Consider the following 138,093-nt stretch of genomic DNA (forward strand, 5'->3'; position numbering starts at 1 on the left):
TTTATGACCAGGTTGAAGCTTATTTTAAGGATAAAGATCTGCTGTATAAATTTCAATCAGGTTTCAGGAGTGGCTTCTCTACTGATACTTGTCTGATTCACCTTACAGACTTTATCAGGTATGAAAATGATAAAGGTAATTTTGTTGGTATGGTGCTGCTGGATTTGCAGAAAGCGTTTGACACAGTCGACCATTCCATTCTTTTAATGAAACTGCAGGCATCAGGTCTTAGTATTGACGTCCTAAATTGGTTCAAATCATATTTATCAGATAGACAGCAGCTTGTAGATGTCTCTGGTACTTATTCTCTCAATTCCAAAATAACATGTGGTGTTCCTCAGGGCTCAATCCTTGGACCCCTTCTCTTTTTAATTCATGTAAATGATATGTCAGCTGTGGTCAAAAATAATTTGCTTTTGTATGCTGATGATTCTGGTATCCTTGTATCTGGTAAAAGTTTATCTGTTGTTGAAAAGGCATTGACAGATGATATGGAATTGGTCAGCCAATGGTTAGTGGACAATAAGTTGTCATTGCATCTGGGTAAAACCGAGTCAATTTTATTTGGGTCCAGGCAAAAACTTAGGTCACAATCTAACCTGCATATAACCTGTTCTGGTACATCCATTGAATCAACTTCATCTATCAAGTATCTTGGGATTACTATAGACCAAAATCTGTCATTTTGCGCCATGGCCGAGTCTGTTCTTAAGAAGGCCAACTCTCGGTTAAAATTTCTTTACCGCAAGAAAGAGTTTCTTACTCAGCATACCAAGAAACTTCTGGTTATGTCTCTTATTCAGTGTCACTATGATTACGCATGCTCTGTTTGGTATAATAGCTTGACACAGTCTTTAAGAAATAAGTTACAAACTTGTCAAAACAAAATAATGAGATTTGTACTTGACTTGGACTCTAGAGCCCACATTGATCCATCCCACTTTAAGTCCCTCAACTGGTTACCGGTCCACAAAAGAGTTGAACAGATAATGTTGTGTCATGTTTTTAAGATAAAAAATGGCCTATCTCCGGATTACATGTCTGAACACTTTATTTCACAAGATTCCATTCATAATTATAGTACAAGACTTAGTCAAAAGAGTGGATATTGTCTACCTAAGGTCAAAGGCCAGGGTTCTAAATCATTTGCTTTCTCTGGTATTAAATTATGGAATGATTTACCTGTAAAGTTAACGGAGATCAACAGGTTACAAAGTTTTAAGGTTGCCATCAAAAGTCATCTTATGAACAGTATTTAAATTTTTTTTATTTTTTTTTTAAACATGTTTTTACATATTTCGGCTCAGGATTTTAAATTGTCTGCCATTTATCTTATTACAATTTTAGTAATGTGTTTTAAATCCTAGCTGTAAACAGGAGTATCATTAACTCAAGATTTGACTGTGATATACATTTTTATGATTTATTAGTATTTTTAAACATGATTATATTAAGGTTTGCCTCTCTATGTCATGCCGCCAATACAAAGGACCACAATGGAAATAAGAGCTTTTTTGCCCTTTTTTGTGTTATCCTTGGTTTTGGTGAGCATGTCATAGTTTTACTCGTATGTGATGTAGTATTTAATAATTTATTATTTTATCCTATGTTATATTGTCAACTATGTATATGCTTCCTTTGCCGAAATAAATCTATCTATCTATCTATAACTGATAGAGTCGGATTGTCCCGAAATTCTGATTTACAATTTGACTGTGTAAGGGTTTTGTTTGAGAAAGTGCATGTTCGATCACCGTGTTAATCAAACACAAATCAGCCCAGTAAATTAAAAATTATACTTACGTCTGAACAAAATCCTGCAAACTTGCATGTTTCCTACAATGATTAAAATAAAATAAAATGCAATTTAATTTTTACAAGTTATGAAAGTTGATATGCTTTAAAGTTTATATTTTTGAAAGGTCGCTAAGGACAGGGAATTCATTCAATCTTAAATAAAGTACTGAATGAAATAAAACATTACATGCGATGTAATACGTACAATGTTTAAAATAATTCAAATGTTCAAAAGGCAATTGTTTCTATTGTATTCAGCGTGGTGTTTATTTCCTTGTTTTAACATGTTGCCCTTTTCATTTGCACAAGATATAATCAAAAGAAAGATCTTTATGTCGATAAAACACACACCAAAGCTCAAATGTTTCAGGTAAACAAGTATCGCGATATTTAAGGTGTATCATTTTGTCAAAATTAAAGAGGCTTTGCTTTTAACATCTTTAAAATTCATTCTTTTATTATCAATAGATTTTATTAATGATTTTACGCCTTAAGCATACTAAAGTAGGTCTTAGAAAAGGTATCTTTTCAACCATAAATCTAAAGTCTTTCAAATGAAAGAATGGGCGAGGCCTTTAACCGTTCAGTGGTTACAGCAAATTTAAAGTACGCTGTTCATTTTCAAATTCAATAAAATATTATAAAATAGAATTAAGATTTCTATTGTGACATAATTATTGCGTAAACCTCTGAACTCTTGATAAACGTTTGGTATGATTGTGGTTTGTTTCAAAACATTTAAGACTCGCTTATTTTCCTATTTTATTTCTACCTTTTATCAGACAATTTGAAGACATTTCGAAATTAGTGTCGGTTAAGTATGACAAAAGTCTTAATTCAGGAAGTACTGAAAAGAGAGCGAATAACCCATAAAATTACCTTCAGCGTAAAAATAAATACATGCATCAATAAATACTACTAATACGACATCAACTACAACTACTGTTACTTATAATAATAATAATGATAATAATAATAATAATAATAATAATAATAATAATAATTATAATAATAATAAAATAAAAAATCACAATTTCAGTTTCAATTCATTATGATATAAGCCAATAATAACAATCTAAGCTGGATGAATACAAGCATAGATGAACGCTATTATATTGTTCAGGATTTTAGGATTTTTTTAAACAATGTGTTTAGTTTATTTTCTTCTCTTAAAACATCACTGGAGACGATTAAAAATTATTTATGTATATATATATTTATGCAATGACAATACTATGGCATACGCTTTTTGGGGGAAAAAATCTTAACAATTATACGTAAAAAGACAAATATTGATAAAAGCATTAATCATGAAGTTCAATTTTGTCTGTATTTTTGCGAAATGTGTTATATCATTTTATAACTAATAATTAATATAATTACCTTTTCCTTTATTACTGGAATTTTAGAATTAATGCCTCCCATTTTGCATAGCACACAAATATGTACGTAGGGACTAACCCAAACAATCTTTATACCCGGATGTTTCTTTTTTTAGTAACGACAAATCATGCTGGATTTTCTTTATATTTCCCCAAAAACAATGTATATACATGATGTATACTACTCAACGTTTGAGTGTGAATGTTTATTGGGATAATTTAATTATTTAATTAACGCCGTGCGATTGGTGTGAATGTTGATTAACTGTTTTGTCAACAATTAAGCTGAAGGACAAATTAAACCCTATAGATGAGTTTTACACTGAATTTGTGCTAGAGAAGAGGATGACCTCCTCTTTGAAGATTTCAGATTTTTTGTGTACAGTTTTAGACTTAAAACTTAGACTCTATGGGGACGAGCATTATCATCCATTAGAATGAACTTATCCGCAACTGCTCTAGCATATTGTATAAGATGTATATGTATAGCTGACCTGTCAATGTGCCTCTATTTACCACAACCAGGTTGGTTAGTCTATCCCAGCTGATTTTTCCCAACTCCATAACTGTCCCACCTCCGTACCGGTCATGATCAGCAATATGTGCAGCCTTAAACCGTTCACCTCGTCTTCTCCACACTCTAACACGCCTATCTGTGAAGTATAGGCTGAACCTGTACTCATCAGTGATCAGAATGTGTTTCCAGTGTTGAATGGTCCATCATATATGTTACATAGTCCATTCAAAACGGCCTGGCCATGTCGACGAATTAAAGGGATACGTATGCAAGGTCTTCTCGACCGCACATTACCTTCGTACAGCCTTCTACGTACCGTCTGCATGGAAACATGGACCCCCGCATTTACAAGCTCATTTAGTAAGTTGATGTTTTGCAAGTTGATGTCGAAAACCTTGTACGATGTGCCCTGAACGACTAAAAACCGATGCTGAGCTTGTGTTGTGACCCTTTGCCGACCTCTAGCATGCCTCCTGGCGGATGTATCATGTAGCTGGTATCTCTCCCAGGCTCTGGTGATGACGGTCTAGTGTAAACCAAGCACCACACCAACCTTGCGGAAGGTGGTCCTCTGCTGCATCATCCCTACAGTCCTCAATAACTCTGTTTTCTCAAATGCTGCCTTATGTTAGCATTAGCCATATCAAAGTGACAGATATATGTCGAAAGAAATCTGTTTTATACTTGTCATAATATAAAAATTAACTTATTGTGTTTAGCAAATGTTGAGTGGTATATATCAAACCTGCATTCACAAGCGAGGTTTAACCAAGGCAAAAAATGGCTGCAAAAGAATGGTGCATTACCACAGCATACCTTAAGAAAGCTACCTTGACGAATGTCTGTGTTGTGGTTATTGAAGTTAAAGCGGAGGCGTAACGACAAGGAATAACCCATTCGTCCGTACAAGTATCCAGTTTATTCTGTGACAGGACGCTTATGTCAATGCCGTTCTGGAAAGCTTACCACATATTGTGCAAGGAATCCGACACTAAGAGTCTTCTTTACATAAAGGTAGTGCTGACACACTCGTATTGGTTTAACATAATGCTTTGGACATTTATATAGTATATCCCGATTTTAACACTAATTAATTTTAATAAACATGTATGAATAAACATGAACAAAAAGCCCTAAATTTGAGCATTAACTTTAGCCTTTATGTATCAGACGTAAGCGCTCCGCAGTCATCTTTACAAAATGGTTAACAACGTCTACGCGAAGAGGTATTGTAACCTGATAAAAACAAATATGTTTAAACCAAAAAGATATACGCAGGATTATTAGGAATATATTAAGAAAATAAGTAAATCATCAAAATCATAATTTAGTCATATTATTATATATTATGGGCATTTTTCATAACTAGAATAATATTTTGGAAAATGAAGTAAGCGGATGATCTAAAATATTGCACACAAGTCATTGTTTTAGTCGTACATCAATTGAAGCATTTATCTAGAAAAAATATTTCCATTGTCCCGTCATGTCAAGTGCTTATTGATTGGCAATGGCCAATGTGACTTTGCATTGTTGGTGGAAAGCAATATCGGACCAGGAATAGTCTCTCTATGATTTTTTTTCTCAAGTATAACTATTTCGATATCCGACTATTAGATAAAGTCCATCAATGACAATGACAATGGCAATGTGTTTATTCGTAATATCAGGCCTTCAGTTCAAAATACCATCAGATTTTTAATTTAACAAAGAGTGAGATATAAATATATATAATAAACATAATTATGAGTATATTTACAAGTAATTAGTATAATGGTAATATTGAATATTTAAGTTAAAATAAGGTAATATTAATTAAATATATAATGTACAAATGCCAATATGATTAATATCAGTGTTGAAGAAGTAACTATTAATTTAGATATATTATTTAAACATAAAGGTATGGTTACATAGAGAAATCATGACTAACCAATGTCTTGACTTAATCGTTTTTATGGAATATGATAAACAAGATCAACAAGGAAAGGCGGCGTTCAATGAACGCAACCCCCATATGACCCAGCAACAAGAACTAATGGCAAGGAGCCCAGGCGGACCCCAAACATAAAAATGACAGGGCAACGACACGTTAATCATTAAATGATAAATAATTTGTAACTGATTAGGAATTCAAAGAAAATAATAATAGGCCCACAAAGGGGAAGGGGACCGGGGGAAGGGGGGGGGAAGGAGGGGGGGGGGTAATCAAAGAAATAAAAACTAGAGGCAATGGGGAAGATACTTACCGTAGACGAGAAAACAACAAGGGACACAAGCAAAAGTGTCACCAAAACAGTATGAAACAACATAGACATACATCTGAGGAACACAGTGGGGCGCCGCCTTGGAACGGTCAGCAGCATAATAATGACTGCTGGGGAGTTTAAACCGGTTAATGGTGCACCAAACCTCGCTCTTAGCCCCACCATGTTCCTATAAACGAGACAGTGTAAATAAAATGAATCCCCGCCAAGTGAAATTCTAACAGTTGTCATGGTTACAAAAGGTTAAATAAGTAAAACACTAAAATGATCATGTAGAAACATATAAAAGTAAACCCAATGACCATAACAAAAGTACTCAATGTCCTAAAGGAAGACAGAGCAACAAGAAAATCACCTACAAGGGCCCGACGAAGCAAGGCAGAAGACGAACATTAAGACAATTCAGTCCCAAAGGGCTTTACGAACTATCCATCATAGAGTCTCCCACTTGGTCCGTCAGATGCAATCAAAAGAGGAAAGCGTAGTGTCCAACTGTAAAAGGGTTGAACACTAAACATGCAGTATGTCTTAAAATAGTAGGGTCATAACCTCTTTTAATAACACGTTTAATGATTTTAGTAAAAACAGCAGAAAAATTACCATGACCCAAAATCTTACGAAGTTTGTAAACCACATTGCCATAAAAACCAGGCTGGCTAATCCCTTGTCGCAGAAGAGTTTTTAAATCACTATTGAATTTAGAAATTAAATCAAAGTTACGATTGTAAAATTTAGTAAAATATTTCCGTAATTTATGATAGCGGTAGCCCTGTTTTAGAAGCTTGCTGGTAATAAAAATATTCCGCTCGTTGAAATCCTTTACGTTGCTACAAGCTCTAGCGAATCTAATTAACTGAGAAACATAAACCCCGTAAGATGTTGCATGGGGTACGTCTCCATCCAAATGTGGATAATTAACTATACAAAAGTCAAAGTCATCTCTTTTATCATAAATTTTCGTGTGAATAGAATTGTTGTTGATAGTAATATGAAGATCCAAAAATGATGTACAAAAATTTCAAGAGTTCGTTTTATTAAGTTGTAGTTCATGCGGATAAATGTCAGACACCATTTATGGAATCACATTCAATGTGTTACTCCCGGAATTCATTAAGAAAAATAATCCATTAGAGATATAAAAATATCCCTACTTATTTGTAACAAGCAATTGTGAAGTTATTATGAGTTTTGGGGATTTTTTTTTATTTCTGTAGTTTAATGATTATTTCACACTAATCGCATGATGTGTTGGTTTGTCTTGATGTTTCTCAGCTATTATATGCTTATGCCAATTAACCCATTGGTGTTACATTAACAAAAAATTCGATATTTTAAGAAACAGACCTTCCTTTTTTAAAATTAAGCACAGATATTGACGGGCACTTGGTCGTGACCGTCAACAAAAAATGACTTATTTTGCTGTTTATTTTTAAGAGCGAAAAGTACAATTATACGAAACATTTAAATATCGTATAGCATCGCTTTTGCATGGTCGGTGAAAACTCATATATGCGAGGAAAAAATGAAGTGAATGTGTTGTAGCTTTGAGACGAAAGGTCGCCACATAAAACACACCAATTTGAATCTTATGTTATTTTGTTGTGATTAATGCTTCCGAGGGATCACTTTGTTTCCAGAATTTTGTACTTCACAACAGCAGGTGTCAAGTGCCGTGTGGCAGCCGTAAAAAGTTGCCCCGTACTTCACTTCAGTGTTGTTATATTTTCTGGTCCTTCGGGATCATTGATGCCAACACTATAAAGTGTTGAGAATTGAGTACCGCTCAAGCCGGTGCTAGGGGCGTGAGGGATGTTGCACTTATTCATTATCCCTCATGTACAGACTCAATCAAACCGAGTCTGCAATTCTTATGTTATTTTGTTGTGATTAATGCTTCCGAGGGATCACTTTGTTTCCAGAATTTTGTACTTCACAACAGCAGGTGTCAAGTGCCGTGTGGCAGCCGTAAAAAGTTGCCCCGTACTTCACTTCAGTGTTGTTATATTTTCTGGTCCTTCGGGATCATTGATGCCAACACTATAAAGTGTTGAGAATTGAGTACCGCTCAAGCCGGTGCTAGGGGGCGTGAGGGATGTTGCACTTATTCATTATCCCTCATGTACAGACTCAATCAAACCGAGTCTGCAATTCTTATGTTATTTTGTTGTGATTAATGCTTCCGAGGGATCACTTTGTTTCCAGAATTTGGTATGTTTTTGCATGTTCATCTTTTGCCACGTCATGCAAAGATACTAAACAAACCGTAGAAAACAAAGTGAAAAAATGAAATGCTTTTTGTTGACCTTTTTCCGTGTGGCGTCTTTTCGTTGTTTAATCGCCAAGTGAAGAAAGTAGCTTAAAAGTTTTGCCTTTTTTTCGCAAAAACACTAACATACAAAAATGTGCCAAATGTCAGCCATCATAATGTGGTCTGTAGTTTTAACTTCAGCCAAGTAAGAGTACGAAAGTTGGTGATTCTACTTACGGGCCAGCTTATGAATGTCTAAATACTAATAATGCTAGTAGCGGCATCTCGGGTCACCCTCCACCAGTATAGTTGGAAAGTCGGCATGTCGCCTCAACAGTGTCAGGGTGACGTTATATCTAATATAATCCATCCATGAATGACAAAAGTGATTACTCGACACGACCGTTAATGAACTTTCATAAAATATTTCCTTGCTTGGTGTGATTTAGACCTTTGAGCTTCAAACCTATGTTTTGTATGCGACACATGGCATCTATGTGCCACACATGAATGTAGTTTTTTAAAAACCACTCAAGTCATTACAAGGTGATAAACTAGACAAAAAATGACAGACAGAAAAATTTTCAGACAAAAACTTTTTGTCCAGATATATATCAGCAGTTTATGTAAAGTATAGAAATTCACAGTCATTCACAATTGAACAATTATTACCAAACAGTTCTAAACTTTAAACAAGAGAACATGAATTTGTCTCAAAATACAAAATGTACGTTGTCAGGGATTATGAAAACCAAATCTAGAATGTGAACAAAAAAATTAGTGATAACTTTATGAATTTAGATATTTTTTCTGTTCTGTTCAAAACGACTTTCTTAATATTAATACTTTTATTAAAAATAAGTCACACAACACACTTGCGCAAACATACTTGATTTTTTTCACACGTAAGATTCAATTGATCAACATTGCTGGAAAGATTCGGATGCGCTACTTTAACAATTCGGGAAAGATGAGATCGAATTTCTTGATATTAATGCGCCACATCTAGAGAGTGATAAAACATGTTGTCTTTTCTGGAACTTAAATAGTCTACAATCTCCCTGCACTTTTCCTTCGAAAAATAAAAAAAGACTAGCATGTTTCTGAATGGATTCATATAATCACGGGAAACTATTATTTTTGTATTTATATGTATCAAAAGGGAAGAACAACAAAGTGATATTTCTAAATTCTATTTCACAAGATTTATTTTACATAAAAGGAAAGGTTAAACTATCTTTTTTCGAATGTGCTAACAGCCAAGTCCCGCATTTATTAACCTGTAGAACAAAAAGGTGAATTGTATGTAAAGATTATGGATCAATTAATTGGTCACTATAATTTAATGTAATGCTTGTAAAAAGTGCTTCTGTCACTATAACAAAAGGTTGTAACCCTTCAAAGCAAAGTAAAATATTCATTATAACATTGCAGCTTTTTAAATATATAATAATAAAATGCTTATTTACTTGTCAATGCAAAGGCAAGTAGGAAAACTTCTAAAAAAACAATTCATATTCAACATCTCAGCGTTTGTATCTCTTTTATTTCAAGGGAACTTTTACAATGTTGGAGAAACTTGTGACTGTTGCTACAATTCATGTGCGCATCATCATAGAACTTCGAATAATGTTGATTTTTATCTTGGAAGACCAATACAACATGCATGAATAATATACAATATACTGTTATGATTCCCACTCTTCCACATAGTAGTATACCATTTTTAAAGGGGTTATCTCCTCCAATGTAAAATGAGTTTTGGAAACTCTGCATAATTTTATTTTGCTATCTCCTATAAAGTCTTCTTGCAATTTTGAACCGTACTGAGTCTAGTCGATGGCATTGTTGACTTGACACTTTCAGTAATTTTCTTCTGTAAGTTTTCTTTGTTTTACATGATACTGAAGTTATTGTTTAGTTTTAAAATAATGAAAACATGTTTCACACAAGGGGACATTGGCATAACAATTGTATCAATTATTATTAGTTTATAACGAGTTATTATATTTTTAATTAGTACTTGATCGTTCAAATATACGACAATACATTGAAAATAATTGCTACAGTTTTTTTAAATTGGCTCGGAAAAATAATTGCTACAATTTTCAGATTGACTCGGAAAGTAAGACCTGAGTAAAAGAAAGTATCTTACCTATGATCTGACTTGCTGACGTCGGTTGAACGCAATCTGGTTTTATAAATATATGAGTTGTAAGCAGTGAATTAAATGTCAGCTATCAATAAATCGTATTAAAATCTACATATTATCTTTATTTCACAAAGCCAGTAGACCAGACTGGTCCATGAGGCAACATATTTACAATATATACAATTACATAGGTCACATGACATCAATTGTTAACTATATATTGCATACAAAATTAACATACTCAAACACAAATAAGCCTTGAAACAGACTATACATTTTAAAAGATATACTTATTTGCAAAGGACTATACATTTTTAAAGAAAAGAGGATAAACACACAGGGACTTGAAAACTACTGCAAAATGTATGTCTGTATATATCGTAATTTATTTTATGCTTTTCAGTGGATTACTGATTTATCCGTGAAAATTATATTTGATAATTTCACAGTGAAAATTATCAAATATAATTTCACTTTTTTCAATGACGAAACTACTTTTTTAAGATTTCCCCCATGTGGTACCTCAGTTTTATTTTTACGGACAATTCTGACAATGTCAGGCTGTTAAAAGAAATGGCAAAGCTGAAATAGATAAATAACTTAATTGTCAAAAGTAACACAGAGAGAAAACTTACTTCTATTCCTTCAAATTCCAATCACCAAATTTCGTCTCTAATTTTTTTTTTGATTCGTTTTTACAGTCTGAAAATACATTCCTTCCCCATGCAAAACGGGCTCTTGATGACATTTGGGCATATTCAAGTATCCTACGAGCAATAACTGCCGTATGCTTTATGAAAAATTGAAAAGCATTGACAGCCATCACTCGTAAAATAAGTAAAACATCCCAGCGTTCCTTCAGCAAGCTTCCAAGTTTTCCATTTTCCTAGCTCCTTTTCTGAATGTTTTCACTTCTGTCAACACTTATTTTTTGTCTGTTACAATCCTCAAATAAGTTTTCTTTCTTTTAAAAAGGTGTATGACTAACAAATCCAAATTATATCCTTCTGAATCTTACACAATTATTTTCCTCCCATGAAATACACAACTTTAAAAAATGGCTGCTGTTTACATTTTAGAAAGCCAGGTCTAATATAAATTCGCAGTAAGTAACAGAAATATGGATGGATGGTTGGAACTTTCTCCTGCAAGAATTGTTTGTTTTTATTATTAAAACAAGCGATCATTCATATTTTTTTAATAAAATGAATAAATATCACCGTCATTTAACCTTGATTGGCGGACTTATTTTTCAGCTCAAGACTTCTTGTTTTAAATGAGAAATTCCGTCTAAATGGGGCTCTCAATGGGGGAAACAGATTTTCATATTAACGTTAAAATTATGGAAATTTCGTTTTAACTTGTTTTTAAGCATAAAATAAAAAGAAAATTTGTCTGTTTGTTGTGTAAGATGTAATTTTATTTCATCTCGTGAACTTTAAAAACAGTATTCTCACTCGTGGCTACGCCACTCGTGAGAATACTGTTTTTAAAGCTCACTCGATGAAATAAAATTTCATCTTACACACAAACAAACAAATATCCTCTATGTATTGGGAGAAGACATACGATTAATTTTGATACAAAGCTTCATTTCTGATTTTGAATGCTTTATAAATATATAGTCCTAAATTAAATATAACATGTTCATTTTGGCATTTCAACAATCCTATGAATTTGAACATACTGGGTTTAATTACATAATATTGTGGTATTAATCTTTTTCTCAGAACATTATATTTAGAGCAACATAATACAAAATGATATTCATCTTCAAGCACATAACAGTGTCTACACAATCTATTATTTATATCAACTCTATGTCTAGACCATCTACCAGTTTCTATTTCAAGTCTATGAGAAGACAAACGTAATCTAGTAAGTGCATGTCGCACATTTTTAGTTTTTATAAAATTAAGATAAGGGTGGAAACTAAAAGCTGAGATATTTTTATAATATAATGCTCTAGATGACTCTTCTAATCTTGAATTCAACTTCCACCATATTTTGCCTGCTTGTTCCCTCAGGCAGCACGTAGCATACACCTATATATAGATTACTGTCTAACTGTAATATTTTACCATTTATCTGTACCCAAATTATATCATCACATGATGTACAGACCAAAGTATACTCATCAACGAACTTATCTTTAAAGATTGCTACATCACCAGAGGAACGTTTTGTATTAGTTTTTATTTCAACTCTATTTACGAAAAAACATTCAAAACCATTAAATTTAAAGTCAAGTAGATTATTTCCCCAAGTTTCAGTCAAACACACTATATCAGATTTGTCAAAAACGCTTTTTAATTCTGTAGATTTAAGTTTGTTACAGTTTTTAGTGATCAATCCCTGTATATTTAATAGTGTAACATTTAAAAAAGTCTTCTACCCGTTATCCTAACTCGAAACACGGCCCTGTGGAGTTTGCGACGATTCGCTGGTAGAATGTGTGTCACTAGTTGAATCACGGTTTGCACGAAAGTCACGCTGATGGCGTGAAGTAGATCTATTTGTACTACGTAGTGTGTTATTTGTTTTACTACTTTGTCGTGACTCCCGTGCGTTGCCTGTAGCAACCGAAGATGTGTTAGTACGCCCAGGAGTGTTCACTGGTGCATTTGAAACATATATGGACTGTTGTGTAAATGGACGTACATGTGGATTAACATTCCTGGAGAGAGTATCTGGATTTGAAGTTGAGGCTATCACAGGTCCATTTCCTGAAACATTCTGTGTTGCAGACAAATTGACAGGCTTTACAGCTTTTGGTTGTACTGCAGTTTGCGAGGAGGGCAGAGGACCCAAAACATGAGCATTGGACTTTGTTACAGCATCAGCGTATGTATGTGCATGCGTTGTGTGTAAAGATTGTATTGTACTGGGATCGGATGTTGAAATATTTTCACCAGTACGTACACTTTGAGAAGAGTCACTATACGTATCATGTACTGGAAAATTATTTACAACAACGTTATTTCTTGGACGTATGTGTTCAAAAGACAGGTTCCGTTTCATGTGCACTATATCATTCCACTGTAGGAACTCATCAGCCACCACTTGACCATTCACAATCAGCTTTGCCGGATATACAATGGAAGCACGAGTTTGAGGGGTTTTCAAAGCGTCTTTTTAACTTTTCCATAATCGTTTACGGGATTCAACAATTTCTAATGGGAAGTCTCTGTGAATCGCGTGTGGTGAATTTTTACATTTGTAAACATTGTTCATAACATACTGATCATCAGCATAGCTTCCAAAACATACAATAATAGATCGACGAACATAACGACCCTGTGGTGTGCCTAACCAATGCGAACGTTCAATTGGGAGCATCGTAGATGTGTCTAATTCGAGTTGCTCTTCCAGGAATCTACAGACTATATCAGAACAACTATCACGACTTCCAGAGCAAAACCCGGTGAATATTAGATTGTTACGACGGGAACGAGCCTCTAGATCTATCTGTTTGTAAGTAAGGATTTTCAAAGAATCAATATACTGATCTGTAATTTAGCCATTCGTTCAATCTGGTTGTTGGTAGTTCGCAGAATAGTTTCAATTTTGGCTTTACTATTATCTTGATTTGTTTTCAATGATTTAATTTCACTAAACAATAAAGTCATCTTACTTTCCATATATTTCATAATTGTATTGTTTGTTTCATCAGGTAAATTAGCGTCACTAGGGCCCCTCTTCCTCTTTCCATATCTATCAACTGTACAAAAACCTTCGCAATCGTCCGTTTCAATAACATCTCCATCTTCTAGATCGTTTGCAAGTTGGCTAAACATATTTTGTGTGTCAACATTGGCCGCCATTATCACAATTCGACGAACAAAAGAACAAAGGGTTTCGCACGAAAACTAGTGATTTTACTATTTTCTCACCATATTACTCCAAATTTATTAATTACGAGGGTTGTCCCAATATTCTGTGACAAGATTAATTAAAAGCTAAATAAAACAGGTACGAATTTGATATTTTGATATGTTATAAACCCATATAAGTTAAACATTTTCACAAATTTTCATCGATAAATATCAACAAATATCAAAAATATGCCATAAACACCATGGCAACTAACTGGATCGCGGCGCACGTCCATCATCAAAGACGGCGTTAAATCTATATAAGGCGCCTTTCTCAAATACTCTCAATGGCTTTCAACGCAATAATGGTACCCATAAATCGTCAATTTCTGACTTAAATCATGTGGTTGTTAATGTCTGTTGAATGTTTGGATGGCATACATTAATTTTTGCTATACGCGAACTTCCGGTCTCGTTACTCCTGTTTTTAGCTGTAGGAAATAGGCAACGAAGATCGGTCTTCCTATCCGTGTTTTCCTTATTTTCGCATTTTGTAGCGCAAAACTCTGGTTCCGTTCATGCCTTTTGTACACAAATGCTCAGATATGTTGCTAAACTGTTATATCTGGTATGTTTGTTGAAAATCGTTCCATGTGTCATCTCGAAATAGTCATGAAACCTGAACGACCTGTTCACTGCGCCGCAAATTCTTCGAACGTCGCCATTTTAACTTTCCTATTTTATATTAGATATTTTCATTTATTCGTATCTTTTTCGTTTTTTAAGTTATTTAACTAAAATTTTCAGAGATGATTTAAACATAGCAGCAGAGGAAGTCAACGTGACAATGTGCAGACACATCATCAGATATTTTTAATATACGTAATTAATTTCAGCCTATTCATAACAAAATGTAAATTATTTGACGTGCGCCGGCAACTCAAACCAATGTCGTTATTACTGAAAATTTCTAAGTAACTAGGGTAAATATTTTGTAAATGATTTGTTGTAATGTTAAATAATAAACTTAACGGTTATATGTGTGAATTATTTTCTATTGGCATTAAAAACGAACCGGCTATAAAATTTGTCACGGACTTTTGGGACAACCCTCGTATATCCGCCTACAGCAGCACAAATCATAGTATCTCTTAATTACAAAACTGAATTGCTCAATTTGAATCGCAAAATTACTTTAAATATCAAAAATATTCTCAACATTTTTTTTTTTACAACTTTTCACCACCATGTAACGTGACCTTCTACATATCACATCAAGGAATGCTAAAAGAAAAGTCGCTGATGTTAACCTAATGGTATGTTTAACGTGTCACATTGAAAGTTCAATGGTAATCGCCATATGAACACATCAACATGGTTCAAGATTCAAAATTTAACCAGTTCATATTAAATTAGGACGGTGCTAGTGGGCGTGGACGGTAACTTGCACTTTCCAGTACCGTCCATGAACAGGCTCAATCAAACCGAGCCAGCAACATTTTCAATTTTGCCGTGTTGGGCTTTCTTAAGGGATTCTTATTTTCTCTATTTTGTTATACATGTACTATATCCACGTATGACTGAAGGTTGAGGCGTCAAAACTGTTTATCTCAGCGTGATCATAAGATCATTAGACGCGACTAAATGGGTTTGAAAAAAATGGATAAAAAATGTGATAGTCTAACCACTTGAAATGTATGTAAAAGTTCATTTTACGCCTTTATCTAAACAAGCTTTTATCTTATGAAAAAGAAATCATATCGAAATTTATGTCCGTGTGTCTAACTTTTCATGTTCAAAGTTTGATAATCATGTTTTGAATGAATGTGAAAAATAATCTATATTCTAACAAACATTGCCAGTTTTGATACTGGCCTGATTGTATCATAAAAGTAAAACAGTCGTTTTCATGTTTAAACTGAAATATTTGTTTTACAAAAAAATATTATTAGATAAATTTGGTTAAAGAAAGCCAAATATTGTAAAATTAATAGAAGAAATTATTGCTACAAGAAAAACAGATGATTATTTATACAATTACAAAATAGGCCAACTGTCATTGGCAATATGTCAATATGGCTTAGTCGAAACAGCAAAGCGATATCTCAATATTTGAAAAATAAATCTTCATTGTAAGAAACTAGTATTGACAAACCTATATCGAAGTTCATGCCTGCTGAATAGCTAGTTATGCTTCCTTGGTTGAAGACAAACAAACCAAATGGTTCATTGCTTATATGTGACACGACGTCATTTGATGATGTACTCGGTATCGTGAATAACGTGAAATTTCCCATCGGTGTACTGTGTGCAACCTATAATTGCAAAAGTAATGATAACTGATGTCAAATCATAATTTTCTACGGTATCATTTTATTATTATTAAGGTAATGATATTACACGTATGTAGTAATCAGTTAAATAATGCTTTATAACCAGTTAAATAGTTACATTCCAAACGAGTAGATTGTCAGCAAAATTATTTACCTGATAAGATAAGATATCTTAGGTAAAAGAAAAAATGAAATACGTCATAGTGACAAATTTAATTAGGTTCATGTATAAATTTTTATTATTTTGGTAGAGTAAAAAGTAAAACTACCACTTCTGGATTGTGTAGTAGTGGCGATCCGTCAACTAACAAGCCCAGGGCTTCTTCGTACCTCACTATGACAACGTAATGGGAATGAGTAGAGAATGTTAAGTATGACGTCATATACTGTGACACGGCCGGAATGTTGGTCATAAACATCGCTGCACCATAAGAGTTCTCTGCAATCTGTACGACCATAATTGGGCTATCGGAAAATATTTCTAGTGCACTCGAGCCTTTTGTACTATATTCATAGTATATGTTTTCATAGACATGCATATGTCTCACACTTTCTGACGAGGAGTGAATATCAACCAAAGCACCGGTGTGCGTAGAGTATATACGAACCTTGTAATTTTTGACCAACGAAGGCAAGGCCGGAACGATAAAATGAAAGCTTCCTTGAGTAATTGGTGGCACTTGCATTAAAAGATTACGTGATTTGTATGTGCTTGAATGATAATTGTATCCTGATGGCATGGATGAAAACACTGCAACAGGGCGGTTGCTTGTGATTGATGCACCACTTATATCGGACGATGATTGATAAATAAATGTTTCATTTGCGTGCAGGCTCTCGTATTTAGATATTCCATAATGTTTGATATGTATTGTCGTCGATTCATTAAGTGCAACAACAAGGAGTTGATTTTGGCTATTGCTTGAATAGGACGGTATCACATAGGAGGTTGAAAGGATGTTAACCGGCAATATGTGGTTATTTAAATCATAAGAGGGTGAGTTTTTATTGTAAGAATACACTACCGATACTGAGATCGGATAATCGGCATGTATTCTGATGGAACTTCTTGAATTAACGTCGCTGTACCTGTTTATGAATGTCGAGTTAAGACTATATACACCAGTATGGTACAGTCGGTATCTTGTAGTGAAATAGATTGGCGTCTTACTGGCAGTTGCAAGAGATGGTAGGGTCATGTCGAAATAAGTTGATCTTTTGCTTGTTTATATGTAAACTTATATCTGGATCCTCGGATGGGTATATTCTGTAGTATGGTAAATCAGCTATGCTGAATATAAAGTCAGTGCCATATGAAGCTGAAAGTGTTGGTAAATGATATTTATTGACTTCCTTTAAACATATGAGCCGCGTCACGAAAAAACAACATAGCTGCGTTTTGCGACCAGGCATGGAACCAGACCAGCCTGCGCATCCGCGCAGTCTGATCAGGATCCATGCTGTTCGCTATCAGTTTCTCTACTTGTTATAGGGTTTGTAAGCGAACAGCATAGATCCTGATCAGACTGCGGATGCGCAAGTTGGTCCTGAATCCTTTGCTGGTCGCAAATAAGTATGTTGGCTTTGTCCAATGACGTGGCTAAATGATCTCAAATCATTAAATCCATCATCAAATTTGTTTTCTTATTTTAAAGGAGATTTTTTCATAAAAATTTTCTCGGCATTTTTTTTATCAAAATAAAATACATTTTATGATAAAATGTAAAATATCGGATTAGATAAAACTAATTTTACATTAAATGGAAAAAAATCTTTTGAAAATATTCAGTGCTGTTTACCTAATATTTGTAGACCATTTTCTTTCAATAGAAACTAACCTTTTGATCAATCTCTCTCAATCTATGTATTTATGGCATAAATCTTGTCATTCTATATGCATTGGAAAAATTATTTTGTTCAGCCATTTTCGAGGTTTCGTTTTAATTTTTTATTCTTTAAATATCTATCTTAAATTCCTTACAGTTTTTGGTCAAATCTTGGCTGGATAGTTGGAACAGCAGATTGGCACGTTGTTAAAGCACATACAACTGTGCCATTTATTTAATTTTACATATCAGGATCTTGCAGTAGAAGTTTAGATCCTTATATAGTAAAAGCCACTGTCTATTTTCTGTTCAGGCCAACAAATAAGTTGTTAGCTTTTTGTCAAGTAAGCTGTGGTATAATTGTCCTTGAAGTATTGATAGACCATAAGTAAAAAAAAAAACAATGGGGTGGGTATTTGTCTTTTCCCATTTTTTTACCTTACCACCTGTTTCCCCTGTCTGTCAAATTTACATTAAATGGATCGACAAACTCATGAAAATGATTCTTGAAAAAGTTAAAATCCCGTTTCTAATATGGTAAAAAATAAGATATAATATATGCATTAAAGAATACGCAAATGTTTATATTTCAGTTTCCACGATATATAGAAAAACGGCCAGTTTTTACAGAGATCAAATTGTCTATTCTTCATGTTGATGGATAGTACCCTAAGTCACGTGACACTGTATAATATATTTGAGGCAAATACGGAAAGTAAAAACCGCATGGTTTATAGGGATCTTTGAATTGGAAGCAACTTATAACCTGGATCGACTATATAGTATATTTTTGCTTGACACAATAATCTAAAAATTTTCATTGGTTTTAGGAAACATTTTGATATTACCCCGGGGGAAAACCAACTAAAAAGCTGGGAAATTTTAAAATTTAATTGTAATGATCACAAAATTTTTGGACGGATTTTTCCCCTTTGAAACGGGCCCAAACCCGTTTGGTTGAAAGGTGCGGGGAAGATGGGATGGAAAAATGGGCCCTTATTAAATTTTTAAACCTTATTTAGGAATAAAACACTGCATTTTTTTTTTAAGCAAAATAAAATTTTAAAAAGCCCTTAGCATATTTTGTGACTGGGATATTTGATTTTAAAAATTTTGTGGGTTTAACTTCATTTTTGTAAAAAAACCCCCTTTTTTTAGGTGAAAACTAAAAATTTTAAGTTAGAAAAAGGGAAAACTTTTTTCTGAAAGTCTTGAAAAAATCAATGCGGAATCTGCCCTAAAATTTATTGCTTTACCTTTAACATTCCATACATGTTGGTTCTCCATTGACAATCCATATGAGAGTCAACTGAAATTAATTATTAATACAATTATAATTATATCATCAATGTATCATTGTTAGAATGACGATGCATTTTCATATGACGGAGATTTTTGCAATAAAGAAGTACCCTTGTTTGGTCCAGGATATGGTTTTTATAGTCTGAAATCGCCAGCAGAATACAAAACAAAGTAACTTCATAACTATTCAAAAAGATAAAAAACAAAACAGACTGTTTGCTTTTTGGTTTGAGACATTGTACTGTGCAGATTTGTATTTTGGATACAAAATGAGTTAAAGAAAATCATCTAGACCGATGTTTCTTTATTATCATCATAGCCAGATAGTTAAGACTGGTGTCAATCTAAAATTATACAGGGCCGGTGAATATCTTGATATATCATTTTAACCAATAGTGCAAATTTTGGGTTTTAAATTTTTAATTTTTTAAAAAATCCCGGGGGGGGGTATCTTGTGAATTTGAAGGCAACTAGGGCCCGTGTTTATATATTTATATCTAGTAGGTAAATACAAAAAAGAGGGTTTTTTACCGGCGACTCAAAAAGAAAACCCGGGGAAAATTTTAAGTAAACTAAACCGATTTCATTTGATAATTTAACAGATTCAGGGGGGTATCGCGGGCCCCTGGGCTTTTTTCTTTTTAAAAACATTTTCCCCTTTTGTGAGTCATTTTTCACCAAACATATAAATTTTTTAATGTAGATGAATACATGTAATATAAATCAAAAAATGCTTGCCCAAATGAAAAAAACTTACGGGAAAAGAGCTTTTCCATTTGCATCATTTTTAAATAAAATTTTAACATTTTACAAAAAAATTTTACTTTTAAAACACGTAGAAAAAATTCATACACTTATAAATATGCGCCTTATCTTATCTTAGGGTCAAATGTCGAGTTAAGAAATTTAATGTAATATAACTATCATATAACCTCGGGCATTTTCGTCAAGATAAGTTTTCTAATTTAGGCTCAGACAAGACAATCTCTGGTTAGTGTAAGGATTTGGGAGACCCCCCCCCCTCCTCCCTCCAAAAAAAAAAAAGAAAAAAAAAGGAAAAAAAAGGAAAGGTAAAGTTTTTAAATTAAAAGCCAATTCTACTGTCTCTGAGATGATTTTATTTATATTGCTTCAAATTGAATTTACACATGGCGTTTCAGTTGGTCAGTTTTTATCCAGTGATATGTAAAAATCTAGATGGACATATTTTAAAGTGTCATACCTCTTTTAAGAATTTGATAAAAAGTTAAATGAAAATGCACAATAAAGGTAAATCTAAAAATTCTTAGAGCATAGAACCCCCAATAATTTTAATAGTTTTTAAAACGGATCTTAACATTAACGATCAACATTACACCAGATGTACAAAAAAATTTTTTTTGGGCAAAGTAGAAAATGCCGGTTTTTTGGGGAAAAAACACCATGTTTTGTTCTCGAAATAATGAAAATTCCTCCCCGTATTGCTTTTTCCCGCAAAAAAAATTTGAAAACCCCTCGCTTTTACAAATTTTTAAACCACGCCGATAAATTTGGGGATTGAAAAGGGTTTCTAAAGTTGACCTTCCCATTGGTGACCCTAGTTCCCAAAACGAAGGGGGTTAAATTTGGGGGCACTTGGGGTTTTAATCGGTTTTAAAACCCAAAGCTCACCTGGTTTTATAAATATAGAAATTTCCCCTTTGGTGCGGAGTTGTTGTTTTTTTTCCTAAATTTCCCGCAAGGGACATCATCTCGTGATTTGTAAATTTGGGAAAAGTTCAAATTAAATGTTTGTTTTTACCCTTTTTTCCCAAATTTTTAAAATTAAATTTAAATTTTTGATTAAATGTTTGTTTGCGCTATCACTAAGCTCTCATTATGCTTTAAATTTCCTATTTAAATTTTGGGCCCTGGTATAAGTTTTTCCAAAAGCAACTCAAAATATTTTTTTATTCACATTTAGCTCTTTATATGAAAATTTTCACATTCAGGGTGCCAACTGTTTTCATGCCCAAGCCTCTAAAATCTTCTAATCAAATTTTTTATAAAAAAAAATAACCCTCATGCTCATTTTTTGCCCAAAGAGGCATAATGTGACTTTAAATTATCAAAACTGATATTGACATGAAACCGGCACAAATTTTTAGTTCAGGCAAGCCGAGACAACTCATGTCGATCTTGTAAATTAAGGTAATACATACTATTCCCTCCTTTTATAATGTCTCTCTGGGTATTATACTGATTCAGTAACTTCTTATTTGTTAAAAATGAAGTATTAAAAGGGTAATTCTAAAAATTAGTATACTCATTTTTGTAAGTTTGGATCATAAATTTTCCGGAATGATGGTCGCCCTTTTATTCTTTTCAAAAAGCATGGGGATTTTGTTATTTTCCAAAAAATTCGAACAAGGGAAAAATTCCCGATCTAATATTGTAATTAAAAAAATATTTAAACCCCGGTTTTAGAAAAAAAATTACAATTTCTTTGGCAAAAGGGTTCAGGTTTAAACATTTTTTATATTCAAAAAAGGCCCAAAACATTTTATAATTTTAACACTGAAACTTTTAAACCCCTGTTGGTTTAGGGTTTTTCCCGACCAAGATCTTCTTAGAACTTATTGTTTCGTTTAGAAACTTATCAAAATGTTTTTAATTAAATTTTAAAATATACAACCCATAAAGGATTTCTTTATCAAGCACTATCGTCCCCCGTTTTTTTTTTCGGTCCCTTTGGGGTCATTGATTCCAAAAACTGTTTTTGTGTTTGGAAATGAGTACCGCTCCAGTCATAGCTGTGTTGTGTGTGTGTTTGAGGGGGGGGGGGGGGGGGGTTGGTTGAGGCATGTTTCCTTTTTCATAATTCTCAGGTTTAAAATCAATCAACGAAATCTGTAATTTGAAATGTATTTTTTTGTGGTTAACGCTTCCCTTTATCCAGAATCTTAAATCATTTTTTTTTTTTCGGTTTGTGTTTCCGAATTGCCGTTTGTAAATTATAACGGGTCGTTATAATTCGAAATGTATAGTAATTTATTAACTCAGGCTTTTGATTTCCTTTTCACTTTTAGCTACAATTTATAGTTCAAATTTTTCTACTTCTTCTCCATTTTTTTTCAGCCCAACCACTACAACAGTTTACACCCTCCAACACAAACACTACTACTACCAACACCAACAAGCCAACAAATCAATGTCACGCACTTTAACCCCCAATAGTACAGGTATAGTTCGAATAAGGTTATTTTATAATGGAAATCAAAATACTACTTTGGATTACATTTTTGCTAATTTTTATGACAAATTATTCTCTTATTAATCATACTTTTCAGGTGAAACGCATCTTTTATTCTCAAAAGCCACTATTTAAAACATTATTAAATTCATGCTAGCCCTTTCTAGAGAAGAAAAAATGGTTTTCTCAGGCTAATGTGTCTTTAAGAATAAAACAAACATCTGGTTATCAAAAAACAGTATTCATCTGATATTGGTAAATTAGTTTAAAACTTGCTGAAACAGTAAACTTAAGACAATTTTATAATTTGACTGAGCATAACACATCAAAAACAATTTATCATATTTCATAGGCTTATTAGCCCAAGCACAGTTAGTTGTTTTAATAAAATTTTTAATAGGAAAGTGAAAAGGTGTGTTTGTTTTGCATTATACAGGGAGAATTTACCCCGTCCTGGTTTTTTGAGAGTTTTCCGAAATTTTTTACAGGGGTGATATAGAATTCTAGAATCCATGTGTGATAAAATTTTTAAAAAGGGTGGACTGTTTTTAGGTTTTTAACCCGCTCGTGCTAATATTAATATATTCCCGAATTTCCAAAAAATAATTTATGAAATGGGTGTCGCGGACATTAGTTTTAAATTTTTGAAAAATAAACAAGCAAGGGGTTGAATTGATTTTCCCCTTTTATAAAACAAATTTACTTTAAATTTAGGGGGGCAAACTTTGGGGGCTTCAGAATATTTAAAAATGAATTTTGGGGTTTTTACTTTTAATATGAAAGAAGTTTTATAATTTCTGCAGTTTTCAGGTAATGAAAATAAGGGGCTTTTGATAATAAAAAATGACCCAATCGGCATTAAATGGACCTTAGATATAAAACATGACATAAGAATATTTTTGCATCATGAAAAATGTCATTTGTCAATAATAGGGACCTTTTGATATAGAAATGACATTAACATATTATTATGAACATCATGTCATGTTATTTTTCGTCATTTATTTTAAGTACGTTAGCGAAGTATGCACTATTAGGATTGATGTATAGTAAAGCATGCACACTTCTGTTAGAATGATCAAATTCATTGAATTTAATTATACCAGGAATTAATATGATGTAAATATAATAGTCTGATCATTCGGAAATGCTAATTGCATGGGTTTTTTGACGTTTGGTTGGATTTTACGTCGCAACAACACAGTGTAATTCGATGGCATAGTGCTATAAGGGGATAAGTGTTACTTAACACCTTCTTGCATGATAACATATTTGAATACTACAGACTTGGGCGCATGTGCAGCTATCTAGTGTTCCCGTCATTGTACATACGTCACATAAACCACAATGAGGCTTTTGAAAAAAAGGTGATAAGTAAAAATAGAAAAATATTAAAAGGCAAAATGGTGATATCTTACCACATATCACCTTTTAATCAATTAGGGTATTCAGCATTGTGTTCTATGGCTAAAAGGGGATAAGTGGTAGATACGTCTTTGTATAATTGAAAATTTTGTTAAATCTCTATAAAAGCTAACCGTTTAAATATCATAACACCGCATTTCTAAATCATTTAAAGTATTTTATCATTTCATTTCTTGTTTCCAGAATAACATGGAAAGCTAATAATTTTATATTGTTTATGTTTTGGTAAAACTCTAGAAAAATAAACGTAGCTAAGATAAAATTATTTGGATTCTAGATTATTAAAGTTAATTTCAAGGCGCATTATTTTTGAAAAGAAGAAACAGTTTTTACATGGATGACTTTTTGGTTGCAGCATCGACTTTTTTTGCAGATAAACAAATTTATATAGCAGGGTATTTTGTCACATTATATTCGTAATTATAGTGGGAAGCTTTTGATGTGTGTATTTGTCTAAAAATTGATTTCATTGAAAAGTGTTATGAACTCGATAAATTTATTTATTGGGATAACACATTAGCAGGTAAAAGTAACATATTGGGGTTTCCTAAAAGCCGTGACATTTGTATGATCATTTTGTATTGGAGAATATTCTGTCACTTTAAAAGATTAAAACTTTCAATCTATTCCCCAGTTTTATTTGATATTAAAAGGAAAATGGATAACATTCTTTCAAAGTTGTGTCAATAATTGATATCTAACTTATTTCTCTTTTTTAGAAATGGACCTACCAGAAGCAAGATATGCAAGGTCACGTCTTTTACAACTAGAGCCAAAAGAGTTGCAGGTGAATGAAATGTATGAGAAGTCCCTCGACCCGCTTTAATCAATGTCATCAAAACAATGTCAGAAGAATCTTTACTTAAAAAAATGATCGCAAAACCATATTTTTTTCATCTTGAGAGTATACTCGCAGTTGTTTGTGAACAAAGAATAATGAACAGAAAGCTGATCTTTAAAAAGAATACCAGTAGTTCATGTTAAACAGAAAATGGAGATACATTTTGAAAATTCAGATTCAGACGATATGTTCCTATCAATGAACTTATTAGAAGAGAAGCGAGTAATGCAAAAATGAAAGCAATTTTTCTGATAAAACAATCGAACCGACTTACCACTTGAAGATATTAATTAGATGAATGCTTATACACAGGTTTTATGTTACAAATGATAATGAAGAAGATAGTGTTTTCAGATTTTTTCATTGCCGATGAAAATTGGTAATATTTTATGCAACAATTCCTCTCTTAAAGATGAACTAGACAATGATTTGTATGCACCAGTTGATTTGGGTACCTTCGGATCCTATTGATATAAGTTTAAATGATTCAAATAGGAAGTGAAGTGGAAATAAGTCTGGATAATAATATTTTTATCTAGTTATTGAATTACTTTAGAAACAGAAAGTCAAAGGTTCCGAAAAAATAAAATAAAATGATTCTGGATCTGAATATGTGCCAAGTAACAAGTACTTGATGATTCTGAATATGAAAAATTCACCCAAAGAAAATAATAATCAAATAAAAAAATTATGCACATACAAAACCTTGAGGAACCATGTGTACATTCATATGCCAAAACTCCTGAATATTGAAAAGAGCAACTCTAGGAAACGCACCAGAGAACCTGATAAAATGGCAAAACGTGAAATTACAAAAAAGAAGGCGGCAGCATGGACAATGTTATTATAATGAGAAAGAGGTTACAGTTCCGATGAAGGCATCAAAGGCAATCAGTTGTAAATGCAAATACAGATGCACAAGTAAAATAAAAAAAAAGAAAGGAGAGAGGAAATATTCAACCATTAAATGGAACTTGTCATATGAGACTCAACGAAACTTAATATCACATCATATAAAAGTTATAAGTAAAAAACGGGGCGAACAACAACTAATGATGAAATCTAGGAGGAAATTAACTTATGAATATTTTCTTCCCGCTCAATGATGATAGTGATGATTTGATTCAAATTTGTAAAAGTAGCTTCATGAATATTTTTAGATGTTGGACCAAAGGTGATCGAGTACACGATGAATAGAGACAAGATATATGACACTACAGATAGAGGGGTCGGCATAAAAAGATTTGAAGTTTCCAAAGCAGCCAGAGATGGAATACGGAAACACATAGACAAATTTCAGAGAGTAGAAATTCACATTACTGCCGAAGGGATACCGAGAGGCAATATCTCGAAAAGGGCTTGTAAGTAAATAAAATGTATAGAATGTATGTGGAAGAGTGTGAGAGAAAAGCAACACAATTCCTGAGAAGCTCTGGCTGTATAACTCTATATTCAATAAGGAATTCATCTTGGTTTTCATCACCCCAAAAAAGACTTATGCACCTTTTGTGAAGTGTATAAAAGTCTTGATGATGCAAAAAGAAAGAAAGAGAGAGTGAATACCTTGAACATCAACAAAGAAAAGATCAAATTCGACAACAGAAACAAAAATGACAAAGAAAAGGCCTTGGAAGATACAAATACACGTGTAATAAATTTTTGATCTTCAAAAAGTTTTTGATTTCACCCAAACAGAAATAGGTGAAGTTTACTACAGCCGGAAGTTAGCTACATATAATTTTACTGTATTTGACATAGTCTCAAAAGCATGCATCATGTTACATGTGGTATGAATCAGTTGCTAAGCGAGGAAGCAATGATATCTCTTCATGTATATACAAATTCAATGAAAGTCTTGGAGCAGTTGATCATTTGATATATACTACTCCGACAGCTGTTCTGGACAGAACAGAAATCTTCCTTTCTCCAGTATGTGTTTATATTGTGTACAGAATATGCCTATTAACACAATCACTCACAATTTTTTTGAACGTGGACATTCGCAAATGGAGGGAGACTCTGTACATGCCACTATCGAAAAAGCTACGAAAAAGCATGATATGTTTGGTCCTACGGATTGGATGTCAGCTGTGTCGAATAGCAAAGCCAGTGAGCCAAGATATAAAGTAATTGAAGTGGCTACATCTGATATATAAAGATTTTAAGGATTTGGCTGATCATATTGTGGCTAATAGAAGCAAGGCAGCAGATGGTTCAACACTTCAGTGGACAAAGGTACACGTATTTGAATACCGTAAATCTGAGCCAAACAGAATTTACTACAAGTATGAAGTTAATACTGAATTCAAATTCATTGAAATTGCACGGCCTAATTTGAGAAGAAAAATGAGAACAATTGAGGGCTATGCATTAAAGAATGCATATGATAGTCAGATATGTCTATCGAAAAAAAAATATGACGATTTGTTGAGTTTGTGCCAAAGGCAAATAAAACCGCCAAGATACCATTCATTTTATGGTAGTCTACCCCACAGAGAAGACCATGAATCAGATGAATGTTGAACTATAACTCAGTATAAAAAATTGATTTTTTTTTCAAAATGATTTAATTGTTAGGAAACGGTCCATTGGCATTGTAATAATGAACACAGCATGAACTACGAAATCATGCAAACATAATGAAATACTTTCATTTATCAGCATAAACACTTATATAAATACACTTCTAAGTTGTTTTTAATACATCATGAATAACATTATTATAAATATGAACTATAACATGAATTGTGTTTCAAACTTGAGATTGTGGACAATTAATTGATTACAATTTGTTATCCTGTTTCTTTTTAATTGTTCTTGTTCATGAAGGTAATGAATTACTTGTTTTAATGTCAATACATGATGCTAATATAAGCACATGTCACAAATTTATGTTAAAGGTTTTCATGGTTTTGAAATGAAATAAATTTAATTTTAAAACTTGGTGTCATTGTGCATTATTTTTCCTTCAGCTATGCCAAAATAGGATTTAAAAATACCTTTGAACTAGTTTGTTATCATTTTTCACTTTTTCAATAATTTTAAGTGGAGAAGTTGAAAGTTGCATGTCGGCATAAAATTATACATGTATGTTAGAAAACAACCGAAATATTGTTAAATACTGAGACTTATAAAAATTCTTTGATCATTTGATTTCAAAAGTAATAGAAAGTCAGGTGGTAAGTGGCAGTTGTCACTGTATGTTGACTTATGATATGGTTATGATATGGTTACATTGTTTATTCTAAAAGGAGTGAAGTGGCAGATAACGCCTTTTACCGAAATGCAACTTGTCATTTCAGCAAATGTTATAAGGTGTTAAGTAATTATTAAATCATTTTTGAACTAACAAACGACCACACAATAGGTAAAAATGATTGTAATGCTTCTAACATTACTCGTTTACAAGCATGCAAAGTCATTTTTAAAAATGATAACAAATAAAAGCAGCAGACAGTTTTTCTTGATTATCTCAAAACTGTCATTTTTCACTTATCCCCTTATAGCACTATGCCATCGAATTATTTCAGTCACAAACCTGTACCTGAGTAGAACCACAGACGTTCCGTTGACTATGTCATTGTATGATTAACATGTTTATATTAATTAAAGATCTAGCATAATTTTATTTTTTTAAACTATACACAGATCCTACAATCTAAAACATTAGACTTCCATATAGGATATAGTTATTGATATTTTTGAACAAGACTATATATCTTAACTATACTTAGACAAAATGTTGGATTATATTAAAAAGAGCAACTTTGCTGTATTCTCTGTATTCTTATATACAAAGATATGACTTTGGACAGAAATGTTTCTTTTAAAGTTGTCCGTACTTAAATAACAAAGGGACATAAAACAGACCGATCATTTCACCTTCCATCAATTCATATTTTATTTGAAAAACAAAACGAACAAAGTAGATCTAGTTCAACATTTGGCTTTGGATGAAAAATCTTTAAAAAATGACTTATTGAAGTTTCATGCACTTCAGTATTAAAACCACGCACACCAGTATTGAAATGGACTCTTTTCTCCTTAAAATGGCTATAATAATGTGACAAAGTGTTATAAATTAAAAATGCATTGCTATCTGATTTTGAGCATGTTTTTTTTCTGAGCGTAAATTCCTTATTATCAATTCATTCATGTTAACTTTCGTAATATTGATTAAATCAATTTAAAGGCCCATTATGTCTTTTAAAAGCTTTTATTTCTATTTCTTAAAAGTCTTTATTTTTGGTGTACTTTTATAGATTTCAAAAAATAACTCTTTGGCTTATAACTTGAACTATATTTTCCTTCTGTTTCTGTTGGAAAATAAAGCCGTTTAATAGTGATTTGGTATTTTGTATGGAAGTAAAAATACTACTTTGTTTACATTTTGCTACTTTCATGATGAATAATTTCACATTAATTACTACTTTCTTCCGGTAACAAACATCTAGCATGCTCTAGTACCAATATTTAAATATAATAACACTCATGTTTGCCCTTTCTAAAAAGGTAAACATTTATTGGTTTCTGAAGCATAATGTGCCATAATATTTTTTTTTTCTTTAAAAACTTCTCTTTTAAATAACAAACTGTCACAATTTGAAAATTGACTTCTGATAATATTTGGTGAGCTTCTTTTCCCTAGTTACGTAAAATTTCCTGCATTTTGTAAAAGAAAGTGGGACAAATCGATTATTAAAAATGGATCCGAACGTCAACCACATTTCAAATTAATCGTCAAAGAAATATAAGAAAAAACAGACTTAATTTCATAATAAAATACTACCGATGGAAAATTTTTGTCCACTTTTTTGCATAAAACTGAGACGTATTTACCTCCCCCTATCTTTTTTAAGTTCTCGACATTTATCAGATATGCCTGTCTCCGTCTAGAGGGAACGCTCATAATAACAGAAGTGACGTAAGCTCCGGAAGTGACGTAAGCGGGTTTAGCTTTTTACCCGATAAGAGCATATTGAATATCAAAAGTTGAATTCATTATTTATTTATATTTTCATAAGGAATTGTTTACAAATTTAAAAAAGAATCAGATTTCCTCCCGTTTAAAATGTTTAAGTATGTAATAGTTTTGCTTCTGTCCCTTTTAGCCTGAAAATAAACAAAAGGACATCATGTAATTACCATAGTTATAGGTGCATACATGTACACAGTTTTCTGTCAATTATCAGTCGGTTGTCATGTTATATACTTATCATTTTTTTTTATAAAATTAGTATCAATTAAATCAAGTCGTTAAGATTATAAATTATCCAAACAGTAAATCTCTATGAAAATATAAAACTGTAATAAATTCATAAATTAATTTGTTATTGACTGTAATGCGGTGTTAAAGCTTTCAAGACGCATGCCTCCAGATGAGTCAAAATATTTCAAGAAAATCACACTGAAAATATACAAATATTTTAAGAAAAGTAAAAAGGTTCAAGTTATAATTTTCAAGTTAAAACCGATTAATGACCGATTTTACAGTATTGATAACCATATTTCTACTGCGTGACTAACACAGCAAAGGTTATTTTTTGCACCTTTGGTCTCTTTTTGGTAATTTACGTGGATTGTCAGTGTAATTAATTTCTAGTGTTCAGACTATTTTACTTTAGAACACATTTTTAAAATTTTCATGAAGAATGGCATGAACCCGGAGGCATTGTTACGCTGCATATTTCAAATAATCAACATCTTATTAATGTGATTAACCGATTTTTTCTTGAAAAGAATTTCTAAGAGATTAAAAACCCGATTTTTGCGGATGAAAACTAGATGATACGTACCTACAATTTGACTTGTATGCACTGAGCCACAGTCTAAAAGCAAACAATATTAAAGATGATATTTGTGACGTTACATTTCGTGCTTTCCGAAATTATCCACGCACGCACTCACGCATATGTAAGTACATACAACTCAGCCTATTCTTTCATGTTTTTGAAAATCAGCCAATGAAGTCAAGCCAGACGTGCCGTGCCGTTGAAAATATGATTTAAAAGAAATAATTTGGGTTAAGTGCTTTTGTCAAACGTAAACTTGTTATTATGCTGTGTTCTCACCGCCGATCAGATCAACTCGATCAAGCACGATCAAGTGATCGGGTACCGGTCTAGTTCGGTCTGCATGCGTGATCGGGGGTGGTCGGAGCGGTCTACCTTGGTCGGCATGGCTCGGGCTTCCTACCCGAATTTTTTTGACATGTCAAAAAAATTCGAGTAGCGATCGAGTAGATAAGCGGTCGAGAATTGATCCTATAGTGATCGAGTAGAAGATCTAGTTGATCGAGAATAAATCGTGTAACGATCTAGTTTGGTCGGGTATACATCTCTTACCCGATCTGTACACGATCATCTCGACTTCTACTCGAGCATTATCCGATCTGGTCGGGTGGAAATCTGGCAACGATCGAGCAGAGGTCCAGTTAGTCTAGTTGAGATCGTGTATGACTCGCGTATAGGTCTGGGTGATCGAGAAGAAGTCGGGATGTTGGTCGGGTTGTCGTCGAGAAGAAGTCGTAAAACATCGTGTAGGGTCGACTTGAGGAGGTCGTGTAGGAGTCGTGAATGTGCATTTAATCCAGCTTGGTCGGGCTTCATCGGGGAATTTATGTGATCGGGACGATCGAGTTGATCTGATCGGCGGTGAGAACATAGCATAACTGAATATTGTTATTATAATTTGATTGTAGAGTAAAGGTAAAATCATTCATTTTGTTCATGGGATAAAAAGTAGGTCTAAGGTATATTTATTATGAAGAATTCATAATATGTACAGTTAAGAAAATGCAAATAACTTACTTAATTCCTCAAACTGTATTCCAGGAACGAAACCATGTGCCTCAACCGCGCCACGAGACGCTTGCCACTGCCGGAGAGCAATGAGGCCGAATTGTTCAACTCCTGCATGGTCCACAGTCAAAGTAGAACGGCTTGTTTTATGTATGATAATGGCATAGTGACCGAGCGGAGATTTTTTAAGCTGTAAAACAATAAAACAGAGTACGCGATACTTCAAAAAGACTTGCACTTGGTACTCTTTGGTTATAACAGGTCAAAAGATTTTGTACAAATATTCACATAAAAAAGAGATTTTATTACATATTTTACATTTAAGCAAACCGATTTCCTTCCCTTTTATAAATACGAAACTGAAGGATTATGTTTTTAAGCTTAGTTTTCGAGCGGTGAACTATCAATTTTTATAAACTTTTCAATTTTTTTTTTCGTATAAAAAAGATGAAATATCATTTAATGGATGTTTATTTCGTCAGTAATTTTCTGACAAATTAAAAAATGTTTAATAAGTGTCATATCATAAACAAGGGCCATCAGTGATGACATGTGTCGCCTCATAGTTGCAGCTACTGTGTAGCAGGAGACCAAAAATCATTAACAGGGCAAAACACATTTTTTTATTCAAGGCCCATAACTCGGCTGTAAAATTACCGGTCAATCCAGTAAAGCATCATTAAAATTACATTTGTAGTACAACGGGAATAGTTTGGACAAATTTTAAAAATCAAGCTCATTAATGGTTTTAACTCTGACAATAATCATTAAATCGAAAAATGTTGAGGAGATGCACAACTAGACACAATATTGATCATATTATCGGTCCGGACAAGTTATGTGACGGACGGACATACAGACAGACGACGGAGAAGTGATCCCTATATATCGTCACTACTCCGTAGAGTCGACACAAAGAGCCTAGCATAAAGAAAGCAAATATGTACCGAGCTAGTGTCATGAATGATTGGATCCCCGTTAATTAATACTCCTGATGCTTCCTTGTATGGGATTGTCACAACAACTGACCGCTGGGAACTATACGAGGATATGTAAGGAAAGTTCACCTTGTATGACGTCATAAATTGTGAAACTGCTGGTACTGACGTCATAAACAGTGGCATGCTGTATGTATTTAAGGCAATCTGAACAACAACTATCGGATTGTCAGACAATATCTCCAATATGTCGGAACTGAATATAGCCGTATATTCGTAGTAAATTTTATTGTACACATGCACGTACTGCGTACTTTGTGAAGTCGAGTGGATCTCCACTTGAGCATTCCGAGCGGACGCATATATACGTACATTGTACCGATGAATCGAATCACCAGTCAACGGCGGAATGACAAAATGGACGGCACTCTCATCCAATGGTGGTACTTGCATCGCTAAGGATCGCCCGACATAGTCTTTGTTCGGAGCGCCCGAATAATCCCCGGCAGTGATCCACGAAAAAATGGCTACCGGATGATTGCTCACAGCGGAAGTACTACTAATATCAACTCTCCGCTCATACATGAAAATATCGTTGTCATCCACATCATATACCATCGAGCCTGTCTCATATCCTTCAAATCTAATGCTCGTTGAATCGTGAAGACCGACTACCATAAACTGATTTTTCCCGTGGTAATCGGAAGACGCTGGATATGACGGTATGACGTAATCAGTTGACAAGACGCTCGTCGGTAAGACAGGATACGTTATCATATCTGTTTTATCGCCGTCAGTGAATTTATAAATGACCATTAGCGAAACTGGCTCATCTGAAGTAATGTTGATCACACCACCTGTTGAAATATCTTGGTACCTGTTGATAAAGGTGGAATTAAACTTCAATTCCTCACCTTGTCTGTATGCATAGTACTGCGTTCTTACGATAGTGGGCGTTTTGCTAGCGGAGTTTGTACTTTGAAGAGTGACGTAATAATACGTTGAATATTTCTCAGGGGTAACCATTACACTCATGTGTGGATTCAGTGCTGTCTGATTGTTCTGTACGTAAAACGGTAAATCCAAAAGGCCGAAAATAAATTCTGTTCCATAGGATGCTGAAAATGATGATGATAATAATAATAATAATAATAATAATAATAATAATAATAATAATAATAATAATAATGATAATAATAATAATAATAAAAAAAAAAAATAATAATAATAACAATGAAAATAATGATAAATAAAAATAATAATAATACTACTACTAATAATAATAATTATAATTAGATCTATATTTTTTATAATAATGATAGTAATAATAAAGATAATAATAAGAATAATAATAATAATAATAATAATAAAAATAATAATAATAATAATAATAAAATAAAAATAATAATTATAATATTAATAATAATAATAGTTATAATTAGAGGTATAATTTTTATAAAAATGACAGTAATAATAAAGATAATAATAAGAATAAGAATAATAATGTAAAAGGGTAACTTAAGATTTTTATGGGATAAGATATGAATGCGACATACTTTTGTTAACAGTAAAAAATAATCTTATTTTGAAGCTATAGAAAACATTATATACTTACATCCGTTACAATATGCAGAGTCCGTCACCGCCATATATGGCAACAGTAACTGAAAAGTAAAAAAAAAGTTACAGTCAGATACAGGGTCAAATGCGTTAGTGTTCACAGATATACGAACTAATAGGTGAAAGGCAATCTTGTCCAAAAAAAAAAAAAAAAAATACCACACCAATAGACCTGTGGAAATCAGTAGTTTTTTTAAGATTGCTTAAGGGTGGACCGACAGATGAACAAGAGGCAATCTTGTCAAAAAAAAAATCTAAATATACCACGACAATAGGAGGAAAGCAGTAGCTTATTCAACAATGCATCATTTCATCTATGCATGCAACACAACGTCTTCAGTTATAAAAGAATAAACATATGCATTTGAGCCGTGTCACGACATCCGCACAATCTTATCAGGATCCATGCTGTTCGCTTACAGACCCTAAAACAAGTAAAGAAACTGAAAGCGAACAGCATGGATCCTGATCAGACTGCGCGGATGCGCAGGCTGGTCTGGATCCGTACTGGTCGCAAACCCATTATGTTGGTTTTGTCGTGACACGGCTCATTTTATTTTATCCATATTTCTCAATATTTCAGCTATCAGTATATAATAGATAAGTCTCTTTCAAGAAAGCAAATTAAAATGTTTGAAGTGTTAATCAAAATAATAAGATACAAAATCATTTTTTATACAGACCATTAAAGAAATTCCAAACATGTTGAGTGATCACATATATATGTGTTATGTTCTAGATTTATGCCAGGCCTGTATATCTTATCGTTTGTTATCTTAGATTGCCTGGTGTAAATAGTTCGGCATATTAAATTTGTCCTTGGTTTTTCTGAGCTTCTTATACTCAGGCAAATTAATGACAAAAATATTAAAATAATCTAAATATGTATTCAAGTCACGCTAAAATGACATTTTTTAAAGCTCCAGCATGAATTTCAGTATCAATTCTATATATTTTGGGTTTAAAGCTTAAATATATCTATATAATGTTGAACAAAATTTAGACGACGACATAATCACCGAGTTGTTTTAAAACAAGTCATTTGACTTGAACAAACTCTGGAAGTTACAATAACAGATATTGTGGATATTGTATGATTGGAGCAAGTCTAAATTTGACATGTTCTTTAACGTTTCGAGAGTTCACTGTGACAACTGTTGCGCTCTTACCTGACCAACGCGGGTCAAGTTAGGAAATCGCCATTTTATTCTTTATAATAAGAAAAGTTTGGTTCCTTTTACTGCCTAGTGTATTCATTTCGATAACATTTACATAATAATATATGAAAAATTCAAAATGAAGAAATGAAGATTTTGCATGTGTCTCCATTTAATATAAAAACTTTGCATATCAGGTTTCCCTCCATAGCTTTCTCTTCAATTAAGCGTAGCACAGTAAGTTTGTTTTATTTTATCGAAGTGTTTAATAATATGTTATGCAATATATTAAAACTTTGATAAAACTTTGAGAGTTTTGGAAATCTTGAAATATTTGTTTGGCCTAATACTGTTAGTTTAAGATAACAACTTGAATACTCTTGTTTTATATGTGATAAGGTAGCTATGTAAATGTAATTGTCAAATCTTAGTACATATGTCTTGGCTAAAAACATGAAATAATATTACCTAGTTCTAGGGCCAACAAATACATCGGCTCTATACCAAATGCAACAAAAATATATGAGCCGCGTCACGACAAAACCAACATAGTGCGTTTGCGACCAGCATGTATCAAGACCAGCCTGCGCATCCGCGCAGTCTGATCAGGATCCATGCTGTTCGCTTACATACTCTATAACAAGTAGAGAATCTGATAGCGAACAGCATGGATCCTGATGCGCAGGCTGGTCTGGATTCATGCTGGTCGCAAACCCGTTATGTTGGTTTTGTCGTGACGCGGCTCATATATGATTATAATAGTTGAAATAGCGACAATTCTTATTGTAATAAAAGAAAAATGAGTTGAGGTTACTTATATTTAAAAATTCATCTTTACTTTTGCAAATTGTTTAAGGCAAGGCTATATTATAAATGTTCTACACACATTACTTTCTTTAAAGAACTTATTATTCTGAAAATGAGATCCAGTGTCAATGAGAAATGATGATGAAATAAAAATGTTAGGGTTTAAATGTTTATTTTATATAAATTTTCAAATATTTTCATAGCGGTACAAGGTAATTGGAAAGGTATTGTATGGTTTCCATCCACCACGAGATATGCAAGATTCATAAATAAGTTAACTTTGAGCTCGATTGTCATTTAAGCTTGTTCCATTTTCATTGGTTTTCGAAATTGTCAAAAAAGTCTGGTATCCATTTTTCACTTGAAACTTTGAATTACGTATTGCTTTATGGTGGCAGAAATCAGAAACTCGACAACGTCATACCCAGAGGTGTATTTCAATGACGAATCATATCACGTGACATTGACATGAACACTCCAAATCACGTATGGGTTCGTCAGTGTTATTACTGACACTAGGTGGCGTTAGTGTTTGTCGACAATTCAGTAACAACAGTCTTATATATAAATACCTGATTTGAGCGCTTCTGCTCTGTAGTCTTTGAAACTTACAGAAGACATCTTAAAAAGGGATAGATTTGTTTAAAAGATAGAAACATCATTAACAAATTGCTTTTAGAAGATTTGTTTATATTAGCTAGAAGACTAGTGTTGATCAGTTAGTCATTAAAAGGATAATACAATGTGGCCATACCACGTGACTTTTCGGGTACGGAACACGCCGATTTTTCACCCGATTCAGGTATGTTTTTTATTCACAACTTATTTATTACTCAACCGATTTTGATCAGATAAGGCGCAGAGTACCCGTAATTATATCAGCTATTTACGGTATATAAAATTCTGAAAACCCCTGAATGGTTTTTGAGAACATTCGAGTACAGTTTTCTTTTCATGGCCTGGGCCGAGGGGAACGGTACACACTCATTTGTCATAACAAGCAATTTCTAGCAAGTCATATGTTTTTTGACACTATTTCATAGAAAAATACATGTTAAATCTGATATATTTACTATTTCCAATGTATCGAGTGAATGCAGTGATGTTTTAGCATATTTTCATAAAGTTATGTTGAAATGGTACGGAACACACTGTTATTTCAAAAGATACGGTACACACACAATTTCTGTCTTTGTAATAATTCTAAAATAAAATATATTAAAATTTAATTTCAATTATAATGTGAGTGATTTTTTTCATAGTTATACATTTTATTACTTTAAACGAGAACCCAGGAACCTGTTTTGCAATGTATCATAATGCTTACTTTTAATGTTTATATGTATTTTTGCACTATATTTCAAGAGATCACGCTTAACATTTACAACCTCCATGTAATTGTCCTATTTAAAATCACCTAGGGTATGTTAAACACTTCGATCTTCACAGAATCAGGTAGTTGCGCTCTATAGAAAGAAAATGTTGTTATATAATGCTGTGTCCATTGTTGTTTATTGTTTTTTTTTTTATTTCTTTTAGTTTAAGTGAAGTAAGATATGTCTTTTTGCTTCATCCTGAAAACATAAAACAAGGTCATGACCTAAATCGCTGAAAAGTATAATTACTTGATAACAATTTATATATATTTATATTTTGTTAATAATAAGCAAGTCATTAGGTACAATTTTGCAATATCATGGTCATGTTTAATTAAATCAAATCACAGAAGGCAGTGATCCCCCCTTATTTTTTCAGCGTTAGAGTACATATAAAGGTAAGTTACCTCTTCCAGGGGTTCAGACTACTTTCTTATTTTGCAAATAAGCATATCAGAGCCTGAAATTTCGCTACCATTATTTGTTTGGTCTGACGACCCAAACAAATAAAAATGTAGTCGCCATTGCTTAAATTTTTAATGTTTACAGGTATGAAGCTTTAAAAATAACTTTTAATGCATGTAATTAGGTCATTTTTGGTTTGGTTTCACGGCTCATAAAACTGACATTATCATGTGGCGACTTTCGTGTTTTACAAGTGCCCCTTTGGGTATAAATAAAGGAACAAACGGGCACCTGAGTAAAACGACCGGCATTCTTTACGGTAGTATGAAAACTTTCTCACATAAAAAATCGAAACATCGAAGTCACTTGTGGTCTCGAACTACTTCATGTAGTATATAAAACAGAACGCAGTCTACAAAATCCATAGCATTTGATTGACAAAATGGGTATTATTAAAACATCATTTTATTTTTAACACAAACACGCAAGCACACATATCCATGAACTCAAGTGTTAAATGCATCTTGAAATGAAAGTCCAAGATAGGCATAATTTTACCGAATTTCCTAACATGTATATCCTTACATGTATATGTAACAAGGTTACCTTGTATAAACTACGTTACGATATATAACAGGCCTTGTTCCCATATGGGTTCTTCAAATTATCAAATTATTAATTTTGATTGCACGTAAAACTGCGAAATATATTTGTCCATATGTAGATAATTTGATAATTTAGATACATGCAGTTAGTTTGGGACCCTGGCAGATGATTCATACCAAATATCATGTGGCCGAAAAAAAACTTTAAACTTTCCGTGATTTAAAAAAATCCACTTACATCAAAACCAGCGTTTTTTCTCTAAATTCGATTATTTAAACAACATTTTGCAAGGAACATATATTTCCAACTTACTCCTAACTTCTTGTTTGTTTATATATTCATATTACGTTTAGACAGTCATTTGTATATTCGAACGAAACAATAATCGCACATAACAGATGTCCATGAATTTCACAATTCGTTTTATAATCCAAAAGAATATACCTAATTGTTTCAAATGAAAATCAAAAACAAAACAAAATTTTGAATGTCTTCCGTATCCCTACCTAAAATTTTAACATTTTATAGCCAAATATTAATTGCTCAACATATAAAATCGAATTTTGCGCAACGTACTCTCAAAATGTTCCTTTTTTTTAAAAATAATCCTGTTTACATCAAACTGTAGGCATACTGATACTTTGCAAAACAGGTCCCAGGGTTCTCGTTTAAATTAATAAAATGTATAACTGAAAAAAAATCACTCACATTATAATTTAAATTAATTTTTTATACATTTTATTTTAGACAGAAATTGTGTGTGTACCGTATCTTTTGAAATAACAGTGTGTTCCGTATCATTTCAACATCACTTGATGAAAATATGCTAAAACATCACTGCATTCACTCGATACATTGGAAATAGTAAATATATCAGATTTAACATGTATTTTTCTATGAAATAGTGTCAAAAAACATATGACTTGCTAGAAATCGCCTGTTATGCCAAATGAGTGTGTACCGTTCCCCTCGGCCCAGGCTATGAAAAGAAAATTGTACTCGAATGTTCTCAAAAACCATTCAGGGGTTTTCAGAATTTTGATATACCGTGGATAACTGATATAATTACGGGTACTCTGCGCCTTATCTGATCAAAATCGGTTGAGTAATAAATAAGTTATGAATAAAAAACATACCTGAAACGGGTGAAAAATCGGCGTGTTCCGTACTCGAAAAGTCACGTGGTATGGCCACATTGTAATATATACACTTTTATAAAAATATATCATAAAGTAATCCATTTTTATCATAACTTATTATTATATTGTCATTAAGCGTTAGATACTATTTAAATAATTTCTGACGCAGGCAATATACAATGGCAGAGAACGTCACTGACGTGTATGACGGTACGGACTACGTGGAGAATGTTACGGACTGCTTACCGGAAACACAAGCTGAGGGAATGCCGGTGTCTGAAATAATAACAGTAGCCATTACCTCGATTCTAGGGATAACAGGTATACCTCTCTGTTTCTGTTTAACGTCAAAGGTTATTTCCATTCTCATTAGAAGTGATTATTTTGTTCAAACCAGTAATGTATTCCATCTTGACTTACTATTTTTGGGACGGCGGCGACGGCCAAATACATAAATTTCAGAATGACGTCAACGGTCAATGTAAGTGGACTGAATGGATGTGGTCTCTTTAATGCCTGTAATTCTATAGTTATGATGTTTACCTTTCCTTTGATATGGTTCAGAGAGAAAATAAAAAAAAAGAAATCTCATATTCATACTTTCATCATTTTGAATTTAAATGATTTAAATATCTTTCGTAAATTGTTCTTTTTTTATTTTTTTTTTAAAAATCTAATTTTACCACTATTTAAGGAGTACAGTAATGTGTAGTGGCAGTGTTTAAACACTGCAAACTTGTGGCGCATTTTTTATCCTTAAATTCTGTGAATATATCTTACTTTGATGTTTACAATGAAAATAAATTCATCAAACAAATGTATAGTATCTTTAATAACAAGCCCAAAGATATAATAGAAATGATTTTTTTGTTGCAGTAAAATTAATATGAAAAAATAAGAGATGCTAATTAGTTCTAACCATGATACCATGATTGTGGGTTTTTAACGTTTACCTAAATAAAACGAACAAGCCCAACCTCACTAGCGGGAAAGAGCGGGGGAAGTAGTGCAATTACCCAAGCTTTTACTTTCCGTCTGTCCCGCACAGCCTGGTCATTTCTGTGGTTTGAATTTTGCACCAGACTGATTAGGACTATACACAACTTGAGTTGCACGAGCGGGCGTTAAGTGGGGATTTTCCGTTTGGCATGTCATGGCATAGATGGGATTTTACCAGTGATTTGTTGATAAGGGTCCTGTTATTTTCCTTGAAATGGTTGTTGTGGTTACCATTGACTTGTACGTAAAACTGCGACCAGTACGTATTGACTGGATGACTTTTATTTATTTTATTTTAGGCATTGTCTTCAACATTTTTATCCTAGTGCTTACTTTTAAGCGGAAGTTGATCAAGAAAGACTATCGAATGTTGTACTACATGTTCATCACGCTTGGAGACCTGTTCTTTGCCATCAATTGTCTCTTTGTCGGTATCAATATAGCATTCAAGTAAGTGTTTTTCTGTTAGTTAAGGTATATCAAGAATCAACGTCAGATTTTGATACTTTTCGCCAAATTTCAAGGTGGCCAGTCAAGGGACTTTTTGTGAATCGTATTAACAAAATTTTCAATCTAAACTGTTTCAGACAAGTTGTTTTGGATCATAATGCGTGTAATTAAACATAGAAGATCCCATTTTATATTTTTGAAATCAATATAATACGTATTAAAGTTATGCCGATACGAAAGAAAATGATACGTAAACGCTACAAATGAGATCAAAGCGCTGAAAGCACTGAATACGATAGCATTACTGATGGCTTAGGGCAAAACATATCACCAATTTATTCTTTAAGTGTATTCTTATTATCGCTTCTGAAGATTTTATTCGATGAAAGGAGCCAATTAAATGCTACTGACGCCATAACCCCAGAAATTTTATCAAGTAACTGCAAAGTGATCGATGAAACCTTCAACCTTTCATTAAAAAAAAAACCTTAGTGATACACATCGTCTGATAATGTAAGTGTTACTTTGTACACATATTTTACATACAGTTAGAGAAAATACAAAAATAATAGCTAAATCAAGATCTTGTATCGGTTCAATAAGTTGTCCGACCACTTGATAATTTGTTTCACCATAAAGTTGCGCATAACAGGTATAATAAACTACAATTATGAATTAATAGGAACTGACGTGATAAAATATTTCTCCTAAAGTGTAAGGTCAAAAATGCCACAGTGAATTTTGTTAAATAAACATGTTAAACAAAATTATCGTGAATAAGGTGTATGTGTGTAGAAAAGGATAATTTCAATAGAAATTCTGTTCTTGTATTATACACAGCATAACATATCAGCAGAATTTTAAATAATGAAATTAATCAGAGTACGAGAAACAAAATAAATATGTCGCCTTTACATATCACATAAATTTTTATATGGTGGTTTTAATTTTGCACAAGAATGATTGGAAATACGCACAACTTGAGTTGTGTCGGCCATATTGGACTGTGACCAACTGGTGTTTTGAACATTAAATCTTGAAATCTTATATTAATGTTTGTTTTTTACATGAGGCATTATTATGATTATTGTTTGATGATTATTATCTTCATGATTATTACTTAATTTCAATTATTTTTGTATGTTTTCTTCATTTAGGGACGTGTATGTGTTCAAAGTATTTGGGGTATGTTTGACATTAATGTTGGTGCTGGGTGTGGTCGCCTACGAATGGTCAGCTATATGTATCATTCTTCTGATTATAGACCTTGTATGGACAATCAAAAATCCTTTCAGTGATAACAAAAAAATGAAGATATTCTCTAAGATCGGGTGTATTTGGACATTTTTCATAGGTATATTGTCCAACAATAAAGAAATTCTTGATCAAGTTTTAGATAAAGTATAATTGTGATTTCGCTTTTTAAATGGAAATACTTTTACAAAGATCGATACTGAAAATATACTACATTTTGCTTCTGGTAACTCATTTGATAAATGCAGTAAATTGCTTCACACATATGAACATGTATGTGCAACGTTTTTAAATGCTACAGTAAAATGCCCGGACACACACATCTTGGAAATTAAATTTGTAGACGAGTTGTAAGTTCATATTTTAATTTTATTAATATTGAAAAAAAGCACAACTGAATAATACAAAGAAGAATAATTTAAAATAACCCAGAAAAAAAGAAGGCCTTATAAAGATATCATAACAACACGAACACGCACACGTTCAACTGCGTACACACTGAAATGTTAAAGTTAATTTTTGTTTCAAAACATGTCTCGTAAGAACGAAGTTTATAAATACTAATATTCGTTACATTTCCAGGTATAATAATTGCGATAGGGCCCTTTCTGTACTGGAACGAGGCTAAGTTTGAGTTACCGTTCTGCTCTATAGGAAACCTGTACGGTAAACATCTAGCCGTCTATCAGTACGAGGCCGTCATTGTTCTCACCACCCTTGTAGCTATCATGATTGTAGTGAGCATGATACTACTTTATCAAGTTTACAAGTAAGTTCTAAAGGATTGAGACTAAAAAACGGATTGGAGCACTACAAAAAATACCGTATTCCGGTATATACCAAACAAGGCGCTTGAATGATAAAATGCTAAAACCCAACAGAATGAACTTTTAACTTTAGGTGTTATTCATCATTTCACACCGATATATGTATGATAATGAATGAAAATGTAAACATCGGCGAAAAAAACCCGATATTTGTCTATTTTGTGATCATGATTTCTGCAAGCATCTAATGGTACTGCTCCAATCCTGTATTGAGTTAAATCCGTTCTAAAGTATGTTTGTTTGTGTTGTTGGTGTTGTTGTGATTTCATTATGTTGTACTTCATTAGTGTCTTTGTTATAACTGTTTCATAGTATTTGCTATCAGTTTTTTTTGTGTGCTTGTAAATTGCCAAAGGCAAATGCATTGGTGATTGCAAATAAATTGAAACTTGAAACTATTCGTACCTTATAATTAATACGCCACATGTCTGAATATAGATCGACTGCCATGATGTCATTGCATATTTACATTTTCTTTCCTTCTATATTCATTGGGATAAGCGCGGGAAAGTGCGGGATGTGTTAGAAAAGAATATAATTATGAGGTAGAAAAAAGTGATAACTAGCCAAAATAATTCTTTATTCTACGCTATACATTTTAGGTCGCATGCTATCAGTGAAGAAACGTACGAGCCAAGGACACCTACGATGCCAGACGACAGCAAAAAGAGAAAACAAAACAAAGTTGGCGATTCAGGCTCTGAAAAAAACGACCAGGAGGTTTCCACTATCAGTACCACTCTAGGTATGTTTTGAGTAAACCACATAGAATGTAAGCGCCATTCGGGTGTGCCTTTAGTTTAAACATAGTTATATAAGCTCGATTGCGAAACAAGTTATTACAAATTATATGAATCACTTTCGAGTCCGCTTCCTGAAAGTACTGGTGTCATACGGAGAAACATGGTCGTGACCCGAGTAGGGCTTGAGCCAATGATCCCTATGTAGAGAGAGAGATAGACACCTTAATTTATCATTAACCATTAGGTCAACACTCACATTATGCCTTTCGTTAGGGAAAAGTATTCAGAAAATAAGCATTTATACTTGACTTGAAAATACAATGTTATTCTAGTTTAAGTTATGATTAAAAATAAAGCTTAACTATGAAACAGCGTTTCAAATTTTGGTCTTTTATCCCGTCTTCTTCCTTTATCAATAACTACCTTCTTCGTTAATCAATAGCAACATGACCAAAAGTGTACTTTAACCTAAAGTCCGTTTGTGTCATGGATTCAACCAATGCAACCAGCAATCGGAACGTTCTCGGCTATTTTCATTAATCCAAAGACAGACAGAAAGGGCCGAAAAGTTGCGATTGTGCAGTCAGTGCATACCAAAATCATTATGATTTGGTCACAACTTATTAATTTTAGTTACGTTTTTATTCTTTAGCTTCAATCTTAAACAAAGTTCATAAACTTCTTTATGACATCTTTTATTTATAGTTTCTAAAATGGATATCGTGTCTGATGTTGAAGGTCACGTGATTGAGACAAATCAGTCAAAAACACACGGTGAAGTGAACAGCGCTTTTGTTGGTGATATTGGAGATATCGTTGAAGAACTGAGACAAGCAAATGCCGAAAGACGGGGTAATAGATACCTGAATAGTTGATTGCATTATTTTCTCAACTTTTTCTATTGTTTCGGTTAAGTACACTTGCATTTAACTTATATGCAGACTATGTAATGGTAAAAAAATATTTATGGTATGGTCAACAACGTTTTGCCATATAACCAATCACAACAACACAGACTGTTTGTTTGTTTCATTTTACGCCTTTCCAAACAGTATTTCAGTCATATAGGCGGGTAGTTTCCTAACCATCGTTCCTGGAGAGATACACCAGTACTAGACTATATCCTCCGCCTAATCAGTTAGCTTACGGAACGTCGGTGGTTCTATTCAGGTGCCCGTTCGTGCCCGAAATAATGTACGGAAGGGCACATGAGGTCTTCCTCCACCAGTAAAGCTGTAACGTCGCGATATGACCTATAATGTGTCGATGTGACGTATAACCCAAAACAAACAAACAAACGAAACCTTCCTCCGCGCTAAACTACCAAGGCATCTCCCGGGGATCGAACCCACGCCAGAGAGGTACGGTAATTGGATTAAAAGTTATCGACTCTAACCCCTCGACCACGGAAGCGGTAGCAACACAGACATTAAATTTTCATTTTGTATGCAGACAACCAACTTGAAGAATATCCAGACCAAAGACAGGCTGAACTACCGTACATAAGGTTATTTTCGCTCATGGAAAATTTCGCGATTCTGGCATAAACCATATTTTAGCGAATCTAATTTTAAAGACTTTGCTGTACATGTTTCTTTTTTTGCGTTTTTCTGCTGACAAAGAGAGGCCATTCTATTTGTCAGAGATTTATTGTTTTCTCAGAAACTTGCCAACTCATTTTGTTATATCGAAGGAATATTTAGCGAATCTATTTTTAGCGATATTCATTGCACGCGCATATAGCAAAATTAGACTCTCGCGAAAAAAAACTGATACACTGTATGTCGATAGGAAATAAATGGGACAAGGATTGAAAGTTTTTTTATTATTATTATTATCATTGTCTATTCAGAGGCAGAGAAAGAGAAGACCAAGAAGATTGAAGTGGACAATACAGCCTATTATACACGACGTGAGGTTCGGAGGAGGGAGTTTAACTCAGCATGCAGGACTGTCGGTGTTTTTATGGCGGCATACTTAGGCTGTTGTATGCCATACCTGATATGGAATGCACTTGGTAAGGAATTGGTTCTTACATAAAAATAAGAAAATTATCAAAATCTGAGTTAAATTATCACTATTATCACAGAATATTGGCCCCATTGCACGTATGCCAACGCACATAAAAAGTAACGCAGAAGTAGGCAATGTGTGAGATATGAGGTATTTGTTACGTAAGGCTTATTTGGCCAATCAAATTATGAACAAAGTCTGAAAAAATATGATATTATTTTGGAATGTAACTATATTTCAATGGAAAAATATGTGTACCAAAAAGTGTACTTTAAGATTTATTGTTTTTCAGGTCTTGCTTGTGGTAGCACATGCAGCGACAATGACCGACCGGAAACACGTGCAATTCGAGCACTGGTTGCCACCGCATTGTACCTTCTTCCGGTTATAGATCCGATCTTGTACACCAGACGCTTCGATGTATTTAAAAAAGCTACCTTTGGAATGTTGCTTAAATTATGTCCTTGTAAAAAGGAACGTCCTTCTACTTTACAATATTAGTAGAGATAAAGTAAGTATCCTCGCTTGATAGAAGACATTGTCACACCGCATAACATCGAGATATTCTGATCAACAAAATAGAGGACCATTGCATGTGGAAAAAAGGCGCACTTTCGTTGTTAGATGTTACGGTAATATCCAAGCAAGATGGGACTTATCTTGTGACCAGATGAAGCTTTGAACTAGACTAAGAGATGTAAATTATAACAAAGTATAAATAAGATACATACATGTATATTGTAGATAATGTGATGTAAGGCTGTACAATATCACTTTAAGTTTATTTTGTATTTCTTATTTGGTATTGTGTAATCGAGGCTATTAAATGAACGTTTCTTTCAATATTATACATGTAATATTCTAAATATCTTAGACATATTCAATGATATTTGAGGCTCTTCTGATGAAAATGTGCTATTTCAATTCACCGTATAGAAATAATTTGTTGGATTTCACAATTTAACACATACTCGTGCCAGTTGGTATTGCACGGCCCCTGCATATATTTTGACGTGACGTCATACCACAAACATATTGTTAGGACGCTATAAATGTTAGCGCTATACTGTAAGCGCGATAATGAAAAATGATTCTTTTGCACTTAATACAGTCTTTATTTTGGATATACGATAAAGAGAGTAGGTTCATTATTGAATTCGTTGAATTCCAAAATAGAAACCAAGTCTCGCATAATGTATATTATTCAACTCGTTTAATAAATTCAGTATTGAACCAACACCCATTTAATACCCTCTATATATTGCAGTTCCACAAAAAAAGTTTATAATCATAATGTAAAAAACATGTTGTGCTGTACTACATACAATACAACAAAATGTATGTACATACAATAATGTAATATGTAAGTTACATATTGTGTTAAATAAAGAGAACGAAAAACAACAAAGTCTTGTATCTCCTGTTTCATAATTCACTGTTATTTGATAAAACTTTTAATAATATTAAGGATTGCCAGAATTCAAGGTGTTAGCACCATATCTACATCTCACCTTTATCTCGTTATATTTCTTTAAAGTGTTAAAAATACGAGATTAAAAGCGAAACAGCCGTGTCAGAAACAGAACCAGTTTACACCCGTGCTAGAAACAGAATCAGTTTACACTCGGAGTGAAATCTTTTCACGATATTTCGTAATATCTATATCGATTTGGGATTGTTGTTTTTATTTAATTACGCACCTTAATGTGAAAATGATGACACTATAGTGTCAAAAAGTGACGCGTTACATTGTATGCTGTGAAAGGGGTTACGCCTCAACGCGACAATTTTAAGTAAAAAAAGAGCTATTTATACGTATAACCATATATATATAAAGAACGTGTAGCAATGTTTTAGTATGATAGATTCAGCTTTTTAACACAGTTGCACTCGTTGATAAAAATATTTTTACATCCTGTTTTCATACCCACGGTAACCGTTTTTTGTGAACTGGATATAACTTCGTTCAATTAAGAACATTATTAAACACTATCTATTTTATATTTGCATTTATTTCTATTGATAAACTGCATATCTGACAAATTTAGTTAATTATATCAGTCAACTCAGCTTTATCAGAGAGCTCACCAATATACATTGTAAAGAGAGGAAGGGAAAGGAATATTTATGGTTTGAAAACATTTAAATCGAGTAGAACCTTTTTAACAATAATGTTTCTTTCAACTGAATAAAAGCGATAGGGCTATATGGGAATATTTCTTATCGATGTGGTCATTGGCTGTAAATGCATGGATAATTGCACGCGGCATGACCTGCAGATGTCCCCAACAGGCTTTTTGTAGCATTTTAATATTTAAAAAAAGACCACACATTAACATTTAAAACATGATAAACATAACGCATATACTAAATAAGTGAATTATCTGATATGTAAATAAAGTCATTTGACAGTTGAAGGATAAAGATTGAATATACTCTTCAAATGTAATCGTAATTTTACTAAGCTTATGTTAGCTATCAATTATTCAATGGACGCATCAGTGTCATATGGACCCTAGTCATAGATCTTGCCGATGTTGCTATTACAGATGTTAATGTAAATATTTATATAATTATTGATAATCACTGTTATATCCGTCTTTTTGAATGTTTTGTTTTTAAGAAATTTGACTGTGATCGGTGGCTATTGGTTTGGAAAATCATTTATCTGTTTACTATTTTCTACTTTGTTTACTCCACATGGCGTCCATTCTCGTTCTTATTCATGGCTATTTTGGGTCTTTTTGATAAAGAGAGAATCATAAGTAATGCAACTAAGTAACAATACTATCAGATTTACACGGCAAAGATCCAAATTCAAATTGTGATTTCGTTTATCAAACTATAAAAATTTATTATACAACAATTCCAAAAGAAAATATATACCTTTTAAAAGTCTCTCTTTTGAGGACAGAACTCTTTTGAGGACAGAAGAACCTATTCGTCACATTCACGAGTGTTAGTGTTTGTCAGTAACTCTTTACAAAAATAAACTGAAAAAATACCTTTAGCTTTACAGCACTCGCGTTAAAGTGTAACCCTTTCCATAGCATACAAAAGTTTTTTTTTTTATTTTAACTCTTTCTCTCACTGAGAGCACATATATTTGCTTATCAATTTTGCCATTGTGAAATAGAATAAAACACATTTTACTACGTACATTGTAGGATAAGATGAGCAATACTTTAAACATCTTCAAAACAAAACCAACATATTTTTTTCCGACAGGACTAAATCTACTTGATTTGACGTGCACTATTGCGATACAAGTAGCCATATATTCCCAAAGTTTTTTTTTCTTACAGCAGCTTTACAATGGATGCCCCCCCCCCCCTGTCACTTGATATGCAATTATCCAATAAACCATTTAGGTGTCACCTTCCCTGGCCAGTCTGGTCATATGGTCTAGTGCACTAGAAGTGCACACGGTGTTAACTTCTAATTCAGCTCTAGTGCACTAGAAGTGCACTCTTCCGACTTCCCTTCGTGGCGTGCACGTCGCTTGGAAGGCATAGGTCACACCAGATGGGAGAACTAGTTAGGTCACTTAGCTGGTGTGACCTTACCAACGACGAAGGGTGTGGCCCTAAAGAGAGCTGCTGCTCCCGGAAGAGGTGCCTTTCCTCTATTGTCATTTGTTCATGAAGCGAGGAATTTGGTCCTAGAGAAGGTCTACGACGATCGACAGCTTGAAAAGACCTCCGTCGCGGCTCTACGACATCGACGACGTTGCAGGCGAGTAAGTCCTCCGTTGCAGGCTCTACATTACCAGCAATTGTGATAGAGGCCGACTAGTCTGGGACATATGGTAAACAGGCGCCCAGTATAAATAAAACTAAAAACACACACATAGAAGTGCACAAGGGTGAGAAGTTTGGTGTGAACTCAACTGTAGGATAAGATGAGCAATACTTTAAACATCTTCAAAACGAAACCAAGATATTATTCATCGACAGGACTAAATCTACGTGGTTTGACGTCCACTATTGCGATACAAGTGTTATTGCTTTAAGGAACAATATCGTCAGTTTATAAGCCGTTTTATCAAACACTTTGCATAACCTTGTAAGTTGCTTGTATTGGAGCGGGCTTCAGTTGCAAGCTTTTTCGTTTTCTGGCGTTATCTGGTCTACGCCATGATTAAAAGTTAGGTTTACATCAACCGGGAGTACGGAAAGCAAAACTCTACCTAAATATGTTCGTATTTTTATTTTGAATGACATAAATCTTACATTTTTCTTCAATTGTCAATTCTGGCACCAGTTCCAAGTCGAAAAAAAGGACTACAGTTTAAAGCATAATCTAGAATCCGTTGCAAATGCGAAGCAACATGCCTACCGTTCTCTTTCTACAATTTAGTTTTTCATTGTTGATCTTTCACAGAATGATTGTGAAAAAACTGATTCAGAACAAAATAACTATCCAGGGCCCGTTCAATATATATAAATGTAGCAAAATGTTGACCGTGTCGGAGAATTACGCTACGACGAGTTATATCACGAAGATCACCAGCTTTGTCCGACTGGGCGCCATGTTCTCTATGGGTCTATTTAATCTAATTAAAGTATCAACAATCAATGAAGAGCGATTTTGTGGGCCATTGCTAATGCGCTGTTTGATTAATCCAGAGATCGCACTTTCGAACTACCACTTACAATACTAATGGGCTTCCAAATGAAACCTTTTAATGGACTCAACTGCGGTTTTCTTGACATGATGGGACCAACAATAGCTTTTTTGATATAAATATTCCATCTCATAGAGGTCTGGACCAAATAACTTGTGTGCAAAACTTAAGATCATTTGCTCGAATGGATTTTCAAGAACAAGTAGATATTACCAAAGAATGAGAGTGTAAGCGTTTGATCTCAAATTGGGTTCAGAATTGCACAAACTATGATTTTCAATTGAATTATTTACAATTATATTTTGCATATATTTTCTCTTTTAGAGTTCTCGATTTGATCTTAGTAAGATTTTTTTGTCTTTATACTTTTGGACCCAAATGGAGTTTCTTTAAAGCCGATGGTCCACAAAGCAGTGCTTATTAACTGGCATGTTAAGAATAAGTGTTTCCACCGGAACCGAATATTTGGTGTTTTGATGCACTACTATCGTTATGCATTTGGGCATTTCGAAAATGTAAAAAAACACGGAGCTGCTTAAAAGTGATTTTGATTCTACAGATACATTTGAGCCGCGTCACGACAAAACCAACATAATGGGTTTGCGACCAGCATGGATCAAGACCAGCCTGCGCATGCTGTCCGCTTACAAACCCTATAACAACAAAAGAAACTGACAGCGAACAGCATGGATCCTGATCAGACTGCGCGGAAGCGCAGGCTGGTCTGGATCCATGCTGGTCGCAAACCTTTTATGTTGGTTTTGTCGTGACGCGGCTCATTTGTTGATTGCATTTTACAACCACATAGATTTATTGATCTTATTCTGGTTGTAAGCAAAAAGTTTTAGAAATTTACGCCGGTGCCAGTGACGTCATTTTGAATGTTATGAAGCTACATGTACTCTCCTCTCTGAGCCAACTATAGGGGCGGATGGAATGCAAGTCAGTATGCAAGAGATTGGATGGGGAGCGATGGCCTAGTGGTTAAGGTGTCTGCCTCTCAACCCACGGAACATGGGTTCGAACCCTAGTCAGTCACGACCATGTTTCTTCAAATGATACCAGTACTGGTAGGTTCCAGGAAGCGGAATCAAAAGTGATTGATAATTTGCAAGAACTTGTTTCGAAATCGAGCTTAAATAAGTAAGTTTATGCTAAGAAATTGGATAAATATATTGAAAATCGAAGTAAGTAAACCAAAGGACAAGTTAACCTGATTATGTGATCAACCATAGAGGAACAAATTAATTAAAAATAACTGAAGAATTCATTTCAACTTGAATAAGATATAACGTTATACCTTCCTTTATTTTATATTTACAACTTTATCACGAAGCGTTCAATTTAAACTTCAAGCTTTTCATACAATCGTCTGACGACTACCATTTATTGTGAAAAAACGTTGGTGTCGTCTGCACTAGAATAAAGCATGCATTTCTTCACCAGTCTATCTACATAGACAATTAGATATGAACATTAACAGTAAACAAATATGAACGATTTATAAAATAATAAAGAATTATTCAACAAAGCACGATTTATCACATGATTTTCATTCCGATTTCACGTTAACAAGTCATGTGACCCATCCAATTTTGGTCAGTCTGCAGAGTAATAATCAAAAAAAATAACTAAATACTAACGATTTATCAAAATTTAAAGAATTATTCAACAAAGCACGATGAATCACATGATTTTTTTCCGATGTCACGTTGACAAGTCATGTAACGCCCATCCAATTTTGGCAATAGCAGAAACAGTTTTAGCTTTAATTGTATCATAAAGAAATTTGTGGAAGAATTCTGGAGCATCTGTCTGTATCTTGGCCAGATATGCTATTTCACTGCCAGTCATGTTTTCTAGACCAGTCCTAAAAGATAACGAGAAAATTAAACTTTACAGTCTGATAAGATAAAATATGAAAGATTAAGAAAAAATAAAAGTACAGCCTGATAAGATAAAAGATAGAGAATATGAAATATAACAGGCTAAAAATATACAAGAAACAAGATAAAGAGAAAATAAAATATTACACCATGATATGATAAAAGATAAAGAGAAAATAAAACGTTACATCCTGATATGATTAAAGATAAAGAGAAAATAAAATATTACAGCCTGATATGATAAAAGATAAAGAGAAAATAAAACGTTACAGTCTGATATGATAAAAGATAAAGAGAAAATAAAACGTTACAGCCTGATATGATAAAAGATAAAGAGAAAATAAAACGTTACAGCCTGATATGATAAAAGATAAAGAGAAAATAAAACGTTACAGCCTGATATGATAAAAGATAAAGAGAAAATAAAACGTTACAGCCTGATATGATAAAAGATAAAGAGAAAATAAAACGTTACAGCCTGATATGATAAAAGATAAAGAGAAAATAAAACGTTACAGCCTGATACGATAAAAGATAAAGAGAAAATAAAACGTTACAGCCTGATATGATAAAAGATAAAGAGAAAATAAAACGTTACAGCCTGATATGATAAAAGATAAAGAGAAAATAAAACGTTACAGCCTGATACGATAAAAGATAAAGAGAAAATAAAACGTTACAGCCTGATATGATAAAAGATAAAGAGAAAATAAAACGTTACAGCCTGATACGATAAAAGATAAAGAGAAAATAAAACGTTACAGCCTGATACGATAAAAGATAAAGAGAAAATAAAACGTTACAGCCTGATATGATAAAAGATAAAGAGAAAATAAAACGTTACAGCCTGATATAATGACCAGCTTGTGTATGAGTGTTATTACAATGTAGTTAATAGCTTTAAATTGTATTTGATTTCTTGTTAAGTTGGAAATAATTTATGAAATTTCCGAGTATTAGCAAACACGTTTCTCAGTTCGCGAGATTAGTTAGTTACATATTCCAGCACGTTAGAGTTGAAGATTGAAAAACTGCCAAAGCCGGTGCTAAGGGGGCCTGAGAGATTTACCACACCTACATTATCTTTCAAAGACAGACTTTATTAAACCGAGTTTGCAATCTCCATATAACATTGTTGTTTCACTGCTGACAAGGGAAGCGGCGGTCTAGTGGTCACAGTATCTGCCTCTCAACCCAGGGATCATGGGTTCGAGCCCTATTCGGGTCACGACTATGTTTCTCCATATGACACTATTACTGGTTGGTTCCATGAATCGGACTCGAAAGTGGCAAAAACATGTTTCGCAATAGAGCTTAGATAAAAATGTTTAAAATTCCGAGGGAACACCTCTTTTCCAGATTAAAAAACAATAACATTTAAATGTACCCTTTAAGGTCGTATTTTTCGATCCATTTGCCGACGTGTTCAGAAGTCCATTTTCTCACAGCATGTACTGTTCCAGAAGTAGCTGGAGTCGCTGTGGTAACTGACGGCGTCACCTGTCGAGTGTCGTGTGAGCCTGGTGTTGCATGTACCTTTAAGTTTGTACAGATATAAAATATTTGATATGGAAATTAACCCTTTCGCTGCCAGAGGTTATTGTTTTATTGTTCACCTATTTGCCAGAGGATTTTCTAAGAAATTACTATATTATTAATTAATATAATTATTATTATTTGTTATATGTATTATAATAGTTATATATGTTATATATGTTTCTAAATATGTGAGTATAATAATGATTATTGTCGATGGTATAATTTTCTTTATATTTATTATTATTTTTATTATTATTTTTATTAATTTACTATTATTACTACATGTATTATTATTATAGAAACGGCTAAAGCCGTCCATATGGTAAATACGCCGAAAATAACAGGGACGGCTTAAGCCGTCCCTATGGCAGTGAAAGGGTTAAAACTAAAACTATTTACAGCGTTGAAGCACCACACTATATACTGTATTTCGGTACATTCCGGACGGGTGCCTGAATGATCACGCTCGCCTTTTTACCCGCCGAAATGCTTATTACGACGACTAATTCATCTGTTCATACCAATTTCAGTAAGATCATGAATGAAAAATGAAAGATTCGCCGGAAAAAAAAATAAAAAAATTTCAACTCGGTGATCATGACTTCTGCCAGGCATATAGAGGTACTGCGCATGCTCTAACATTGTAGTGAGTTAAATCCAAAAGTAAAATTGCTTTTTATGACAATTAAAACATGTCATAAGACTGGCATATATTTCATTTTCGATTGTTTTCCCATTTCTTTTGGCTTTTTTTTGTAATTTTCTCTTTAAATGGTATAAGAGGAGGTTGGCACTTCAAAGTCACGATTCATATACATGTACAAGAATAACTAACTATATTATCAAACAAGAGCTGTCGGTAGGACAGCAACGCTCGACTATTCTTAGTGCTTGATAGTAAAAAAAATGCTTGATACAGTTACCTCCTCCTGTTTACAGGTTGGGGTCATGATGGTGAACAAGTGTGCAAAGTTTCAAAGCCATAAGTTAATGGACTTTGAAAATATTTGAACTATTACAAAAACTTTAACGTAAATTCTAAGTCGAAAAAGGGGCATAATTCTGTCAAAATGCTTGATAGAGTTACCTCCTCCTGTCTACAGGTTGGGGTCATGATGTTGAACAAGTGTGCAAAGTTTCAAAGCCATATGTCAATGGACTTTGAAAATATTTGAACTATTACAAAAACTTTAACATAAGTGGTTACGCCGACGCGGACGCGGACGCCGACGCTCGGGTGACTGCAATAGCTCTACTTATTCTTATCGAATAGTCGAGCTAAAAATAATATCATTATTCATTCTATGCAAATGAATAAGAAACTGATATTATTTTTGCAGAAATGAAAGTGAGGAAAATACAAATCATTCCATCACTGTAAAAACTTACAGATGGTGAACTTGTACTTTCCACCTTCCCGTCAACCTCTGTCCCATTTATTTGTGACATTGCTGTATCCATTTCTTTAATTAGCCCGCTCATTTTGTCCTCGAAAGGATATTTCCCGCTGAAGTCAAAGAACAATTTAGCACCGAGGATAAATCCCAACCACCCGTCAGCGTTGTACCCTTGCTCCATCTTTAACGGTATGATCTTCTTACGTGTTTGAAACGCATATTCTGCCTCTGAAAAACGTATCATTATACACAAATATATAGAATATTACTTAATGTAAAATCCCTGCATAAAAAGACCATTATGTGGGAAAAGATTATTGTCTTACACGATAATATTAAAAGTTTGAAACATACGGATTGACAAAAAATAACATTTATACTTCAATGTTAGAATTAAAGAACTTGTCTTAAATCATGATCGCAATCCGCAATTGATCTGCTATTTGTAGTTATACCTGCTCGACATGCTGGGCTATTCTTGTATTTATTCGACATACACATCAATATTATATCAGCTCCCTCAACTGCATCAGCCATGGCTTGTAGAGTTGAGCCTCCCATCTGGTCTATGTCCATCCAAACCTAAATACATTTAAACAACCCGATTCATAAATACTCTGACTCAATCCAGCGCATGAAACTTTTACATTATTAGTGATAAAGATTTTTGACACCTTTTTTTTAGTTTATACTAGTATAATGACTTAACTTTTATAAACAGTCGTTTTGAAATTAAAGGTTTCCCTTATTAAACCTACTAACTATTGTCTCTTCCATTACAACTACCCGAGTAAAAATATTTATGACTTTCATTGTTATGTCTATTTTAGATCAGTCTAACGGTACAATAAAATAACCCATTACAGCTGTATGTTCATACTTGGTAACGTTCATTATTCTATTTCCACTTTTATAGAAAGTAGGACATGTTTTACCTTATAACCATGAGCTTTTACTCGGTCCCTTATGATTTTTAGCATCTCCTGGTGCCCCCATTGATATGAAATCATAATATGACCACCTGATCTTCTGGAAATATCCTGTTTTGGTTGTTTTCCTTTCCGCTTAAACGCACTCTTGTGTGTTTCATATTTTTGAGACAATTCTTCACCTAAAAGTCGAAATCAATTACATAGCATGGCTATCATCTTTTACTATCCCATGTGCAACAGCACTTAAGTATGTCTGAATGGTCAATGATTAATTTATTTTAGACCTAAAAAATGAGATAAAAATTTGCCCGTTATGTAGATACGGTATCTTTGTAAAGCCTCGAACACGAAAATCACTTTTCATTACACCCATTGCTTAATATATTAGATAAAAAAAGAAAATCGCTTAGATACATATGATAATAGGTAAAGAGCAATGTCTAAATTCGAAGGAGAATCAGCAGAACATATACGCAGATTTTTAAGTATGGTAAATGTGTCAATTAATGTTTAAAATAAGACTTGAATATACACCATAGACAATTACGAACTGTACCTAGCTTTCGGTACGTTTCTACAGGTGAAGAATTAATATCTTCTCGTAGAGTCCAGAGGGCGCCCATGCAAGCTTTCTTCACGTCGGCATCTTCTGAAAGCTTCAGCTTCACCAATAACTCAATTACACCGAGCTCTTGTTTACTGGTAACCAATGTTCGATTATCTTTATCAAAACACAGTGCCCAGATTGCCGCCACACTTTCTGTAAATAATAGACAGGTTTGGATCTAAATTTTCTTACCCCTGTTGTAATAAAGATTGTCAATACTTTAGAAGTGTCTTTTAAGTAAGTATCGAACCTACCGCGTGCACAGGTTCTAAAACTGTATATTATTTATGTTCGTATTCGTTAAAACTACTTCACTTTAATTAAATTCAAGTTAACGCCTCAAGTTAAAAGCCGTAAATGTGTTATCTAAAATATAAACAAGAGCACCGCTTGCGGTATTTTCGCTCGTCGAGTAAAAAAGGGGCATAACTTCAAAAAAATTGCTTTCCGAATTATCCCTCAAGCTAAACAACTGCATCTTGACATGATATGAAAGTATTCAGTTTCCTGTAGATTACTTTTTATGGGCTATATTAAGGTTTTTTGCACGACGACGGCGACGATGACGACGACAACAATGACGACGCCGCAGTGATCATAAAAGCCTGATTTCTTTTTTACAGACGAGCTAACAATACAGAAAGCGATAGCCAACATGTGATAAAGATATGAAAACATGAACCATTTTATAGAATTAATGAATGAAACCATACAAGGGCGGCTTCATGAGACATACGCGCCTTTTTGTGATATCTTCCATTATGTAATAGTTTCTTTAATTTTTCCAGAGTTTAATTTTTCCAGAGACTGAATGTATATACAAAATTATTGCTGTGAGTGGACGTTTAACACCGTCATCTTACCGTACTGTTCGGCAATGTTGCCTTTGTTTCCCAGTTCCACAAGAAGCTCAAAGGCAAATAGTTCTACCAGTAATTTTTTATTTGCATCATTTCTAGCCAGGCTTCTTATTGCTGAAAAAAAGCAAAGGAAACAGCATTTATTTATCTAGTATGTAAAGAACGGAAATATTGTATGCTCAATTATGTACGTTTGAGTGTGATGAAGGTACTTTCCTGCAATATAATAGGATTAACAACTTGTAAACAATCATGTGAAATCTTTTGAAATTTATATCAAATTATGACCGGATCGTGGACGTCGAAATAATCTAGCATAAACATTAAGGGTGTACCGTGAAGCTTTCAATCACATAGAAAATTCAAAAATATGCGAGCCAAGGGAGTTCTGTTTAGTTCGATTTTACGACGTACCAGCACTATATAAGTAATGTGGCGCCGAAACAAGAAAGATAATTTTGGCTAAGTTCGGGTGTTTTAAACTGAAAGCAACACCACGGACCAGAACCACCTCACCTGCTGGAGCTCAGAGATGCATAGACTTCAGCAATTCGAACCCATTTAGTCGTCTCCAACTAATTCCTATGTTTCAATCATTAAAGGCAACCCCTCAGCCACAAGGGGCAAGAAAGGAACGAGTGGTAGGTTCATTATACATTGTGTATGTTAAGGAATCATTTATTTTAATATAAATATAGAGGCCTATATTTTTGCCTGCAACCAGCCAACCAATACAAAGCATTCAATGTTAAAACCATACGCATTTGATCCATTATCTGAATTTAAGCACTTCTATTGAATTTCATCTGTACAAATTGGATGTGCCTTTGCACTTCAGTACATAATTTATTTTTACAGTTTAAAATTGAACTATATACACGTAGTTTCACAGTTTATATACAATTTGGCTTAACTCCTTCAATGTACAGCACTATGTACAGCTGACAATACACTTCCGGTGCACATATGGACATTATACTGGCTTATTTAAATGTACAGAGCCCACGAATGCGTTATATAATATCTTACTAAAGGCGCTTTCCTTGCACGACCAACCACGATGCCGATGGCGTTTGTCTTTCAATCCATTCTTCAAAACGAGCATTAAAAACATCACCAGGTTCTTGTTTGTGTTGATAATCTCACATTCTTCCTCGTTAATTATACCTTAAAACATATAATATAACACTCGCATAAAATATAATATAACGCTCATAAATATATGATATGACACTCTAATAAATATTAAACAATAAATATATAATATAACACTCTCATTTATATATAATATAATAAGTTTATAAGTATATAATATAAAAGTCGCATAAATGTTTAACACTCATAAATATTAATTCAACACTCATAAATATATCATGTATATAATACAATGCTCATAAATATATAATACAACACTCTCATTCATATGTTACGTAAAACTCTGATGAATGAATAATACAACACTTTTATTATTTTAAAATATATAAAACAACACTCATAAATATATGGTATAACAATCTAACTAATATTTAATAATGAACTTATAATATAACACTCATAAATATATAACATTGTCATAAATGTAATTCGTAACACACTCATAAGTATATAATATAACACTCGTAAATATATGATATAACACTTAATAAAAATAGATCATAAATATATAATATAACACTGCCATAAATCTATGATATAACACTCATAAATAAATAACACTTTCACTATAAAACACTGAATGAATTTTAAGTTCAGTTATTTGAGAAAAAATTCTTAGAAATATACTTTGTGGAATGTAAAAGATATTTTGAATAGGTGATTATTTTTCCGAATAAAACTTGTATGTTTTACAAAATCGATTAAGGCAAAGTATGCAAGTTATTGAAACACTCTGGAATCCGTTCCCGGAAGCAACCAGTACTAAACAATGAGTGTAAAATTTCTTGCTCACGGAAACAGCGGCTTGGCCCTGGCCGGGTTTGAACCCACGCGGTCAGCAATCCTTAAATTACTCACCGAGGAGTTATCCCCACGGGCATACCGCTTTTTTTAAATACAGAAATCTTACCAGCCAAGGAAGCTAACGTATTCAGTCTGTACATATCTTTTGAGGACTCGAGGTATGGTTGAAGTGTGTTTACAAGGTCCTGACTCCTTAACCGACCTATGTTCGACTCCCTCATTGACAGGTTATGAATAATTGACAACGTACTGTATAAAGTATTTGTTTCTGTGCCCTGAAAATGAAAGTCATACATTATAGAGTATCAAATTGCTTGGCCTAAAAAGAAAGTAATTTATTATAGTGTATTTAATTGTTTGCCTGAAATAGAAATAACTGCACTATAGTATAAGCTTCAGTGTCTTAAAATAGAATTTGCAGCACTATAGAGAATTAAATTATGAGGCCTAAAATAGAAAGTGCTGTCCTACAGTGTATTAAATTTTGAGGCCTAAAATAGAAAATGCTGCCCTATAGTGTATTAAATTATTTGACCTAGAACAGAAAGTTTCGCACTGTAGTGTATTAAAGTATGAGGCCTAAAATAGAAAGTGCCATACTTATGTGTATCAAAGTATGTGCTATAAATAGAAAGTGCTGCACTATAGTGTATTAAATTATGTGCCTTAAAATAGAAAGAGCTGCACTACAGTGTATAAGATTATGTGGCCTAAATCAGAATGTCAAGCCTTATAATGTATCAGCTTTGATGTCCTTTAATAGAATAGAATGGGTTGTAATAGTTAATGTTAAACATTGAATTATTTTCCATCTTTTGGCAGCATTTTTGTAAATGATTAAGGACCTCGGTCATCATATTTCTGTGCCGCTGCACTGATATTTGCTCACAAAATGACGTCGCTGTTGAAAACACAGTTTCATGTGACAACTGAAAACTCACAGAAACATTTTTATTTGTTTGGGTCGTCAGACCAAACAAATAATGGTAGCGAAATTTCAGACTCTAATGCTGTTAATTGCAAGTGCCGAAAGTAGTCCGCTTTTTTGAAGCGGTTACTTCCCTTTATATGTAACACTAAGGCCAAAACATTTAGGGGAGATCACTGCGTAAATATGGTCACATGACAGGTGGATTAATTTTCAAGCAAAATAATTCCCGAATGGTCGAAGATTTCTAATATTGTTTTATTGTTTATAGATATACATGCTAATAGTTAGCGCCATGATTATTTACACAAATGTTAAACAACAGTTAGCGTCGCTACAAACCCTAACTAGAATAATATGGTTTTTCTTCAGGTTGTTTACATGTAAATCCACCGTGGCCGAGGTGTTTACGCGCTCGCTTAGGAAGCGAGAGGTCTGGAGTTCAAACCCCAGTTAAGGCAACTCATTTTTGTTTCAAATAAACATTGGATCGAATATCAGTGTTGCAATTAGTCTTATAGCCAATCTACTACAATTAAAACGCTGGAAAGCATTGGTGTCACTATACAAAAACAAACTGTTTTATAATCTCACAACCTTCACCTTTCTGACATTCTGAGACTCAAACAAATTCAGCGCCTTCTGTGCTTTGATTTAAAGAGTGGAGGGGGCTTTCAAGTTATTACGACACTATTCAACATTATCCGTCAGGGTCCTTAATCCATAACTAAAGGGCTAAGTTACTTGTTGGAAAGTTTACAAAAGTAAAACCACCGATCATCATAAAAGTAAAACAAAACAACAAAGGATAGTTTTTAAAACATTCCTTTGATATCAAATCGGATGCTTTCCCTCTGGAAGGCCATGTCTGTTAAACAATCTATAATTTTATATAAACTCGACACTCTATTTCAGTGTCTGGTATGATTAATAGAACAGACAGACAATGGACATTGACAAAGCAGTGAAAGAAAACATATGTGCATTACCTTTAAGGGTGGTTCGATCACTTTTAAATGCCTGTCCCTGTAACCATTCAAAATGTCCGTCATCAGCTCAAGAAAACCCTCTTTGTTCGATAGGTATACCGTCAAAGCATCCGAACAGTCAGAGAAATTAAGTAAGATTAGTAAAGATTTTGATAGCGGTGCATATTTCAGATCATTCTTTTTTCCTTCTTCGTCAACCCAACCGTTCTTATATGTATATGCAATAATATCACAGAACAAATCCACTATTTTTGTTTCAATCATTATATCCGCACATTCCACGCGATATTTGTATATTTCTTCTCTACTTGCTCGTTTCAGAGACACATAACTGTTGAAAAATCGAATACATGCGTTACGAATGCTTTTATCATACACTCCACCTTCATTTTGGTAGTTATCTAATGCAAACACTTCTGTCACAGTATTTCTCAAAAACTCATACTTGCTCTTTTTAAACTCCGCAAGTTCCTCGTCTGTATATGGAACTTTTTTCTTCGATTTCTCTTCGTCTTCGTCTTCACCATCTTCATCAGCCTCGTTTTCATCTTTTTCAGACTCCTTTTCAGATTCCTTTTCACCAATAATTTCTTCTAATTCGTCAAGCTTCGATTCAATTGACTCATTCGACTCTTCCATAACTGTTGAAGTATTAAGTTTACCTGATGACTTAATTAGTTCTTTCGTTTGAATTCCTTTGAATGTTTCTATAGCAACCACGTGCTGTGTGTTGGCGGCCTCTGTGCATGTATTAGAGTCAACAGGTTTTACAGAGTTTCTAGGAGCGGATTTAGCGTTGTGCGATTGATTTGTTGATAAAACAAGAGAACTTGACTGTTTCGAACATACAGATCCCATCTATCTAAATATAAACTCTATACTCCTGAAATCAAAGAGGGAAATACATATTCAGTATAACAGTAAACATGTTCATTTATATTCACGCAAAAATCATCATACTTTTATGAGCTCAAATGTTTAGATAACATACGTTTTAATAAATGACTTTACATGATTTATATAATCATAAGGAGCAAACTGGGTTTGCAATAATCATAAGGAGCAAACTGGGTTTGCAATAATCATAAGGAACAAACTGGGTTTGCAATAATCATAAGGAACAAACTGGGTTTGCAATAATCATAAGGAACAAACTGGGTTTGCAATAATCATAAGGAACAAACTGGGTTTGCAATAATCATAAGGAGCAAGCTGGGTTTGCAATAATCATAAGGAGCAAACTGGGTTTGCAATAATCATAAGGAACAAACTGGGTTTGCAATAATCATAAGGAACAAACTGGGTTTGCAATAATCATAAGGAACAAACTGGGTTTGCAATAATCATAAGGAACAAACTGGGTTTGCAATAATCATAAGGAGCAAACTGGGTTTGCAATAATCATAAGGATCAAACTGGGTTTGCAATAATCATAAGGAGCAAACTGGGTTTGCAATAATCATAAGGAACAAACTGGGTTTGTTTGTTTCAAATCTTACATACTCAATTATTATTCCACTGAGGCTTTTTAACATTACAGTTATATATCTTTGATAAATCTTAAGAACTTTTTTCGAGCCCTATGAACCATTTGAGCCGCGTCACGACAAAACCAACATAGTGCGTTTGCGACCAGCATGGATCCAGACCAGCCTGCGCGGATGCGCAGGCTGTTCTGGATCCATGCTGTTCGCTATCAGTTTCTATACTTGTAAGGGTTTGTAAGCGAACAGCATGGATCCTGATCAGACTGCGCGGATGCGCAGGCTGTTCTGGATCCATGCTGGTCGCCAACGCATTAAGTTGGTTTTGTCGTGACGCGGTCATTTTTCAGTACGTACTCATATATGCATTTTTAATACTTTTAAATCTTGTTTGAATTATTTTTCAATGTGACATTTAACATTTATACTGACAGTCAGCCTCCAGATGAGTCAAAATATTTCTTGAAAATCAAATTACAGAATCAAGCGAAAATGTTTTTTAAGGAAAGTAAATAATTCAGTATTCAAGTAATAATTTACATGTTAAAGTGCAGTAAATGACTGATTTTGCAGTATTTTTAAACATAAGGGCTAGTCTTGCATATTTCGACCTCATTTTTTAGTAATTGATATAGATTGTAAAATGTCGTTTGCATTGTAAAAATTACTTCATACTTTCTTCGTTTACTCCACGATATTTAACTTTTAATTACATTTTACTTATTTTATGAAAGTAAGTATGAATCTGGAGGCGCGCTGCGATAAACGTGACACAGCATTATATCTTTATCATAAATACATTTTAAATGTTTCAGCCTTAATAGAAATGAGCTGGCAAATTTTCAAATTAAACAAATTTAAAGTTTTGAAGATATAAAGTGCTAGATATACATTATCAAAATGAAAATAAGAATTCACAAATTTAAAATATCACCGAATCCACTATTCTTATTGCCACCACATAAACTGAAAGAAAGTTTATGTTGTTGTTGTTTTTGTCTACTTAGGGAGTTTTACAGGGTGTGTTATTGTCGGTGTGTTTTGTCCGTCTCCACCTTGACTGATAAACACTCCGTTTCTATTATCATAAGGGTATTTAGACAAGTTTTCTGTGGATTTTAGTGATTTATTCTAGTGATAATAATTTATCAGCTCTTATAATTCTTTCTTAACTAGTTTATATTTTACTCAGAATATCTTATTAACTTAAAGTAGAGTGGTCTATAATGGGCACATTTTCCAACAACAACCACAATCACTTTTATTTTCCAGTCAGTTTACAATAGTAACAACATGACATATAATCAATATAAGTTTCAAACAGTATGTGGGTTTATCTTAGAACTAAGTATAATATTTTCAGGGGGACAGTAAAATAGATTATGAAATAAAAAAAGAAAAATATACATAAATATTTATATATGGTATTGTCATATTGACTTAGACAATTACGGCAAAATTACTGTGGATTGTATAAATAGCCTCTTTTCTGAGTAAAATTACCGTGTTTTTTTTTACTATAATCTATAAATACAAAGCTTAATATGAATAAAAACAAAAGAAATGTAACATTTAGATAATTATGGTTATAAAATAAATCTAGCAAAAAATGTTGATAACTTTGTAAGCGTATAACATTTATATGATGAATGATAACATTTTGTTCCAGAACAATTTTACCTGTTATAAAGGAGATATTATTTAATCCTGACTTTATTAAACGAGTTGGATAGAATCATACAATGCGAGCCTTTGGCGAGCATAATACTATTTTATTTAACGAGTTCAATAAATTAAGTAACTTAAATAATCTAATTATCACATACCAAAACGAAATACCGTTTGAAATAAAAAAAGAACCATTTCTCATTAACGCGCCTGTAGTATAGACGTGCACGTGTCGATTTAAAACAAACATCTTCACACGGTTGACTTGTTTACTAAATTTCATGTAAACTTATATTATCTTCTTGATCGATACTCGCCGTATTATAAATATTTATTGTCAGCAATAAATTCTATTGAAAAATTTACATGTTATTTGGTAAGAACAAGTATCTTTTTTTACAATGTAAATCTTATTATTCATTGTGCAATTTGACACATGTATTTGAACTGTATTTAAAATACTCGTAGGAATGAGATATACTTTAACATTAAGGATAAATAAACAACATTGAATTTCAAAATAAAATGTAGATCAAGATATAGAAAAAAATATACTTACATGTACATCTTAAACATGATCTGTAAATCCGTTCGTTATTAACGAGATATAAAAGTCACGTGTGTTCAAAAAGTTCATCATAATATTGACACTAAAAATCAATGGAAATCAAGCGGTATCGGAAATTTGTAAACAAAGTATTACACAGTGTTACTATGTTTTGACATGTATAATGTATTATAACGGTTAACCGTATCGATAGAGGGTATAAACTAAAAACATGGTTCTAAAAACCGCTAAATACTTAATGAAAATTTTTGATTCCCTCCATCCCATGCCTGATTGCCTCATTTTTTTTTTAAAAGGCCCATTAGCCCAAGAAAATGCGATATTTTTCATTTCTCAAAAGCTTTTTTATTTTTATTGCCCTATTTTTGTTTCTAAAAGGTTACTGATTGGTCAATTACATGAACCATCTTTTGCCTATATGTTGCCTTTTGGCAGATAGTACAGTTACAGTGATTTAGTATTTTGTATGAAAGTCAAAATACTACTTTGTTTACATTTTGCTACGTTCATGACAAATAATTTCTCATTTGATCACCATCTATATATGTATTTACACACGTTGCCAGGCAACTTACCGCGTACATGGTTGAGCGGGGTTATGATTGTCGCCTGTGTTTAATTTTGGCGGGGGTGTGCACGTGAAAAGTGTGATACATGTATATGGTATACTATAGGTGTGTAAAATAATCATTCGAGGATTTGCTTTTCGGCTTTTCAGACGAGTTTTATCTTAAATTTTTACTTAAATTCAAGAATGAACTCTGACAGTCTAGATGAGATAAAATCGTATTTTGATGCTAAGTTTACAGATTTTAAGAAAAAGATATGCGCCAAAACTCACAAATTCACTGTTTTGAAAAACAAATGGGAATCAGATTCAGTTGGATCATAACTGTGAGCTGTTGAATTGCATCGTTCAAATTAGCGGACTGATTGAGTCAGGGGAACACAGTGAGGCGTTCGAGTTGTGTGAGACTGCTAAGGAAAAGATTGAACGTCGCAATAAACTGATAAAACTGGCAGACAAGTCACCTAGTGGTTGGTTGACTGTACACGAATATGAGTAAGACGATTTAGCCAGCGATGATGAGGACTCAAAGAGAAATATGCTGAGAAAGCAGCTGCGTCCATTATCAAACAGTGCAATGAAGCAAAGAAAGCGAACAGAAGGTTCATATATGGTAAGTTTAGTTTAGTCAGTTTATTCTGCAAAACAATTAACACGTGATAGAGTGCATAGGAACTCTGGAACAGGACCGCATATTGCGGCGCATAAATCCGAATTCGTACCAGCTTTACATATTGTTTGTCTGACCTTTAAATATCTTTTTATATTATACGAGCGGATGGTCTTTAATTATCTTATCTCAATTTAATATAATCTGCTAATTTAAAAATCAGTCAAATTTACGGTATATTGAAAAAAGAAAAGGAGTGACATCCGCCATTTGCCGCAACGTTCAGTGTAAGTTACCCCCCTTGATATGCTTGATTTTTGTTTTAATTTTTCTAGTACTCTCTTTATGTCACTCAATACATGGGAAACTTTCACATTTCCTAATAAGGAATACCAGATGAGTGCCTTGAATATCTATCTATGGGTCATGTTTTAATATTCTTTTTTTTCAGTTAGGCAAAATCTATTAGACCATATTACTAAAGGTCTGTTTTCTCCATGTAAACAAATCATAACACGAATACGCCTGTTATAATGCCGACTATACATGTCAAACACTAGTGCATGTCAACACGTTAAAACAATAAACCGTTACGATACCTGATAGTTGACAACGATAACGGGAACAAAATTCTGAAAAAATAGTAATCAAGTGTAGCAAAAGGGGGAAAACTCATGCCGAACGTTGCGGCAAATGGCGGATGTCACTCCTTGTCTTTTTTATAATACCGTAAAATTTGACCAGTTTTAAAAGTAACAGATTGGGTTCAAGTGATAATATATTGTTTGAGGCCATTTGCTGGTATAATACTTAAAGATATTTAGATGTAGCAGAAACGTTTTTAAAAACCGTTACACGATCGAAAATATGCGCCGCAATCTGCGGTCCCGTTCTCGAGTTCCTATGGATAGAGTGTAAAGCTATGGGTGTCCTGATTGTACCAAGGTGGTAGTCTGCTGCTTACTGGCCTTTATTATTTGAAGATAACAGTTTTACAGGGAAAAACTATGTTAAGGATGTCTTAGAATTTTGTGACAGAAAAATATATGTTTATGGTAAAAACAAAAAAAACTCTTTTTGGTTCTAGAAAGTTTAAGGGATCTGTTTTGGCAGTTAAACTTGATGCCAGATCATAAAAATAATAATCACGTTAAATTTATAATCAAGTATTACCGGAAGGACTATTAAGTTTCATGGGTAAACGGTCGGAAGAACCGAAGTCTGAACGGAAAGGCCTAAATATGGCCGGAAGGGCCCAAGTATGACCGGAAGGGTCAGGACATATGCTTATGTGCAGCAAAAAAAAAAGGCTTGAAAAGCAATAGCTTTATTGTTTCAGTATTTTTATTTCTATATTTTGTAATCATTGTATTTATGTTATTATGTTATTATTTTTGTTGTACGAAATTTTCACGTGTATCTATTTTTCGATTTTGTGAACAGCGTTTGATTTGTTTGTTCAGCCTAAATTCATGGTAATTTCCTTATTAACATCTCTATCCGTTACAGATGTTTTCATTCTGGGTGTTTGGAAACGTTAAGAAAGAAGTGTTTTTTTACAACGATGTACTTTCTCATTTAGCAAGAAATTACCTAACATTATTTTGCAAAGTAAATCTTTTAATTCAAGTTTAAAAAGTGGATAAAATGGTGCAAAGATAATGATATTCGTTCCATATTTCCAGCAAGTGATTTTCATGTAGCTTCATTCTTGACCAATTTAATACAAAACGGTACTTCGGCATCTGTTATAGAGGCTGTGTTTTACAGTTTGAAATGGTCTCACGATATAGTTGGTGTGAATAGTCCGTTTTATCTTAGATGCCGCCAAGAAACTTTGTAGCGCCCCAGTTTAAAAAGAAAAAAAAAACCTATTTCTGCAGAAATTATTGGAGATATGTTTTTATTACATGACAAGGATAATTGTTCTTTATATCATTTAAGATCGCTTGCAATTGTAATCATAGGGTTTTCAGGATTTTTGAGGATCGGAGAACTGTTAAATTTAAGATGTACTGATGTTACATTCGATGATGATTACTTAAGTTTGTACATACGCTCTAGTAAAAATTAAGTCGTGGTTCTTCAGTTGTTATTTCAAAATCAACTTGTGTTACATGTCCATATACAACATTACAACTTTATTTTTCAAATGCTGATTTATCAAACGATAGTGAAGAGCATGTTTTTCGGTCTTTATCTTCATGCAAGAAAACTAACTCTTTTAAATTAAAGAAATGAGGTTGCTTATCTTATACTCGAGTAAGGGAATGGTTACGTGAGATGCTTGTCGAAGTTGGCTTAAACCCTAATGAATATGGGACTCTCAGTTTAAGACGCGGTGGCGCTACCGCCAGCGCTGTTAACAATATATGTGATAGACTTTTTAAAAAGCACGGGAGATGGAAAAGTGAGCATGCGAAGGACGGTTATGAGTCTGAGGATATTAATTCGATTCTCAGCGTTTCTCAAAATCAAAAGGATTGTAATTCAGTTTCGTTTTAGTTAGTAGCGCGCGCGCGTTACCCCGTACGACGTTGGAAGAGTCGCTCTTAGCCAATTTCATATAAATTGTTTACTTGTTTTGTTGTAGTGTAGTATATGTAAGTTGAAGGGCTTAAGCTTGTAAAAATAATGATTTATGCTCGGTTGAAAGAATTGAATTAGAGCATAAATGTGCATAATGTGCCTTTAAACATTTGATAAAAATTAATACAAAATAATTCTTTGATTGTGATATTTCTTGTTTATGTAATTGAATGGTGAACATGGGAACATATACTGTAGTATTTACTTACATATATGTACTGGAATTTGTTGAGTTAGTTTAATTTCATCGTGTAATTAAGTAAACTTAAAGATATAAAAGTAAAAAACAACATTATTGGATTACTAACTAGAGCTATTATGTTAAAGAAAACGTTAAAATACAAACTGTATACATGTTGTATATTTGATTTGGTTATAATATACTGAAAAAAAAAAGGAACTTCCCCTCTATTTAATTATTGATATGTATACACAATTTTGTTCCATTTTGTACATTGTTGTAACACGTTGCACGACATAATGGCCCAGAGTTTCGGTGCCTACTCCAATCCTTTCACAAGTTTGTTTTATACCAAAGAATTTGTCCAATCTGTAAAACTGGCATTGAAGATGAGAAACATGTTATTTTGTATTGTAAAAAGTATGACGATATAAGGAAAGAATTATTTGCCAATGCAGAAAATGTAAATGAGCAATTTTTAAGGCTGTCTGATGACAATAAACTGTCATTCATTTTTTTCCAATACTGAAATTGTGAAGTGTGCTGCAAAAGCCTGTTTCAATATTCTTAAAAGTAGAACTAACTGGTTGTATTCCTGAAAACTGTCTCTTATAAGGTTACTTTTAAATCATTAAACATTTTATCCAACAAACTGAGGGTCTTACATTACATTATATAGAAATTGTACTAATCAGTGTATTTATAAGCCTGATTATAGATTGGTAATATTTTAATACTTTTAATCATTTGACAAGGATATTTGTACCAAAACTGTCGAGGTTCCTTGAAAGGGTAAACATACTCATAGTTAATGATTAGTAAATGATTCCTTTAATCTTCTTTTATTTCATTTTTAGGCAAAGACGTTATATGTTCAGTCACTTAAATTTGAATAATGTTTTAATTTATATAGGTCTTATCTTTCTAATGATGCCAAATAATTTTACCCAGATTATGATTTTATAGGTTAAGAATCTATTGCTATTCAGTCTAATTTTTATGGTTTAAAGGTAGAGAACATGACTAGGGTTTTCACTGTAAAGCAATTATACCAGAAATTCTTTAAGTATTTTAGATTAGCAATAGTTTCTAATTTTAGCAATATTAAGTTGTAATATGCATAGAAGAGAGGTAACTCTGTAAGTTATATTGGAAATTCATGAAGAGTTGCCTCCCTTCCATTAGATTATTTTTATAGTCTCTTGTGCGTCTGATTAGAATGGCCGTATTATTATTATTATTATTATTATTATATACCAAACTCCTTAAGCACCTTTTCCATGCACATTGACACGTCCAAAAGTACTGTACAGTATAACCAAATAAATGATACAATATTTAAAAAAAGCAAATTAAAACATCAATATTGCTCAAGTCACAAATTCAAATCAAATGTAGTTTAAAAAGTTAAAAAGACCCACATAAATAATAAAATACAGGTAAGACTTAAGAATTGTTAAAAAAGCGAACCTAAAAGATAACCAGTCCAAACAAAACCTCTTAAATAAGTGAGTTTTAAGTGCTCTCTTAAACACTGTTAGAGTTTCACAGCTTTTAAGTGCTCTAGGTATGGCATTCCAGAGTGTAGGGACTGCCGTAATAAAAGCACGATCACCATAAGGCACAGTACTACTACGCGGTACTCACAAGTTCGATCCACACCGCAAGTGATTGAGTTCCAAACTAGCTACAGATTTACAAATATTTGGGTTTGGTATAATAACTGCTGCTGTAAAAGCCAAATTTTGCACAAAATCACCTTGTAACAAAGAAATCTATATGATAATTTATCAAGCTCTATAAATGTGAATACGTGCATCTATAATTACTGTGCTTGATATAATTGAAATAGATATTTATGTCATGTCATGTTTTTTACTTTACGTATATACTTGTTAAGCTCGACTGCAATGAAAGCCCGAACGGAAATCCATGAAGCTCCGAAAGCCAAAAACATAAAATTTGAATTTCTTACATGTTCAGAAAAAAAGGAAAAAACTCAGAAATAAAATTAATATCGTACTTTTTTTGCTTTTCTTATTATAGTTTGAATGAAAAGCGTTGCCACGCTTTTCAATTTTTGGGTCATTTGTTATAATCAAAATAATTGTTCTGGGAGTATGGAGTGAGCGGATGATTTGTTGTGACTGGGTTTATAGGCAAACACCTTACCTACTTATTCATGTTATTTGACGCTGACGAATTGGATACTTTAAAGGGCATCCAGTTGGTTTGTTATTGACGTGAGAGGATTTGATATGTTATTTTTTTTTCGTGATTATTTTTACTACTCATATTCATGTATGTCAATACCAAAAACCGTGTGTGCACAATTTAAGGTCATTCGCTCAGTTCTTTTTTCCTAGAAGACTCATTGTTATACAGCAAAACGACATAGAAAGGAGAAGTGTGAAAACACTTTTAATTCACACCTGGCTTAGAATTGCACTAACTGCCGATTTTCAATAAATTGAAAGTATATTTCTTCATCTAAATGGCCCGTATTCAGAAGCGATACTTAATCTCAATCTCGACTTAAACTCACGAAAGGTCACCTCATGTAACGTTGGAGTAAACTTACGGTAAGTCTGAGTGGTATTCGTTTTGTTCACTCAACTTTACCTCTAGTGAGGGAGACTTCAAAAGTTGACAGATCGGTTTTATTGCATGACATCACTCAATATACATTGCAAAAGTGTAAAAGAGTGTATTTCACCGAAGTGGAAACTTTTTTCATTAGAATAAATCTTTAAAATCTTTATTTTAAAGAAAGAAGAAAGAAGAAAAAACTACGTTCGATAAAACAAATGCTTGGAGTGAAATTTAAAGATAAGTTAATAGTTTTCAAGTAGTAAATGCCAGAATAGCAAAACAATGTTAGTAAACCTAAAATGCAGGGCTAAAGAAAGTAGTGAAAGGCTTCTGACAAGCATTTAGAAGTGAAAAAAAAAAGCATTTCAAAAGCGTAAACTTTGTTTTGAAAGTGGCCTCCAATTTTTATGTCAATGAAAAAAGTGTTAATACACAATTATATGTTCTTTTCTTAATCATGTTATGCCACTTTAAAGGCCCAATCATTATAAGGGCATAGTGGTTAAGGTGCCAGCCTCTCAATCCTACTCGGGTCACGACAATGTTTCTCCATATGACATCAGAACTTACCATATTGGTTAGTTCAAGGAAACGGACTTGAAAGTGATTAATATAAGTTGCAAGAACTGATTTCGCAATCGAGCTCAAATAAATATGTTTAAACGAAAGGCCCATTATGCCTAAGAAATTCTATCATTTTTATTTCTCAAAAATTTTAATTCTTGGTATCTTGTAACAGTTCTTAACTATTTTTTGTTTTTAGCAATGGGTCTAATCAAAGTGTATTATCATTTTGTATGGAAGTCTTTTAAAATACTACATTGTTTACATTTTTCTACCTTCATAACACATTACTGCCCCTAAAGTGCAACTTTGAATAGTTTTTAAATATCTTTCTTTAGAATTTAAATAGAAAGAGATGTAACGTGCCTTTAAAAAGACTGTTTTTAATCTTTGTCGTTGATATTTGCAAATATAGAATCTAAATCATTTAATTTCTTGTAAACCCCCCCCCCCAAAAAAAAAACAAACAAAAAAAAACCTGTTTGATTCCTGACGACATGAGCGGTAAAACATTAAACAGTTAAAAAGCTATAAAATGGATCTTTGTTATGAAACACCATACTCGTTTAGTAAAGAAATGCATGGTATGTTAAACGTTGCAATATTCAATAAATTAAATTTTTGGTCTATAATAATACCCAGAGATTTTACGAAATCTTAATACAGAGCGATGCTTAACATTCAGACAAATCCTGATTTAAACATTTATTGAGATTTGGCTACAAACGAAGGACTCGATGTCGCACCAGGCCATGATATTTCCACATAACAGTCTCGTCGCTATAGCTATAATTTGTGAAAGGTAAGAGTAATTTCCCCTTTTTTTCAGGGGAGGCTACTCTGTCTGACTTACTAAAGAAAGGTTGGAGCGATTTCCCTTTGTTTTCTTCAGGGTAGGTTACTCTATCTGACTTAATAATTTTAGGTTATAGTGATTTCCCTTTGTTATCTACAGGGGAGGTTACTCTGTCTGACTTAATAAAGAAAGGTTGGAGTGACTTACCTTTGTTGTCAGGAGAGGTTACTCCGTCTGGCTTAATAAAGAAAGGTTAGAGTGATTTCCCTTTGTTATCTACAGGGGAGGTTACTCTGTCTGACTTAATAAAGAAAGGTTGGAGTGACTTCCCTTTGTTTTCAGGGGAGGTTACTCCGTCTGGCTTAATAAAGAAAGGTTAGAGTGATTTCCCTTTGTTTTCTTCAGGGGAGGTTACTCTATCTGACTTAATAATTTTAGGTTAGAGTGATTTCCCTTTGTTATCTACAGGGGAGGTTACTCTGTCTGACTTAATGAAGAAAGGTTGGAGTGACTTCCCTTTGTTGTCAGGGGAGGTTACTCCGTCTGGCTTAATAAAGAAAGGTTAGAGTGATTTCCCTTTGTTTTCTTCAGGGGAGGTTACTACGTCTGACTTAATAAAGAAAGGTTGGAGTGACTTCCCTTTGTGTCAGGAGAGGTTACTCCGTCTGGATTAATAAAGAAAGGTTAGAGTGATTTCCCTTTGTTTTCTTCAGGGGAAGTTACTCTGTCTGACTTAATAAAGAAAGGTTGGAGTGATTTCCCTTTGTTTTCTTCAGGGGAGGTTACTCTATCTGACTTAATAATGAAAGGTTAGAGTGATTTCCCTTTGTTTTCAGGGGAGGTTACTCTATCGGGATTAATAATTTAAGGTTAGAGTGATTTCCCTTTTTTCTACAGGGGAGGTTACTCTTTCTGACTTAATAATGAAAGGTTAGAGTGATTTCCCTTTGTTTTCTTCAGGGGAGGTTACTCTATCTGACTTAATAATGAAAGGTTAGAGTGATTTCCCTTTGTTTTCTTCAGGGGAGGTTACTCTATCTGACTTAATAATGAAAGGTTAGAGTGATTTCCCTTTGTTTTCAGGGGAGGTTACTCTATCTGACTTAATAAAGAAAGGTTAGAGTGATTTCCCTTTGTTTTCTTCAGGGGAGGTTACTCTATCTGACTTAATAAAGAAAGGTTAGAGTGATTTCCCTTTGTTTTCTTCAGGGGAGGTTACTCTATCTGACTTAATAATGAAAGGTTAGAGTGATTTCCCTTTGTTTTCTTCAGGGGAGGTTACTCTATCTGACTTAATAATGAAAGGTTAGAGTGATTTCCCTTTGTTTTCTACAGGGGAGGTTACTCTGTCTGACTTAATAAAGAAAGGTTGGAGTGACTTCCCCTTGTTGTCAGGGGAGGTTACTCTGACTTAATAATTTTAGGTTAGAGTGATTTCCCTTTGTTATCTACAGGGGAGGCTACTCTGTCTGACTTAATAAAGAAAGGTTGGAGTGAATTCCCTTTGTTTTCAGGGGAAGTTACTCCGTCTGACTAAAAATGAAATGTTAGTGATTTCCCTTTGTTTTCTTCAGGGTACGTTACTCTATCTGACCTTATACTGAAAGGTTAATGATTTCCCTTTTGTTTCTTACGCCATTTACAATTATCAAGGGAGGTTACTCTATGTGACTTAATAATTAAAGCTTAGAGTGGTTACCCGTTACTTTCTCACTCAATTTGCAATTTTCAGTGGAGGGTACAACATCAGATAGATTTAATAATGAAGGATAAGTGTATTTACCGGCCTCCTAACACAATTTGTATTTTTCGGGGGAGGTTACTCTATCTGACAAATATTATATCATATAATATCTTATTAATAAAGATTGAGGGAAGATAACTTAACACGTTCAGAAAAATCCTTTTTAATTCCAGTACTATTTCATCGTTTTTCAAAATAATTTGCATACATATAAAACATGTAATTGTTTTTGTTTACAAAATCAATGATATCAATCAACTGCATAAAAGCACGATACAATATTTAATATGAAGTTAAGTGCTACCTATGGCGCGGAAAGCTCTTATGAATTTATGATTTTAGCATAGCATGTTTAGTGTACATGTAAACCAGATCTTATTTGCACTTTATTAGAAAATGCAGGTATACAAGACTCAAACTAAGTTAAGATGTTTCAAGTATTGTTCCAGACTCAAACTAAGTTATGATATATCAACTATTCTTCAAAACTCAAACTAAGTAAAGATATTTCAATTATTGTTCCAGGCTCAAACTAAGTTATGATATTTCAATATTATAATTGTTCCAGACTCAAACTAAGCTATAATAGTTCAACTATTCTTCAAGACTCAAACTAAGTAAAGATATTTCAAGTATTGTTCTAGACTCAAACTAAGTTATGATATTTCAAGTACTGTTCCAGACTCAAACTAAAACTTATAAATTATTGTTCAAAAATCAAACAAAGTAAAGTTATGATATTTCAAGTATTCTCAGAGACTCAAACTAAGTTAAGATGTTTCAAGTATTCATCAAGACTCAAACCAAGTTAAGATATTTCAAGTGTGGTTTCAGACTCAAAATTAAGTTAAGATACTTCAAGTGTTTTTCCAGACTCAAACTAGGGTAAGACATTTCAAGTATTGTATTACGCAAACTAAGTTAAGCTGTTTCAAGTATTGTCCAAGACTCAAACTAAGGTATTTGAATTATTTTTCCAGACTCAAAGTTGAAAAAATGTCAAGTATTCTTCTAGACTTAAACTAAGTTAAAATGTTTCAAGTATTCTTCAAGACTCAAACTAAGTTAAGATATTTGAAGTATTCTTTAAGACTCAGACTCAGTTAAGATATATCAAGTATTGTTCCAGACTCAAGCTAAGTTAAAAATAAGGGGAAAAAATCAAAAATTTAAATAAAGATATTTTAAGTGCTGTTCCCGACCAACGGGAAATTTTAAGGGAAAAATCAAGTGAAAGTCCCCCGACTTTAAAATCAGTTAAGTGGTTTTAAATATTTTCAGCCTCAAACCAGTTTAAAAGTTTAAATTAAATTTTTCCCGAAAACAACTTAGTTAAGAAATTTCAAGTATTCTTCAGACTCAAACTTAGTTAAGATATTTCAAGTATTGTCAAGACTCAAATTAAGTTATGATATTTCAAGTGTTGTTCCAGACACAAGCTAAGTTTAAATATTTCTCAAACTAAGTCAAGATATTTCAAGTATTGTTCCAGACTCAAACTCAGTTAAGATATATCAAGTATTGTTCAAAGCTCAAACTCAGTTAAGATGTTTTAAATATTGTTCCAGACTCAAACTAAGTTCAGATATTTAAAGTATTGTTCAAGACTCCAGCTTAGGTAAGATGTTTCATGTATTCTTCAAGACTCAAACTCAATTAAGATGTTTCAAGTATTGTTTTAGACTCAAACTAAGTTAAGATAGTTCAAGTATTGTTCCAGACTCAAACTAAGTTAAGATATTTCAAGTATTGTTCAAGACTCAAGCTTAGATAAGATATTTCAATTATTGTTCCAGACTTAAACTAAGTTAAGATATTTCAAGTATTGTCCAAAACTCAAACTTTGTTAAGATATTTTAATTATTGTTCAAGACACAATTAAGTTAAGATATTTCAATTATTCTTCATAACTCAACTTATGTTATGATATTTTAAGTTTTGTTCCAGCCTCAAACTAAGTTAAGATATTTCAAGTAATTTTGCAGACACAAGTTAAATTATCTTCATTAAAACTAAGCTTTTTTTCATTTATGGACGTTTTTAGATAGTTAAGCAGTTCCCACGACACAAATTGATTTCAATTTTTTCCAAAAATATTAAAAAATATATTAATGTTTCAAACTATGAAAGGACATTGTTAGAATTTTTTAGAATTTTAAGAATGTTGAGATATTTTAAATATTGTCTAGAACTGAAAACGATTTTTAAAATCTGTTTAAAGAAATATTTACAATAGCAAAGAAGTTTCCAAGATACAAGATAGATTTAAAATGTCAAATGTTGCCTTTAATAATAAAGTAACGGTGTAACCAGTGACCACCCCTGAAAATTGAAATGACGTCAAAGATCCCTCCCTATTAATAATTAAACATTATGCCTTTTGCGGCTAAATTTTCACAACCAAATTTTATTACTTTTGATTGGTATTTGTTGGAAGTTTTACAGTAGCATTATTAAAGTCATTTTCCCCAAATGTTAATGGTAGTGCCGAAGATGTGTAAAGGTTATCAGTAAGAAAAAAAATAACAAGTGGTAATAGAGTGTAAACTGACGTGAAAATGACTTTTTTATCATTTAATACTTGGTTTAATAAAGAGAAGTCTCCTTTAGTCCGTTCTTATTCATTTGAATTTTCAGGGGAGATCAATCTGTATTTTAAAACAAGTAGCCTCCCTTTTCGCTTGATGTAATTTGCAAAACAATAAATAAATATGAATAAATAAATAGATAAATAAATAAATAAATAAATAAATAAATTAATTAATTAAAAAAAACTTTAAAAAATTAAAACGGGCGAGTAAAGTTAAAAAATTGATAGAATAACGTATCAAAAGCGAACAAAAAAAAGCTAAATGATGCTAGCCCCCATTCTCTTTTTTAACTTTTTGTCAGATCATATAAAAACTGAAAACAACAATAAAAAAATCAATAACAAAAAAAAAACAACAAAAAAAACCAAAAAAAACTAGAAATGTGTCCATAGGACACGGATGCCCCCACACGCCACTGTTCTGTCAATCTTATGACTCTAGGTCAAATATTTTTTGGACTACATGTGCCACAAGTTGAAAACTAAAAATCAACAAAGGGCCATAATTCTGTTAAATTTGGTCGCAGCAAAAATTCCTTCCTTTACTACCATCTACACATTAAGGTTGTTAATCCCTGGAAGTTTAAGCAAAATCTGTCATCCGGTTTAAGAGGAGTTGCATTCACAAAATTTCTACTTAGTATATAATGAAAAAATCAAAAAAGGGCCATAATTCTGTTAAATTTGGTTGCAGCAAAAATTCCTTTCTTTACTACCATCTACACATTAAGGTTGTTCATCCCTGGATGTTTAAGCAAAATATGCCATTCGGTTTAAGAGGAGTTGCATTCAAAAAATTTCTACATAGTATATATAGTGAAAAAATCAACAAAGGGCCATAATTCTGTAAAATTTGGTTGCAGCGAAAATTCCTTCCTTTACTACCATCTACACCTGAAGGTTGTTCATCCCTGTAAGTTTAAGCAAAATCTGCCATCCGGTTTAAGAGGAGTTGCGTTCACAAAATTTCTACATAGTATATATAGTGAAAAAATCAACAAAGGGCCATAATTCTGTTAAATTTGGTCGCAGCAAAAATTCCTTCCTTTACTACCATCTACACATTAAGGTTGTTCATCCCTGTAAGTTTAAGCAAAATCTGCCATCCGGTTTAAGAGGAGTTGCGTTCACAAAATTTCTACATAGTATCTAGTGAAAAAATCAACAAAGGGCCATAATTCTGTTAAATTTGGTCGCAGCGAAAATCCCTTCCTTTACTACCATCTACACATTAAGGTTGTTCATCCCTGTAAGTTTAAGCAAAATCTGCCATCCGGTTTAAGAGGAGTTGCGTTCACAAGATTTCGGGACGTACGGACTGACGGACGGACTGACGGACGGACTGACGGACGGACGGACAAGTGCAACGCTATATGCTCCCACATTGTGGGGGCATAAAAAAACAAGCATAAACGCATACATCGTCGGATACTCACGGTTGATTAACATGTAATCAAGATAAATGTTAAAGGTTAGGCAGTGTTTATCAGTGGCTATCCGGCGATGAAACGCAGGGGGATATGCTTGGAAATGAAAATGATAAAGTAACCCTTTGTGACTCCTTATTTAAAGCATTTAAAAGATAAAAAACGAAACAAATGATACTTCAAAATATAAAGGAACACATTCTATCATGTATATGGTTGTCAATATTTACCAGCTACCGTTTCTGAATACATTCATTCTCAATTTAGGGAATGTAACTTAAATAAAATCAAATTTGAAATTGGTCAGCCAACGGTTTAGAGCCTGGTCAATCTGAACGGACGTGCAGGTTGGTCTGGCTGCATACTGGTGGCAAAGGCTGGTCACTTTAAGGTCAAGCATGTTATAGGTAAACAACTAAATGGTCACTTGTGACAATAATATTCTTTCATTCCATTTCTTGTTACCTTATTTCAATTTTTTATTTTCATTTTTTGTTTGCTTTTATTTTATTGTTTTTATTTTATCTTATTTCATTATTTTTGTTTTCATTTTATTTCATTATTGTTTATTTCATTTCATTTTGTTGTTTTTATTTTATTTCATTCATATTGTTATTTCATTCTTTTATTTCATTATTGTTCTTCTGGTCGTTATTACAATTATTTTAATATTTTATTTCATTTTTTCATCATTGCATGTTTTTGAATGATGAAATATTTCATCGTTGGAGTTTTCATTATGTTTCATTAATGTTGTTTTTGGTGGTAGTGGTGATATTCTTGGTGGTGTTATTATTATCTAAATCTTAAGAAATTTCAAATGGATGTTTCTATCATGACGTTGTTAAATTATCATTATTTCTCATTGTACGGCCTAGTATGTCTTTATTAACTATTAAATGTTACTTATTACACTTCTTGAAATATACATTGTAAAAAATGCGCATCATTCATTTCTGCAATTTTACTATTGCCATTATGTTAACGGTACAGTATGTTTGCATATATATTAAGTCTTAATAAATGTACATTCCTGATCAAATTTTACTTATTACACCACTTGAAATATACATTGCAAAAAAGTGCATTATTCATTATTGCAATTATACTCATTATTGCCATTACAATACATTGACGGTACAGTATGTTGGTAAATAGAAGATGTACAATGTAAAAAGCAAATAAAATATCCCTTCTATTCTGTTCACATCAAGGCATTTATGAAGGTGTTATTTTTTCAAGCTCATGTAGAAAATCCAATCGAGCTAACACCTTTTATGGTTTTTATTACTACGCCAAAAACTCACTATTACTTCATAATTGCCATAAATATTAGACAGTTACATGGTAATATATTTCTTAAACTTGGCAGAAAAAAACACCATCTAGAAGTTGAACATGATATTTTCAGAAAGATACCAAATCGTATCAGGTGGATTAAAATCTCTTTGTCACATATGTTGTAACGGCATGCAGTAGTTCCAAACCGAAAGCATAGTTATTGGCGCCGCGCCGAAGCGCGGCGCCTATTGGAATGAAATGAGATTTTGTGAAAGGGCGACAGCAACTTCTCGAGCCTTTTATAGTTGCCAATAATAAAAGCCGATCATTCCGATCGGTATGAGGGTGCTTGATTATTAATTAGTCGCGATATGTACAATGAATGGCGAACTGGAGAATTTCGCAATGCAAACATTTTCAAATGAAATAACATTTTCCGTCAATAAATCGCGCTCTTCGGGGTATTTTTGCTTATCATTTTGTAGTACACAGTGGGTTATTATGGTATGTTATTCCGAAAGCTGTTAATAGAATGATGAGTTGATGACCTAAATATTCCGAAAATCTATTTATAGAGGGTTGTACTCCTATCGGTAATTCCTGGTCTCTCCCGGGATTTACTAATGACCGGCGAATAGTACCACACGTTTATTGTCCGGTCTCTCCCGGTTTTGGAGTAGATATCGTTACAGAACAGAACAAATATTTTACAGATAAATAAGCTTTTTTTCAAAATGAATGTTTGTCACTTAGTTTGGTTACAATAATTAATAAACACAGATCAACTCTCGAATTGATTGATTATTATTATACATAAACATACAATTCGAAAAACAAGAGCTGTCCGTAAGACAGCGCGCTCGACTTTTTTATTGCTTGCCAATAAAAAAAGTTTTTGCAGTAAAAGGCAATACAAGAATCTCTGTATTTTTAAAGTGAACAATGGCCATGAGCATTAAGATATTTAGTGAAGAATTATTTTACTGAATTGTGTGATACCCTTGAACACTGCAGCAAAGTTTGAAATGTTTAAGTCAAAAGAGGGCTGGTAAGAAAGAAAAAAAAAACTGAGTTGAGCCTTAAATAAATTTAATAGTATTATACTACTGATTTTAATTTCAAGTACAAAAAGAGAAAAATAACTAGTTGTTTGATACCCTTGAATATTACAGCAATGTTTATATGACATAATTTATGGTAAAGTGAACAAGTGGATAGGAATGAATTTTTTTAGATTTTTTAAGTTTTTTAGTGCTTGCCTATAATACAAAACATTGACAGTTAAGGGCCATAATTCAAATAAAATCTTTGACAGAGAATTACCTTCTCCTGGACATGTTTGGGAATCATGATTGTAAACAAGTATTCCAACTTTCAAATTAATATCTCAAACAGTTCAGTCAAAAAGTGGACTGGTACTAAAAACTTAACCAAGATTCTAAGTCGATAAAAGGCCTTAATTTTTAAAACAAATCCTTGACAGAGTTACCTTCTCTTGCGTACAGATGGGGGTAATGATGTGAAATAGCATTAAAAGTTTCAAAGCAATATCTCAAAGGTTAAGGCAATAAGTGGATTTTACCCATATTCAATGTATTTTCTAAGTCAAAAGGGGCATAATTCTGTCAAAAACCTTGACAGAGTTATGTCCTCTTGTCTGTTGATGAAGGTCGTGATGGTAAACAAGTATGGTCAGTTTCAAAGCAATACCTCCAATGGTTTTGAAATAAAGTGAGGTGGTACAAAAAACTTAACCAAGCTCAATACACTTTCTAAGTCAAAAAAGGGCCATAATTCTGTCAAAAACCTTGACAGAGTTATGTACTCTTGTCTGTAGATGGAGGTTATGATGGTGAACAAGTATGGTAAGTTTCAAAGCCATACTTGTAATACTTCTGAAATAAAGTGGGGTGGTACGAAAAACTTAACCAAGGTGTGACGCCAACGCCGACGCCGACGCCGACGCCGACGCCGACGCCGGGGCGAGTAGGATAGCTCCCCTTTTCATAGAAAAGTCGAGCTAAAAAACCAACAAAACAAATCGCATGTTATATTTTATCTATATGAGATAAAAACAATAAATATGTACAATAATTGAGAAAAATGTACATTTTTATGGCATTAATATGACACTATCAACTTTAAAACATTTTATATAATTTGTTATTCGTGTTTAGTAAAGATTCCGAGGAATTATTCAAAGTTACAAATCAGATTTTATGAATTATTCAATTGATTGATAATTTAAAAAATGATAAAGAAAAATACAAATGTACATGTATATGGTTTAAGAATAAACAATATTATAAATTGAAAGATTAACCATGATTTACTGACTTTTTCCAGTTAAGTTTTGACTTATAATCGTCGATCATTATGACAATTGAATTCTTAAAATAGTAGTAAACGTAAAAACTCAGTATTAAAATAGCGCATAAAACACACACAAAAAAAAAGAAAAGAAAACAATATTCATAAAATCTGTATTTTTTTTTATTAAAATAGAAATTACATTTATTGTATAATAAACAATTATGCTCAACATGATCAACATGGTAATATAACAAGTGTCATATTGTTACTTAGTGTGAACAGATACCTTAAGAGGGGGTCCTCGTTAATAGCAATAACATAATAAGGGACAATTACACAAGTATGGTGTGGATCATGCGTTACACATATGGATTATAAATGATTGTATACATGTATATCCGTTGCTATTAATAACCACGATCATAAAGAAATAACAAGTAATATTCTAATTTCTAGCATGCCGATCAAAGTTATAAATAATGAACAATGTCTTTCGTCCGTTCATTCAAAAGTGATATACAATTCTGGTAAAACCCAATGAACCATTGAAAAGTTTATAAGAATATCTTGTCATCATATATCTACTAGTTCATCTGCACCTGCTGTTTGGACGCCCTTTGATGCTTTGCATCAATGCTTTTCTTGTTTTGCTGACTGTAAAGAGGGTGGTGTTTTCTTCATTCCTTCACCTGCTCAATTTACCATGCTCCGTATATCTGAAATTTAAAGATCAGCGATACACCTGCATTGTAAAAACTATATTCAATTTAGAATAAACTGTTTTTCCTTAAACGCACATTATGCCTCAGAAATTAATAATTTTTTCCTACATTAGGCAGTGAAAACATGAGTATTATAACGTCAAATAATGCTTTAAAGCATGTTAGATGCTTATAAGCGAAATAAAGTATGGCTGAATGTGAAAATATTTGTTTTAAAGGTCGCAAAATGTAAACACAGTAGTATTTTAACTTCCACTCAAAATACTACATCACTAAAACTTTTTTAAAAAGCAAAAGATTATTCAGATAAATGACTAATAGTTATTTGTTTTGAAACTATAATAGGACACCAAAAATAAAAAGCTTTTCAGACATAAAAATAAAAACATTTTTTGGGCATAATTGGCCTTTAAAGCTGCACACCTTAATACCAGCAAACAAACCGTTTAACAAATAACTCTTCAAAAAAAAGGAACAAAGATTTATTTTGCTTTGACCAGATGTTTCAATTTTTGTCGCAACAGACAAACATTTAAGAATTTCAGACATGGCATTACCTTGTGAATTTATGCATTAGGTTCTACTTTTTCACAAAAAAAATGCAACTTAATTATTAAACAACGAGCACATACCAAGAACATGGAAAAAAAATTGATTTGTGCTTCGGATATTCAATTGTAATGGAGAACGATTTTCAATGCAGATTGACTGTTCACATCATTTGGCTGCTTCTTTGATGTGCAGCATCAACATTTAACTTGTAAAATGTATAAAATATTCATATCACTTGTAACACTTTGCTTTTCACTTGCAAAAGAAAGCAGACGCACGGGTGGAACCACCAAATTAAAAAAACAACAATGTTATCATTACTCATTCAGGAATACAACAAACAAATAATTACGTCTTACTCAAATAGTGGTCATAAAGCTTTTATTCACTTGATGTCATTAAACAATTCTCTTATCATTTCTAGTATATTCTTAACTGCAATGGTTCAATTATTTGGTTGGGTTTAACCCTTTACCTATTGGTCCGTTCACTCCGTGCCCAGTCTTTATATAATCGTCTGCTCAAATTTGCAGTTTGTTATTGAAATCCCATAAACTTCAAATGGACTGTTTCAGTGCAGGGCAGATCCATTACACTAATTTATTAGGTGAATGGTTACTGTCTCGACGGTACAATAATATTTTTCAGCGAAGGTCCAAAATAGCCTTCTATAAATTATTTTAGACACGATGGGGCACTCGAGTAGAACCACCAATTTTTTCTCTGCCAATTAAGCTAGCTGTGGATCACCTCTGTGGATCATCTCTGCTCATGAAACTATTCATGATTCATGCCCATAATAGTGAAGAAAGGGGGGGGGGTGAAAATGATTTGAAGTCAAAGAATTCATTCAACCACTTGGTAACGGACGCCCTTTATTATAGATAAAACTAACAAAAGATTTATCAAATTTGAATAATGAAGAAAAATGTTCGATACCAGTGTAGGTGTAAATGTATTTACCTAGCCAAAGTAATTCATGACTGAATAACAACAACAACAACAACGGTAACTGCTTCTGTGTTAAGCAAAGAAAAAATATTTTATCAAATCCGAACATGAAACAATTTTCACAATGCCGTACTGTTTCAGAACCAAATGTCTCATTCAAGAGCTATAAACAAGCCTTACAGCTGCACGCCTCCAGATGAACCAAAAATATTTCAAGAAAAACAAACTTAAGAAAAATGTACTCAAATTTTAAGAGAAGTAAAAAGATTTAAGATTCAAGTAATTATTTATGTGCTAAATGTCTTAAATAACGACCGAAGTCGCAGTTCTTATTACCATATTCCTACTGCGTGACTAACGCAGTAATGGCTTTTATTGTATATTTTGGCCTTTTTTTTGGTAATTTAAGTAGACTGTAAATACTGTTTGTAATGTGTAATTACTTTCCTTGTCTACTACACTATATTTTTCTTTTTTCGATACATTTTCAAAATTTACATGAAGAATGGCATGAATCTGGAGGCATGCTGCTTTAACCTGCGGAAATTGTTAAATGGACTTTTCAACATTTTATTTTAGGAACAGTCCATTATAAATTATTCTTACTTATTATCACATGAAAATGAAAATTGGAAGTTAGCAAACAGTAAAGAGGCTGGTCAAACTGCACAAATGTGCAGGCTGGCCTGGCTCTATTCTTGAGGCAAAGACTAATGACTTTCGCTTTCAGCAGGCTAAGAAACAAATCTATACATATATTCATAAAATATATTATTACCTCATTATAATCAGTAGGTTCCAGTTCTGTGATCAGGATGTAACATGCCAAGATCAGTTTGCCCGTGCTCATTTCATTATCTTTCGTTCTTTCTTAATTTCAAATCCTGAAACTGAAATATAGGTTAAAAAAAAATTATATTTTTATATTGAAAATTAAGATGTTATGGAGTACCACAATCAAAGTCACCCGTTCATTACAAAATACACATTATGCATTAGAAATAATTATGATATTTTATAGTATAATTATAATAAGAGATATTTTTATCACCCTTATTTGTAATACATTCATAATTATCTCCCTTCCTTCCTAGTGCCGATATTTTTTACCTATTCGTGAATTTAGTTATTTAATGGATATTTTTTTTTGTATTTAGATTGTAATACTTTAAGGAAGCGAGTGATCTTGGAAAGAATAGTTCTTTAAATGATGTTAAGTTCATTTTTTTTCTAGAAAAGCAACAATAATTACAAAAAGTCATGTTCCATCTGAAATTAACATGCTTTCAAAATACAAACATTGTACCAAATTAAAAGTTGTTACTATTAATGAACTGTAATCAGTACTTTCTGATTATTTTGTGTGGTACAATATGTTGATTAACTCTCAGCCTTCTAATGCCAACATAATATACATGTACCCATGCGACAAGTGCAGACCAAAATCAGTCGGCATATCCTTGACACCTGCTTTTGATCTGCACTATTCGATATGTAGTCAGTACATATTTTGAAAATTTTTCCTTTAAAATGAGCGATGGTTATGCCCAGAATTTGAAAGATTTAAAATATTTTGCAGAGTTTAAAGCTGTAATCAGCGACCTCACAAACGCCCTTGTCTGTAAAATGTATGTTCCTATGTTAAGCTAAATTTTTATTTTTCTTTCAAAATTATCTTACCTCGACCCTTCAGTTTCATATTACTGAAACGGTCAGGGGAAAAGCTAACTGAGATCACAACATCGAGTAGCAGATACACCACCGGAAGTCGGGTAAAATTTCCACTTTAAAATTATTGTTCGTCTGCTACTTTTGGATACCACTATTTGGTAAACATGATCGAACCAAAATGTTACCATTTTTTAAGGCATTTAAAAAATAAGATAAGTTATTTGTTTAAAAAACTGGATGTTTCTTAGTGACCCATAACTCAAGTATTATTTATGGCTCTTTGATTGTAAAATTATTATTTTAAACTTAAATTGTTATTTTTAAATGACTGCTTTAAATCAATTTGGACTAAGTGGAAAATGAATTATTTAAATCAAAATTCTTGGGTTTAAAAATTTCAAGGGTGTTTAGATTAAGTTGATACCCCCTTTAACACCCAATCCATTAATGATTTTTGGGTAGGAAGTTTACGCATTAAAACATATGCAAAAACGAATGTTGTTTTTACGAGAAACAGACGATCAAAGTGCTTAAAATAACCCTTTCGTTTTTCAAACAGTTGGGCTAAAATGGTTCTTATGGAAACATTAACAATAATGATTTGTCAACATTTTAATTATTATACCATTGAACGGGAAGTTTTTTTTCAAAAGTGAAAACAAGAATACGTTCAAAAAAATAGTGATTTCCCTTTTTCAAATAAAACCTGGCTTGAAACGAGGTTCCAGTGTAGAGCCTAGGCCGGCCCTTTAATTTCGGGCAGTTCATGATATGGTGCATGATTGCATCGTGCGACAAACTATACTGTCGGTTATCTTTCTTCCCGCTAAATTTCTGTTTAACGTTCTGCTAAATGATCCCAATAAAACATTTTTTTTACCATCCCAATCGAAAATTTAATTTAAAAATTTTTAAAAATATTTCAATTTTAAAACTATTTTTCCCTTTTAAAAGTAAACCAAATATGTTTTCTTTCGGGGCATTTAAAACAAAAATTAAAAACCAATGAAAAAAATAATTATACTTTGGGTTTTAAAAAGGGCGCATTCTTTCAAACAAAAAAAAATCAGTATATATAATTATTAAAAAAAAGTTTGATTCAAACCCAAATTTTCATTATTAGAAAGTTTACGTTCTTTAAAACTAAAAGAATTTAAGGGTTACCTTTGGGTTATAATTGTCGCTTCTCTACCCATTATTTAAAATTTAAATTTTTAAAAATTCACATTTTCTTATATTAAAAAAACTATAAATTATAAAAATCGGGGATTTTCCAAGCCCAAAAATTTAAATAACATAAAAAGGGGTTTTCCCCTTTTCAAAAGAAATTTTAATAAACTATTTGGAAAGTGTATATAATTGCATGACATGTAATGGTTTTTAAAAAAAATCCAAAAAATTTTTAAATTTGATTTTACAAGTATCAGCAAAAAATTTTAAATGTTTTTTATCGCCACCCCAAATTTCCCCAAATATTTAAAAAAAGCCCTTAATTTTTACAAAAAAAAAAACCCAAAACAAAAAAACATTAAAAAATTTAAAAAAGATAAGAAAAAAAACCCAAAACACAAAAAAAACTCCCCAAAAGGGCAAACTTTAAAAAACCCAACCCAAAACGAAACCAAAACATTTACCCATCCAAAAATATGAGGAAAGAAAAAAAAAAACCAAAATAATAAAACAAAATGGCACACAAAATATTCGTCAATATACATAAACATAAAACATAGTGTTCAATGTTGACAAAAAAATCTTCATTTCTAAAATAAAATTTTGTAATTCTACGCAATTTCAGTTACTGACATAATACCTTTTACATGTATATATGTATATCAAATTTCTTGTAATGTCAAATTTTCCAAATGTAAATTGAATTAAATAAATATGCTGTGTAACACCGCACTTTGGGGTCAAACGCACTTTGGGGTTCGACCCCAAAGTGCGTTAAACTTCGCACCGCACTTTGGGGTCCAACGCACTTTGGGGTCAAAATCGAGAAATTGACCCCAAAGTGCGTTAATATGCTACATATCAACGCACTTTGGGTTCCAGAGGTCTAAAGGTGTCATCTGAGTTCTGCTTAAATACTGAGTACTGTCTCATTTTCGATCTGCGACATTGAAATATTTGAGGTGGAGTTCAAGATGGCGGCCAATACTTTATGATGCTAAAGTGATAAAAGTTTTATTAGATTTACCACTTTAAATATCTAAAAGTTGTGTTCATATAACAAAATTACGGTGGCATAAAAGTGACATTTGCATGTTTTTTGGGGCTTTTTTTTAAGTTTTGCATACATATTTTATTTTAGTTTTGCATACATATTTTTTCAGTTTTGCATACATAATTTTTTTTTAGTTTTGCATTCATATTTTATTTCAGTTTTTCGTACATATTTTATTTTTGTTTCTCGTAAATATTTAAACCAATCAAAACAGCCTTCACATCTCATAACAGCCTATATTTGAGTATAAAACTAGCACAGTGGTTTGGTCACATTTCGGCCCATTTTTGGAATCGGCCCAATCATTTTCGGCCGGGGAAGTCTGGTTTCGGTCGACCCTTTTCAGCCCATTTTTTAAATTATATGTATTTTATATAATTATTGTTTTTTATTATTATATACTATTATATTAGTGTCTATTTGGAAAGGACTGTTAATTGGTGATTAGTTATTATTCCATGAATATGCACCACTCAACCCCACCCTATGAGAATAGCGGGGGGGGGGGTGGTCATTGACTTCTGAAGCCTCATTTATTTATTTATGTACATGTAATTGTATTATTACCTCATGTTGTCATGTTCGTATGATTTTAGTGAATAAATAAATGAAAAAAAAAAATGAATTGACTTTAAACCAAGCCGACCACTAATAAAATCTTCGCCCTGCGGGGGATACTCAGAAAATAACATCCCTGCCTTATGCCCCGGAACAGCGCAAACATCAAAACACGATTCTTTTTTAACCCGCACTCCCCCGGGGGCAAGGGAGGTGGTTACAAATGACTGGTGTATTACAATAATGCACAATAAAAGATCTAAATAGGTCCTTATATTCCACTGATTTAGAAAAAAAATGCTTAAAGCTTGGAAGGATTTTTATGAAACTTGGGTCGATTCTTTAGCACATCCAGATAAATGCCAGGTGTGCCGGCTCAAGGTTGGGGTCACTCCTACATGTCAGAGGATTGAGCCTTGGGTTTCATGTCCGCTCCTTATCTCCTAAACCCCATGAAGGATTTTAAGACACCTTGTGTCAAATGTTAATCACATCGAGACCATATGCAGAACCTTTCCTTGCGTTACCGCGGACTATAAATATATTGTTGTTATTTTTTTTGATGCCTCAAAAGATAAAAAAGTTGGTATTTGCAAATGGCATTTGCAATTGGGGTACTGTAATTTACAGATGGCGAAGTGTTTGAAAATGGTGTTTTACAAATGGCGTAATTATCGTAACCTCTACTTTGCAAATGGCGTCATGTAAACATATGTACGAAAAAACAAAAATAAAATATGTACAAAAAACTAAAATAAAATATGTATGCAAAACTAAAGTAAAATATGCATGCAAACTAAAAAAGAATATGTATGCAAAACTAAACAAAGGCATGTATTCAAAACTAAAAAAAATGTTTAGTTTAGTTTAGTTTAAACATATTTTATTGCATTTAATACATGTTTACAAATATATCATACAAATAATGAGTATATATCAAAATGCAAATGGGTTGGGCAACAAGATCTTACAACATTAGATTAAGCCCTTCCCAGGTAGTTTTAGTACTGCTGTAACGGACTACTACTTAAAACCGCATCTACACCTAGTCAAGTTTCTTAAATGTCACATTTAGCTAAATAAATGGCTCTTTCAACATATTATCAAGCACATTTTTTACTGAAATGTCTTACTTAGATTACCCAGAATTTATACCTTTGTCTATATTTCTATTAAATGTGTAAATAAAAAACGGGAAAATAATGCATTAAGCTAAAAACAATGGAGTTAATGAAAGGTGTCCTTTCTTTTAAAATAATAGGAAAATTTGAGAAAAAAAATATTTTAAGCTAAATAATTGATACAAATTCTTTATTTAGTGATTTATTTGGTGAAAGTTCTTCACTTACTAATCAAGAACATTTAAATCCCTATTGATTCTACTGACGCGACGTCAGGTATTGAAGCTAATTAGCGTAACGTCAAAATCCTTAATTTCAAACGTCATTGTAAACACTGTTCAAAACAACACGTTATGCTTTATGCTCTAAGTATATGTATTTATATAACATCATATTTAATACATGCCACAACAACAACAATTTTAGCTTCGTATAAAACATTAAGAGTGGATTTATATGCATTTACATCGTTTATACGTGCTTTCCGCGATTCATGCTTAATGGAAACATATTACATTTTGTGAATAAGTTTGTATGCATCTACCTGTAAAGATCATGCAGTGACTGACAGAATAAATAATTATAAAATAAGAAGATTCTCCACTTTTTCTTAATATTTTAAATGACTTTATTTGATATCTTATGAATACAAATGTAACTTAATTTGATATTTAAATAATTTTTGAAACCAAACGCACAATGACGTTACTTTATGTCAAAAATAGCGTTTGGGACATTTTCGCTAGACTTAGAAATATTATCACTTATAGCAGGTAAATAATGATACCAAAATGAAATTTGGTCAGCATACACAGCAGAAAAACGCTATTATTTAGAATAAATTTGAAATAAAATGTTTCATTGCTAAAACTATTTTATTCGATAAATGTTAAGGTGAATGACGCGATAAAACGCATTATTTCCAAGTTATAATTCAGAGCACATGTTTTGCGTCTATTTAATACCTTGAGTTTTTGTTGACTACAATATATTATTTAAAACATACTGAACATTAATTTTCTATGACCCCAAAGTGCGGTCGTTTGCCTGATGTTAAAAAATGCATATGTACCTGTTTAACGCACTTTGGGGTCGAAATTGGACCCCAAAGTGCGTAACGCACTCTGGGGTCGGACCCCAAAGTACGTAACGCACTTTGGGGTCGAACCCCAAAGTGCGTTTGACCCCAAAGTGCGGTGTTACAATGCTGTTTTAACGTTGCATAATGTGTGCTGTCCTTGTTCCACAAGCATGGCCCGATATAGTATGATTACTTGCAAGTTCATTGGTTCCTTTTGAAATTTCATCTTCTGAAACTGATAAAACTTACGAAGAAAAGTTAAAACTCATTTGTCTAAAAATAACTAGTTTCTAAAAAAAGCTCGTTTCTATAAATAACTAGATTTACCTGATGCTCACTACCTTGAACAACGTCATTTCATCATCATTGTAACACCCATGGACGTCCTCATCAAAACAACATTGTCATCAACATGGCCATCATTTTTACATATCACACGTCAATCATCCGTGTCAATACTTTGTTAGACCTCATATGCCAACTATCAATTATTCAGATCTGTATTTTGTTTTGATATCATAAGCCAATTATCATAATGGTCAAAAATACCGTTTACTATGATCGAAACGTCACATGAAAAATTAAAAGTTTAACAAGTATAATCCTTGCTAATTTAAAATCAAAGTCCTTATTCATGGAAAATTTAACTTTGTGTCAAACAAATTGTACCTACGAAAAATATTTGATAATTTACAAATTTTATGTGATACAATAACATTTCCCGGATTTTCTGTGAAATGTTTACATTTTTTCCTTTAAAAAAACAGTAACGCTTTTCCGATTTTCATGTGTTTTAAGTTTCGGCTATATAGTTTTCATAAAATATAAAATAACTTACATTTTTGATTGATACTAAGTTCTTCGACGTCCTAAAATAAAAGAAACAATTCCAAACCTCCCATACTTTAGTTTCCGTCACATCCCTCTCACAAACTTCACGCAAATGTAGCTAACAGTAAAGTGCATGGAAAATCACTCGACCATGAATCTTGAGCGCTCGGGGACAATCTTGTATGTTTAACCACTGATTGATTCTCACCAAAAAACCTTACTAAACAAATCCGTTAAAGACCCCAGGATCTTTTTTCAGTCACACGATTTAATTTGCTATGTATATTTACGAAACTATTGTTCCCCGCCTGGATAATTCGGAAGGACCAAAAAGTTAACGTGGTTGGCACATCATCACGTGACATGCGCGAAATAGTTTTAATTAGTCATTCGAGCATTAAGACGCAAGAACAATTGGAAGTGGTATCAAAATGAAATATTGAAAGAAGCTGGGGTCTTAAAGTTAAAAACGGTTTATAATATATAAGTTTGTTAAGGTATTTAATTAAATTCCACTGTGGTCCTAAAACCTAAACACATAAAAAATACATTGTTACATAGATAAACTGCATGGACATTTAAAACGGACAAATATGCAAAAGATTTTAAAAATATATAGAGGATATTCAAGTTTTTTTCTGTAAATACACGATTTATTTTCATCAAGTGGTATGAAAATAAATAGTTCATGAGTGGCGGTAGCCACGAGTGAAATGTGATAATTTTCATGCCACAAGATGAAAATATATCATGTATTTATAGAAAAAAACTTGAATTGTCTGTTTATTATATACATTTGTCGCTAATTTTAAATTACAATTTGGAAGACAATTCCTTAAATTTTGTGTACTGGCAGAATTTAGAAAAAGAAAGTCCGGCAAGACACCAGTGAAAACACGGAAAATGTTTCACTGAAATAATTTTTTTACAGTGAAAGGCCGAAAATGAAAATAAGCGTCAATATTTCTCAATATTTCATTTATAGGTATATAATAAATATACATACTCAGATTTGATTTAGATATTAATTCTATTTTGTCAAGGATCTTAATTACAATGTAATATATATAAATCCGCGATTTTGTATAATTCTTGTCCGATTTGGGTTAAAAGCGATTAATCACTTTTCATTTTTGGGTCATTTTGCACTTATACTGGAAAAATAGAGTAAGCGAATAATCTGAAATCTTGTGCACAAGTTAGGCCTATGGTTTAGATGTACATCAAATAGTATATAAATTTAGAAAAAGATATTACCAGTTTCGTCATAGCAATAACGTTTATTAGAGATGTAGATTTATCTATATCTCTGCGTTAGTTTTAAAAAATACATACCCTGGTTTGTATACTATAACTGGAACAATAATATTTTTTTGTTCCCAGATTTTAATTAGACTAGGAAACACATTCGTGACATTGTTACAAATGTGAACAAAAAAAAAAGTATATTACATGAAGACTGACTTATTTTTTAAAAAATCAGCATTAGTCTAAAATAACAAAATTGAAGAAAAAAAGATTGCAAAAGTAGAAAAAAAATATTCATAAGATTGTTCAAAATGCAGTGCGTATATATCTCATCTACACTAATTTATTTCTGTTGCTATTAAAAGGTTCAACGGCGCCTAGCTAGAACTGACACTGAAAATTTCATTGATAGGTATAGAATTCTATATCTTTTTTAATTTTTTTATTTGATTTTCACGTGTAGTCTATAGCCGGGCAAGCCACTTATTTGAGGTAATCTCAGGGGCAGGTAACTTATACATACGTCTGAAAAATCTTTTTTCCTTTTGTAATGTTTTTCAGTATATTTTTCCATATTTTCAACCAAAAAAATCCATGAAATATTTCTGTTACCTTTTTCATAAGAGGTAATTTTAATTCTTTAAAAATATACCATTTTTGAAATCACATACCATTTTCTTCGATGAATGCCACAATTTAAGCAAAAGAAGAAAAACTCAATATTCTGTTCTTAACTAGTTACAAATACAGAGAAAGTTAGCTAATAAAAATAAGAAATACTTTTCATGTGATAAACTTGAAAACGAGAACGGTGAATGGTTTTCTCTAATGCAAAGTTTAGAACATTTTTAATTCTGACTCCAAATAGGTCCTACAGTTATTTCTTTTTAGTTTTGACTGTAAACTCTACTTATTTTGGATATGTGATTTTCTATTACTTAATTCATTTAAGTCGTTGGTTAATTAAATAAAGTAGTAATATTTTATCAAACGTGTTCAATAATTCAGTACTGAACCCTAAGCGACCATGTACTGCACAGTCTGAGTTAAACCTGGAAACTTAAAGACTGTTGTTTTCTTATTTCTCATACAAGTTTACAAGTTTACAAGTTTATTCATAATTCATCCAGAAGGTCTTAGACCCATGTAGCAAAACATATACATATATACAAATATGGCGACAAGGTACATGCATCACAAGTACAAGTATCAAATTTATAAATATTTTAAGTAAACAAACAAGGGTACAACAATTATTTTCGCACGGATTTGAAATACACCTACAAGCACTTTCCAAAATAGCAGACCACAGTAGATAACCGGTTGTGTATCTCACTGTATAAATCGTATGTAAAATGATCTGACATACGGTAGGTTTTAGTTAATTGTGCCAAAAATATGTTAAAGTATATACTGTGATGAAGCTAAGATCCAAAGCTTCTTTGGTGTGGTGTAATAAATTTTAAAATCGGATTAATTTGATTGTCGAAGATAAGGGAAACAACTGTTTTTTATTCATTCGATATACCTCAGTTGTTTGCGTAGTTCATATTGAAACTGTTTATGGGTGTATTCTGTACATAATGACAAAAAGTCATACTATTTTCCACATTGGTCACATTTAGTTCGAAACGAAAGTAACAATTAGTGAAACTTCAGTTATTGACGAATTATACTCGGCTATCGTTCTTATTGTCAACCTAGCGACAGACTTATACATCCCAAAAGTTCGCTTTAAGCCTTACATTAAACCATATTGGAACGAAACGCTGACAACACTACATAATGAAATGAAGAAAAAAAGACAATCATGGTCAAGTGAAAATCAATTGAAAGGCACGCCCACCCACGAAAACTACAAAGCTGCGAAACGAGCATTTAGGAGTTTTCACAGAGATACGGTTTTTCGTTATCTACAGAATCAAGAGGAGGATATAGACTCCGCTGCTGAATACGATAACAATGAATTTTGGAAATTAATTAATAAGCGACGAAATAAGAAACCATTCACTGCCGGGTCTGAAATGAACTTTAATGGCTGTGTCTTGAATGACCCGAAAGAAATTAATTCCGCTTGGAAGCATTATTTTAGTGAGCTTTACTCACCAAATGAAGAAGCATCATTCAACCCGGACTATAGGATTAAAATTGAGAATGACTTTCAAGCATTAAAAGAGGCATTACCACAGCGGAAAGGAAAACACCATATAATTGACGAAGAAATGCTTTTGAAAGCACTTAAATCATGTAAAAATGGTAAGGCGTGTGGAAATGACAAAATTTATTATGAAAACATTATTCACGGTGGGTCCTTACTTCAATGTGTATTAATAAAGTTATTCAATGGAATGTTAACCTTATCCCACACCCCGACCGATTTAAAAAAGGGGATTATTTCAACACTTTTCAAGGGAGGCAATAAAAAGAAAACTGATCCTAACAGTTACCGAGCAATATCTTTGTGTTCTTGTGTGCTTAAACTTTATGAAAAAGTCCTCATGCAGTTAATTGAAAATGACGGGAAATTAGAGTTTAACTCATCACAGGGAGGTTTTCAAAAAAATGTGAACTGCCTGATGACAACGTATATGTTACGTGAATGTATCAACTACGCAAAAGAAAATAATTCCCCGGTATATACGTGTTTCCTAGACGCCAAGCAAGCGTTCGACAGAACATGGACATCTCTTCTATTAATCAAATTATACAATACCGGAATTGACATTACAATATTCAAGGCAATATTATCATTCTTCACAGAATGCTTTAGCTGTGTTAAATCACAAGGCTATACATCGGACTGGTTCCCGATTCTGCAAGGTACCAGACAAGGGCAGTGCCTAAGTCCTTACCTATATATCGTATTCATTAATCAGCTGATGAATGAAATAGAAAATAATGAATATTGCTTCAAACTTCATGATATACGATGTGGTTGTCCAACGTCGGCGGATGATATGGTGCTTATATCACATGTTAAACACGGTCTTGACAACCTTCTTGACATATGTTATGCAAATGCTCAAAACGAACGAATTTTGTACAATCCAGATAAGTGTAAAGTAGTTGTTTTCAATGACAAATCTAATGTTCCTCGTAAATGGAAACTTGGAAGCAGAGAAATCGAAGAAACGGACAGTTATTTGCACCTAGGGGTTCCTTGTAATAAGTCTTTATCCTTATCACAAAATATAGAGGAAAGCTGTACTAAACTCCGCAAAACATTTTATAGCTGTGCGGATTGTGGAATACAAAAACATGGGTTTAACCCGCTCACGTCTAAGAAAATATATGAATCAGTAGTTTTACCGCGAGCGCTTTATGGGAGTGAACTGTGGAATGACATTACGGACGCACAGTTAGCTCCCCTTGAACGAGCTCACCGTCAATGCATAAAACATATACAAAGCGTTCCGACAAATTCAAGAACAGACTTCGTGTTAAGCAGCCTAGGCATGTATCCGATAGGCGTCATCATTGACAAAAGGAAACTCCTCTTCTTCGGTTTACTGTGTCGTTTGAATACAAAATTTAAAAATTAAACAAGTATTTTCAAATAGACTTACGTCGTACATGCTGGAACCGAGAAAAGTGTCTGGATTTATCCCAGATTTATACAAAATATTAGGTCGGTATGGACTAACTTCGTTCTTGCGAATTTACATGAACACTGGAACTATACAATCCTCATACGCATGGAAAAACACGATCAAATCAGCCATTCACAAAACTGTTGAATTCGAATGGCGCAATAGAATATTATGCGATGCCAGTCTATCTAGTTTCTCCGCTTGCACTCAAAGTATGAACCTTGTATGTTATGGAGATTCAGTCGCCAGTATAAAACATATCAGATTCAATGTGTCTATGCATTCAGACTTCTTTCTAAATTTTTCTCAAGAAGCTATGAAGTAACGTGTGATAAATGTGAATTACCCACTGACTATATTGTGTTACATCTTATTTTCTTCTGTGAGAAAATGGAGAGTATCAGATCTACATTATGGTCTAACCTGTCACATATGTTAGGCATACAACAATTCGAAATCTTTTGTTCCTTTTCACCAGAATCACAACTTTTAGAAATGTTCAGTGGTTTTGATTCTTTTGACATGAACGATAGCCTGAGAGTATCATGTTTTAAGGTGTTCCTAGCAAGTGTCTATAACATGACTACCTAAGCAATGTATAAACTGTGATATAAGCAGATGGCGAATAACTTCATTGCATTAAGTTATATTGAGTTATGAACGTGTACATAAAGATTTAATACTGAATGTTATATTTTTTCAATTATTTATGTTTGATTTATGAATTTTCTTATTATAAGTGTACATTTTTGTGATATCATTACTCTTTGTTCACAACACAACTTACACGCCTTAATGTTTCGTTTTCGGTTTAAGGTTAACGTACAAGTGTTGTTTTCATTAAGAATCCCTTTTTATCTTTTTTTTTCCACTATTGCTCAATTTAAATCATAGACAATGTAGATTTTAGATAGTCAATAATTGATAGTTTGCGTAAGTGTCCTTATTCATATATAAAATAACAACAACTGGCCTAGCTTAAACACATCTTAATCGCCTTGATAATTTCGTTTCGGTTAAGGCTAATTACTTAATGTGTTTTTGGCAATCATTTAAATATTATAAAATTTGTTTTTTGTTGTTGTTTTTTTTTTCAATAATTATTCATCGTCTTTCCTCAAAATTTAAATTATTGTAACTTTAAACTTTACTTAATTGAATTGAATTTTACCTCTGCCTTCACCTAAGTAATTTTGTTACACTAAACAAGCTCAGGTCTGATGCTCTTGATATATACATATGAACCTGATATCTATGCAACTAAGTAGCTTATTCCCTTTATATATATATAAATTTATTCAATTAACATTTGTTGATAGATATCACAGATTAATTGCATTATTTTTCTTTTAGTATGTTTGTACATATTATAATTATGCCTTTTCTTTACTAATTTATATAATTCTAAAACAATCTTGTATTTATATCTACTGTATATATGATCTTTTGTACTCTCTGTAATATGTATAATGTAAATGCTCTTCAGTGATGGAGGAAATAAAGATAATAATAATAATAATTATTTTCGCACGGATTTGAAATACACCTACAAGCACTTTCCAAAATAGCAGACCACAGTAGATAACCGGTTGTGTATCTCACTGTATAAATCGTATGTAAAATGATCTGACCTACGGTATGTTTTAGTTAATTGTGCCAAAAATATGTTAAAGTATATACTGTGATGAAGCTAAGATCCAAAGCTTCTTTGGTGTGGTGTAATAAATTTTAAAATCGGATTAATTTGATTGTCGAAGATAAGGGAAACAACTGTTTTTTATTCATTCGATATACCTCAGTTGTTTGCGTAGTTCATATTGAAACTGTTTATGGGTGTATTCTGTACATAATGACAAAAAGTCATACTATTTTCCACATTGGTCACATTTAGTTCGAAACGAAAGTAACAAAATGTGACACGTGGATACAGTTTTATTCTTTTAGTAAGAAATACCTATGTATAACCATATGCATGACTATTATACTTGGATAAGAAAACAATAAAAACACTTGATGAAAAAGTACCATATAACATGTACTTACAAATAAAATAATTTTAAATATGGCTTTATAACATATTATTATTAATATATAACTCACTTGCTCTTAATGCAAAAGCTTTTTCAATGTACATACTTAGATTTTTCATAATTCGTCGTTATTTCTTTGAATTCATTAATTCAAATAAATTTTTGCATATTTGGGCGATTGACATAATAATTTGGTTATAAAAAGTTTTCCTTAAATCACTGTATAAAGTACATTCCAGAACAAAATGATATTCATCTTCTAAACTTGTCACAAAAAATACATTTCCTTTCACTTATAATAAGGTGTACTTACAGGTCTAGTCCACCGGCTGTTTCAATAAAAAGCCTATGCGAGCAAACTCGCAGGCGAGACATACATACACGAAATTTTTCTTACACTTAAATAATTAAGATATTGGTTGAAATCTATGGTTTGATATATACCTGTAAAAGATTGCTCTGCTAGAGTCATTTAATCTACCAGACCAATTTTGTAAAAACTGATCTTTAAGTCTTTGCTTAACGTTTATTAAGAACAATTTAGGGTCACCAATAGTTTGGAAAAGCCAAACTTCATGAAAACCAAGTATACATAATAAATCTCTTAAAAATGAGCACCAATTTTTTCTGGAAGGATTATCTGTGATATCTTGTTTAAAGTTACATTAAATAAATTTCATAAAAAAAGAAATAGCGACATTTCATTAATAAATTGGGTTTCATATCGACTCCAGATCTTATTTTGGTGTCCAGGCAACCAAAATGAGTTTAATGAGCATACAAATGTGCAACCTCATTGTGGCGAATTCGGAAGTACAATTTCTGTTGCCGCCTTCAGATCATCCGTACATCAATATTAAATCAACAAACATGACTATAAGTAGCAGTCCTAATTTAACGGTATATTTCCGCATTGTAACGGATATTTTCATGCAAATTTAATCTGTTTAATGAGATGATTATTTTTTCTGAACCACAGGCCTAGTGCACCGTGAAGCTTAAACGGTAAAAGTGTGTTTGCACAAGAAAATCTTATATTTGCTGTGTTCCGGATAGCAACAATTATAACTTCGTGACGTGGCGCATACACGAGCTGATTATAGTCTTCAATTTGCATGTTAAAATTCGTATACGAACTTTAGTGTTACCGTGGGGTTTCCCATTTAAAATCCTAATTTATGAACAATATTTAATGATATTTACAGGAACGATACTGTTAAAACAGGTTAATGAAAATGTAGAAATGCTTTGGTTTTTTAGGCCACCGGCAAAAAATATTTTAACATATTTATTTAATGTAACCTTTAAGTAATAAATATATTTTTCTACTAATATTTGTTTTTCATCTGATAGTAACAAACTTGATCCAGAACTTTATTATATTATAATATCGCATATTTTGCAGAGGCATTCTTCCCAACTCCCCATAAATAAAATCATTCTGTGTATTCTTTTTAACTCCAATATACGTTTACAGAAATGCATATGAATACGTTCGACAGATTTGCCTTGATTAAACCCCCAAATTCACTCCATAATTTAAAATAGATAGTATAAGTTTATCAAATAATTCTACTTTATGTTTAACAGATATATCCAGTAAATTTATATAAGTACTTATCCATATCTTATAAATAGCCTTAAGTGCTTGACCCGGCTAAAGTATCTTGAGCTTCCATAAAAGATCCACCTGTAGTTAAAAAACAATTCCAAGATATGAAAATTTATTAACAATTTCAACTATGCTATCATTAAAATAAAAAATTTTAAATTTTCTTGTAAACGACCACCTTTTTTAAATATCATAACCTTTGTTTTAGCTGTGTTAACTTTCAATTTCCATTTATTACAATACACGTATAGCATATCTAAACTTGATTGCAGGTCCCTAGGATTGTTTTGCAAAAATAACAATGTCATCTGCATATAGTATCAAAAAATTTTAAACATGTTAACTTCTATACCATCGAAGCCGTTCTAACATAACATACATCTTCGATGTCATTTATAAACATTGAAAACAAAAATGGTGATAAACATTCACCCTGTCTAACCCCCAAAGTACATTCAAAACTATTGCTAACTTCATTGTTATACTTAACTCTTTGACTTAACAGAAGTATACATAGATCTAATGATATTTAAAATGTTACCTCTAATACCTATTTGAATAAGTTTAGACCATAAGTTATCCTATTTACATACTCAAAAGCTTTTTGCTAAAATCTATAAAAGCACAGTATAATTGGTTACCACTATGATAACATGATTTATAAGACCATGCAAAACAAAAATATTATCCACCGTGCCTAATTTTGATCTAAATCCAGTTTGCGCTCTATATACACACTATAATTTTCTGCCCAATCCTTTAATCGATTGTCCAATAATCTAAGTAAAAAGTTTTCCTAACGTACTTATAATTATTTACATCATTAATTGATCCTTTTTTTATTTTGCAATGGTATTACTAAAACCTTCATACCAAACTTCCGGGAAAGTTTCCTAGTTTCAAAAATTTTATTAAATAGAATGTCAACAATGTTGGTTTAAAACGTGTTTTACCAAGGAAAAATTCGTTAATGTATAAATCTGGGCCACCACTCTTATTTGAGTTCAATTGACTTATTGCTTTCATTATACAATTTGAAGTGAATGGAACATTTAATTCCCTTAAACATAATGTTTGAACTCCCCCTTGTTCATATCTATCAATAAAATATAAGAACATTTCATCTGGAGTAAAAAAAGTTATCATCTGGATTTTTTACTGATTTTTAAAAAATAGGGGTTTTCAAAAAATATAAAATTGAATATTGTACTTTTTTAACCCCTGCAAAAACCCTTTAACTTTTTCCAAATTTTAAATTTTCCCTTTTTTGGGTTTTTGGCTTCTTAGCTTTTTGGTTTTTTTTACCCAAAATTTTATATTTTGTTTCCCTTTAGGGTTACATTTATAGCGGATTTTTGCAGTAACCTTTATTTTTCTTTTAACATCAGTTTTTCAAACCTGTATTGTTTTTAAAATTATAAAATTTAAATTTCTTTCGTACCTTTTTTTTTCCCACTTCACAAAATCACATTTTTTTTTCCAAAAAGTGGGGTTTACCGAAGAACAAAAAAAGGGGAAAAAATTTTCTTCCCCCAATATCAAAAAAGCTAAAAAAATTTAATACAGATCAAAGGTTTACTTTTCATTTTAAAATTTTTAATTTCTTAATATTTTCACTTTTTAAAATTTAAAATAAAAAATTAAGGCGCTTGTCAGTATTCCATTTTTATATCTTACATTTACATGTTCATCATGTACATTATAATGAGTATTGTGCATTTTCTAAAACAGGTTTATCAAACAAAAGTAAAGTCAATTAAACAATGATCGGACAGTATATTCGGTTCTTCAACTTTGAAACAATTTACATACTTAAACAAGTTTTTCGAACATATAACATAATCAACGACACTGCAACCTCTATTGCTAACAAAGGTATAACACCTTTATTTTTATCTTCCCCTACCTACCGTTTAAAATACGTTAAACCGGTCTGCTTACATAAATCAATAACAATAAACCGTTACTATGTAAATTACTCTTATCTTGGGAGAACGATTAATATTTTCAATCAATAGAATAATCATCTGGTAAAAACATCAAGATGAGAAAAATTATCATTAGCTACAAAATCGGGGGTTATCTGAAGTACGCGAAGTCTATAATCTCCGCACAAAAGATAATTAAACCATTTCATATTTTGAATCTAAGGTAATTATATGATCCAACAGTCTATCAAAAGTATGAGTATCAATCATTGCTTGCGACTACTATTTTCCGGTATGACATAACATAAACATACAAACAAATCATTTTCTAAGTGCAAAATCGAACCTTTTATCTTAAATACAAATAATATCATCTTTGCTTTGAAAAAGTAAAGTATCTGGCGAAACAAATTCATTTCTCACGTATACAATAATACCGCCTGATGAACGTTTACTAGCTGCCTTATTTTCGTTTCTATGTAAAACAAAATGTTCAAAGTTTTGTACATTTAAATCGGAGAACTGATTAGACCATGTTTCTGTCAAAAGCACAATGTCATGATTTTTAAATATATGCTGCAACTCTGATGATAACAGTTTATTAGTTCGTTTACATGATATCCCCTGAATATTCAATAGTGCACAGCGAAGCGAGACCTTCTCAGCGCTGACCTAATGTCCTACTTTTTCACCTGTCTGGAAAACCCCAGTCGAAGTGACATTGTAATGAGGTTGACCTGTCAATACTGTCCTAGGATGATAATTTGGTCTTAACGGTACATGGGAAAGTCCAAAAACGGGGTTATCTGGATCATTATCCGATATCGTAAAAGTGAACACTAACATATACTATATAGCATTATTCTTACAGTATCGTTTGTGTATTACCGGTTATGGCTCTGTCGATAGATGGAAATTATTGTAACATTTAGTGTTTTGTACTCATAGATTCGAACCCTACGTAGTGCCATTTTATAACCACAGTTTTTTCTTCTTGCTCTGTTCTTTTTATCATTATAATTATTTATTTATTTTTCGTTTTCCTTTTTGTTTTCTTCTTATAATATATATTTTATAGTATATATTTATTTATTTTCATTTCTATTCTTTTTTTCTTTTTGTATTTTTTTGATCGCAGTGTAATAAAAATATTCGATCTCATATTCATGTATGTATATGAAAAAAAACACGGTCAAACTTTTTTTCTGAACAATTGAGTGTTCTGAGGTAAAAAAAAAGTGTCGTACCAGTAGTCGAACTTCTGCCTGTACGGGTAAAACATATTACTGACACGGTTGCTCTACCTACTGCCCTAACAAGACATATGATAACATGCAGTTTTATTTTCATTTTTATAGGTTGTGGCATTGATCTGCCTAACCTATTTTTCGCATTGTTATTGGTCTTTGTTATGTAGACAAAGGCTCAAGTTATCATCCTAGGACAGTACCTGTGTAGTTTGCGGAGAGCTATTTATAACATTAGGTAAATGAACTTCTTTTTTGCGTGTAGTACTCAGGCTTTGTCTTCTATAGGGAATAGCCGAACTGGAACGTTTTTCGGATCTTGAAACAGCACGTGATGCACGTGAACGCCCCCTCGGTGTTGTGTTTTGTGTTTGTTGACAAACGCTTGCATTTACAACGGATTTAAGCTGTGTATCACTGTTTTCAGAGGACGGAATTTCATCGTGATTACATTTCTGTTGTGTGTTTTTTTACTGTGATAGTTTCATTTGATTGTACCTGCTGATCAGTATGTGATTTTAAAGTGCATGGATTCACAGCTTGTAGTGCAGGATTTGATTCTTGTGGCATAGTTAATTGAGTACTGTTAACTGTAGGAAAAGTAATTGATTGATCATCAAACATACTGGAGTCAGTCATTGAGGGTGGGTGGACAGTATTATGGCATGGGATAAGTGATACAGATTGGGGTTGTAATTGTGAATTGACTGTGTGATGTACGACCTGTTCGGATTCAGACTGCATTTGAGACGACCTGTTTACAAAAACAGGGTTAGTATGGCTATGCATGGCTGCAGCTTCATACTGGATATTGGGTACTTGACTATGAATATGATAGGGAGACTGATAATAAGTAGGTGAGTTATTTTGATAGCAATTGTTACTAACTGGTCCATGTACCCCCGACTTGTTACTGACATTTTCATTAACTAGCGAATGTTCCATTTCCGTGGCTGCATGTATGTTAACTGGCTCCTGATTGGGTACCGTCGGTAAAAATCACATGATCTAAACTTGAGAGCCTACTAAGTTGCATATATTTTTGACCATTCAGGCAATTCATCCTCAATCAGCTTTCCATCTTGAATAAGTTTTGCTGGGTAAACTATCTGCACTTTGGATTGAGGTGCACTGTTTTTCAACGCCTTATATTTGGGCCAAAGTCGAGATCGAGCTTCCTGGATTTCGCGCGGCAAATCATAATCAATTGAAAACGGTTTTTCCTTTCAGCATTTCTTGCACGACTCATAATAAGTTCAGTGTCACAGAAATCCCTAAAATTAACGATAATCGGGCGTCTTTTGGATTTGCTGCCTTTGATATCTTTGACCAAGTCTGTGAGCCCGTGCGATATATATTTGTTTTGGGTCAATATCTAGATGATTATCAAGGAAGTCACGCACAATTGCAAAGCAATTTTCGCCTTTGTTCTCAGCAATCCTCTGAAAATCAAGTTATTTCTGCGGGATCTCGCTTCAATATCAATGGATCTATATGCAAGAGATTTCAAAAAGTCAGATTGCCTGTTTTGTTGTTTTGACTACTTTGCCAAGTGTTTCATGGACGCCCGTGAGCGATTTTTTCAAATTTCATCATATTTTGACTACATATTGTTTGATCATGTCTAATATTTCTCAATTCATCGAACATGTAAATTAGCTTATTGTCAATTGAGCTGTTAACAAAATCTTGTCTACTTATATCCATATTTTGATTTTCTGGCATTGTTCCGTTTTCCCGCTCATGTAAAATTTCAAACCTGTTCTTTGTTGTCACAGAGACGTTGTGATTATACTCCATTTTAACCACTTAAAATAATCCAGTTACTAACAAATCATTATCCAAGCACAAATATGTCCATTTATTTAACTTTTGCTTCATATATTAGAAAATTCTGATGCAATAAACCCGTTTTTATTTAACATTCGAGCAGAGCTATGAAAAACAAACTACTCTGTCGGCCATATTTAATCTCATATTATGTTTCTTTTTAACCAAATGTCAGGTTGTTGGCGTCCGCGCCGAAGCGCGACGCCCCTTATGGAACGAAATTAGATTTTGTGAAAGGGCAAATGCAACTTCTCGGGTCTTTTCGTCAGTCATAATGGCCGATCATTCCGATTGGTTTGAAGGTGTTTGATTATCAAAAATGAAAGATCGTGATATGTACAATGAATAGCGAACTGGAGAATTTCGCAATGCAAACATATTCATTGAATAACAAACTGGAGATTTTTGCAGGAAATGAAATGCAAACATATTCAAATACTTAAGTGCACTGTTTATAACTCTATAGAAAAAAATTATGTATGCCATTTTTACGAATTGTTATATCATTTTGAAATTGTCTTTTCTTTTTTGAGCGAAATGTTGATTTGCCGAATATTGTGACATTGTGACATTTTAGCAACAGAAACTTTCGTCTGCAATTTTAACAAGAGTTATAATGGGTTTTATTAATAGGAATGTAAACACACGGGTGGGTCAGGTTTTTGAAGTAATTCATTAACCCCTCCAATAAACCAATTAACATACTATTTTGTATGTTCCAACGAAAATACCACATGAACTTGAAATTCTATCAGAATACCAATGTTAATGATGATATCCAAAAATAGTCTCTATATAGTATAAATAAACTTATACCATATAGAGGGTTATATTTTGGATATAAGAAACCTGTATATTTTATCGTTAATATTGATATAATTTCAAGTTCCTGTGGAAAAAACATTTAATATTTTAATCTCTAGCATGCCTACCAAAGTTCATGATGAACAATGCCTATCGTCTGATATACAATTCTGGTAAAAAACAATTAGCCATTGAAAAGTTTATAAAAATATCTGGTCATCAGAAGTCTACTAGTTCATCTTCAATGCTCAATTTCTTGCTTGGACGCTCTTTGATGCTTTGCATCAATGCCTTTATTGTAAGAAATATATATATTTCAAATATGGTTTATAACAATATCATGGTGGCTATTGGTCTATAAAAGCTCTTTTGTATCATAATCAAAAATAAAAACACGTTCCCTATTGTCGCAATATGAAACTCTTTTGTATCATAGGCAAAAATAAAAACAAGTTTCCTGTTGTCGCAATATGAAACCCCAGAAAAAAGTAACCAATGATCGAGCATCTTAATATGTACTCTCCTGGGCATCGGTCGAACATTTTTTTATCGCTCACTTTCTTGTCTGAAGTAGCGTGAATGTATTCAGTGAGCTGCGGGGGGAGCGTACTAAATATGACATTTTCTATCGTTATCCCTTTCACTGTCGTTATAATAAGTAAACCCCAGAAAAACATGAACCAATCAATGGACATGCTTTCGAGTGCGGGTAACTAAAACTGCACTCCAGTTAACGCATTATGACTGTATACGTATACGATTGAATTCTAACACATTTTGAACAGAAAGGTTCCCACACTACGATACAAGTATGAATTGGTGTTCTCAGTATGGTAAAATAACACAGTGACATTGAAAACGGAGATTGTTTTTCATATTTAAGAAGCAGGTTCTGTTTATCTTTACGAGAATTTCTTTTAAATGTTTGTTGTTAAACCTCGAACTCAAGGTCTTTTTAAGTCCCAGGTTGAAAGCAAACTATTAACCGTTCTAACAAAGGAATTACAATGGAAGGAAAATGGAAGCTCAACTCAAACACCTATCTTAACAAATTCTTTCATTCACAGACATTACTAAATGATTCCAATAAAATAATCCCCAACATGCATTTACATTCAAATAATCCACAGTTAGGAAAGATAGTTATCACACAGCAGGAAGTAATAGATACATTAAAGTCATTAACATTAGGAAGGCAGCAGGTCCCGACATGATCAACAACAGAATTCTTAAAGGACTATCTCAAGAATTGGCACATCCACTTTCTCATCTTTTTAATAAATCAATAGAAACTGGTAAGGCTCGCATGATATGATTTTATTCAACAGCTTCAATAAATTCAGTATTAAACTTACACTCATTCAATATCCTCTATTATTTAAATTTTGCACGAAGTTCTTGTCCATTTTGTTTTTGAATGGCAACTGCAAACTTTCTTTTATTGCCAATGTTTAATAGTCCTAATGAGGGCCATTCCCCTCTTCAAGTGCAAATACGGACAAGTGACAGAGGTGAAGGAGTATCCTTAAAAGTGCGGTTATGCCAGCACAATCGGAACGTTCTCGGCTATTTTTCATAATAACCTCGGAGTTAATACGAATTGAAAATAGTTCTGTCATGTGGTTTCAGCTCTAAGCAGCAACAAAGTGTTTACTTTTATATCTGGCAATATAATTTTAATTTAGGTGAACTTGATATGTTGTAAAAAGCCAACAACTCTAGTTATTAATTAACTATTTGTTTTAATGTTTAATTTCTTAGCGTAGGTTAAAACGAAATACCAGATCTGTGAATTCTTATTATTCTGTTCAAGGTCCTTATCAGAAGACTGTCTGAAAGGACCGAAAAAATGCGAGTGATCTCAGCAATGATATTGAAAAGCTCAATTTTTAACAACTTCCAATTTTATTTTTTGCCGAATATTAAATGAGGGCTTAGTTTATTTGTTTGTTTCAACGTCATTCTCAGAATCAATATCTCCTGAGTAGTCAAAACATAAGTTATTCCATGCTAACCCACTCTAACTTGCAGCATCTGCCCAAAGCTTTTCGAACTAGGGCAATGCTGATTGATCACCTTTCTTCCCATTCCGGAAAAAGAAACACAAATGTACATGTGGAAGAGCCTACACATAAAGTCAGGGTTTGTGTAATCACTGATCATAGTGTATAAAATCAAAGCAAACTCACTGAAACTTTGTTTGTTCTAGTCATTGTCACAAAAGTGCTTCTTATTAGGTTATCAGACTTTGTTTTAACCATATCATGATATTTTTGTCACGTGCAGAAACGTCAATAAAGTTTATTGAATAATGACTTATGTTGCTTAAGTTCAGCTTTTGTCGCGAACTGACTGCCTGAAACGACGTTGATCCACGTACCATGGTTGTTTGCTCTGTAAGAACTGAAACACATTAGAATTTTAGAAATACTATCAGATTATTGATGTAAATGTGGCTTCCATGTTATGTTTAACGGTGTTGGAGCTATTATAACCGGGTTTCATAATATTCGATCTCATAAGAATTTTGTACTTCAACTGAATCCTTTTAGGAACATATGTAATGCGTTCATTTCTCAACACACAGGGTACATTGTATGCCGCTGCAAATAATAGGGTAATATATTGTCCAGAATTACCTTATTTCGTTTTCTTAATACTTTTTCTTTATGTTACCATTTCTTTGTGTTCTTTCTATCTTTGCCACACAAGCCGTTTGTAGAAATATCAGACAGCTATGTACTTCATGTATGATATGTAATTTACAGACCCATATTTATGCAATTTGCCGAAACTTAGAAACTATGTCCCACAACATGTATGGGGTGCCTTCCTCTTGTGTACCTGCTCGTGACGACATGAAGCTGATCGTCTTCTATACGATTTGCCATAATGCCAGCAAATAAACACATAAGAAATTTCCAATTCCTGTAAAGATATCGAATTACTTAATATGGTGTGATGGAGTATTAAACGATACTATAAGCACAATTTTAAAATCTAAAATATACATTACATGTATATATTCCATAGATATACGTAAACATACTTTTTATTTAAAGGAACCACTTTTTCTGTCTGAAATACAAAAAAAAAAAACAACAACAAAAACACAAACAAAAAAACCTGTCTTTATTTCCAAAATAATTGACAATTTCATGTATGTAATTGAAACATATATTTTGCTGGTGAAATAAATTCTATATATAATGTACATGTTTGTGCATGTATTTTATTTTTGTATTGTAAATACTTTTACGCTGATGTATGTTATCAAAGCAGAATACTATTAAGATGAGAATTTATAGCAAGCAAACTGAATTAATTAAATTTAATACTTCTTCCTACTTTTTACATTCAAATATCATATTTGTATGATTTCAAAACAGGAAGCGAGAAACAAGCATAATTCAATGAAAAAAATGACGAAATAGGACAGGCAATAAAAGCGTTCGGCCATTGTACTCATTAAATTTGGTTCGACCATTGTACTAGTTTTTTAAAAAAGATTTACAACTTCGTTATGCAACTTTACAAAGGATGGAAATTGTTCTTGACGGGCAAACTTGCATTTGTGCACAAGATGTCATTGATAATTTTGCTCAAAATGCGTTTCTTTTACTGAAAACAACGTATTTTAGTACCTGTTCGGCCATTGTACTCATCATTCAAAACAACTTTTCGACTTTCAGGCCTAAACAAAGAGAGCTACAAAGTCAGAACGTGCTTTTTATACAAGGGTTCTGTGCGGCCTAGTTTTACATATAAATTTAACGTTAACTGTATGCTTACCTCAACTTCACTGCTTTTACCGAGCGTTTAGGCCGCCATTTTATTAGCCCATTGTACGATTTTGGTCACGTGATCATCCGCACAGTGATATAATACTTAACCTACACTTATTCAATATCCTCTATTTATACGATAGCATGTGCTGAAGACTTTACATATACATATACATTAATAAGGAGGTTTCAGCACATGCACTACATGTATTTACAATTTAGTGACATTCACAGGGACGCTGATCATTTCCACAGTTTAATCAGGATAATAACGCTTTATCAGACATTCGTGCTTACTTTATAGGCGGGGCTTAGTATGCTAAGTGTTCTATCCTATGATTCAAATTTTTGAATAAGTAGATTTCAGTAGATCCAAACAATAAACATTTTAATTACACAATATATATTTTCAAATATAGAACATATATATAGAAAATTATCGCACACAAATATTTTTTATGATGAACAGATATTCAGCAGGATTGCATAAATATTATGATTTATTACATGCTTTTCGGTGGTTTATAGAAATATATCAGTGAAATAAAACTGGTAATTTCACTGTTTGAAACAATGAAATTACCACTTTGATAATTTCATGTTTTGAATTTAAGCCCCTTACGTTGTTTCAGTGAAATACCAGCGTGTACAGTACTGGGTACCAACTTAATGACGTGGCGTCGTAAATGACGTCACGTTGTATTATTATTTGGCGCGCTTTTCATTCAGTATTAGGTTTATTGTCTTTTTAAAACGTTTCTTTGCATATAATAAAAAGAAAATTTGTTTAGTTTAGTGTAAGATCGAAATATATTTCACCTTGTGAACACCAAAAGTTCATATTTCACTCGTGGCTGCACCACTCGTGAAATATACCTTTTGGTGCTCACTCGGTGAAGTATATTCCGATCTTACACTGAACAAAACAAATATCCTCTATATAGAATATAAAATTAGAGTTATACAATATAGAACAAACATTTATTATGCCCCCACTTCGAAGAAGAGGGGGTATATTGCTTTGCACTTGTCGGTCCGTCGGTCCGTAGACCAAATGGTTTCCGAGTGATAACTAAAGAACGCTTAGGCCTAGGACCCTCAAACTTGGTATGTTGATTGGTCATAACCAGTAAATGACCCCTATTGATTTTGGGGTCAAGGGGTCAAAGGTCAAGGTCACATTGACCTCTTAGGTAAAAACGGTTTCCGATCAATAACTAAAGAACCCTTAGGCCTAGGAACTTCAAACTTGATACGGTGATTGGTCATGACCAGCAGATGACCCCTATTGATTTTGGGGTCAAGGAGTCAAAGGTCAAGGTCACATTGACCTTGTAGGTAAAAACGGTTTCCGATCAATAACTAAAGAACCTTAAAGCCTAGGGACTTCAAACTTGATATGGTGATTGGTCATGACCAGCAGATGACCCCTATTGATTTTGGGATCAAGGGGTCAAAGGTCAAGGTCACAGTGACCTTGTAAGTAAAAACGGTTTCTGATCAATAACTGTAGATGACCCCTATTGACTTTGGGGTTAAGGGGTCAAAGGTCAAGGTCACATTGACCTCTTAGGTAAAAACGGTTTCCGATCAATAAGTAAAGAACTTTTTGGCCCATGAACTTCAAACTTGGTATGGTGATTGGTCATGATCAGCAGATGACCCCTATTGATTTTGGGGTTAAGTGGTCAAAGGTGAAGGTCACATTGACCTTGTAGGTAAAAGCGGTTTCCGATCAATAAGTTAAGAACCCTTAAGCCTAGGAACTTCGAACTTAGTATGGTGATTGGTCATGACCAGCAGATGACCCCTATTGATTTTGGGGTCAAGGGGTCAAAGGTCAAGGTCACATTGACCTTGTAGGTAAAAACGGTTTCCGATCAATTAACTAAAAACGCTTAGGCCTAGGAACTTCAAACTTGGAATGATGATTGGTCGTGACCAGCAGATGACCCCTATTGAATTTTGGGTCAAGGGATCAAAGGTCAAGGTCACATTGACCTTGTAAGTAAAAACAGTTTCTGATCAATAACTAAAGAATGCTTAGGCCTAGGAATTTCAAACTTGGTATGGTGATTGGTCATGACCAGCAGATGACCCCTATTGATTTTGGGATCAAGGGGTCAAAGGTCAAGGTCACATTGACCTTGTAAGTAAAAACGGTTTCTGATCAATAACTAAAGAACGCTTCGGCCTAGGAACTTTAAACTTGGCATGGTGATTGGTCATGACCAGTAGATGACCTCTCATTGATTTTGGGGTCAAGGGGTCAAAGGTCAAGGTCACATTGACCTTGTAGGTAAAAACGGTTTCCGATCAATTACTAAAGAATGCTTAGGCCTAGGAACTTCAAACTTGGTATGATGATTGGTCATGACCAGCAGATGACCCCTATTGATTTTGGGGTCAAGGGGTCAAAGGTCAAGGTCACATTGACCTTGTAGGTAAAAACGGTTTCCGATCAATAACTAAAGAACGCTTAGGCCTAGAAACTTCAAACTTGGTATGATGATTGGTCATGACCAGCAGATGACTCCTATTGATTTTTGGGTCAAGGTGTCAAAGGTCAAGGTCACATTGACCTTGTAGGTAAAACCAGTTTCCAATCAATAACTAAAGAACGCTTAGGCATAGAAACTTCAAACTTGGTATGATGATTGGTCATGGCCAGCAGATGACCCCTATTGATTTTGGGGTCAAGGGGTCCAAGGTCAAGGTCACATTGACCTTGTAGGTAAAATGGTTTCCGATCAATAACTAAAGAATGCTTAGGCCTAGGAACTTCAAACTTGGTTTAATATGACATTGACTTAATAACGGTTTCTTACCAATAACTCAACAACTCAAGTTGCCTTGGTTGATATTTTTAAATTAAACTAAAAATGCTTTTGGTATACACATTTGAAGGTCTTATGTAATATAACAACTTGGCTGTCATTAATGAGGCCTACATGATTCATAAAATTTATGCATATATTATTTGGTAAGATTTGTAATAACTTAAATTGCTTCACATAACCTTGTGACTAGTCATGACCAGTAGATACTAGATAACTGATAACCCTTATTAATTGTTTGTTCACTGGGTCAGAAGTCATGCATAATAACCTGATCACATGACTAATTGGCTGCCGATAGGGGGCATACATGTTTTACAAACATATCTTGTTTATCGAATATTGCAACGTTTAACATGCCATACAAATGTTAGAGATATTGTTTTGCTACGTGGATTGTTATATTTTTTAATTAAAAATCCTCAGACGTCATCAAAATTAAATTTGTATACCATGGTTATCCATATGACGCCATGAAGATATTTTCTGTCATGTTTCCTTTGAAATATCTTTAAATATTTAGATTGGGAATTCTATGTCAATCCTAAAATTCAAACAGTGTGATATAACTTGTATCTAACAGTTATTTTTAATATTTAAAGAAAACAATATATAACTAAATATGGCATTTGTTTTAAACATAAATATTTATATAGGCCTATACACATAGACGCATACGACAAATCATCCGAGAACTTGAGTCCAGACTCTTCGACGGTCACTTTGACAAACACAGGAACATTTATTTTCATGGATAAAAAGAAATTCAAGAAATTTCCAACTTGAAATCGTATAAATTCACTTTTTTTGGCATAAGTACTGAGCTGAATACACACTTAATAGTTCATACTACTTGTACGTATATAAAATCTGCACACTCCTTCAAAAATCAAAATTTCTGAGAAAATGTAACTTCTGTCATAAATTTTATGGGATCATGTCTATCCCTAAGTTTCTGTTTTTCAACATTTATTTCCTCAAATACTGTCAGTTTGCGTATATGATACACTTAAATGTATATTGGACGAAATACATTCAAAATCAATACTCAAAACTTAGGGGTATTCATTAGTATTTTATTGACACATACCAAACATTGTTACTTACTTTTTCAAATAGTGAATATTATTTTATAGTTTATATAGACTTAGATTTATTTTATTGGGCACTATAAAATCTTACATTGAAAACAGTCTTCGGGAATATTATTTGACAGGATATGGTTTTATAAATGTAATTAATTAACTTATAATTCTAAGTATGAATGTCCATATACATTATATATTTGATTAATACTAGTATGTGTTGCATATGTACATCCATAGACTAAACCAATGTATTGTATTGATAAAGATAGATGTTCATGTAAATTATGTTGAAGAAAACAAATCGTTGATATACTAAGGTTGGTATTATTTTAAGAATGTTAAGTATAAAGTATAATAAATGATATACTTTCCAAGGTTAAATGATATGAGCCACGCCATGACAAAACCAACATAATGGGTTTGCAACCAGCATGGATCCAGACCAGCCTGCGCATCCGCGCAGTCTGATCAGGATCCATGCTGTTCGCTATCAGATTCACTACTTGTTATAGGGTTTGTAAGCGGGCAGCATGGATCCTGATCAGACTGCGCGGATGCGCAGGCTGGTCTGGATCCATGCTGGTCGCAAACCCATTATGTTGGTTTTGTCATGGCACGGCTCATATAATGATCAAATTGTCTTCTTACCATTCGCATGTAAACTGCTGTGATATGGTCGTTACAGCTGCCTCCCTTATAGGCAAAAGTAAATAGTCTCTTGTAATTATGTTCACAGGGAAATCTGTCATTATTTTATTAAATCTAAATATATAATGTTATATTATATATAAAGTGGGAAAGGGAAAAAAAGACAGAATTCCCTGTGATTATGTTTAGAATTGCTTGTCATGTATTTTATGTTTGTGTTTAATGCTTTATATATATTTTTATGCATACATGTAAAGATGAAACTTAAATTAATAAATAAATAAATATGTCCTCAGGGGAGCTCTATCAAAGGCCAACAACTATTTGATGAATAGGGTTTGTTTCTAATTTCAACAAAACATAAATAACTAGAAATGTGTCCATAGGACACGGATGCCCCCACACGCCACTGTTCTGTCAATCTTATGACTCTAGGTCAAATATTTTTTGGACTACATGTGCCACAAGTTGAAAACTAAAAATCAACAAAGGGCCATAATTCTGTTAAATTTGGTCGCAGCAAAAATTCCTTCCTTTACTACTATCTACACATTAAGGTTGTAAATCCCTGGAAGTTTTAGCAAAATCTGCCATCCGGTTTAAGAGGAGTTACGTTCACAAAATTTCTACATAGTATATAATGAAAAAATCAACAAAGGGCCATAATTCTGTTAAATTTGGTTGCAGCAATTATTCCTTCCTTTACTGCCATCTACACATTAAGGTTGTTCATCCCTGGAAGTTTAAGCAAAATCTGCCATCCGGTTTAAGAAGAGTTGCATTCACAAAATTTCTACATAGTATATAGTGAAAAAATCAACAAAGGGCCATAATTCTGTAAAATTTGGTCGCAGCGAAAAATTCCTTCCTTTACTACCATCTACACCTTAAGGTTGTTCATCCCTGTAAGTTTTAGCAAAATCTGCCATCCGGTTTAAGAGGAGTTGCATTCACAAAATTTCTACATAGTATATAGTGAAAAAATCAACAAATTGCCATTATTCTGTTAAATTTGGTCGCAGCAAAAATTCCTTCCTTTACTACCATCTACACATTAAGGTTGTTCATCCCTGTAAGTTTAAGCAAAATCTGCCATCCGGTTTAAGAGGAGTTGCGTTCACAAAATTTCTACATAGTATCTAGTGAAAAAATCAACAAAGGACCATAATTCTGTTAAATTTGGTCGCAGCGAAAATTCTTTCCTTTACTACCATTTACACATTAGGGTTGTTCATCCCTGTAAGTTTAAGCAAAATCTGCTATCTGGTTTAAGAGGAGTTGCGTTCACAAGATTTCGGGACGTACGGACGGACGGACGGACTGACGGACGGACGGACAAGTGCAACGCTATATGCTCCCACATTGTGGGGGCATAAAAATCAACAAAGGGCCATAATTCTGTTAATTTTGGTCGCAGTGAAAATTCCTTACCTTTACTACTATCTACACATTAAGGTTGTTTAACCCTGAAAGTTTAAGCAAAATCTGCCATCTGGTTTAAGAGGAGTTGCGTTCACAAAATGTCTACATAGTATATAGTGAAAAAATCAACAAAGGGCCATAATTCTGTTAAATTTGGTCGCAGAGAAAATTCCTTCCTTTACTACCATCTACACATTAAGGTTGTTCATCCCTGAAAATTTAAGCAAAATCTGCCATACGGTTTAAGAGGAGTTGCGTTCACAAAATTTCTACATAGTATATACTGTAGTGAAAAAATCAACAAAGGGCCATAATTCTGTTAAATTTGGTCGCAGCAAAAATTCCTTCCTTTACTACCATCTACACATTAAGGTTGTTCATCCCTGAAAGTTTAGGCAAAATCTGCCATCCGGTTTAAGTGGAGTTGCGTTCACAAGATTTCGGGACGTACGGACGGACAGACGTACGGACGGACATACGGACTGACGGACGGACAGACGGACGGACAAGTGCAACGCTATATGCACCCCACTTTGTGGGGGCATAAAAAGAAAGATCTTCTCGGCGTTTGGACCAATTTAGATATAAATATACCTAGGTGCGCACAAACAATATGAACGCAAGCACATACGTTGCTTGCATGCGCGCAAGCAAGCTCGCACGAGCTCGCAAACATATAGTGTAGCAAAATGTAAGGATAAAGCAATTCACAGTTATTTCATTTTTTTTTATTTTACATTTGTCTACATGTTTTTTTTCATAAAGAATTTTAGAATAATGTCTAGAATCTTGTACATCTACAATGTCTATCAATACAATGTGGATGTCCATGGTCACAGTGACAATCACTGACATCAGTGCAGGTATTTCCTGTAACAACAAATATTTTTAAACATAACTTTATGCGGCAAAGACATAAATATACTGTATATCAAGTTGTCTACGCATGTACTTTCAATATCTAAACATTGAAAACATTGAAACGCATCATCGGTATCTTAAGCTAGGCTCGCATTTTTTTGTCCTCACGTCAGCATGTTAACCGTGAAAGACGTAATATTTGATAATTTTAAAAAAAGTGTTACAAATTCAGTCAATTTTAATAATATTTGGACATTGAATACCAATAATACTATTTCATTAGAATAAATTTACTATAAAATGCGGGAAATACTTTTTGAGCGTTTACCTTGGGAGTTCGTAAGACATTCGCATTGGTGATTATGACAGACCACATGAGAGCCGCCCCCACATGTTGTTATACCGTGGTTGATACATTGTTGTGTGGTTGTACAGGGTTCACCACTCACATACACTGAAATAAATGTAGATATCGCATAAGAAATTTAATTTAGGCAATGTTAATTCGTATAATTCATGTATTATAAGCCATGAGTTACGACAGTAGGCGATAATTGTTTTACTTGTTTTCCGACCAGCACTTTTACTTTTTTCCATGCCTATATGCAAAAGGTATGTAAACATGGAATTGCTTAAAACGATTTTGGGCTAACGAGCGTTAGTCTAAGACGTAAAATGAAGCAATCGGTACAGAGTACGAACACATGCATATCACCAGTCGTGTCTACTAAGCTAATATTGCAGCACAAATTGGCGATAATTTACTGCCGTGCAAATAAGTATTAATAAAAAAAAAAGATTTTTGAGTAGAAAGAAGGTCACCGTACAGCGCCCAATGAGCACCTAAACGTACAGTTTGTGTGTTTGTTTGTTTGATGGGGTTTTACGTCACACCGACACAGTATAGGTCATATGGCGACGTTTCAACTTTACTGTCGGGTACCCTTCTGTGCATTATTTCAGGCACAAACGTGCACCTGAGTAGAACCACCGACGTTCCGTAAGCTTGTAAACGTACATTAACATATAGCCTTTATGTACACTTCATCGTCTTCCATACCTTCATTGTACAGCTTTTCCACTCGGCTTCAGTCAGGGCATTGGCAGCATGTTTGCCGTATACGAGATGCGTCTATAGCTTTACTTTTAGTGTCCATCTTATTTTGTGTATTTTACAAATGTCTTTCGTCGATTTCTTTGTCATGCAACAACAAGGATGTACGGAGGGGACGACAAAGATTCCAAAATGTCCTAATTCTATATCAAGTCACCACGTGAAAAGCGTCTTTCAGAAATAATAGAGATATGAACATTTTATAGCCTGGTTACCACGTTTTTGAAGCATTGAAGTGTCATGTCTGTACATCTTCCCTAACTTGGTCTATTCACGTCATAACTATAGAACAATGTGCGTTTGACAGAAATCAATTAAACTTAATTTAGTGCTAATTTTGTCACTTAAACACACCGGCATCTTACTTGAGAAAATAGTATCATAAAAGGAAAACAAAACTAGCATTATGAGTACGTTCCGTCGAAATTGATGCACGACTTTGTGCCATACAGAAATAACATTTATGTCACTTACAGTCGTATACAGTTTTACTCGGCATTTAACATAATTAACGTACATATCTTTACTCGATAAATAACAAAATATAAATGACTTACCGTCGATGCATTTCAAAGAAACAGCAACTTAATTATTTACTGTTGGTACAAATGTAATACAGAGGAATTAGATCTGAAATACTAACCAGTCAAAGCTACAAGAACAGCTAAAAGAAGAACACGCATGGTTATTGATAGCACGGCGATTATAGTGACACTGAAATAAGTGCCGCATCAGTTCTAGTATTATATGTACTGACACTATGACGCGATCGTTAGATAACATTTCCTTTCGTGACTTTAAATTTACATAATGTAAACAATGTTAATCTAGCGAGCACTGTTTTTCTTGAGAAAATGAAAATTCGTTATACTTAAGCGAAATAAGTGAACTGGTGCAAGACGATGGAATTCAACTGCATGCATCGGTATACTACATGCATAATATAGAGATGTTCATTAAGCATTGATTGGACTAAGATAACCAAAAAAACTAGCATTGATTGGACTAAGATAACCAAAAAAACTATCATCTAAACCTTTTTAAAACAGACTCAGGCATAAAATTGACACAATTTGACTGCGTGAGATTGCCTTTCCTTGAAAAACGAAACCAAATCTAACACAAAACTGCCTTGGTTTACAGTTTTCTAGATGTTGAAATAAAATGATAACGGGATCAAAAGAAAGGTCTACAACAAGGCCTTTTTAGAGACATGTTTCCTTAAGAGAAATGTTAGATTTAACATTCGTGATGTTTACTTATGTCTCCAACACGATTGCGCAGCATTTTGTTCATAAATATTCACAAATTTACAAACTATTATCAGTGACAAGGTTACGTTAATCCAAATATGTTTGAATATTAACGTAAGAATTCTAGTTTCACAAAAGGATGGCTTTTTTGCCAAACCTTTTTAAACTATCTTTTTTTTTTTTTTTTTTTTTTTCCAACATTATCAAAATTTGGGTTTTTTTTTCTTTTTAAATTGACTGCTTTAAAACTGAAAAGTTGAAAAAAAAATTTTTCTAAATTAATTATGTTATGAATTAGTTTTTTTATATGGTTAACCCTAGATGCTTTTAATTTTAGAAAAAAGATATCCACCCACCCATTGCTTATACAATCTTGTCGTTATAAGTAGAATTCTGACAAATCAATGATTTTACTTGCAGAAGACGTGATATTGAATATGAATGTCATTTGCTTTAAGTATGAGGTCGCTATATACTGGTTTAAGAAAAGATAAATAAGAGCAGAAAACATTTAATATAGGGAAACAATCTTTCAAAGTTTAATATCTTAAAAAAATAAAATAAGATCATGATATTAAAATAAGGTGTGGAATGGGTCTAAGTATGTGCTACCGATTCATTTTCGACGGTTTTCATGTTTGTACTATCCTTAGTTTTTTAGGCTGTCAGGCTGCTAACTTAACAAATTTTGAAGCGTCAAAATGAAAACAAAAAAAAGTTCAATATTTTAAAAAATGAAGATCACGATATTAAAATAAGACTTGGAATGGTCTAAGTATGTGCTTCCGATTCATATCCGACGGTGTTCATGTTTGTATTATCCTTAGTTTTCTTTAGGCTGCTAGGCGGCTAAACTTCACACATTTCGAAGCGTCAGAATGAAAAAATTATGTTAAGATAAAGTTCAACATCTTAAAAAATAAAGATCACGATATTGAAAAAAGGCGTGTGATGATCTAAGGAAGGGCTGATATACTGATGTATTTCCGACGGTTTTCATGTTTGTACTACCCTTAGTTTTCTTTAGGCTGCCAGGCTATTTGTCTACCAACTTCAGGCTGCTAGGCTGCCAACTTCAGGCTGATAGGCTATTAGGCTGCCATTTTCACGAACATACATTTACAAGCAAAATACAACATAAACAAATATTAATACAAACCAATGTTTAAAAACTTCCAGATCACGTATTGAACTTAAACAAAATATGGCGTTAAAATGATAACATGGAAACATTCAATACAATCTGAAAACGATATTTCAACTGAATAACGACTAATTTACACTTGTGCAATCGGAATCCCAACCATTAATGCATTTTTTCCAACTTTTCAGTTTCATCCAATAACAAGGAAATAATCATTAGGGTACGACCATAACCCCATGCTATATTCATGAGTTATTGTTAATGAATGTGTAAGGAAAAGTTATTTTGTAAAGTCAGTAAAGGATGCTTACCTGACCTATACACGGGGGAGGAAGTGTTACACGAAGGATGGAGTTCTTATGATAACTTGTTTGGAGTTCTTATGATAACTGTCACGGAGTTCCTGGAAAACGTTACGGATTTCTGTGGAAAACTTTTCTATATACTTGGAGAAATTGCGTAAAAAATTGTTATTTTTAACTTTAAATGGGGAGTTTGAGGTGCTTAATTAACCTTTGATAATTAAGCTTGCCCTACATGTATTATGTTTCAGAAAAAAATCTTTTAGTCCATATTTCGTCGCCGTTTTAAAAAAAAATCTGGTAGTTTTAAGAAAAAAATTTCCAAATTGCTTGCTAATTCGTACATATTGACCTTTTCATTTGTGATCTTCGTCGTTGCTATACTTAATTACCTAATTATTATGGAGAGTTGCAAACATAAAGCCCGGGCTAATAAATGTATACCCGATTTTTCAAATGCTACGGAGTTCTTGCGATAACTCAAAATATGTCCTGGAGTTCTTATGATAACTTTTGTTACTGCCAGTGTGTTTTTGTGCTTAATCACGGCACGTTTAAGCGTATTTTATTAGTCAATTAGTGTGTAAATCATTATGAAGCATAGTACGCTTATCATTTGCACAAAAATTTGGTTATATAACGTTGGTTTTGATCGTGTTTTTCAGTTCAAGAGATATTTTTCTTACCTCCGTTTCTTGTGTTTTTTTGTGTTTGTTTTGGTCTTTTTGTGTGTGTTTTTTTATTTTATTGAAATACGCTTTGAATTTAATACTCAAGCATGATTTCATCATATATACATTATTCCTTGCAGTTTTAGAGAACATTAAGTAACTATCGGTATGCATGTAAATGATTTTCAGCAAAATAGGAGGTACAGTAGTATGCACTACCTTTATCTAAATTTAAATGAGGCGGGTGTCGTCTTTATGTATTCAACGGGTATTTCAATTTCTAAAAGGTATCAGTTTTTGTCATAGAAACGTATAAAGTTCTATGACAATGATATGACGATAGAAAGTAAGTCTTCAATAAGATATGTGAGTCACCGTAAGGTTCATGCCGTTTATCGACCTTGTTCCTTTCTCTATTAAATCTAATGTAGCATCACGTGACGTACAGCAATCTCCATATTTCGGAAAATTACTGCATCAAAGTTTGAGTCCTAGTTGTGGAAATTTTGCAACAACTTTTGCTGTAATTGATACCAAAAATATATTGTCGAACTTCTTTCGCTCGAACCCGTAGGGCACGTGCAAATCTGTCGAAGAGATCGGTAGTAATCGGTTGATTTTTTATGCATAAAAAGATCATACATTTCGGGTGCATGGGTGTGAAGGGTATCCCGGTTATATACGATACATGGTATATAATGATACAATTTACTTAGCCGCTTCTTGAGGGAAGCCCAACTACTTATTGTCTGCTTTAGAAAGGTGGTTGCTTAAAACATGTAACTGAGAAAAAAGTGTAAGTTTTAAACAATTTTTCCTTTGCGGTTTAAGCCATGTTACTGCTGAATACAGGTGACCGCTGATTCAGGTTTTCCTGAAGATTTTGTTTGTTTGTTTGTTTCATTTTACGCCTTTTCCCAACAGTATTTCAGTCATATGGGCGGGTAGTTTCCTAACCATCGTTCCTGGAGAGTTACACCAGTACTAGACTACCTTCCTCCGTGCTGAACTACCAAAGCATCTCCCGGGGATCGAACCCACGCCAAAGAGGTAACTGGATTAGAAGTCATCGACTGTTTATCCTATGTAGACTGTACACCAAAGCAGTTTCATGTCTTCTCCAGATATATTGAATGATCGTGTTTTAATTTTGCCACATGTCCTCAATGTTGCATTTGCGGAAATATATGACATAAAACTTTTGTTGACGAACAGTATACACAGAAACATTTAGTGCATTCGTTGGGTTTTATAATGTCAATATGATTTCGCACAAATTTCATTAGGAACTAAAACACGATCAAAACCTACGTTATATAACCAATTTTTTGTGCAAATGATAAGCGTACTACTGACTAATAAAATACGCTTTAACGTGCCGTAATTAAGCACAAGAAACACACTGGCAGTAACAAAGGTTATCATAAGAACTCCAGGACATATTTTGAGTTATCACAAGAACTCCGTAACATTTGAAAAATCGGGTATACATTTATTAGCCCGGGCTTTATGTTTGCAACTCTCCACTATGATTAGGTGATTATGTATAGCAACGAAGAAGATCACAAATGAAAAGGTCAATATGTACGAATTAGCAAGTAATTTGGAAATTTTTCTCAAAACTACCACATTTTTTTAAAACGGCGACGAAATATGGACTAAAAGATTTTTTCTGAAACATAATACAATATGTAGGGCAAGCTTAATTATCAAAGTTAATTAAGCACCTCAAACTCCCCATTTAAAGATAAAAATAACCGTTTTTTACGCGAGTTCTCCAAGTATATAGAAAAGTTTTCCACAGAAATCCGTAACGTTTTCCAGGAACTCCGTGACAGTTATCATAAGAACTCCAAACAAGTTATCATAAGAACTCAATCCTTCGTGTAACACTTCCTCCCCCGTGCTATACTCATGGTTTAGACGGGGGAAATAAATTGGATGGGACCCGAAAAAAATGTTTTAAAACTTCATTAAGGACGATTCAGGTTTGTTACAGAAATTGTACAGCATACATTAGCCTGCGTTTCCAGTCTATCAATTTTTTATGCGCTTCTGTTCGGCAAATCGATATCATCAAACACACGATCAAGTCTAAAATAACGCGTTTTTATGTGCTTCTGTTCGGCAAGTCGATATTATCAAAAACACGAATAAGTATGAAATAACGCGTATATAATGAATAAGCAAAATATATCAACGCCTGAATCCCAGGTGTACCATATACGTATATCACTAAAATTCCATTTTAGGCCTCTACAATGGTGGCATATTTCTGCCACCAGATAACCATATATCTAACTAGTTAATTAAGAGGTTAACTAGTTACGTAACTAGTTAACCTCTTGATTAACTAGTTACTTATCAGGTTAACTAGTTACGTAACTAGTTAACCTCTTAATTAACTAGTTAGGTATCAGTTTAACTAGTTACGTAACTAGTTAACCTCTTAATTAACTAGTTAGTTATCAGGTTAACTAGTTACGTAACTAGTTAACCTCTTAATAAACTAGTTAGGTATCAGGTTAACTAGTTACGTTACTAGTTAACCTCTTAATTAACTAGTAAGTTATCAGGTCAACTAGTTATGTAACAAGTTAACCTCTTAATTAACTAGTTAGTTATCAGGTTATCTGGTGGCAGAAATATGCCACCATAATCTACATTTACAAAAAAGATAAAAGATCTCTCAAAGTATAAATCTTTCAAATAACAAGAACTTCATAAAATACCATTTCTTTACAACTTCACAAAAATGATAAATAAAAAAGTTCTCTAAAAGTGTTTTTTTTTGTTCTTATTTTTATATACCTTTTAAATATCGGGAATACTCATAAGAACTTCATAAAGTCCCGTTTTTATCATATTTATAACATTTCTATTTCCGGCTGCCATGTCGCTAGAGAAAAAAAACTTTCTAATTGTGATTTTTTTTTATATAATTGTTAAATGAAAAGTTATGTCTTTAAAAGTTAATTAAAGAGTCGTTTTTCAATTCTTTTCCAAATTTTTACAACATTAAATTTTTAGGCCGCTGTGCTGCCAGGCCGCCATCTTTACAAAAATGGTAAAAGAAAACAGTTTTCTAAAAGTGATTTTTACTTTTTATATCTTTTAAATAACAAGACTTGTCTTTAGAACTTCATTAAATGCCGTTTTCTTGTTCAAATAACATTTCTGCAACATTAAAATGTTTGGCCACCAGCTGCTGGGCCGCTAACATCACAAAAAAATGATAAAATAAAAAAATTCTTTTTATATATCCTTTAAACAATAAGAATTGTCTTAAGAACTTCTGGGCCGCCCGGCCGCCAACTTTATTCCGCCAGCTGCAGGCCGCCAACTTCACGCAGCCAGGCCGCTTGGCGGCTGGGCCGCTTGGCGGCTGGGCCGCTTGGCGGCTGGGCCGCTAACTTCACACATCTCATAAAAAAAGAAGAAAAAACATAATTTCCAAAATTATGCCCCTTGTCTTACACCTGCCTTTTGTCATGCTAAGCAAGAATTTCATGTGTATAATGATACCTTTAAAATTGTTCGAGTTATTACCTACATTAAAGATTTTGCATAACGATAACGTTGACGTCATTGACGACGAAGACAACGCCGACACCGCAACGATCATAATTAGCTCGATTTTTTTCTTCTAGAACACAAGCTAACTAGGGAGCCTACTAGTAAATAACCTTTCTACTATGTCATTATTCATGCATGAGATACACTCATATTTCAACAAAACACAAACAATTTTTGCAACTGCATGGGTTACACTCATATTTCAACAAAACATACACTATCATTTTTAGGGGTGTGGATCGTCGGATAAGTGACGATCCGATCCACGATTCAGCACTTACGATTCATAAATCGAACCACAAATCTTTTGTTATCAAGACACCCATAAAAACATGTACATTAGTTCTAAAAACATGTTTATTTAAAAAAAAAAACAATACTAAACATTAAACATATATGCAACCAGGTTTATGTTTTTATTCTTTGGATGAGTATTTTTGTTTTGTTTTTTGAAACCAATTACTTCCTAGCTCGGCATCATGGTACATGGTCTTTAACCGGCAAATTGTATTTAGGTAAACTTCCCATAATTTATACTCAAATCGTATTTTTCTCGACTTTTAGTGTGTGAGAAACAGTGAATGTATATAAACAAATAAGATCGCGATCCACGATCTCTGGGCTTACGAATATTCAAACTCGATTTTTCACTTTGATTCGTGATTATCCGAGTACTCGGATACTCGCCCCAGCCCTAATCATTTTAACCTCACGGGATTCACTCATTCTTCAACAAAACATAAGCTATCTTTGCAATGTCACGCGATTACCGTTTATAAAGGCTTATATTTAAATAATCCAGCTAGCTTACGGAACGTCGGTGGTTCTACTCAGGTGCCCGTTCGTGCCTGAAATAATGCATGGAAGGGCACCTGAGGTCTTCCTCCACCAGTAAAGTTGGAACGTCGCCGAATGACATATACTGCGTCGGTGTGACGTAAAACCCAAATTTCAAAAAAACGTGCACGATGGTGACAACCTCATACGATACACACATTCTTCAACACAAAACGTACACTACAATTACATAAACTCATGCTTCAACAAAATATCAACTATCATTTCAACCTCATGGGACACACTCATTCTTCAACAAAACATACACTATCATTTCAACCTCGTTGGATACACTCAATCTTTAAATAAACACACAACAATGTAATATTAAGAATTTTATTACAATCACTCCACAATTATACGTAAAACAAATGAGGAAAATATAAGAAATACGTGTGCATTGTATAATTAAAACATATATATAAGCTCAGTAAATTCTTTTTGATAGGTTTATGCTTTACAAATATAATTTTATATATACACATCAATATATAAAAAAGGACAACCGGTTGATTAGACCTATACGTCCCCTATGCATGAAATTTATGCTGAGCATATATGATATATTTCAAGCATATGATTAACATGATAATAGTAAATAAATATTTACATAAATTATGCATTTGCCGACAAATCTATATGAAAATTCCAAATTCAGAGGACACCATGCTGGTGTGGCCCTTAATTATAAACTAATTACCATTTGGAACGTTATTTTTTTATATCGTTTGACACGCTCTCTTTTGTACGGAAGAGCATTAGTTCCAGGTGTTTTTTAACTCGAAATTTAGAGTAAGTAACTCGAAATTACGCGTTACTTATCTCGAAATTTCGACTTACTAACCGAAATTCTGACTTTTTAACTCGAAATTTCGACCTTCTTACTCGAAATTCCGACTTAGTAACTCGAATTTCGACCTAGCTACGTTACTAGAATGGCCAAAATGTTATGAGTTACCAAGAGATTAGATACTATAAGAAATAGTAGAGAGTGCGATTGTACGATGGAGATGGAGAACCGGTGCCTGGACAAACTATTAAAGTTAACCTTAAACTTATTAGTGTGGTCAACTTTGACAATGGCATGTACACGCCCGACCTCAAATGCACAAGGCTTCCCTTAATTTGTACGGAAAGGCGTTCTTCAGGCGTTGTATTTTAACCCACCTGTCAAAACAATTCTTTTCAATAATCATATTCTTCACATCCCTGTGAATAAACCGATCCTATACTTCACGTGTGGGACATCTGAGGAAATTACTGCGGAGTGGCCAAATAGGATGTGCTGTGGCCTTTGTCAAATTTGTTGGGCTGACTATTCGAGAATTTTCCCGTTTCTTGTAAAATCGGATGCTTTAATATTATTTCCAACATGCATAAAACAACAAGTTCCACTTTTATAAACTTTTATCAACACAATATGAATCAAAGTCTGAGTAAATAAAAGATTTTTATGTATAGTCAAGAAAAAACGCTTGGGGAATGAAATTGTTTAAAGGAATAAACATTATTTTTGAATTATTATTATCTTAAAACAAAATTCTATTGAGCAATTCAAACATTTACACCATTGTCAACTTTTAGCTAAGTGTCTTAGTTTGAAATACTTTTGTCTATCAATTTCAATTTTTGTTTTTTTTTCCAAGAGAATTTGATACAAATTTAGAAAAAGAGGCGTCAATTTTAGGAGACACTTAAAATAGTGACCGAAATACTACAATGTAAATTTACAATATATAGGATATTGATAACATATTGACCACTTTTTAAAACGGAAGAATTTCTGTACAAAACATTACTAGCCATTCAATTTGATATATTTTTCGTACATAGTTTATATTGTTGTAAACCATGCATTCCAGCAAGTATGTCAAAGAAAAGTTCTACAAAATTAATGTTAAATGATTTAAAAAAAGTTTTAATGATGATGTCATCATGAGCATTTTAATCTAAAAATAGTTAGTTATTTTAGATTTGTTGTACAGAATAACAGAATAAAAGTAAAACTTACTGCTGATTTTGTCATGTCACATTTTACTTTTCATTTTTTTTTTGAGAAATTATAAAAGTTAAAAGTTAGTTAAGTGAGGTACAAAAATAAAATACACAATATTCATACATGTCTTATATCGCAATAGTGGTCTCTCAATCTACCTCAAACATTGAATTGACATTTAATAACCTCTAAGCTCCAGACTATCAAAGGTTTATATGCTGAGTTATTGGTCACTGCAATTCAATAAGGTCTTCGTCGGTTATGTCAAAATGCCTTCTGTTCTATTTTCTCCGTATCATCATTCGAGTCGTTTTTAATGGACTATACGCTTGGTCGAACAAAAATATGTTGTCGCCATATTCCTTGTTGAAATTGATGTACATGCACGGGTCAGCACTTCGCCCCCACCAACTGCGGCAGTATTGTGAAAGGTCTGGATAGTAGGGTACAAATTCAGTTCCATTCAGAATTGCGAAACCATATTTGGCAAAGGTCGCAAGGCCTATAAAATATAAATTTAATAATAAAAATTTAAGTACATTTATTTGCTTCTAACTAAATATTTGATATTGTTTGCATTATCTATCTTCAAACAATCTATTTAATAACTTATCCGATAACATTTATATTGAAACAGCAAAGAAATACTTCGTACAAAAATATGAAGAAACAAGGATCATTACCGCTAAATATCGCAAAATCTTGTCCGAAAAAAATGTCGCAACATTGAACGACATTTCACGTTAAAATGTTGACATTTAGCTTTGAGGTTTTAGCTATATTTAGCGGTAGTTGCGACATTAAGCGTCGTTGCGACATTTCTTTGTACGTTAATTGCTTGGGTTTTGATGTATCTTGTGACGTAATTTGACATACTAGTTATTTGCATAAAAAGAAAAACAGTCAAATCAAACATGTTGTATTGTGATAAGAATGCTATGGTGGCTGATTTGTATGGCTGATTTGGTACACTTTGCGCGTTGCGTTGTCAATAACTACAACATAACCTATATCGTTATCGCCTTTTCGTCTTGTCGTCTTGTCGCTAGAGAAGAATGCCAAACGGCGCGGGCGCACTGTCGTCTTGTCGTACTGTCTCTAACAAAGCACACCAAATGGCATGTTGTCGTGTGTCGCGTTGTCGCGATGTAACCCTGTCGCTTGGCTTAAAAGCCAATCCTTCAATTTGTGCCGATCGACAATGTGATATTGCAAAAACAAGTCGAACGACAACGCTGTTGTCGTCGTTTGGTGTGCAACGTTAGCGACAAGACAAAGGTCCGACATCACGACGCATAAAAAGCGTATTAAATCAGCCACCATAGATTTGGTACACTTTGCGCGATTCATTGTCGATAGCGACAAAACACCTTATATCTTTATCGCCTTTTCGTCTTGTCTCTAGCGAAACCGCCAAGTGGCTCGTTGCCACACTGTCGTCTTGTCGTCCTGTCACGAGAGAAGCACGCCAAACGGCGTGTTGTCGTGCGGCGGCGAGTTGTCGTGATGTCGTTCTGTCGCATGGCTTCTGCATATACAAAAAGAAAATCCTTCGATTTGAGCCGAGCTACAATGTGGCATCGCGACAAAACGCCGCATGACAACGCGCTGTTTGGCCTGCATCGTTTTCGACAAGACGACAAGACGAAAGTCCGACAACGCACCGTTTGGGCTTTTGTCGTGCTGTCGCTAGGGACAACACGATGCAAAAAGGTGTTCCAAATCAGCCACCATATAATGTAGTGTTGCGTTTGGGCAATTGCTTCTTTGCATTGGTGACCTCTGGTAAACCTAAAACATCGCATGGACGAAACTTTACGCCGAAACATCTGCACGATATTGTTTGAAATCGGACAGTAACTCCGGGGCTAGAAAAAACCTGTCTGATTCAGACGCGCCTTTGTGAATTACTAGCAGAGCCCCGTTATCACAATAAACAGTTTATTTTTGAGTCTATAGCATAGGCGTTCGGCACATTTGCCATGCCAATAATGGTCAAATTATCATAAAATAATCACCCCTTCACCAGAAAGAACTAAATTGCTATCCAGCTTACTGTTTACTATACAGTATAAAATATATATACAAGCTATATAACTCGCCGTAGCATATTCCCCAGACGCGTTAACATTTTATCTCGCATTTTTCAAAAATGAGGCATATTTTCATAATTAAATGTGCAAACATAGCTCAATGTATATATACATGTATCTTTTAGTAACCGTAAAATATTGAGCCGTCTATCTTCATTTACGTTAAATGAAATATAAAAAGTGAAAAAATACTTTAAAATTGCAAGGGTGACATTTATGTCACTAAAGCATGCAATATTACATCAATTTTATCACATTATTGCTTGAGTACATATTGCCACCATTACGTCATGCGCATTGAATAAGCCAATGAAAACCTTCCATTTCATTTGACAGCAGCATGGCGGACAAATTGAAGAAAAATGTGTATTTGAATTAAGTTAAATTGCGCGTTCATATAACTTTTAATAATGGCCCGTTATAAATAACTGGAATTCGATGTTTCAACCTGTTTGGAATAATTTCTTACCCATGGTAAGCAGCTTAACGTATGTCTACTATAGTGGTGGATTTGGAAAATTTTGATGGCATAAAATATGTACAGTGTAAACATTTTACACAGTAAATAATGGGTGCTGGATAGTAATTTTGTTCTTGATGATCAAGGGGTGACTATTTTATGATAATTTGACCATTATTAGCATGGCAATTATGGTAAGGCCTGTAGTCTTTATGGGCAGCTGGTGTAAATCCGTATACATGTACGCTTACGCGACAAGACGATACGTCAAAGCCAAAATGGAAAATATACATTGTGTCATTGCATTGTCTCGTCGCACTATTGCATCGTCTTATCGCCTCGTCCTTTCGACGCATCGTGTTCATGAGACGATACGATGTGCTAATACGATGTGCCAATACGATGTGCCATGTGCCAATACGATGTGCCGTGACCGACGATATGCCAAAATGCATTGTCATTTCACTAGAGCGTGTCGTCACATCGCTTTGGCGTTTTAACTACATTAGAGGTGGCCGATCTAAAGAAAAAATAGCCACAACAAAAATGTATCATATATCAAAGAATTAATCTATTATTGGACGACTCAACTACACACATACCAAATAAACAACAAAAGCTAAAATTAAAAATGATAAATAAAAACGAAAATATCATGTACAACATAATTGTTGTTGTTTTTCAGATGATAAGATGATGTTATCTGAATACTATTACCTGTTTTCTCTGCAGATTCTGCATCTAGGAAAAGTATGTAACTTTCGCCAATAAGTTTGAAACGATCGTATCTTTCATGTGCACGATCATCAGTATTAAGTGACACATCATACCAAAGTTCAGTCGGCAATTCCGCGAGTTCCTGTACATACTTTAGACCTAAATTAGAATTTAAAGTTGAATAAACCAATCCACTTTTAGGCTTAGGAAATTTCGTGAGCTTTTCTTTACCCTTGGGATCACAGCAGCCAAACTGAATTAACCACAGAAAGAAATGCCTTTGTTTTCCGCTGCCTTATACAATTAAAACCCTCTATTAAGACGACTAATTCTTCACAAAATTAATTGTAAAAATCAACAAAATCCACTCTAAAATTTGTTTTCTCTCTTAACTTTATTCGACATTACAATCAAGCAAATAATAACAGCGACCTTGTGGCCTAAAAACAAGGGTGTCATACTCAGCGCGCGCATCCTCAAAATTCTGATACCGCGAACACTTTTTCAATATTTTGGATATTTTGGACAAAAACGAGGTATGACCCCTTTGAAAGGGAAAGTGATCTCTATAATGTTGTCAGATATGGTGAGTGCATTTGGTGATTAAAATCGCGATGACACATAAGTCTAACAATTGTAAGTAAGGTTCGCACCATTCCATTTTAGAGACAACAGTATCCTTCGGAGCGAATTCATGTTTATAAAAAGAGTGTGATCCGGTGTCGCGTTATAATCATACGGGTGGTTATATTACATCGCATGTGACAATAACGCTACACCGAAACATTAAATATTTCTTAATTATGTATAATGAATTGACTTTGCTGTCTCAAAATCAGTACAATGCTCTCCGAGTCAGAAATTTAAGTAAACAAAAATCTGTAATTCAAACTGAAAAAGAATGAATGAAGCTTACCGAGCCAGAATTCACCGTTGATATCACCAAATCCGTTTTCAAACATTGAGAAGTTTCTATTAAAATCAACCGAGCCATCAAACCGGTTTTGGAAAACCTGAAAAATTTATTGATAAAGCAAAACAATTAAGCACATAAAGTCATAATGTGTATCAGTGAAATGCTATCCATTCATAATATCAAAAACACATTTTTGATATTTTAATCCTTTCCATGCTAAATATATATTTCTTATATTTGGCGTGTCAATCTTTCAAGGTGGATAACAACTATAAATTTCATATTTTTTAGAAAGTATTTTTAAAATAACTTAAATAGCGAAGAACGTAGACTATGATCGATCCGGGATATTTGCGACCGTATGACCTTGGTCTGTACTGTTCGCTGTATAAAACCAATCGCCTTCAGCAGGCTAAGAATTAAAATGCTTTGTACTAAGAGACCAGGTGGACGTTTTATCAACGTTTCGTAGTCTACGACATGTTATTGTCGCTGTCGTACGTCTGCGATAACGTCGTACGAATATTTTATGAAACGTGTCGCAGACGTGTTTTTGCGACATCGCAGCCTTTGTGGTAGACAATAATTCACGCGAGACACAGTCTAGCGCTTTGACGTCACATGAAAAGTACTAAAATTAATACTTGTCTAAGATATGATGAGCTTTATATAAATGTGTACAAAATACAAAGCACGCATCCATTCTTTGATTCATAAAGTGTACTAGTTATTTTGAAAATACTCTGTTATTAGTTTAAGAAATTAGAGCATACCGTCCAGCCCCCGCCGTCTGTTGTCATGTCGCAATAAACTTGTTTTGTTTCCGAGTTCTGCAAAGTTATCTGATATACGCCATTTTCGGCACCCTCATTTCCCTCCAGAATGTCTTTACAATCAATGTTGTAGTCTGAAACCATAATGGTAATTTTGATTTTAAGTCAACCCCTGCAATCACCCTTACCCAAAGAAAAAAAAACAACAATAATCTGTGTTTAAGTCAAAAGTCTGTAACATAAAAAAGTAGATAGGAAAGGGAACAATTCATAAGAGCTATTCTTTTTTAAAACAATCTGCTTAAGCATAAAAACAGGTCATTGCTAAACAGATAAATGAGAAAGTTCTCTTCCACATACCTCTGTGTGAATATTGTACTGATCCTGTAGATGTCGGCAGAGGAGCACCTTTCAGAAACACCTGACATCCAATGCACCGATGACTTTCCGGTTGAAAGAAAGTCGAGGGACATTTATTGTTCAGGTAACACATCTTGCTGCATGCAAATGAATCAGGAACGTCGTTGACAACAAATTCTTCTTTATAAAAACACCTGGGTTCCACGGAGTTGCCCTCAAAGCTGTATTTAGTCCAAGAAATGGAAAAAGCAGGTATCATGCCGAGGAGCATTGTAAAAAAGCAGACACCTAATAAGATAGGTTTTGCTTCAACGCCTCTCCAATCGAACATTTTCCTGTCATAAAATCACCTTAAAAATGTTCAGATTTAAAACGCGTCTTCTCAGAAGCAAGACGGGCAAGAATCTGTGGTTGCTGGGCATTTAGAATAGACGAATCGTGCTTACAAAATGTTTTGTCTGAAAAGAATGAATCTTAATGCCAAGTTAGAAGAACATCAAAGACTGCATTCGCACTTCAAACAAACATTTTTGCTTTAAACTTGTCAAGTTCCAGGTATCATTCACTTAGTCGTGAATAATTAAGGGCAATGTCTGCATTCTACAAATGTATATCATTTCTCACATATTTGTCTCACACAAAAGCCCCTTTATATCCGTCTTTTCATTCCAAAACAATTTATGTTAGACAAAAGACATTTTGATATAGTATTGGCGTCGTCCGCCCTACTGTTTGGGCCAATATTCACCTCCACACAACAGGGATCCGACTCTCTTTTTGCAATATTTTATCGAATTTAATTATGTTTTTGAGTTATGGCCCATAATAATGACAAATTTTCGTTAAGATATAAATTCTGTATACAGTGTCAATTAAAGATCTGCTTTGGTATTTTTTTTTAGTTTAAATAAAAGGCACTCCACTGAATTTTTGTCAATACTATCAACGTAATTAATTTTACATGAAGAATATAAATGATGTACTTTTTACATGTATTTATAAAATAATATTTGCTTTATTTATTAATAAGTAAATTTGTAAAATTAATGGTAGAATAAAATAAACTAACTCAACAAATAAGAACATTTACATAATATGGCTTAAATGCTAAGCTTTTTAGCGTAGGCTAGACTTCTTAGTATACTTTTAAGTACTCGACGGAATATCGTATTACTATGGTGGCTGATTTGCATCATTCGTGTTTTCGCCCCACGACCCCGCCAAGCGAAAAGTCGAAATTAAGAAGTTTCAAATGGCGGGGGCGGGGAGCGAAAACACTCTAATAGGCGAGGGCGCGGGCGAAGATTAATAAATAAAACTTCGTCCCGCGGGGTTGCTGAGCGAGATTTAAAAAATTAAACGGCAGGGTCGCGAGAAGAAAACACGCTAAATAGCGAGGTCGCGGGGCGAAGTTAAATAAATAAAACTAATTAGCGTGTAATCAGCGGACCTCGCCAAGCGAAAATACGATAATTTACAAGTTAAAATAGCGGGGCGCGGAGCGAAAACACGCTTATTAGCGCACCCCCGCTATTTTATTTCTTAAATCTCGTCCCGCGCCCCCGCGGGGCGAAGTTTTATTTATTAAACCCGCGACCCGCCGTTTTAACTTGTTAATTCTCGACTTTTCGCTTAGCGCGGTCGCGGGGCGGAAACACGAATGACACAATTACGGACACTGTAAAACAAAGTCGGGTTGTCAAAGTTGTGTGTTGTTTGCCGGAGTTTGATTACTGAAATCAGTTTTTGGAAGATTTAATACGCGGAAACGTCGAGCACGAAACCATGAATGAACAACCTATTGAAAACATTCAAGAGATTGTTGATGAATGTTCGAGGCTTTCTCTTCAAGTTGCATAAAACATCAATGCAGCGGGGTATGCGACACTTATAGAAATGTTAAGTTCCACAGATTCTTCAAACCAGTTTACTTAGTTTTTTTAATTAAAATTATTTTTTATGTTTAAAAACAAGGTAAAACGAAATTTCCATAATATTATCGTAAATATTAAAATCTGCTTTTCCCATTGAGAGTCTCATTTAGTCGAAATTTCTCATTGAATACAAGAAGTCGTGGTCGACAATCAACTTAAATGACGGTGACATTATTCATTTAATTTAAAAAAAATGAATGATCGCTTGTTTAAATGATAAAAACAAACCATTATAGTAGGAGAAAAAGTCCAACGATCCATTCATCCATATTTCCGTTACTTACTGCGAATATTAGACCTGGATTTGTTAAATGACAGCGGCCGCCATTTTTAAAAGTTGTGTATTTCACGGGAGAAAAATAATTGTGTTTGATTCAGAAGGATATCATTTGGATTTTTAGTCATACACCTTTTTAAAAGTAAGAAAACTTATTTGAGGATTGTAACAGACAAAAAATGTGTGTTGACAGATGTTAAAACATTCAAAAGCGGCTAGGAAAATGGAAAACTATGACTTTGATTTTTTAGAATTAATCGAAGTAAGTTTTATTCTTTTTATTACTTTTGACATTTAAGTTATTTATCAATTTCAGCATTGATTTTCTTTAAACAGCCTGACATTGTCAGAATTGTCAGCAAAAAATAGAATTGAGGTACATCTTAAAAAGGTAGCTTTGTCATTGAAAAGTGTGAAATTATATTTTGATAATTTTCACTGTGAAATTATCAAATATAATTTTCACGGATAAATCAGTAATCCACTGAAAAGCATAAAATAAAAACTTTCTAATTTATAATGTTCTCCCTTTTGGTATTAAGACAAATGAAATAGTGTGAAAAGTATTGATAGTCGTAGGCATATTCCTTAGAGGAATCAGTCTTAAAGACGAAAAGTTTCCTGATGATGGGATCGGCGGAAGTAACGAATTTGTGAAAGCTATTTCTGCTATCATGTTTACTAAACAATCTGATTTCTTCTAGCTGAAGACAAAAATGTCAGTAGTATCCACAGACACGAGTATCGGACCTGGGAAGAAAAATATAACCAGATTGATTAAAAACCTGTGTTCATCTTAAAAGTGTCAAAATCCAAAAAAAAGTTAATTGTAACCTCCTTTAAAAATATACTATAAGTTAAGAGAAGGCCGGAAACTCCAGATTCGAGCCTACGAGCAAGGGATTCATTTCCCGGGCTGTTTTGAAAACAGTTGTCCAGACAATTAAAAAAACTTTTATCACTATTTCACGTTTGTATTAAGCTTCCAAAGGTGACCGACCCAAGTCTGTAGCCCTTCCTGTTAATAAAATATCTATCAGGAAATGAGCGCATTCGTGCTAAAAATTCTTTGTAGACAAAATAGCGGCACAACGATTCGGTACGTAAACATAGACTAATACATGTTTGCCAGCCGAGTACTGGTCAAAATCACTTGAATTTACTAAATTATATTACTAAATACATTAAGTTGGACCACTCACAACCGTCAGTTGCATCTGATACACGCGGAATTCGAATTTCAAACCTTTCCATGGTCTTTAAATTCCTTTCCACGCCATTGTAAATCAGCTGTTCGGTATTTTGTAACGAGTATTCTGATTGGCCAAAAGCAACGAAACCGCAACGTTTCACACAAGGATTCCTAATGGCGTAGGAAGCTATTGAAAGACCGTGTAATTGCCTAACTCAAAAAAGATTCATTTATTTGATGTGTTAGTCAGATCCGTGCTGAATTTTTGCTCAGAAATATGGGGTACACATAGAGCCACTGATATTGAAATGATACACTTAAATTTTTTTAGGTATATCCTAGGGGTACGTAAATCAACAAACTTATCAGCTTTGTATGGGGAGCTTGGTAGAGTCCCTTTAAATATTTATCGAAAAATAACTATTTTGAAATATTGGAGAAAAACTTATTTCACATGACAACTTGTCGGTAGCGTTCAAAACATACAGTGTCCTAAAATTTGACGCGGATAACAATGTCACGTATAGAAACAAAAATTGGGCTTCACATGTAAAAACAATACTCGAAGAGTCTGGTTTAGGTTACGTATGGCATAACTAAGTTCTGGATAATGTTACCTTTGATATGGTAAAACGTAGAATCCTGGATAATTATAAGCAGTCATGGTATGCAGAAATAAATAATTCTCCCCGATTACAAAGCTATAGTTTATTTAAACACATTTTTGAACACGAGACATATATTGATTGTTTACAAGATAAAAAATATATGACAACTTTATCAAAATTTCGGGTATCTGCACATAAGCTATTTATAAAATCCTAAAGATATACGAATATTCCGCGAGAGCAACGGTTATGTATGTCCTGTAACATGAAGAGAGTTGAA

The 138,093-nt window shown here is 33.2% G+C and overlaps 6 protein-coding genes across 8 annotated transcripts; 1 reads left to right on the forward strand and 5 right to left on the reverse strand.

Moving 5' to 3' along the window:
* Positions 1-9,393: 9,393 nt before the first annotated feature.
* On the reverse strand, positions 9,394-17,760 carry LOC132749772 (uncharacterized). 2 transcript variants are annotated; one of them, XM_060739668.1, is made up of 4 exons: positions 16,781-17,760; positions 16,334-16,493; positions 10,367-10,402; positions 9,394-9,491 (listed from the first exon to the last, which is right to left on the reverse strand). In XM_060739668.1, the coding sequence occupies exons 1-4, from the start codon at positions 17,708-17,710 to the stop codon at positions 9,487-9,489; spliced, it is 1,131 nt and encodes a 376-aa protein (XP_060595651.1). In that variant the 5' UTR covers positions 17,711-17,760; the 3' UTR covers positions 9,394-9,486. The 2 variants fall into 2 exon arrangements, with proteins under 2 accessions (XP_060595651.1, XP_060595652.1); XM_060739669.1 differs by lacking the exon at positions 10,367-10,402.
* On the forward strand, positions 12,699-47,517 carry LOC132749771 (uncharacterized). Of its 2 annotated transcripts, XM_060739665.1 has the most exons (9): positions 12,699-13,837; positions 40,134-40,285; positions 41,263-41,413; positions 42,571-42,767; positions 43,250-43,436; positions 44,097-44,239; positions 44,943-45,089; positions 46,090-46,254; positions 46,543-47,517. In XM_060739665.1, the coding sequence occupies exons 2-9, from the start codon at positions 40,144-40,146 to the stop codon at positions 46,749-46,751; spliced, it is 1,341 nt and encodes a 446-aa protein (XP_060595648.1). In that variant the 5' UTR covers positions 12,699-13,837; positions 40,134-40,143; the 3' UTR covers positions 46,752-47,517. The 2 variants fall into 2 exon arrangements, with proteins under 2 accessions (XP_060595648.1, XP_060595650.1); XM_060739667.1 differs by lacking the exon at positions 40,134-40,285 and having other exon boundaries at positions 12,704-13,837.
* On the reverse strand, positions 30,109-35,266 carry LOC132749770 (uncharacterized). The gene is made up of 6 exons (XM_060739664.1): positions 35,158-35,266; positions 34,470-34,518; positions 32,864-33,972; positions 31,926-32,106; positions 30,912-30,944; positions 30,109-30,228 (listed from the first exon to the last, which is right to left on the reverse strand). The coding sequence occupies exons 1-6, from the start codon at positions 35,176-35,178 to the stop codon at positions 30,224-30,226; spliced, it is 1,398 nt and encodes a 465-aa protein (XP_060595647.1). The 5' UTR covers positions 35,179-35,266; the 3' UTR covers positions 30,109-30,223.
* Positions 47,518-52,147: 4,630 nt separating the features above from the next.
* LOC132749773 (uncharacterized) lies at positions 52,148-65,842 on the reverse strand. The gene is made up of 11 exons (XM_060739670.1): positions 65,686-65,842; positions 61,975-62,857; positions 60,164-60,332; positions 59,128-59,265; positions 58,102-58,212; positions 57,188-57,391; positions 56,635-56,810; positions 56,155-56,281; positions 55,692-55,927; positions 54,151-54,299; positions 52,148-52,747 (listed from the first exon to the last, which is right to left on the reverse strand). Exons 2-11 carry the CDS (start codon positions 62,830-62,832, stop codon positions 52,585-52,587), a joined length of 2,331 nt encoding a protein of 776 aa, XP_060595653.1. The 5' UTR covers positions 62,833-62,857; positions 65,686-65,842; the 3' UTR covers positions 52,148-52,584.
* Positions 65,843-117,435: 51,593 nt separating this feature from the next.
* Positions 117,436-119,469, reverse strand: LOC132749752 (serine protease inhibitor Cvsi-2-like). Its single transcript, XM_060739647.1, has 3 exons — positions 119,348-119,469; positions 117,919-118,044; positions 117,436-117,599 (listed from the first exon to the last, which is right to left on the reverse strand). Exons 1-3 carry the CDS (start codon positions 119,385-119,387, stop codon positions 117,511-117,513), a joined length of 255 nt encoding a protein of 84 aa, XP_060595630.1. The 5' UTR covers positions 119,388-119,469; the 3' UTR covers positions 117,436-117,510.
* Positions 119,470-128,519: 9,050 nt separating this feature from the next.
* On the reverse strand, positions 128,520-133,567 carry LOC132749753 (fibrinogen-like protein A). Its single transcript, XM_060739648.1, has 4 exons — positions 133,443-133,567; positions 132,670-132,766; positions 131,754-131,912; positions 128,520-128,985 (listed from the first exon to the last, which is right to left on the reverse strand). Exons 1-4 carry the CDS (start codon positions 133,467-133,469, stop codon positions 128,765-128,767), a joined length of 504 nt encoding a protein of 167 aa, XP_060595631.1. The 5' UTR covers positions 133,470-133,567; the 3' UTR covers positions 128,520-128,764.
* Positions 133,568-138,093: the final 4,526 nt, after the last annotated feature.

Source organism: Ruditapes philippinarum, unplaced genomic scaffold, assembly GCF_026571515.1.
Source record: "Ruditapes philippinarum isolate M1 unplaced genomic scaffold, ASM2657151v2 ctg2034_1_1_1_1, whole genome shotgun sequence".
NCBI lineage: Eukaryota > Metazoa > Mollusca > Bivalvia > Venerida > Veneridae > Ruditapes > Ruditapes philippinarum.

What these genes read in the sequence shown, in the direction of transcription:
- LOC132749772 (XM_060739668.1), bottom strand. Translation starts at nt 17,710, where the DNA reads ATGACCCTACCATCTCTTGCAACTGCCAGTAAGACGCCAATCTATTTC. An exon ending in TACTACACAATCCAGAAGTG is followed by an intron (nt 16,494 to 16,780) that starts GTAGTTTTACTT and finishes TTGCAATTATAG; the next exon opens with GTTGCACACAGTACACCGAT. An exon ending in AGGCATGAACTTCGATATAG is followed by an intron (nt 10,403 to 16,333) that starts GTTTGTCAATAC and finishes TTATAAAACCAG; the next exon opens with ATTGCGTTCAACCGACGTCA.
- LOC132749770 (XM_060739664.1), bottom strand. Translation starts at nt 35,178, where the DNA reads ATGTTTGGAATTTCTTTAATG. An exon ending in TCATTCATGACACTAGCTCG is followed by an intron (nt 32,107 to 32,863) that starts GTACATATTTGC and finishes ATTGTTTTACAG; the next exon opens with CTTAAAAAATCTCCGCTCGG. An exon ending in AATACAGTTTGAGGAATTAA is followed by an intron (nt 30,945 to 31,925) that starts GTAAGTTATTTG and finishes GTTTGCTTTTAG; the next exon opens with ACTGTGGCTCAGTGCATACA.
- LOC132749771 (XM_060739665.1), top strand. Translation starts at nt 40,144, where the DNA reads ATGGCAGAGAACGTCACTGACGTGTATGACGGTACGGACTACGTGGAG. An exon ending in TATTTGGACATTTTTCATAG is followed by an intron (nt 42,768 to 43,249) that starts GTATATTGTCCA and finishes TTACATTTCCAG; the next exon opens with GTATAATAATTGCGATAGGG. An exon ending in CTACTTTATCAAGTTTACAA is followed by an intron (nt 43,437 to 44,096) that starts GTAAGTTCTAAA and finishes TATACATTTTAG; the next exon opens with GTCGCATGCTATCAGTGAAG.
- LOC132749773 (XM_060739670.1), bottom strand. Translation starts at nt 62,832, where the DNA reads ATGGGATCTGTATGTTCGAAACAGTCAAGTTCTCTTGTTTTATCAACA. An exon ending in AGAAACGTACCGAAAGCTAG is followed by an intron (nt 56,811 to 57,187) that starts GTACAGTTCGTA and finishes TTCGACTTTTAG; the next exon opens with GTGAAGAATTGTCTCAAAAA. An exon ending in TAGCCCAGCATGTCGAGCAG is followed by an intron (nt 55,928 to 56,154) that starts GTATAACTACAA and finishes TACGTTTTTCAG; the next exon opens with AGGCAGAATATGCGTTTCAA.
- LOC132749752 (XM_060739647.1), bottom strand. Translation starts at nt 119,387, where the DNA reads ATGCGTGTTCTTCTTTTAGCTGTTCTTGTAGCTTTGACTG. An exon ending in TGTTCTTGTAGCTTTGACTG is followed by an intron (nt 118,045 to 119,347) that starts GTTAGTATTTCA and finishes CATTTATTTCAG; the next exon opens with TGTATGTGAGTGGTGAACCC. An exon ending in ATGTCTTACGAACTCCCAAG is followed by an intron (nt 117,600 to 117,918) that starts GTAAACGCTCAA and finishes TTGTTGTTACAG; the next exon opens with GAAATACCTGCACTGATGTC.
- LOC132749753 (XM_060739648.1), bottom strand. Translation starts at nt 133,469, where the DNA reads ATGACAACAGACGGCGGGGGCTGGACG. An exon ending in CAGACGGCGGGGGCTGGACG is followed by an intron (nt 132,767 to 133,442) that starts GTATGCTCTAAT and finishes TAAATTTTTCAG; the next exon opens with GTTTTCCAAAACCGGTTTGA. An exon ending in CAACGGTGAATTCTGGCTCG is followed by an intron (nt 131,913 to 132,669) that starts GTAAGCTTCATT and finishes ATTCTAATTTAG; the next exon opens with GTCTAAAGTATGTACAGGAA.